The sequence below is a fragment of the Ranitomeya variabilis genome, chromosome 3 (genome assembly GCF_051348905.1).
Source record: "Ranitomeya variabilis isolate aRanVar5 chromosome 3, aRanVar5.hap1, whole genome shotgun sequence".
NCBI classification, from domain to species: domain Eukaryota; kingdom Metazoa; phylum Chordata; class Amphibia; order Anura; family Dendrobatidae; genus Ranitomeya; species Ranitomeya variabilis.
Window position 1 is genome coordinate 777,243,878 of NC_135234.1, and position 111,568 is coordinate 777,355,445.

Below are 111,568 nucleotides of genomic sequence, written 5' to 3' on the forward strand. Positions count from 1 at the left end.
TCTATCTACAGTATCTTTATCTATTATCACCTAATTCCTTCCAGAATTCCTGTTGGGCGGTGGATTTGTCCATGATGACGGATGCGTTTGATGATCAGTACATCGGCTGCACTCGGCAGATGGAGAGAGAGATGCAGAATATTTTGGACCATGAGAAGAAATATAAGCAATTTGCCATAATGTGGCTTCTAGCAGAACAGACCTGGACGAGGATAAAGCCGTACAGCATCTTCCCGCGGGACTTTAAGGATGAGTATGGGATCGCGATGATCCTGTACACTAAGGAGGACCCCTTCCCCATATACCAGCAGCTGAACCGAAACGTGTCCATTGCCGGCCGCTCCCGGGACCATTACATGAAGCGGTTCCATTTCAAGGCTCTGCACTACTACCTGACCAGAGCCATACAAGTCCTGGGCGGTGGTGCTGGTTGTGACGAGAGATCCCAGGTCTACCGGGGCTCCTGGATGACGTACCGGGACGTGTCACCTGATGTACGCTTCGGCCACTTCGCATCATCTTCTTTAAACTGGAAAATCGCTCAGAGGTTTGGAACGAGGACTCAGTTCACGATATTCAGCTGCTTCGGGGCAGACATTGAGATCTTCTCCGATTTCAAAGAAGAAGAAGTTTTAATTCCCATAACTGAGAAATTTACTGCCATCAAAAGATCTGACAACTCTTATGTTCTAAGGAGCAGCGGGCAACACTGCAGCTACTACAACTGCGCCTACCTGGGAGGTGAGTCCCCCGATGTCCTCCTGCCTGAGGCTCAAGACGGAATCGTGCCCTAACCCTCACCGTCAATACCTCAGCCAGAACACTAATTCAATCAACCACTTCAACTCTACTGCCATCACAAGCTATCCAATATTCTTCATGCCACCCTGAAATCAGTAAAGACCCTAGACCAAACCCCCAAATATATAAGACCCCCGCAAAAACCCTGGCATAAATATAGAATACAGAAAACCCCAAACTGTACCTGAAATATAGACCCAGAATACAGACCTCACAGCAGACCAAAGATTGAACTAAACAGCGAGCACTCCAACATCAAGACCCAAATCTGACCCCAAAATAGATCCATACCTCACGCCAGCCCACAGAATACAGACCCTGAATAAATATGTCCCCTGATATAAATCTAGAGTCTGAGTCAGAACCAAGACCCCAGAGCAAAAACAGATCCCAAAACAAATACATAGCTGTCAACTCCTGTGTAAGACCAACCTATAATTGGGAGTTCCTGCGTGGACCGGGGCCTTACTGTGTGAAGTGAGGGAGTTTCTGGTTGGACCAAGGGGTCATTCTCAGGCGGTATGAAATTAAACAAGTTTGCAATTGACTTGCTTTTCCTATCTGCAGGTGCTCTCTGGCTAGATTAGCTTTTGTCTTCCATTGTCTATAGCTTGTTGCCAAAGGGGTCCAGCCACCATCAGGAGATAGCAGTGGTAGCTGGTCTCCTTGGCAATAAAGTAGAAACAATGGATGACTGTTTGCAGCAGATTCTGTTTTGGACGCCCCACTGCTGACTACACTTTCTGTCTTTCTCTTATACTCATCTACAAGCTTTCCTCTGACATACTCCAATGTCAGCTCATAATCTGGGCGTGCATCTAGTGCAGTTACAAGTGTGTCCTAGCTTTCTGATAGGCCACTTAGTAATAGTGCAGCAACATGGAAATCATTTACATCTTCCCCAATGCCTGCAGGCTCTCCACAATTTCTAGACTATTTTTTTATGTAATCCTGCATATCTTTCCCCTTATTTAGCTTAGACTGATACAGTTTTCTCGTTAAATAGAGTTTATTGCTGAGATTTATCCTTTCATGCACTTTTTGTAGCTATTCCCACATGTCTTTTGCATCTTCACATTTACATACATGCACAATCTGATCATTATCTATACTGAGGGAGATCATACTTTCTGTTTTGTGATCCTTCTCTACCCAGTCTTCTGGTGGTGGGTCAGATCTAGACTCCTGTGTGTATTGCCACCTACCTTCTCTTATCAGCAGCATCTTTACCCTGCATTTCCAGGATTGGTGTTTCTGGTTAGTCAGATTTGGAACTGTGAACTTCACAGAGTTATTGTTGGCGGCCATCTTTGCTTCTTCTCAGTACACTGTTGTTCCCTCTCCTCTAGGCTGTTTTCTTGGGTTTCCAGGTCCCTGTGTTTCTAGGATCATAACCTGTTCACAGTGGATTAATCTCTGTACTGTCCATGCACTCGACAGTGTAGATATGTTTTTTCAGGAATAAAGATAACATAGCTAACAACTGGTATTTCTTATAGCTTAGGATCTTAGCACATTTTACTTTTACTTTGGAAGCTGACAGACACGATGTTAAGATCCTAAGCTATAAGCCAGCTATAGATAAATATACAGTGGTGATCATTCTGACCCCACAGGGAGAGATCTCGTGTGGAGCCCCAGATCGAGGGAGATTATCAGTGGTCTTGTATGTCTTCCATTTTCTTATTATTGCTCCAACAGTTGATTTCATCACACCAAGCTGGTTGGCTATTGCAGATTCAGTCTTCCCAGCCTGGTGCAGGGCTGCAATTTTATTTCTGGTGTCCTTCGACAGCTCTTTGGTCTTCACCATAGTGGAGTTTGGAGTGTGACTGTTTGAGGTTGTGGACAGGTGTCTTTTATACTGATAACAAGTTCACACAGGAGCCATTACTACAGGTAATGAGCGGAGGACAGAGGAGCCTCTTAAAGAAGAAGTTACAGGACTGTGAGAGCCAGAAATCTTGCATGTTTTCAGTGACCAAATACTTATTTTCCACCATAATTTGCAAGATAAATCTTACCAAATCAGACAAGGTGATTTTCCTGATTTATTTTCTCATTTTGACTCTCATATTTGTGGTCTACCTATGATGTCAATTACAGGCCTCTCTCATCTTATTAAGTGGGAGAACTTGCACTATTGGTCGCTGACTAATTACTTTTTCCCCCACTTTATGCAGCTCACTCATTTAGGACGAGAACAACAGATCAGAGGTTCACGTCCCTAAGGGGGACAAAAAAAAGAATATATAAAATAAAAAAAGTTGCATCACCATCCTTTATCTCTCTAGTTAAAAATAAAGAAATAAAATGAGCATATTGGCATCTTTACACCTGTAAAAGTTCAATCTATCAAAATAAAAGTAATTAACCGAATGGTAGGCGGCGTAGAGAAAAAAAAAGTGGAATGGAATTTTTTGAGTCATTGCAGCTCACTAATTAACAGTGTTGTATGTACCCCCAAAATATCATTAACCCCTTAGTGACAGAGCCAATTTGGTACTTAATGACCGAGCCAATTTTTACAATTCTGACCACTGTCACTTTAGGAGGTTATAACTCTGGAACGCTTTAACGGATCCTGCTGATTCTGAGACTGTTTTTTCACGACATATTGTACTTCATGTTAGTGGTAACAGTTCTTCGATATTACTTGCGATTATTTATGAAAAAAATTGAAATATGGTGAAAATTTTTTAAATTTTGCAATTTTTAAATTTTTTATTTTTATGCCCTTAAATCAGAGAGATATGTCACACAAAATAGTTAATAAATAACATTTCCCACATGTCTACTTTACATCAGCACAATTTTGTAAGCAAATTTTTTTTTTGTTAGGGAGTTATAAGGGTTAAAATTTGACCAGCAATTTCTCATTTTTACAACACCATTTTTTTTAGGACCACATCACATTTGAAGTCATTTTGAGGGGTCTATATGATAGAAAATATCCAAGTGTGACACCATTCTAAAAACTGCACCCCTCAAGGTGCTCAAAACCACATTCAAGAAGTTTATTAACCCTTTACATGCTTCACAGGAACTCAAACAATGTGGAAGGAAAAAATGAACATTTAACTTTTTTTGCAAACACTTTAATTCAGAACCATATTTTTTTATTTTCACAAGTGTAAAAACAGAAATTTAACCATACATTTTGTTGTGCAATTTCTCCTGAATACGCTGATACCCCACATGTGGGGGTAAACCACTGTTTGGGCGCACCGCAGAGCTTGGAAGGGAAGGAGCGCCGTTTGACTTTTTCAATGCAGAATTGGCTGGAATGGAGATCGGACGCCATGTCACGTTTGGAGAGCCCCTGATGTGCCTAAACAGTGGAAACGCTCCACAAGTGACACCATTTTGGAAACTAGACCCCTTAAGGAACTTAACTAGATGTGTGCTGAGCACTTTGAGCCCCCAAGTGCTTCACAGAAGTTTATAACGTAGAGCCGTGAAAATAAAAAATCGCATTTGTTTACACAAAAATGATATTTTCTCCCACAAATTCTTATTTTTACAAGGGTAACAGGAGAAATTAGACCACAAAAGTTGTTGTGCAATTTCTCCTGAGTACGTCGATACCCCATATATGGGGGTAAACCACTGTTTGGGTGCACTGCAGAGCTTGGAAGAGAAGGAGTGCCGTTTTACTTTTTCAATGTAGAATTGGCTGGAATTGAGATCGGATGCCATGTCGCATTTGGAGAGCCCCTGATGTGCCTAAACAGTGGAAACCCCCCGCAAGTGACACCATTTTGGAAACTAGACCCCTTAAGGAACTTATCTAGATGTGTGGTGAGCACTTTAAACCCCCAGGTGCTTCCCGGAAGTTTATAACGTAGAGCCGTGAAAATAAAAAAGTCGCATTTTTTCTACAAAAATTATGTTTTTGCCCCCAAATTTTTATTTTCACAAGGGTAACAGGAGAAATTAGACAACAAATGTTGTTGTGCAATCTCTCCTGAGTACGTCGATACCCCATATGTGGGGGTAAACCACTGTTTGGGTGCACTGCAGAGCTTGGAAGAGAAGGAGCACCGTTTGACTGTTTCAATGCAGAATTGGCTGGAATTGAGATCGGACGCCATGTCGCGTTTGCAGAGCCCCTGATGTGCGTAAACAGTGGAAACCCCCCACAAATGACACCATTTTGGAAACTAGACCCCTTAAAGAACTTATCTAGATGTGTGGTGAGCACTTTAAACCCCTAGGTGCTTCACGGAAGTTTATAACGTAGAGCCGTGAAAATAAAAAATCCTTTTTTTTTTACTCAAAAATGATTTTTTAGCCTGCAATTTTTTATTTTAACAAGGGTAACAGGAGACATTGGACCACAAAATCTGTTTACCAGTTTGTCCTGAGTACGCTGATACCCCATATGTGGGGGGAGGGCACTGTTTGGGCACCCATCAGGGCTCGGAAGGGAAGGAGCGCCGCTTGGAATGAAGACTTTGATGGGATGGTCTGCAGGTGTCATGTTGCATTTGCAGAGCCCCTGATGTACCTAAACAGTAGAAACCCCCCACAAGTGACCCCATTTTGAAAACTAGACCCCCCAAAGAGCTTATCTAGATGTGTGGTGAGCACTAGGAACCCCCAACTGCTTCACAGAAGTTTATAATGTAGAGCCATGAAAATAAAAAAAAATCATATTTTTTCCACAAAAATGATCTTTTCACCCCCAAATTTTTACTTTCACAAGGGTAACAGGAGAAATTGGATGCCAAAATTTATTGTGCAATTTATGCTGAGTAGGCTGATACCCCATATGTGGGGGATAAACCACTGTTTGGGCGCATGGCAGAGCTTGGAAGGGAAGGAGCGCCGTTTTGGAATGCAGACTTTGATAGAATGGTCTGCAGGCATTATGTTGCGTTTGCAGAGCCCCCGATGTACCTAAACAGTAGAACCCCCCCCACAAGTGACCTCATTTTGGAAACTAGACCCCCCAAGGAACTTATCTAGATGTGTTGTGAGAACTTTGAATGCCCAAGTGCTTCACAGAAGTTTATAATGCAGAGTCGTGAAAACAAAAAAAAATATTTTTTTCACAAAAAAGATTTTTTTTAGCCCCCAAATTTTTATTTTCACAAGGGTAACAAGAGAAATTGGACCCCAAAAGTTGTTGTCCAATTTGTCCTGAGTACACTGATACCCCATGTGTGGGGGGGACCACTGTTTGGGCGCATGGCTGAGCTCGGAAGGGAAGGAGTGCCGTTTTGGAATGCAGACTTTGATAGAATGGTCTGCGGGCGTTATGTTGCATTTGCAGAGCCCCAGATATACCTAAACAGTAGAGACCCCCCACAAGTGACCCCATTTTTGAAACTAGACCCCCCAAGGAACTTATCTAGATGTGTGGTGAGAACTTTGAATGCCCAAGTGCTTCACAGAAGTTTATAATGCAGAGTCGTGAAAATAAAAAATATTTTTTTTTTCCACAAAAAAAGATTTTTTAGCCCCCAAGTTTTTATTTTCACAAGGGTATCAGGAGAAATTGGACCCCAAAAGTTGTTGTCCAATTTATCCCGAGTACGCTGATGCCCCATATGTGGGGGTAAACCACTGTTTGGGCGCACGGCAGAGCTCAGAAGGTAGGGAGCACCATTTTACTTCTTGAGCACAAAATTGGCTGTGGCGTTTAGAGACCGCCTCATGTACCTAAACAGTGGAAACCCCCCAATTCTAACTCCAACCCTAACCCCAACACACCCCTAACCCTAATCCCAACCTGATCCATAATCCTAATCACAACCCTAACCCCCAAAACACCCCTAACCCTAATCCCAAAGCTAACCATAACCCTAATCAAAACCCTGAACCCAACACCCACCTAATCCTAATCTCAACCCTAACCTCAAAACCTAACCCTAATCCCAATACACCCCTATCCTTAATCCCAACCCTAGCCTTAACCCTAATCCCAAACCTAACTCTAATCCCAAATGTAACCCTAATGCGAACTCTAATCCAAATCCTAATCCCAACTCTAACCCTAACTTTAGCCCCAACCCTAGCCCTAACCCTAACTTTAGCCCAAACCCTAACTTTAGCCCTAAACCTAGCCCCAACCCTAACCCTAACTTTAGCCCCAACCCTAACCCTAGCCCTAACCCTAGTTCTAACCCTAATCCTAGCTCTAACCCTAACCCAAGCCCTAACCCTAACCCTAAGGCTAGGTGCACATGTTGCGGATTTTGCTGCGGATCCGCAGCGTTTCCGCAGCTGTGGGTCCGCAGCAGTTTCCCATGAGTTTACAGTACAATGTAAACCTATGGGAAACATAAAACGCTGTGCCCATGCTGCAGAAAAAACCACACGGAAACGCAGCGGTTTACATTCCGCAGCATGTCAATTCTTTCTGCTGATTCCGCAGCGGTTTTACACCTGCTCCATAATAGAAAACCGCAGGTGTAAAACCGCAGCGGAATCCGCACAAAAACCGCGGTACATCCGCGATAAATCCGCAGTAAAAACGCAGCGTTTTGGTCCTGCGGATTTATCAAATCCGCTGTGGAAAAATCCGCAGAGAACCATTCTATGTGTGCACATATCCTAACCCTACCCCTAACCCTACCCCTAACCCTACCCCTAACCCTAACCCTAACCCTACCCCTACCCCTAACCCTATTTGGAAAATAGAAATTCATACATTTTTTTAATTTTATTATTTTTTTCTTACTAAGGGGGTGATAAAGGGGGGGGGTTATTTACTATTTTTTTTATTTTGATCACTGTGATAGGATCTCACAGTGACCAAAATAAAAAAAGGGGAAGAATTTTCTTCTGCCGGCCGGCAGATCATGGCGGGCGCACTGCGCATGCGCCCGCCATTTTCTTACCGGGGCAAGGAGCCGGCGGCCAGGAAAAGACACAGGAGGACCCAGGGACACCGGGTGAGTATGATAGGGTCCCCGAATCCCCCTATTTCTCTGTCCTCTGATGTGCGATCACATCAGAGGACAGAGAATTACAGATCGCTTTTTTTTTTTGCGGTCGCCGGTAAACAGTTAATTACCGGCGATCGCAAAACAGGGGTCGGTAAAAACCGACCCCGATCATGTTCTCTGGGGTCTCGGCTACCCCTGGCAGCCGAGACCCCAAAGATCTTCCGGGTCCCGGGCGGCGGGCGCACTGCGCATGCGCCCGCCATTTTTTCCCCGGAAAAAAGATGGCGGCGCCCATCGGGAGCCACGAGGAGCACCAGGGGAGATAGGTGAGTATTGGGGGACTATCGGGGGCCATCGGGGACCCTATTTCTCTGTCCTCTGATGAGGACAGAGAAATTAAAAGGCAAATCGCGTTTTTTTGGTTTTTTTTGCGACCGCCGGTAAACGGTTAATTACCGGCGATCGCAACTCGGGGGTCGGTAAAAACCCCCCGAATCATGTTCTCTGGGGTCTCGGCTACCCTCGGCAACCGAGACCCCAGAGAAAATCCAACTCTGGGGGGCGCTATTCACTTTTTCCACAGCGCCGTTAATTAAAGGCGCTGTGGTTTAAGTACCCTTAGCGGCCGCCGTTAAAAGGCGTATCGGCGGTCGTTAAGGGGTTAAAACAGCCAACTGGTCAAAAAAAAAGACAAGCTCTCATGCAGCACCAATGTCAGAAAAAAGCCTTCATGTGGCGATGACGACAGAAAAATACAAAAGTCATGGTTCTTGGAGGAAGGACAAAGGCAAAATGAAAACGAAAAGAACAAAACTAGCGGCAGTGGGAAAGGGCTAACTTCAGAAAGAATGTTTAGTTATTTATTTATTTTTTATTTACAGGAGAAAAACGAAAAGATCCGATCTGCAGCTCCGGTAAGATCCCAGGAATCTTTGTACTAAATCTCCTGAGAATTTCTTTTCATTAATTTATTCTTTGTACCATTTTCCATTAAGATTTAAAGGAATTAATTCCTGACGGGATCCATGATCTCTGCTGCTATTATTCTCTGAAAACCTTCATTATTTATCTTGGGAGATAACATTTTTTCTGTCCTTTTCATGTAATGGGCAAACAGATGCAAAGTCCATAAAATACAAACATGGCAAGTTTGGGGTTAAACATGTAGCAGTAGGAACAATAATTTTGCAGGAAGGCATTCTGACCCTTCTGACCTGAAAAAAAGACAAACCACAGACAAATCGGCCAGAACATCCAGAATCAAGTATCTGCAGCACAGAAACAGCTATGACTGTGGGGATGAGGCCGAACTCCTGAAACATCTGTAAAGACTGTGGGGATGAGGCCAAGCTCCTGAACCATCCGCAAAGACTGTGGTGATGAGGCCGAACTCCTGAACCATCTGCAAAGACTGTGGGGATGAGGCTGAGCTCCTGAACCATCTGCAAAGACTGTGGGGATGAGGCCGAGCTCCTGAACCATCTGTAAAGACTGTGGGGATGAGGCCAAGCTCCTGAACCATCTGCAAAGACTGTGGTGATGAGGCCGAACTCCTGAACCATCTGCAAAGACTGTGGGGATGAGGCCGAACTCCTGAACCATCTGCAAAGACTGTGGGGATGAGGCCAAGCTCCTGAACCATCCGCAAAGACTGTGGTGATGAGGCCGAACTCCTGAACCATCTGCAAAGACTGTGGGGATGAGGCTGAGCTCCTGAACCATTTGCAAAGACTGTGGGGATGAGGCTGAGCTCCTGAACCATCTGCAAAGACTGTGGGGATGAGGCCGAGCTCCTGAACCATCTGTAAAGACTGTGGGGATGAGGCCAAGCTCCTGAACCATCTGCAAAGACTGTGGAGATGAGACCGAGCTCCTGAACCATCCGCAAAGACTGTGGGGATGAGGCCGAGCTCCTGAACCATTTGCAAAGACTGTGGGGATGAGGCCGAGCTCCTGAACCATTTGCAAAGACTGTAGGGATGAGGCCGAGCTCCTGAACCATCTGCAAAGACTGTGGGGATGAGGCCAAGCTCCTGAACCATCCACAATAACTGTGGGGATGAGGCCAAGCTCCTGTCACGGGAAGCCTAGGTAGACAAGAGCTAATAACCCAGGCCCCTGCGATTTCCCTCAACTCTGGGAAACCCTGACTGACCCTCTCCCAGAGTTTACACTGATGGTGTGCATGTCTGGGCCTCCACCCTCTCCCTGTCTCCTGTTTCAACCCTAGGCTGAAAACTCCACCCACCACCCAGTGAAGAGACCACTAACCAATACCCACAGTTAGCACAGACAAGGATAACAGAAAATATACACCACGCCGCAGTCACTCAGGAATACACAATAAATGCACAGGGCAAAACAAATACAAATATAGGAAGGAGGAAAATACGACAAAGGAAAATATACACCACCAGATACGATACTCCTTTTCCTAGACCACCACTCCAGACCGAGATAACCAAGCACAAGACAGAAGCTATAATCGGCGACGCCCAATGTTCAGAAGAACAATTTAAAGGCAGTGGGCGTGACCAAGCTTCCAATCCTAGCACCAGCAAAATTAACCCCAGACCAGCTAGACAAAATCTAGCCGACGCCACTGAGCGCATAGTGGACAAAAGCGGAATTACCGCTGTCTGTCGAACGCGCTAGTATGAACAGCGTCCGACATGACAGCTCCTGAACCATCTGAAAAGACTATGGGGATGAGGTCAAGCTCCTGAACCATCTGCAAAGACTGTGGAGATGAGGCCGAGCTCCTGAACCATCCGCAAAGACTGTGAGGATGAGGCTGATCTCCTGAACCATCTGAAAAGATTGTGGGGATGAGGTCAAGCTCCTGAACCATCTGCAAAGACTGTGGAGATGAGGCCAAGCTCCTGAACCATCCACAAAAACTGTGGGGATGAGGCCAAGCTCCTGAACCATCTGAAAAGACTGTGGAGATGAGGCCAAACTCCTGAACCATCCGCAAAAACTGTGGGGATGAGGCCGGACCCCTGAACCACCTGCAAAGACTGTGGTGATGAGGCCAAACTCCTGAACCATCAGAAAATACTTTGGAGATGAGGCCGAGCTCCTGAACCATCCGCAAAGACTTTGGGGATGAGGCCGAAATCCTGAACCATCTGAAAAGACTGTGGGGATGAAGCCGAACTCCTGAACCATCTGAAAAGACTGTGGGGATGAAGCCAAACTCCTGAACCATCTGAAAAGACTGTGGGGATGAAGCCGAACTCCTGAACCATCTGCAAAGACTGTGGGGATGAGGCTGAGCTCCTGAACCATCTGAAAAGACTGTGGGGATGAGGTCGAGCTCCTGAACCATCCACAAAGACTGTGGGGACAAGTCCGAGCTCCTGAACAACCTGCAAAGTCTGTGGGTATGAGGCTGAGCTCCTGAGCCATCCGGAAAGACAGTGGGGATGAGGCTGAGGTCCTGAACCATCCGGAAAGACAGTGGGGATGAGGCTGAGGTCCTGAACCATCCGCAAAGACTGTGGGGATGAGGCTGAACTCCTGAACCATCCGGAAAGACAGTGGGGATGAGGCTGAGGTCCTGAACCATCTGCAAAGACTGTGGGGATGAGGCCGAATTCCTGAACCATCTGAGAAGACTGTGGGGATGAGGCTGAGCTCCTGAACCATTCGCAAAGACTGTGGGGATGAGTCCGAACTCCTGAACCATCTGCAAAGACTGTGGGGATGAGGCTGAGCTCCTGAACCGTCTGCAAAGACTGTGGGGATGAGGCCAAACTCCTGAACCATCTGAAAAGACTGTGGGGATGAGGTTGAGGTCCTGAACCGTGCGCAAAGACTGTGGGGATGAGGCCGAACTCCTGAACCATCTGAAAAGACTGTGGGGATGAGGCTGAGGTCCTGAACCATCTGCACAGACTATGGGGATGAGGCCGAACTCCAGAATCATCTGAAAAGACTGTGGGGGATGAAGCTGAGATCCTGAACCATCTGCAAAGACTGTGGAGATGAGGTCGAACTCCTGAACCATCTGTAAAGACTGTGGGGATGAGGCCGAGCTCCTGAACCATCCGCAAAGACTGTGGGGATGAGGCCGAGTTCCTGAACCATCTGAAAAGACTGTGGAGATGAGGTCGAACTCCTGAACCATCTGTAAAGACTGTGGGGATGAGGCCGAACTCCTGAACCATCTGCAAAGACTGTGGGGATGAGGCCGAGCTCCTGAACCCTCCGCAAAGACTGTGGGGACGAGGTCGAGCTCCTGAACCATCTGAAAAGACTGTGGAGATGAGGTCAAACTCCTGAACCATCTGTAAAGACTGTGGGGATGAGGCCAAACTCCTGAACCATCTGCAAAGACTGTGGGGATGAGGCCGAGCTCCTGAACTCTCCGCAAAGACTGTGGGGACGAGGTCGAGCTCCTGAACCATCCGCAAAGACTGTGGGGACAAGGCCAAGCTCCTGAACAATCTGCAAAGTCTGTGGGTATGAGGCTGAGCTCCTGAACCATCCACAAAGACTGTGGAGACGAGGCCGAGCTCCTGAACCATCCACAAAGACTGTGGAGATGAGGTCAAGCTCCTGAACCATCTGCAAAGGCTGTGAGGATGAGGCCGAGCTCCTGAACCATCTGCAAAGACTGTGGGGACGAGGCCGAGCTCCTGAACCATCTGCAAAGACTGTGGGGATGAGGCCGAGCTCCTGAACCATCCACAAAGACTGTGGAGATGAGGTCAAGCTCCTGAACCATCTGCAAAGGCTGTGAGGATGAGGCCGAGCTCCTGAACCATCTGCAAAGACTGTGGGGACGAGGCCGAGCTCCTGAACCATCTGCAAAGACTGTGGGGATGAGGCCGAGCTCCTGAACCATCTACAAAGACTGTGGGGATGAGGCTGAGCTCCTGAACCATCCGCAAAGACTGTGGGGACAAGGCCAAGCTCCTGAACCATCTGCAAAGACTGGACACAGGTGGCAGGGGGCAGGACAAAGGTGACAGAGGGCAGGACAAAAATGGCAGGACACAGATGGCAGCTGGAAGGACACAGGTGGCAGAGGGCAGACACAGGTGGCAGAGGGCAGAAGACATGTGGCACAGGGCAGGACACTGGGGGCAGGAGACAGGTTGCATGGGGCAGAACAAACAGGTGGCAGAGGGCAGGACACAGGGGGCAGGAGACAGGTGGCAGGGGCAGGACAAACAGGCGGCAAGGTGCATTTTTGCTGTGTTTTTGATACATTTTTTACACATTTTTTTCCGCACTCATTAGAATCGGTGAAAAACATTACAAAAACACCAAAAAAATTGACGTGGTGCATATGTGAAACTGCTTCGCATCTTCAAGGAAAAAAGTATGCAACGTGTTCACGACATTTCATGGATTTCATTTCATTTCATTTTCCTGATTAGGAAATCCTACAATTTTTGTGGAAAAAAACTCAACAAAAGCGTAGTAAATACTTACTGTGTGCACATAGCTTTGTAGCTACTAAATACTATAAGCAAAGACCAACTGGGCATTGAATACGTCTGAGTCTGTTCTGTTAATTCACCTATAGCCGGGGTCACACTTAACGTATGAAAAATCGGTCTGAGTCTCCCTGACGAGAGTCGCACAAGTGTTCTCCGCATGGTCATCCGTGTGTAATGCGTTTGCAATGCGATGATGCGATTTTCTCCCACCCATGTATCCGTATGACATGCGTATGGCTTTACATTTCTCACTGCTTTTCTCCATTGAATTTAATGTCTCCATGGGCTGAAATGAGGAAAATGTGTGAGTATTTGTCGCGAGATAGACGGTGGGTCCGTGTGGTGTCTGAGTTTTTCTCGCACCCACAGGCTTACATTGGCGAGTCTCAGATGTAATACACTGTCAATCGCAGCATGCTGTGATTTTATACGTACGTAGAATACACCCGAGAAAAAATACGGTGATGTGAGCTGCCCCATAGATTAACAGTGGTCCGAGTGTTATGTGATGCTTTCTTGCATAGCACTCACCCATATTCTACGCTAGTGTGACCCCGGCCTAAAAAGGGGCTTCATAAGAAGCCAGTAATTGCACAACCAGCTGCAATATTACAGTATTGTGCTGTATTGTGTAGGAAATCAAGAGAGCTCAAGTTCTAGTCTTGTAGAGGAACCAAGAAAACATAAAAAAAAAGTAAAGTAAAAATCACCTTCCTTTTTCTGAAATGGAAAGAGCAAAATCTAAATACTGCTAAAATAATACATTTGGAGTCACGATGTGCAGAATTCTCTAAACAAATAAAATCCAAAAATATTCCATTTGGTGAAACGGAAAAGAAATCTAAAAGTGAAAATCTAGAGTTTTGGTCAAGTCACCTCCCCAAAAAATGTAATAAAAACAGATCAAAAAGTCTTATAAATCCTAAGATGGTACCAATAAAACGTTTAGTTCACTCCATGAAAAAATGAGATATTATATTTATCAGGAAAGTCATGCAGGCCGTCCTTGTGCTTTTATGGTGTGTTGACCATTGCAACATTATGTGGCAGAGAGTTCCATAATCTCACTGCTCTTACAGAAAAGAATCCATAGTCTCACTGCACTTACAGTAAAGAATCCATTGTTAAACTTTCTTCTAGATGTAGAGAATGCCCCCTTGTCATCATTGTACAGATCTGTGAACTGTTCCCTCATATTTGTACATTCTAATAAGATCGCCCCTAAACCTTCGTTATTCCAAACTGAATAATTCCTCATTCGCTCTTTTCTGCACCCGCTCTAGGTGAGCGCTGTCCTTATACACAGGGGCTCAGTACAGAACATAGTATATAAGTGTGGCTGCACTAGTGACTTGTATATAGGAAATCTATGTTCTCATCTTTGGCATCTCTGCTTTTTTTTATTGCATCCCTTTATTTTATTAGCCTTGGCAGCAGCTGCCTGACACTGATCACTAAAGTGGAATTTGCTGTCCACCCACACACCCAAGTCTTTTTCCGTGACCGTTTTATCCAGTGTTATACCATTTCGCACAGAATTATACATTTTATTTCCACAACCCAAATGTCTTCATCTATATTACACTTCAATTGACATTTCTCAGCCCAAACCAACAGCTTCTAATAATCCTTCTGTATTATTAAATTATCCTCCTCCGTGTTGATTATCCGGCAGAGTTTAGTATCGTCTGCAAATATTATAATTCTACTCTGTATGTCACCTACAAGATCATTAATAAATATGGTAAAAAGAAGAGGGCCCAATACTGACCCTTGTGGTACCCAATACTGACCCCTATGGTACCCAATACTGACCCATGTGGTACCTAATCCGAGTGTGTGCCATTGATAACCACCCTTTGTTTCCTATCACTGAGCCAGTTGATAACCCAGTTAAACATATTTTCCCATAGACCCATTATTCTCATTTATGAACCAACCTGTTATATGACCCCCATATCACACGCCTTTGATAAGATCATATAGACAACATCCACTGTGTTTCCCTTTTCCAGTTGGGAACTTACCTCCTCACAGAAGCTGATCCCTCATACACAGAGTTTTCTCACCATATCTGTCCTGTCATCCCCGCTTCCCACCAAGCTTTCAGGTCATCTCCTTTTCCTCCGGGTCTTGAGCGGGTACTAGCACTGCTGACTGGGCTGTGTATCATTTCTGCACCACTTTCAGTATCTATTCTGACTGTCAATGAATGAACATTCAATATTTGCATTCAGAAGCTGTAAACTTCATCAAGACCTAATGCTTATCTCTTTATGTCTCTGCAGCTCCAGGATTTGTCTCTTTCTACAGGTCAGGACTGATGCTATCTGTCAGTGAATTAACCATCCTCTTGTATTTTTGGTTCATATCATGACGCCTGGTCCCTAAGTACCTGGACACTGCAACTATCTGCCACAAACCTTTCAAGTATTTGACAAACCTATCAGCTCTTCAAATTCTTGCTAACAACTTCAGGCCTTGTTTGGAAACAGTCAGTAAGATGTGTCAGATCAAAATAAGCAATGCAAGTCTATGGGTCAGCGAAGAAACCAGACAGCACTGGGATGCCATCAGAAGTTCCGAATTTCACAGACTGTTATAAAGGAAAAGGAGAAACTTTTCTTTTTTTCACATGCAAGAAAAACTGATGGAACTTGGAAGAAACTCTGACCAAAATCACTGATGAACCTCAAAAGAATCTCTATCCAGAATCACTGATGAACCTTGGAAGAAGCTCTGCCAAAAATCACTGATGAATATTGGATGAAGCTCTGACTGAAACCACTGATGCACCTCAGAAGAAACCCTGACCAAAATTGCTGATGAACTTCGGAAGAAACCCTGACTAAAATCACTGATGAACTTCGGAAGAAGCTCTGACCAAAATCACTGATGAACCTTGGAAGAAGCTCTGACCAAAATCACTGATGAATATCGGAAGAAGCTCTCACTAAAATCACTGATGCACCTCGGAAGGAGCACTGACCAAAATAATTGATGAACCTCAGAAGAAACTCTGACCAACATCACTGATGAACCTTGGAAGAAACCCTGACCAAAATCACTGATGAACTGCACAAGAAGCTCTGACCAAGATCACTGATGGACCTTAGAAGAAACCCTGACCAAAATCACTGATGAACTGCGCAAGAAGCTCTGACCAAGATCACTGATGGACCTTGGAAGAAACCCTGACCAAAATCACTGATGAACCTTGGAAGGAGCTCTGACCAAGATCACTGATGAACCTCAGAAGAAACACTGACCAAAATCACTGATGAACCTCAGAAGAAACCCTGACCAAAATCGCTGATGTATTTTGGAAGAAACCCTGACTAAAATCACTGATGAACCTGGGAAGAAGCTCTAACCAAAATCACTGATGAACCTGGGAAGAAGCTCTGACTAAAATCACTGATGAACCTGGGAAGAAGCTCTGACCAAAATCACTGATGAATATGGGAAGAAGCTCTGACTAAAATCACTGATGCACCTCGGAAGAAGCGCTGACCAAAATCATTGATGAACCTCAGAAGAAACTCTGACCAAAATCACTGATAAACCTTGGAAGAAGCTTGACCAAAATTACCAATGAATCTCGAAAGAAGCTCTGACCAAGATCACTGATGAACCTTGGAAGAAACCCTGACCAAAATCACTGATGAACCTCGGAAGAAGCTCTGCCCAAAATCAGTGATGAACCTTCGAAGAAGCTCTGCCCAAAATCACTGATGAATATTGAAAAAAGATTGACCAAAATCACCGATGAACCTCGAAAGAAGCTCTGACCAAGATCACTGATGAACCTCAGAAGAAACACTGACCAAAATCAGTGATGAACTTCAGAAGAAACCTTGACTAAAATCAATGATGAACCTCGGAAGAAGCTCTGACAAAAATCACTGATGAACCTCAGAAGAAACCCTGATCAAAATCACTGATGACCCTCGGAAGAAACCCTGATCAAAATCACTGATGAACTTTGGAAGAACTGTGACCAAAATCAGTGATGAACCTCAGAAGAAGCTCTGACCAAAATCATGGATGAACCTTAGTCAGTTTTTCTTGCACATGAAAAAAACTGAGGTGTAAATGAGGCCTAAGGCTGAGCAGCAGAATGTCTCTGACACCTTCCCCCTCTTCTGATGTTATCCCCAGAAGAACATGTCCAACTTCCATTTTTTTATTCTTTCTTCCAAGAAGGAGGATAACTTTTTTAATAACTTAACTTTATTATTTTTCCGTCCACATCACTGTAAGGGCTGATATTTTTTGTGGGATGATTTGTAGTTTTGAATTATATCATTCACCTTAACATAAAAATTACTGAAAAATAAATAAATTAAAAAACTTCCAAGAGTGGAGAAGTGGTAAAAAAAATGCAATTCTGCCATTGTTTTTTGTTTTTACAGTGTCCATTGCGCAGTAGAGGTGACTTGACAGCACGATCCTCCACGTCGGTGCGATCTCAGCGACAGACTTTTATACTTTTTTATTATTTTATTGACTTAGAAAAAAATCAGAACTTTGTAGAAAAAAACATTTCTTATCTCCATTTTCTGAGACATAAAGCTTTTGATCAAGCTGATCTTGGTTTTAGGGTATGTGCACACGTTCAGGATTTCTTGCAGAAATTTCCTGAAGAAAACCGGAAATTTTCTGCAAGAAATCCGCATTTTTTTTTTTGCGTTTTTTTTTCCGTTTTTTTCGCGTTTTTTTAGCATTCTGCAAGCGTAATTAGCTTGCAGAATGCTAAAGTTTTCCAAGCGATCTGTAGCATCGCTTGGAAAACTGACTGACAAGTTGGTCACACTTGTCAAACATAGTGTTTGACAAGTGTGACCAACTTTTTACTATAGATGCAGCTTATGCAGCATCTATAGTAAAAGATAGAATGTTTAAAAATAATAAAAAAAATAAAAAAATGCTTATACTCACCCAGACATCTCCTCACCGGCGTCCGTTCGTCTTCCTATAGCTGGTCTGTGCGCACAGGGCCTTCCGTGACGTCACGGTCACGTGAGCGGTCACATGACCGCTCACGACCAATCACAGGACAGTGACGTCATCGGCAAGGTCCTTCGCCGCACATCAGCTACAGGAACCGAACGGCAGCGTGCAGCGGTGAGGCGGGAACACTGCGCGGGACATCGAGGGTGAGTATAGGACTATTTTTTATTTTATTTCTTATTTTTTGACCACTTATATGGTGCCCAGTGCGTGGAGGAGAGTCTCCTCTCCTCCACCCTGGGTACCAACCGCACATAATCTGCTTACTTCCCGCATGGTGTGCACAGCCCCGTGCGGGAAGTAAGCAGATCAATGGACTCCTAGGTGTGCGGAATCCCTGCAATTCCGCATTTTTAATGAACATGTTGCTTTTTTTTCCGCTATGCGATTTTTTCGCGGAAAAAATCGCAACATTTGCACAAAAAATGCGGAATACACTGCAAATAATAGGAGGCATATGTTAGCGTTTTTTTCGCGTTTTTATCACGTTTTTATAGCGAAAAAACGCGAAAAAAACGCTAAAAATCCTGAACGTGTGCACATGGCCTTAGCGAGGCGGGCTGATGCTTTTGTCAGCACCATTTTGGGGTCGATAGAACATTGGTCACTTTTTAGTATATATTTTTAGGTTATGTGCGGGCAACAAAAAATGGCAATTCTGGTGTTACAGTTTTTGTTTCCTTACACCTTTTACAGATGCTACGATGCTTCCAAATATCTTTATTGTTTTATTTTACCATTTCTTTATTTTTAAACTTGGAAAAGGAGGAGATTCAGATTTTAACACACAGATCCATTCATGAAAGCATAAAAAGTTATTTTTTTCACAAAGTTTAGAATTTTTCTATTTTAAGTAAAAAAAAAGCTCACATATATACACACACGCTCACATATATATACGCGATCTCACATATATATACACACGCTCACACATATAAACACACACGCGCTCACATACTGTATATACACACGCGCTCACATACTGTATATACACACGCGCTCACATATATACACCAGTGCTACATACTGTACCCGCGGCACTAATCCTCCCACTCACTATTCGCCTCCGGTGTTTTCCCTTCCTTTTATAAATCTACAATTTAATCTTCTGTCCTCTTTTCATTGTATTGCGGATTCCTGTTTTTGTCTCCATGTGTCTCAGTCTGGAAAATCAGGAAATATCCGGGAATGAAAGGGTTAAGGCAGTTGCAATAGATAAAAAAAGCACAAAAGTTACAGAAGGTCAGGGGCAAAAACCTCAGAGACACAGCCAAAAGTCAGCGGGAAGTAGAAAGTAAAGCAGAAGTCACAGAGCGCGGCTCCGCAGGACTCACCGGGCTAAACCGTCTCACCAGTCCCCACCGCACCGGATCCCGGTAAGTACCAGGATTCATATATACACAGTGTATAAAGATACAATACTCACATATATTTACACAATGGTACGTTACATGCTATATACAGTACAGGCTCTCCGGCGGGTCTGTACAGTGAGGTCTGGCTGATTGTGTTTTTCCCTATGGAGGGGGCTGTCAGGGTCTTATCTAGGAGAGCAGGACATCTCCTCCCGAATGTTCCAATCTTAGCCCCATTCCAGATACAAAAACGGAATAAAGCGTCATTCACACAACAGTGATTATTAACATACGAATTAGCTAGGAATATCAACCGAGTAGTAAGAGGAAAAACGCAAATGGGTAAAATTAACTTTTATTCACTATGTAATAAAAAATTCACCATATGACTTATACAAAAGTGCTAAGTGCCAGTGAGTGATATGCAAATGGACGCAAACAAATAACAGAAGATCAATGTGCATCTGACAATACAGTCTGAGTGTCCACAGTGCCCTGGACCTCAGTGTCCTAAGATGAGTGTAATAGGGTGCAGGGTTGAGTATGTCACCACGGAACAGATAGACCAACTGTTGAGGGGAATTTATTAACAGGAGTAAGGGTACCGTCACACAGTCACACTTTGATCGCTACGACGGTACGATCCGTGACGTTCCAGCGATATCCATACGATATCGCTGTGTCTGACACGCAGCAGCGATCAGGGATCCCGCTGAGAATCGTACGTCGTAGCAGATCGTATGGAACTTTCTTTCGTCGCTTGATCACCCGCTGACATCGCTGGATCGTTGTGTGTGACAGCGATCCAGCGATGTGTTCGCTTGTAACCAGGGTAAACATCGGGTAACTAAGCGCAGGGCCGCGCTTAGTAACCCGATGTTTACTGTGGTTACCAGCGTAAAAGTAATAAAAAACAAACCGTACATACTCACATTCCGGTGTCTGTCCTCCGGCATCTCAGCTTCTCTGCACTGTGAGCGCCGGCCAGCCAGAAAGCGAGCACAGCGGTGACGTCTGACGTCACCGCTGTGCTTTCCGGCTCTGCTGCTTACACAGTGGAGAGAAGCAGAATGCCGGGGGACAGACACCGGAATGTAAGTATGTACTGTTTGTTTTTTTTTACGTTTACGCTGGTAACCAGGGTAAACATCGGGTTACTAAGCGCGGCCCTGCGCTTAGTTACCCGATGTTTACCCTGGTTACCCGGGGACTTCGGCATTGCTCCAGCGCCGTGATTGCAACGTGTGACCGCAGTCTACGACGCTGGAGCGATACTCATACGATCGCTGCGACGTCACGATCGTGCCGTCGTAGCGATTAAAATGGTACTGTGTGACGGTACCCTAAGATTCTCCTCGCAGGGAGTAAACAGGGGGTTAATAGAGATAAAGCAAACAGTAAACAGTTAAGCGGAATCGAAATGGTTAACGAGTGTTCTTGTAACTTATCAGTCCTGGGAGGTCCTGACTGGAGGGTCCTTATTCCAACGTGGGTACAGCCACCAGCAGCGCTTGAGATCCTGGAGTCTCTCCTCTGTCTCCTGGGAACTGGAGACTCCAGGGTTAAGTCTTTGCAGTCTTTTCTCCCAGTGAAGCTGAAAGCAGGAAGTAACACAGTCACTCTGCTGCAGAGTCTCTGTATATTAGCCTGGCAGTCTCTCTGCAGTAGCAATGCTACACACACACTGAGCAGTTTACTTGTCACACTCAGGGGTCCTGGCTAGTCACTGTGGTCACTGGGGCTGCGCGCTCAGGTCATTGTCAGGGGATACATCTTCTCTGATTACGGAGGCTTCCAAGTCCACACTCTCACATCCAGCCTTCACTACGGCTGGTATCTCAGCCTCAGTGCCCTCACAGGGAGCACTCTCTCTTGGGGAGCGCGGCGCTGCAGCCTGCACTCTCTCTGGCGCGCAGTCCCCTCTGTCTCGCGCGCTCTGCTCTCCCGCTCTTTTCTGACCACACCCCTCTCTCTTCCTCTGTGCCCCCAGCAGTCACATGGTCCCCTCTGTCCAGGGCAGAAAGTCCTCCCCCCAACAACCCAGCTATCCGACTAAGTGGTTCCAGGTAAGGAGCAGGGAAAGCAACCTCCTTACATTCCCCCTCTCTTGAAGCTTGCCATTCCACGGGCGAGAACTCTTCGTGCTTCTCTTTGTTCTTTTGAGGGGAGTCAGATACCTGCAATTCTTGCATCTCCTTCTGTCTTTCTTCTTTCACATACTGCCAAACTAAATGGTCTAGGAGTTGTTCATCAGTCAGGTTGAGATATTCTTCCTCTACTTCGTCGGCAACCATAGAAGAAGGTTCCTCAGACGAATTTTGTGTTGTCACATTAGAGTTTCCAATGGCATCCACTGTCCTCGTCTTCTTTTTCTTCTTCTTCTTGGCTTTGCTGCTAGCAGATTCTTGCATAGGCGATTCGTCCTTTTCCTGGTCGTTATCGGAAACTTTAGGGACTTCTTGCTCGGGCTCCTCAGTCTGGGCGCTTAGTACAAGTAATTCTTCTTCATAGCTCCCCCTCTCTTTGACAGGAGCATTCTTGTTGAAACTAGAATCAGATGAATTAAGACCATGCAGGCCGGACTCTTCGTCATCTGCGCCGGGCTCTGCGGGCATCACTTCCCAGGGCTTCTCAGCCACACGCCCTGTCTCACACAGCTGTTTCATTTCCTCTGTCCAATCTGGATCTTGTGAGCTGACAGCCAGCACACTCTTCACCTCAGGGGACGACATCAGTGGTTCCTCCTTCTCATTGACCAGGACATTGAAAACGAGCATCGCAGGAACACTTGGCACTTTCTCCCCTTCTCCTGGGCATCCGACATTGTGGTACTGTCTTGCTCTAGGTGGGGCTCTTCTGTTCCTGCCGTACCACTCCCTCCAGGGGCGACATTCCCTCCAGTTAGCAGGACCCTCAGAGGGGTGAGTGGATCTCTGCCACCGTTCTTCTCGGGTAGGGCAATTTCTGGACATGTGCCCCACCCTTCTGCACGACCAGCACTCACATCTGCATCTGTCTGGAGGGCGCTTTAGTCTGGATCGTCGTCCTTGGTGGGAGACGTCTCTCATCTGGAGTTGCTCTTCACCCCAGGATACAGAGTTACACTCTGGGGCCACCACTGAAGCCTTCTTCATGCTACGCACCTCTCCGCTATCTCTTTCTGGCTGCTTCCACACGTTACCTCAGGGTATGCCGCTGGTCCCCAAAACGGCAGTCAGGGTTTTCCCCAGACTCTCAATCTCTTCCCAGATTCTTCTTATCTTCAACCGGGAATCCTGGGTTTATGTCATCTCCTCTTTATTCTGACTGGGTGCTCCGCAATTGTAGCATGTTGGCAGTCTTCTTTGCCAAGCGGCACTAGTCTCACTTTGGGGGGTGGCCTCTCTTTCTCGCACCGGAGGGCTGTACTCTGCAGCAGGGGTCTTCTTACCTTCCACACTGGCGCTACCACTCCTTTCTCTTGCTCGCGCGTGCGTGCCTCACTCCTGACCTCAGAGAAAGTCATATCTGGCTTTACTCGCATGCGCTCTCGCAGGGCCTGTTTCATCAACACATCTCGCAAGCCTGTTACCAGTTAGTCTCGCAGCACAACGTCAACTGACCCCACACCTACCCCATCCTTCCATATAATGGCAGTATGGAGCTCCAGTAGGGCAGTCATATAATGCGTCACGGTCTCCCCCTCTCTTTGTACCCGGCAGAACAGTCGCATGCCCAGCTCCCCTACGTCAGTGGGGTCCCTGTCATGGTTCCCAATGGCAAGGGAACGTCAGAGAACTTAAACAACAGACTAGCTCTTGGGTGATGGAATCTCGAGCTGACCATGAGCTAAACCTACCACACAACTAACAGTGGCCGGGTGGCGTACCTACGTTTTATCCCTAGACGCCTAGCGCCAGCCGGAGGACTAACTAACCCTAATAGAGGAAAAGACAGACCTGGCTTACCTCTAGGGAAATTCCCCAAAAAAGGAGACAGAAGCCCCCCACATATATTGACGGTGAGTTCAGAGGAAAAGACATACGCAGTATGAAGGTAGGTTCAGCAAAGCGAGGTCCGCTTACTAGATAGCAAGAAGATACAATAGGGAACTTCACGGTCAGCTGAAAACCCTATTAAAATACCATCCCGAAATTACTTTAAGACTCATGTGTCAACTCATGACACCGGAGTGGCAATTTTGGCCCACAAGAGCTTCCAGCTACAGAAACATAACATAACTGAGAACTGGAACAAAAATGCAAAACAAACTTAGGACTAAGAGTCCAACTTAGCTGATAGTAGTCTAGAAGCAGGAACATGCAACAGAAAGGCTCTGGTTACATTGATGGCCGGCACTAGAATAACTGAGCAGCAAGGCTAAATAGGATACACCCATATCCTGATGGAAACAGGTGAACAGAGAAAGTGAAGCACACAAGTCCAGTACCACCAGTGACCACCGGGGGAGCCCAAAAACCAAATTCACAACAGTACCCCCCCCTCAAGGAGGGGGCACCGAACCCTCACAAGAACCACCAGGGCGATCAGGATGAGCCCTATGAAAGGCACGGACCAAATCAGAGGCATGAACATCAGAGGCTGTCACCCAAGAATTATCCTCTTGACCGTAGCCCTTCCACTTGACCAGATACTGAAGTTTCCGTCTGGAAACACGGGAGTCCAAGATCTTCTCCACAACGTACTCCAATTCACCCTCAACCAACACCGGAGCGGGAGGCTCAACGGAAGGCACAACCGGTACCTCATACCTGCGCAATAATGACCGATGGAAGACATTATGGATAGAAAAAGATGCTGGGAGGTCCAATCGAAAGGACACGGGGTTAAGAATCTCCAAAATCTTATACGGGCCGATGAACCGAGGCTTAAACTTAGGAGAAGAAACCCTCATAGGGACAAAACGAGAAGACAACCACACCAAGTCCCCAACACGAAGACGAGGACCAACACGACGACGGCGGTTAGCAAAATGCCGAGTCTTCTCCTGGGACAACTCCAAATTGTCCACCACCTGTCCCCAAATCCGATGCAACCTATCCACCACAGTATCCACTCCAGGACAATCCGAAGACTCCACCTGACCGGAAGAAAAACGAGGATGAAACCCCGAATTGCAAAAGAAAGGAGAAACCAAAGTGGCAGAACTAGCCCGATTATTGACGGCAAACTCCGCCAACGGCAAAAAGGCAACCCAGTCATCCTGATCCGCAGACACAAAACACCTCAAATAAGTCTCCAAGGTCTGATTAGTTCGCTCAGTCTGGCCATTAGTCTGAGGATGGAACGCAGACGAAAAAGACAAATCAATGCCCATCCTAGCACAGAACGCCCGCCAAAATCTAGACACGAACTGGGTCCCCCTGTCAGAAACGATATTCTCCGGAATACCATGCAAGCGAACCACATTTTGAAAAAACAGAGGAACCAACTCGGATGAGGAAGGCAACTTAGGCAAGGGCACCAAATGGACCATCTTTGAAAAACGGTCACACACCACCCAGATGACAGACATTTTCTGAGAAACAGGGAGATCAGAAATAAAATCCATAGAGATGTGAGTCCAAGGCCTCTTCGGAATAGGCAAAGATAACAACAATCCGCTAGCCCGAGAACAACAAGGTTTGGCCCGAGCACAAACATCACAAGACTGCACAAAAACTCGTACATCTCGCGACAGGGAAGGCCACCAGAAGGACCTAGCCACCAAATCCCTGGTACCAAAGATCCCGGGATGACCTGCCAACACAGAAGAATGAACCTCCGAGATGACTCTACTGGTCCAATCATCAGGAACAAACAGTCTACCAGGCGGGCAACGATCAGGTCTATCCGCCTGAAACTCCTGCAAAGCCCGTCGCAGGTCTGGGGAAACAGCAGATAATATCACCCCATCCTTAAGGATACCTGTAGGTTCAGAATCACCAGGGGAATCAGGCTCAAAACTCCTAGAAAGGGCATCCGCCTTCACATTTTTAGAACCTGGTAAGTATGAGACCACAAAATTAAACCGAGAGAAAAACAACGACCAGCGCGCCTGTCTAGGATTCAGGCGCCTGGCAGACTCAAGATAAATCAAATTCTTGTGATCGGTCAATACCACCACCTGATGTCTAGCCCCCTCAAGCCAATGACGCCACTCCTCAAAAGCCCACTTCATAGCCAAAAGCTCCCGATTACCAATATCATAATTTCGCTCGGCGGGCGAAAATTTTCGTGAAAAGAACGCACAAGGTCTCATCACGGAGCAGTCGGAACTTTTCTGCGACAAGACCGCCCCAGCTCCGATCTCGGAAGCATCGACCTCAACCTGAAAAGGAAGAGTAACATCAGGCTGACGCAACACAGGGGCGGAAGAAAAGCGGCGCTTAAGCTCCCGAAAGGCCTCCACAGCAGCAGGGGACCAATCAGCAACATCAGCACCCTTTTTGGTCAAATCAGTCAAAGGTTTAGCAACATCAGAAAAACCAGTTATAAATCGACGATAAAAATTAGCAAAGCCCAAAAATTTCTGAAGGCTCTTAAGAGAAGAAGGTTGCGTCCAATCACAAATAGCCCGAACCTTGACAGGATCCATCTCAATGGAAGAGGGGGAAAAAATGTACCCCAAAAAAGAAATCTTTTGAACCCCAAAAATACACTTAGAACCCTTCACACACAAGGAATTAGCCCGCAAAACCTGAAAAACCCTCCTGACCTGTTGGACATGAGAATCCCAGTCATCCGAAAAAATCAAAATATCATCCAGATACACGATCATAAATTTATCCAAATATTCACGGAAAATGTCATGCATAAAGGACTGAAAGACTGAAGGGGCATTTGAAAGACCAAAAGGCATTACTAAATACTCAAAATGGCCCTCGGGCGTATTAAATGCGGTTTTCCACTCATCCCCCTGCTTAATTCGCACCAAATTATACGCCCCACGGAGATCAATCTTAGAGAACCACTTAGCCCCCTCTATTCGAGCAAACAAATCAGTCAGCAGTGGCAGAGGATACTGATATATGACTGTAATTTTATTCAAGAGTCGATAATCAATACACGGCCTCAAAGAGCCATCTTTTTTAGATACAAAGAAAAAACCGGCTCCTAAGGGAGATGAAGAAGGACGAATATGTCCCTTTTCCAGGGACTCCTTAATATATTCTCGCATAGCAGCATGTTCCGGTACAGATAGATTAAATAAACGACCCTTAGGAAATTTACTGCCCGGAATCAGATCTATGGTACAATCGCAATCTCTGTGAGGAGGTAGTGAACCAAGCTTAGGCTCCTCAAAAACATCACGATAATCAGACAAAAATTCCGGAATCTCAGAGGGAATAGATGACGAAATGGAAACCAAAGGTACGTCCCCATGAGCCCCCTGACATCCCCAGCTTAACACAGACATAGCTTTCCAGTCAAGGACTGGGTTATGAGATTGTAACCATGGTAATCCGAGCATCAAAACGTCATGTAGATTGTACAACACAAGGAAGCGAATCATCTCCTGATGGTCTGGATTCATACGCATAGTCACTTGTGTCCAGTATTGTGGTTTATTACTAGCCAATGGTGTAGAGTCAATACCCTTCAGAGGTATAGGAACTTCCAGAGGCTCTAGATCAAACCCACAGCGCCTGGCAAAGGACCAATCCATTAGACTCAAAGCGGCGCCAGAGTCGACATAGGCATCCGCGGTAATTGACGATAATGAACAAATCAAGGTCACAGACAGAATAAACTTAGACTGTAAAGTGCCAATTGAAATAGACTTATCAACCTTTTTTGTACGTTTAGAGCATGCTGATATAACATGAGTTGAATCACCACAATAGAAGCACAACCCATTTTTTCGCCTAAAATTCTGCCGTTCGCTTCTGGACAGAATTCTATCACATTGCATATTTTCTGGAGCCTTCTCAGAAGACACCGCCAAATGGTGCACAGGTTTGCGCTCCCGCAAACGCCGATCAATCTGAATAGCCATTGTCATGGACTCATTGAAACCTGTAGGTGCAGGGAACCCCACCATAACATCTTTAATGGCATCAGAGAGACCCTCTCTGAAATTCGCCGCCAGGGCGCACTCATTCCACTGAGTAAGCACAGACCATTTACGAAATTTTTGGCAGTATATTTCAGCTTCATCTTGCCCTTGAGATAGGGCCATCAAGGCTTTTTCAGCCTGAATCTCTAAGTTAGGTTCCTCATAAAGCAACCCCAAAGCCAGAAAAAACGCATCCACATTGAGCAACGCAGGATCCCCGGGTGCCAATGCAAATGCCCAGTTTTGAGGGTCACCCCGCAGCAAGGAAATGACTATCTTAACCTGCTGTGCGGGATGTCCAGCGGAGCGAGATCTCAGGGAAAGAAATAATTTACAATTATTTTTGAAATTCAGGAAACGAGATCTATCCCCGGATAAAAATTCTGGTATAGGAATTCTAGGTTCAGATATAGGAGCATGAATAACAAAATCCTGTAAATTTTGAACCTTCGTAGCAAGATTATTCAAACCTGTAGCCAAACTCTGAGGATCCATTTTAATCAGGTGAGATCAGAGCCATTCAAGGATTAGAAGGAGAGAGAGAGACAAAGGCTGCAATTAGAGCAAAAATGCAACTGAGTCAACTAAAAAGCAAACTCAGAAGGAAAAAAAAAAAAAAAAATCTGCAGACTTCTTTTTCTCTCCTTTCTTCTGCCAACGGTTTTAACCCTTGGCCGGCCATACTGTCATGGTTCCCAATGGCAAGGGAACGTCAGAGAACTTAAACAACAGACTAGCTCTTGGGTGATGGAATCTCGAGCTGACCGTGAGCTAAACCTACCACACAACTAACAGTGGCCGGGTGGCGTACCTACGTTTTATCCCTAGACGCCTAGCGCCAGCCGGAGGACTAACTAACCCCAATAGAGGAAAAGACAGACCTGGCTTACCTCTAGGGAAATTCCCCCAAAAAGGAGACAGAAGCCCCCCACATATATTGACGGTGAGTTCAGAGGAAAAGACATACGCAGTATGAAGGTAGGTTCAGCAAAGCGAGGTCCGCTTACTAGATAGCAAGAAGATACAATAGGGAACTTCACGGTCAGCTGAAAACCCTATTAAAATACCATCCCGAAATTACTTTAAGACTCATGTGTCAACTCATGACACCGGAGTGGTAATTTCGGCCCACAAGAGCTTCCAGCTACAGAAAAATAACATAACTGAGAACTGGAACAAAAATGCAAAACAAACTTAGGACTAAGAGTCCAACTTAGCTGATAGTAGTCTAGAAGCAGGAACATGCAACAGAAAGGCTCTGGTTACATTGATGGCCGGCACTAGAATAACTGAGCAGCAAGGCTAAATAGGATACACCCATATCCTGATGGAAACAGGTGAACAGAGAAAGTGAAGCACACAAGTCCAGTACCACCAGTGACCACCGGGGGAGCCCAAAAACCAAATTCACAACAGGTCCCAATGCGTCTCCTCAAGTATACGTAATACTTTGTCCAGGGTATCTCTCACCTGGGGGGGTCTGAGCATAACAGAATCCCATGCATCCCCCTCTAGGGCCATCACAGCTATTTCCGCCTGCAGAGCCGGCGTCATAGGATGCATCCACATCATCCCTCGGATGCGCTCCGTCTAACTCCACAACATGACATCGCTTCCCGAGAATTTTGGCAGGTTAACCAACATGGCCCCCAGGGAGATGCTAGACCTGGGGCCTCCCCCAACTGCTTGGTCTGCCCTTTCCGTGCTACCGTATGACATCCTGCCGACTACGCCAAGTGTAATAGAGTGCAGGGTTGAGTATGTCACCACGGAACAGACAGACCAACTGTTAGAGGGGATTTATTAAGAGGAGTAAGATTCTCCTCGCAGGGAGTAAACAGGGGATTAATAGAGATAAAGCAAACAGTAAACAGTTAAGCAGAATCGAAACGGTTAATGAATGTTCTTGTAACTTATCAGTCCAGGGAGGTCCTGACTGGAGGGTCCTTATTCCAATGTGGGTACAGTCACCAGCAGCGCTTGAGATCCTGAAGTCTCTCCTCTGTCTCCTGGGAACTGGAGCCTCCGGTGTTAAGTCTTTGCAGTTTTTTTTCCCAGTGAAGCTGGAAGAAGGAAGTAAGGCTTCTTTCACACTAGCGTCGGGCTTGGCCCGTCGCTGTGCGTCGGGCTGAGGTTACCGACGCTAGCGTTCTCTGCGCCGCACAACGGGGGCAGCGGATGCATTTTTCCAGCGCATCCGCTGCCCCATTGTGAGGTGCGGGGAAGTGCGGGGAGGTGGGGGAGGAGTTCCGGCCACGCATGCGCGGTCGGAAAAAGCGGACCGTCGGGAGCAAAAAACGTTACATGTAACGTTTTTTGCTCCCGGCGGACCGCCACAACACGGCGCAACCGTCTCACGACGGTTGCGACGTGTGTCAATGCGTCGCAAATGCATCGCTAATGTTAGTCAATGGTAAAAAAACGCATCCTGCAAGCACTTTTGCAGGATGCGTTTTTTTGCCAAAACGACGCATTGTGACGTATTGCAGTTAACGCTAGTGTGAAAGTAGCCTAACAGAGTCACTCTGCTGCACCAGTCTCTGTATATTAGCCTGGCAGTCTCTCTGCAGTAGCAATGCTACACACACACTGAGCAGTTTACCCAGCTGTCTGACTAAGGGTGCTTTCACATTAGCGTTGTACGACGCACGTCGCAATGCGTCGTTTTGGAGAAAACGCATCCTGCAAAGTTGCCCGCAGGATGCGTTTTTTCTTGGATGCGGATGCGTCGTGTTTTGGCGGACCTTCGGCACAAAAAAAGTTACATATAACTTTTTTTGTGCGTCGTGTCCGCCATTTCCGACCGCACATGTGCAGCCGGAACTCCGCCCCCTCCTCCCTGGACATCACAATGGGGCAGCAAATGCGTTGAAAAACTGCATCCGCTGCCCCCGTTGTGCTTTTTTTTCACAGTATGGGTCGGTACGTCGGCACAACGCATTCCGTCGTGCTTCGTACTAAGCTAGTGTGAAAGTAGCCTAACTGGTTCCAGGTAAGGAGCAGGGAAAGCAACCTCCTTACATGAGTACACCCCAATGAAAGTCTTAAGAGAAAAGCTTAGTTTAAACTCCAAAATTCTAATGAAGAAAAATATTTAGAATTGAGAGTCCTCAGTGGTTGATACCTTTTAATGGCTAACTGAAAAGATGGTAACAAATTGCAGCTTTCGAGACTACTTCGGTCTCTTCATCGGGCACAGACTAAAGCAAATTCTGAAGAATCACATATTTATATACAACACTGCACAGAACTGTCATTATGGGAGAGTGATAAGTAATAAACAGTTGTGTCCATAAATATTGGAAAGTTCCTAGATTAGGAGTGAATGTTTTGTTGTCCTCTGATTGGGGTCTGGTTCTGTGTTATGATGCCCCACACGGTCTGAAGTGCAAATTCCTTAATTGATGTAAAAATACATAAATCCATGCGACACATTCATTCCTGCACTGAGAGTGTCAAAGGTTGCCATAAATTTATATTCCCAGACTCTTCTGTCTCTCTGAGATTTGAAGTTACCTTTCAATACAAGTAATTTCATTTCCATAATGCTGTGATCCGTGAAACAAAAAATGTTTGGCCACAGGTATATCCATTCTTTTTTCTCTTATTGTATGGCGATGAGTAGAGTTGAGCGACTTTTACTTTTTTAGGATCGAGTCGGGTTTTGCGAAACCCGAGTTTCTCAAAAGTCGGGTCGGGTGAAATCGGCCGATTATTGCGAAAAGTCGGGGGCCGACTGAAACACAAAACCCAATGCAAGTCAATGGGGAATCAAAGTCGGCAGAGAGTGGAGGACAGGAAAACACCTACAGTGCCCATTTTAATGCCAAAAACATCAATTCTTGTTACTTAAGCTTGTCAATCTTAATTTACCTTATAATAATAGTTAGGCATTGAAAATTGGGGGTCATTTGGCTAAAGTTGTGGGGGGTAGGGCTGGCTCAAGTTTTTCGTACTGTACCTGCAGCACTAATCCTCCCACTCACTATTTGCCTCCAGTGTTTTTCCCTTCCTTTTATAAATCTACAATATAATCTTCTGTCAAATGAATTAAGACCATGCAGGCCGGACTCTTCATCACCTGCACCGGGCTCTGCGGGCATCACTTCCCAGGGCTTCTCAGCCACACGCCCTGTCTCACACAGCTGTTCCATTTCCTCTGTCCAATCTGGATCTTGTGAGCTGACAGCCAGCACACTCTTGACCTCAGGGGATGACATCAGTGGTTCCTCCTTCTCATTGACCATGTATGTGCCCCTGCTGTACTGTGTAATGATCGTGTCTGACCGTGCAGGAACATGGTCTGATCATAGCACAGCTCCTGGGCAGGGGAGGACGCAAAAGAGTGTAGAGACAGGACAACAGAACATCACAGATGACTGTTTTTCTGAGATAAAGCATTTCCTCAGCTGTTTTTTTTTTTAAACTCTACTTTTTTGCTTCCTGCATTACTTTATTCTTGTGACAACCCCTTAAACAAAGGAAACATGTCCCCATTTATGCTGTCAGCAATGGCACCTCATGGAAGAGAAATGTCACAAGACCTGAGAAAGAAAATAATTTCCTTACAAAAAATGTGATGGCTACAACAAAAGCCGCACATATACACTTATCAGTCAGATACCGGAGCAAAAGTGATACAAGAAAGTAAGAAAAATGAAGTTCTAACATCTCACAGAGACCACGGAAGTCACGGAAGGGAAAAAAAATCCACATATAAGTTCTCTGTTATCTAAAGACGTAGAAAGACAAATCAGCGGGAGCGTATCATGTGACACAATATGGCTCACGAGGATGTAACTCAGGATCAGTAATCTAATGTATGCACACAGTGACAGCACCAGCAGAATAGTGAGTGCAGCTCTGGGGTATAACACAGGAAGTAACTCAGGATCAGTAATGTGATGTATGTACACAGTGACTGCACCAGCAGAATAGTGAGTGCAGCTCTGGAGTATAATACAGGATGTAACTCAGGATCAGTAATGTAATGTATGTACACAGTGACTGCACCAGCAGGATAGTGAGTGCAGCTCTGGAGTATAATACAGGAGGTAACTCAGGATAAGTAATGTAATGTATGTACACAGTGACTGCACCAGCAGAAAAGTGAGTGCAGCTCTGGAGTATAATACAGGATGTAACTCAGTATCAGTAATGTAATGTATGTACACAGTGACTGCACCAGCAGAATAGTGAGTGCAGCTCGGGGGTATAATACAGGATGTAACTCAGTATCAGTAATGTATGTACACAGTGACTGCACCAGCAGAATAGTGGGTGCAGCTCTGCTCAGCTGCTGCTCACTGTGCTGATTGTGGGTGCGGTCGCTGCTGAACCTGCAGTGTGCTCCTGAGTTCCTGGGAACCACCACCTCTCCACCCGAGGACCTGCTCTCTCTCTTACCCAGGGAGGGAGTGGGTTTCCTGGGATGAGTGAAGGAGCCAAGTCCCAGGCTTCTGCTTCCCGGACCAGGCTGGCGGGGGGCAGAAAGAACCAGCAACCAGCCTGCACATCAGAGGATTCGGGGGTGAGACGCTCCACCAGGAGTCGCAGCAATGTGGCTCCTACTCCCCCCAGGTCTGCAGAGACCCAGAGAAGCCGCAAGGCTTCCATGGAGGAGAAGCTTGCTAGCGTGCAGGATGACGGCCCTTCCGGAGGAAAGCTGAGTGCTCACGGAGGTGAGGCCGGCCTCACTGAGGAGGGTTGGGCGCTGCAGAGACCCCGGGAGTCTGTGTCCACCTATGCCTCCCGGGTCATGAGCCACCTTCGTGAGTATGAAGAAGCAAGCAAGAGATTGAGAAGGCTCCGGGAGGAGCTGCGCTGCACAAGCGCAAAAGCTGCAGGCGCCTCCAGACCCAGGAAGACGCAATTCCAGGCTGAGGTAAAGAGGCTGAAGCTGGAAATTAATGACCTGGAGGTAAGAGGTAAGAAAAGCCTTTATCCAAGAAAAAAGTGGACCATTTAAAGAAAAATTGCAAAATGAAGACCGATTCAGAGAAATGGCTGATAACAGAGAGCAAAGGCAGATAGGGCTGCAGCCTGGGAGCCAGGTGGATGATGATGATGATGATGATGAGAAGAAGGAGGATGACCAGCAGAAAGCCCCACCTGGCAGCCTGCTTAGTCACTCACAGGCCACGTGCAGCGAGCTCCCTGCTGGACAGGCGACAATGACATCTCGTCGCAGTTCTGCTGGCTCTGGGGAGGACAGTGACATCGACCAGGGAGGGGCACTAATGGCAGAGATCAAGCTCCTGGAGTCCCCAGTGTGCCTTCAGAACTTCCATCTTGGTGATGATTTGCCAGAGGAGGCACCTGGGAGCCACAAGAAAAAGGTGAAGAAGATCAAACCTAAGCTGCAGGAAGTGGTAAGCTATGTGTATGCCCCCCTCCCTGTACCCCCTGAGTCGGCTGCAGGGTCAGCTCGCTGTATAAGCCCCGTTGCCCAGCCCAGCCCGGGTTCTGCTGTGGATCCGGTGCAAAGGCGCGGGGAGACTACAAAGCAATGTAGTGAGGCGCAGGGCTACGTCTCTGCTTGTAGTAGCAGGGACGTAGCAGCAGGTGCATCAGCCGAGAGGCTGGACAGTGAGGGCGGCCCGGCGGCGGGCGAAAAATCAGGCCATGATACTGTGGTGCGCTCCCCAGTGGGAGGGGGGAGCAGCCCGGTGTCAGGGGCAGCTCCGGTAGCCTCGGTGCCCCTGAATGCTGTTGCCGCTGATCACTTAGTTGAGAAGCGGCGGCAGTGTGAGGGGGTTACCGGGGCTGGGCGTTCCGGTCCTCCCACCAAAGTCCTGTTCTGTGTTGGCGCCGCTGGTCAACAAGATCCTGATGCTAAGGATCAGCGGTGCCTCACAGCAGCGAAAGATCAGCGGCGCCTGGTAGCAACCATGAAGCAGCGGAAAATATCAACTGATGATGCGGAGGGCACACATAAAACCAGGGGTGAGGTCACCTCCAGTTCTGTGGAGGAGACTCAGCCCCTTGTGCCTGATGATGCGGAGGCCAAAATGTCACTCCCTGTTGTCACTGGTCCAGCAGGAGTGAATGTGGTGGTGGGTATGGATGAGGAAAACTCTTTGTCTAGTGGTGTGGTTGCTGGTTTGGTGGAGGGTGAGGAGGTTATGGAGGTGGGTAATGGTGATACTGTTGGTGTGGATGTGGTCACTGGTCCGGTTGCCCCCCCGGTGGTGGCAGCACCTGTCAGGAGTTATGCCGCTGTCACCTCCGGGGGAAATAGGGCGTCCTCCTTGTCTCTGGGCTCTGGGGACGGCATGTTGCAACGGCGTCTCCTGGAGGCTCTAAAGAAGGGAGAGAGATCACTAATGGTAGAGGGTCGAGAGGTTGATCTATCCTTCTGGATAGAGAGGCATGGCCTCGGGGCCTTCCGAGAGCAAAGAGGAGGGGATACAGTGTGGTCCCTCCCAACAGCCGGGCCGGGTAGTGTGCGTAGGAATGTGGTCCGTCTTTCGGTGGAGGGGCAGTGATGCGTGTCCTCCAAGGTCGAAGGTTGTGGAGCTCCTGCTGAGGATGGGCTTCAAGGCGATTGACATCTACGCCTTGATACATCCCGATTCCACACCTGAGTTTGATGTCAGCTTTGTTCGGCCGGAGGGGCTTGAACTTTTCTGGTCGAACTATGAGTTGGCAAAAAATGAGCCCGGCTGGCGAGACTTTGCCGTTCAGGCGGTGTCTCGCCAAAATCAAGTCAAGAAAGTGACCGTGATGACATATAACGAGTCGCTTTCTTGTTATGACATCATGACGTGGCTTGGCCGGTATGGAGAGGTAGTGGAGATGCCAAAGAAAAACCGTGACGAGTTTGGTATCTGGTCAGGGGCCTGGACGTTTATGGTAAAACTTAAGCGTTCAGGTGGTACGGTTGCCCACATACCATCATCTGCCTTCCTGGGTAGGGATTGTATCCTGGTCTTCTACCAGGGGCAACCGAAGCTCTGTCACAAGTGCGGCGACCCCACACACTTCAGCGCAAACTGCACTGTACAGAAGTGTGCATTGTGTGGGGATGTCGGCCATCTTGCTGCATCTTGTGTGGAGATTAGGTGCCACCTGTGTGGTGAGTTAGGTCACCCATTCAGCCGTTGTCCTCGCTCCTTCGCTAACGCAGTCGTGACCCCGGTGGGAGAAAGCCGTGAGGCTGATTCTGCTGGGGAAGGGACTAGCAAGGGTGAGGGAGCTGAGGGGCCAAGGAAGAAAAGCAATAAAAAGACGCCTGCCCAGCTAAGGCGTCTAGACAAGCGCAGACAGGATAGGGAGCTGGGCGAGCCTCGGGCTACTGGGGCGGCCCCTGTCCTGGATGCCAGTCTTGCTGCTGAGGCCCCAAGGGATGATGAGTTGGATGAGGAGGTCAGGAGGATCCACAGGGAGGAGAGTGCCACTGCCTCAGAGTCCTCCCATTATGAAAGTATGGATGAGGATAATAGGCAGTGGCTAGAGGACAAGCGTAAGCTCGGCACCAAAAAGAAGAGAAAGAAGGGAGATAAAAAATCTTCTCTCACTCTGACCAAGGTACCTAAGGAAGGAAAAACCGACTCCCCTGTGGTTGGTCTTTCTAACCGGTTCCAAGCCCTTGAAAACATCTCTTCCTCTGAGGAGGAAGCTGAGGGTGAGGTTCTGGCTTCGGCGGGGCTCACAGGGGGCGCCGAGTCTCCTCCTTCTGGGAACGTAAGATCCTTGGAGGGAGGGACTGGCCCAGAGTCCGGAGACGAGGATGAAAAAAATAAAAAACGCGTGGAAATGGATACCTCCATGTCATTAAAGAGGGGGAAGGATTCCTCCTCTGAGGCAGAGGATAAGGGGAGTGGGAAAAAGAAAGCCATCTAACTCAATCACCAATGATGGCGGAACCCACTCCGTTGACGCTGGCGTCCATTAATGTCGCCAGCATAAAGTCAAAAACAGCTAGATTTGCGGCCTTTGATTTTCTCAGCCGGGTTGAAGCTGACATTCTCTTTTTGCAAGAGACCAGGCTGCCAAACATGGCAGATGTGTTTAAAGCTAAGAGGGAGTGGAGACTCGGGCCCTCCTATTGGTCTCTTGCGGCCGAGCCGTATAGCGGAGTGGCGGTCCTTTTTACTGCACCGGTGGAATGCCGACGGGTTATTGAGTTAGAAATGGGGAGGTGCCTGATCTTAGATGTCCTCATGAAGGGACAAGAGCTCCGGCTCATTAACATCTATGGTCCCCAATCTAAGTGGGACCGGAAGTGTCTCTTTATGAGGATCAAGCCCTACCTTTTTACAAGTCGGCAGGTTGTCTTTGGAGGGGACTTCAATGCTGTCACGAGGCCCCGAGATAGAGGAGGTTCCAGAGACAAGCTGACTTATGATAGCGTCGCCCTTAATAGTATAGCTAGTGAGGCTCGCCTGGTGGATGTCCACATTCGGCACACCCCAGGCCACGAGGGGTTCACCTATCATAGAGGTAACTGTAGGTCCAGAATAGATAGGTTTTATTTAAAGGAGGAAGCTGTCTCTTCAGCAGTGTCTGTTGTTGAGGTGGAGTTCTCCGACCACTGTTTAATTTTGTTTTCTCTGAATGTTACAGAGACCCTCCGGATGGGAAGAGGCTTTTGGAGGCTCAATTCGTCTCTCTTGGAAGAAGCGGAGATAAGACAGTCCTTTGAGGATTTTCTTCAGAGCCAGGTACCCTTACTGGATCTTTGTAGTAGTAGGTCAGAGTGGTGGGAGATGTTCAAGGAAAGGGTGGCGAGATTCTTCCGCCAGCTCTCGAGCCTCAGGAGTCTGAGCAGGTACCGCCTGTATCAGAGTCTGAGGAGGAAACTCGAGCATCTTGTCTCAACTGGAGGTAGCCGCGAGGAGATCTCCAGAGTGAAATCTTTGCTTATGAGGTGTCAGTACGATAGACACGCATCTTTGGTTTTTGAGAGGGATTACGGGAAGTACCGCTCGCCCGACCCTTACAGAAACTGCAAGATGTCAGTGAATAGTAAAGTGGTTACAGGACTGGTCGACACTACGGGGTCCCTGAGGCGATCCAGATCAGGGATCCTGGAGGTTGTCAGATCCTTCTACTCGCACCTCTTGGGGAAGAGGGATCTTGATTGGGATGAGATGTCGGCTTTCCTGGCAGAAGCTGTCCCCGAACCAGGGGTAGACCCCTCTCTTGGCGTTTTGACAGAAATGATCAGGGAAGAGGAAGTTCAGTTGGCGATTGAAGGGCTTGCTCCCAAAAAATCGCCTGGTCCAGATGGCTTAACATCTGAATTCTATAAGACCTTTAAGGACGTTTTGGTTCCCCTCTTGACTGAGGTATTCAATGAGTGTCTTTCCTCGGACACTCTGCCGAAGTCAATGAGGAGGTCTGCTCTGATCATCTTGTCAAAGGGTAAGGACCCGTCTTGCATTGAGAATTGGCATCCCATAGCGCTTCTCAATGCAGACAGGAAGGTTCTGGCAAAGGTGCTGTTTAATCGGCTGGTGAAATTTGCACCCCGACTCCTTTCGGGGGCCCAGCATTGCTCTGTTCCAGGCCGCAGCACATTTAGTGCTGTGCTCTGTGTCCGAGAGGCAGTGGAGCAGGGTAGGGCTGGTCACTGGAAGGGGTACATGCTGTCACTGGACCAGGCAAAAGCGTTTGATCGGGTTAATCACGAGTACCTCTGGTCCGACCTTCTGAGATATGGCCTGCCGGGGGGGTTTGTTGATTGGCTTAAGACCTTGTACAGTGGGGCAGAGAGTTTCCCGCTTGTGAATGGTTGGATTGGTAGCTCTTTTGAGGTTGGGTCCGGTGTTCGCCAGGGTTGTCCCTTGAGCCCGCTGCTGTACGTGTTTGCGATTGACCCTCTTCTTAGGAGGGTGGAGCGTGGACCGTTGGCCGGGATCGGGATGGATCAGGCAGCACCGGAAGCCACTCTGAGGGTGGTGGCGTATGCCGATGATGTCACTGTGTTTGCTTCCTCTCACGAGGAGGCAGGGTGGCTGATGTCAGAGGTAGATCGCTACTCGGAGGCATCCGGGTCCAAGATCAACCGGGATAAGTGTGAGAGTCTCTGGCTGGGAGGAGGAGATCCTGGTTTTGAGCTCCCGGACACCCTTCCAGGACCCAAAGTCTCTGCAAAAGTCCTTGGCATCGAATTTGGCCAGGGGGATTACCCCAAACAAAATTGGGACAGCAGGCTAGAGATCACCACTCAGAAGGTGAACCAATGGAAGGGTTGGTCTTTGACCCTAAGGGAAAGGGTAAACCTGAGCAAAACTTACCTGCTCCCTTTACTGATTTATCTGGGCAGTGTGTGCAGCTTGCTGGAATGTCTCTGGACTCGGGTCTACAGTTTGTTCTTCCAACTGTTATGGGGGAATAGACTGAACCTGGTCAAGAGGGAGGTTACTTACCGTACGAGGAGACTAGGAGGGTTGGGTATGGTCAACCCTGTGGTATTCCTTGTGGATACCTTCATTAAGATCAATATCGCAAACCTCTGGAAAGAGAGGGCTCCTCCGTGGGTATTCTCCTGTAGGGGATGGTTTCAGCCTTTCTTCCAGGAATGGGAGACAGGAGGGCAAGTGAAGGATCTTCGCACACCGCATGGACATCTTCCGGCTTACGCTACCTTGGTTCTGAAGGTAATTCGTCGGTGGGGTCTGGGAATGTGGGAGATCAGGACTCTGCCAAGGAAACTACTTGACAGTAGGGTTCTGTTGACCCATTTCCAGAGTCCTCTGGCGCTCAGGGACTGCCCAAGTCGGGATCTTGGGGTGGGTTTGCATGTTTTGAATTCTATCAGGATCCCCTCGAAGTTTTGGGACTTGGCTTGGCGCTGCTTCCATGGGAAACTTTGTGTGAGGGACAATCTGAAGTGTAGGAGCTCTGAGGACAGGAATTGTCCTCGGGAGCATTGTGGTACCTTGCTGGAAAGCATGGACCACTTCCTGCTTCATTGTCCCTTCAACACAGAGGTGTACAACAGGGTGGGCGCCTTCATTGGCTGGTCTCGGCTGGCCGGTCTCTCCTATGCGGAATGGGCCTATGGAGCATTCGGAGACCTGGGTGGTCGGGACCGCTGCACCTTATTTCTAGTTAGCGCAGTGGTTAGGTATCACACGTGGAACGCACGGTGCTTAGTATCGACGCAACGAAAAATCCTCCCAGTGGACGATGTGTTTAGGACCATACTCGGTGACCTGGTGAAGGTGCGCTCTCTGGAGTATGGGAGACTGGGCGCACGGAGGGCCGCGCTCCTCTGGAGGGGCTTTTCTTTTAGTGTGCCCTAGTCTGGTCATCTCCTTTCCTGGTGGTGGGCTGCTGCTGACACTGTAGATTTTTGTTTTGTTTGATCATTATACAGTGATGTAGGGCTGCAGGCGCCGAACTTGGGCTTCGTGTTTTGTAATTGTTGTGGTGTGTGCTGCTGTATATAGTGTATATATTGTATATAGGGATATAGAATTGGGTGTAGGTATTAGGTTGGGTGGTGGGAAAAGGGGGGAGGTGGGATTATCTTGTGGGACTATGGGACACTGGGTTGTTTGGGGGAAAAACTGGCACTGCCTGATCTGGCCTATGGACGTTGGACATGGACTGAGGCATGAGACGCAGGACCAGCTCTCAGGTCAGTGCGGGGGGTTGGGAATGGAGGATAGCTTGTAGTATTGTATATATTTGTTTAATTTGTAGTTATTTTATTTAAAACTTAAAAAAAAAAAAAAAAAAAAAGTTAATGTATATAGTCTTTGTTTTCCATTGTTTATTTTATTTGTTATTATTATTTTGTTTGGTGACCGGACCTGAAGTTATTGTTCTGTATATACTGTATAATATGTGTGAGAGGAGAGAATGAGCGGCTGGACCAGTGTTCAGTATACTGATTATTTTCTGGCTAATATTTTTGTTATGTTTTCTGCTATTATTGTTGTTATGTTTTTCATTTTTATAATAAAAGATCTACAGGATTTAACTCAGGATCAGTAATGTATGTACACAGTGACTGCACCAGCAGAATAGTGAGTGCAGCTCTGGAGTATAATACAGGAGGTAACTCAGGATCAGTAATGTAATGTATGTACACAGTGACTGCACCAGCAGAATAGTGAGTGCAGCTCTGGGGTATAATACAGGATGTAACTCAGGATCAGTAATGTAATGTATGTACACAGTGACTGCACCAGCAGAATAGTGAGTGCAGCTCTGGGGTATAATACAGGATGTAACTCAGGATCAGTAATGTAATGTATGTACACAGTGACTGCACCAGCAGAATAGTGAGTGAAGCTCTAGAGTATAATACAGGATGTAACTCAGGATCAGTAATGTAATGTATGTACACAGTGACTGCACCAGCAGAATAGTGAGTGCAGCTCTGGAGTATAATACAGGATGTAACTCAGGATCAGTAATGTATGTACACAGTAACTGCACCAGCAGAATAGTGAGTGCAGCTCTGGGGTATAATACAGGATGTAACTCAGGATCAGTAATGTAATGTATGTACACAGTGACTGCACCAGCAGAATAGTGAGTGCAGCTCTGGAGTATAATACAGGATGTAACTCAGGATCAGTAATGTAATGTATATACACAGTGACTGCACCAGCAGAATAGTGAGTGCAGCTCTGGAGTATAATACAGGAGGTAACTCAGGATCAGTAATGTAATGTATATACACAGTGACTGCACCAGCAGAATAGTGAGTGCAGCTCTGTAGTATAATACAGGATGTAACTCAGGATCAGTAATGTAATGTATGTACACAGTGACTGCACCAGCAGAGTAGTGAGTGCAGCTCAGCTGCTGCTCACTGTGCTGATTGTGGGTGCGGTCGCTGCTGAACCTGCAGTGTGCTCCTGAGCTCCTGGGAACCACCACCTCTCCACCCGGGGACATGCTCTCTCTCTTACCCAGGGAGTGAGTGGGTTTCCTGGGATGAATGAAGGAGCCAAGTCCCAGGCTTCCGCTTCCCGGACCAGGCTGGCGGGGGGCAGAAGGAACCAGCAACCAGCCTGCACATCAGAGGATTCGGGGGTGAGACGCTCCACCAGGAGTCGCAGCAATGTGGCTCCTACTCCCCCCAGGTCTGCAGAGACCCAGAGAAGCCGCAAGGCTTCCATGGAGGAGAAGCTTGCTAGCGTGCAGGATGACGGCCCTTCCGGAGGAAAGCTGAGTGCTCACGGAGGTGAGGCCGGCCTCACTGAGGAGGGTTGGGCGCTGCAGAGACCCCGGGAGTCTGTGTCCACCTATGCCTCCCGGGTCATGAGCCACCTTCGTGAGTATGAAGAAGCAAGCAAGAGATTGAGAAGGCTCCGGGAGGAGCTGCGCTGCACAAGCGCAAAAGCTGCAGGCGCCTCCAGACCCAGGAAGACGCAATTCCAGGCTGAGGTAAAGAGGCTGAAGCTGGAAATTAATGACCTGGAGGTAAGAGGTAAGAAAAGCCTTTATCCAAGAAAAAAGTGGACCATTTAAAGAAAAATTGCAAAATGAAGACCGATTCAGAGAAATGGCTGATAACAGAGAGCAAAGGCAGATAGGGCTGCAGCCTGGGAGCCAGGTGGATGATGATGATGATGATGATGAGAAGAAGGAGGATGACCAGCAGAAAGCCCCACCTGGCAGCCTGCTTAGTCACTCACAGGCCACGTGCAGCGAGCTCCCTGCTGGACAGGCGACAATGACATCTCGTCGCAGTTCTGCTGGCTCTGGGGAGGACAGTGACATCGACCAGGGAGGGGCACTAATGGCAGAGATCAAGCTCCTGGAGTCCCCAGTGTGCCTTCAGAACTTCCATCTTGGTGATGATTTGCCAGAGGAGGCACCTGGGAGCCACAAGAAAAAGGTGAAGAAGATCAAACCTAAGCTGCAGGAAGCGGTAAGCTATGTGTATGCCCCCCTCCCTGTACCCCCTGAGTCGGCTGCAGGGTCAGCTCGCTGTATAAGCCCCGTTGCCCAGCCCAGCCCGGGTTCTGCTGTGGATCCGGTGCAAAGGCGCGGGGAGACTACAAAGCAATGTAGTGAGGCGCAGAGCTACGTCTCTGCTTGTAGTAGCAGGGACGTAGCAGCAGGTGCATCAGCCGAGAGGCTGGACAGTGAGGGCGGCCCGGCGGCGGGCGAAAAATCAGGCCATGATACTGTGGTGCGCTCCCCAGTGGGAGGGGGGAGCAGCCCGGTGTCAGGGGCAGCTCCGGTAGCCTCGGTGCCCCTGAATGCTGTTGCCGCTGATCTCTTAGTTGAGAAGCGGCGGCAGTGTGAGGGGGTTACCGGGGCTGGGCGTTCCGGTCCTCCCACCAAAGTCCTGTTCTGTGTTGGCGCCGCTGGTCAACAAGATCCTGATGCTAAGGATCAGCGGTGCCTCACAGCAGCTAAAGATCAACGGCGCCTGGTAGCAACCATGAAGCAGCGGAAAATATCAACTGATGATGCGGAGGGCACACATAAAACCAGGGGTGAGGTCGCCTCCAGTTCTGTGGAGGAGACTCAGCCCCTTGTGCCTGATGATGCGGAGGCCAAAATGTCACCCCCTGTTGTCACTGGTCCAGCAGGAGTGAATGTGGTGGTGGGTATGGATGAGGAAAACTCTTTGTCTAGTGGTGTGGTTGCTGGTTTGGTGGAGGGTGAGGAGGTTATGGAGGTGGGTAATGGTGATGCTGTTGGTGTGGATGTGGTCACTGGTCCAGTTGCCCCCCCGGTGGTGGCAGCGCCTGTCAGAAGTTATGCTGCTGTCACCTCCGGGGGAAATAGGGCGTCCTCCTCGTCTCTGGGCTCTGGGGACGGCATGTTGCAACGGCGTCTCCTGGAGGCTCTAAAGAAGGCAGAGAGATCACTAATGGTAGAGGGTCGAGAGGTTGATCTATCCTTCTGGATAGAGAGGCATGGCCTCGGGGCCTTCCGAGAGCAAAGAGGGAGGGATATAGTGTGGTCCCTCCCAACAGCCGGGCTGGGTAGTGTGCGTAGGAATGTGGTCTGTCTTCGGTGGAGGGGCAGTGATGCATGTCCTTCAAGGTCGAAGGTTGTGGAGCTCCTGCTGAGGATGGGCTTCAAGGCGATTGACATCTATGCCTTGATACATCCCTATTCCACACCTGAGTTTGATGTCAGCTTTGTTCGGCCGGAGGGGCTTGAACTTTTCTGGTCGAACTATGAGTTGGCAAAAAATGAGCCCGGCTGGCGAGACTTTGCCGTTCAGGCGGTGTCTCGCAAAAATCAAGTCAAGAAAGTGACCGTGATGACATGTAACGAGTCACTTTCTTGTTATGACATCATGACGTGGCTTGGCCGGTATGGAGAGGTAGTGGAGATGCCAAAGAAAAACCGTGACGAGTTTGGTATCTGGTCAGGGGCCTGGATGTTTATGGTAAAACTTAAGCGTTCAGGTGGTACGGTTGCCCACATACCATCATCTGCCTTCCTGGGTAGGGATCGTATCCTGGTCTTCTACCAGGGGCAACAAAAGCTCTGTCACAAGTGCGGCGACCCCACACACTTCAGCGCAAACTGCACTGTGCAGAAGTGTGCATTGTGTGGGGATGTCGGCCATCTTGTTGCATCTTGTGTGGAGATTAGGTGCCACCTGTGTGGTGAGTTAGGTCACCCATTCAGCCGTTGTCCTCGCTCCTTCGCTAACGCAGTCGTGACCCCGGTGGGAGAAAGCCGTGAGGCTGATTCTGCTGGGGAAGGGACTAGCAAGGGTGAGGGAGCTGAGGGGCCAAGGAAGAAAAGCAATAAAAAGATGCCTGCCCAGCTAAGGCATCTAGACAAGCGCAGACAGGATAGGGAGCTGGGCGAGCCTCGGGCTACTGGGGTGGCCCCTGTCCTGGATGCCAGTCTTGCTGCTGAGGCCCCAAGGGATGATGAGTTGGATGAGGAGGTCAGGAGGATCCACAGGGAGGAGAGTGCCACTGCCTCAGAGTCCTCCCATTATGAAAGTATGGATGAGGATAAAAGGCAGTGGCTAGAGGACAAGCGTAAGCTCGGCACCAAAAAGAAGAGAAAGGAGGGAGAAAAAAAATCTTCTCTCACTCTGACCAAGGTACCTAAGGAAGGAAAAACCAACTCCCCTCTGGTTGGTCTTTCTAACCGGTTCCAAGCCCTTGAAAACATCTCTTCCTCTGAGGAGGAAGCTGAGGGTGAGGTTCTGGCTTCGGCGGGGCTCACAGGGGGCGCCGAGTCTCCTCCTTCTGGGAACGTAAGATCTTTGGAGGGAGGGACTGGCCCAGAGTCCGAAGACGAGGACGAAAAAAATAAAAAACGCGTGGAAATGGACACCTCCATGTCATTAAAGAGGTGGAAGGATTCCTCCTCTGAGGCAGAGGATAAGGGGAGTGGGAAAAAGAAAGCCATCTAACTCAATCACCAATGATGGCGGAACCCACTCCGTTGACGCTGGCGTCCATTAATGTCGCCAGCATAAAGTCAAATACAGCTAGATTTGCGGCCTTTGATTTTCTCAGCCGGGTTGAAGCTGACATTTTCTTTTTGCAAGAGACCAGGCTGCCAAACATGGCAGATGTGTTTAAAGCTAAGAGGGAGTGGAGACTCGGACCCTCCCATTGGTCTCTTGCGGCCGAGCCGTATAGCGGAGTGGCGGTCCTTTTTACCGCACCGGTGGAATGCCGACGGGTTATTGAGTTAGAAATGGGGAGGTGCCTGATCTTAGATGTCCTCATGAAGGGACAAGAGCTCCGGCTCATTAACATCTATGGTCCCCAATCTAAGTGGGACCGGAAGTGTCTCTTTATGAGGATCAAGCCCTACCTTTTTACAAGTCGGCAGGTTGTCTTTGGAGGGGACTTCAATGCTGTCACGAGGCCCCGAGATAGAGGAGGTTCCAGAGACAAGCTGACTTACGATAGCGTCGCCCTTAATAGTATAGCTAGTGAGGCTCGCCTGGTGGATGTCCATATTCGGCACACCCCAGGCCACGAGGGGTTCACCTATCATAGAGGTAACTGTAGGTCCAGAATAGATAGGTTTTATTTAAAGGAGTATGTGAGCAAGCCGGGTACTTATTCCAATGGAAGTAATATGATAAATAGCAATTGGATAAAACTTAACCTTTAATAGGTTTGTATAAAGTACTCAAACATAAATCACACCACAATACCAAATAACAAGGAAAAGAACCCTTTTGTGTAAGTGAACCCTATCAAACACAGAATGAAAAAGGAAAAACAATTTTTTAAAAAAACAAAAAACAAACACATCTGACAGTACCAAGGAGTCACTTTAGACCATGCGTATAGTAGGGTCAATGGTTCCGTAAATATCCTTCCTCCTGTGCTCCATACAGGATACGCTCAATTATATAATGTATATTGGGCTATGTCCCAATTCTCCATAAAACAGGCCCATGTGTATAGGGCTCTAATAGAGATATTGTTGGGAACAAGTAGTGGATTTCAACCATGATTATCGCCAATTATATCTTATTTATCAATACACATATGTGGCAATGAATCCTGTGATCATGTGTAGTAAACAATGAACCCAATTGTCACTTAATATCACTATCAAATGAACCTGACATAATCAGTCATGGACAAAAACAAAAGCCACATGTGTTACCATTATATAGTAGATACTGTCAGAAATTTATAGCAGCATAAGAGAGGCTATATAAACATTATGTGGCTAAACAACAAATCACTGATTGGCCAATATTCAGGGACCATGCTGCCCCATGTGAATTCAGCATAGGCGTCCCTATTAGTTACCACAGTGCAGCCACCATCCTTATGTTTCAGGCACTGTTAGCCCCGGGCATCAATATGTGTATATCTCACAACATAGAGCCCTGTATAAACTGTTAGATCTCACCCACTGTTGGAGAGAGTTAACGTATCTCTCAAGAGGATGAGCTTGCCCCTCGTGCAGTTGAAGCGTCTCCCGACGCGTTTCGTCCGATTGGACTCATCAGGGGAGTGAGAAAACTGCCGCTTTACAGATCTTTCCCCATCTGTGCTTTAAAAGCGCTAAGTACGGAGGCGCGTCTTTAGGGCTCCGCCCCTGGCGTGTGACGCGCTTCCTATCATGCGCACAATGTGTTTAGTATGTCAGAGCAGTCCTACGGGCTGTGGAACGCTGGTTGTCATGGAGATGGAACGCAAGCGCTCCACTCCATTATAAAGCGCCGCCCGGCACACCAATCATGTAAGCTCCATACTCTCATATTATTAAAAAGAGACCCTCTCGAAATTCGTCTCAAATAGACCGAGTAACACAATAGTAATGCCCAAATGTGTATAATGAGCATATCCGTGGAACTCAGTGCATGTATGGATGGACCAACCGTTTTTAAGAAAAGGTCCTATCCCCCCATCAGATATGTGCAGTGTTTTACCTGACCAACGATGTTAGACACCGTCAAAATGGTTTGCCGAGACCAGATGATGTAGACTAAATTATCTAATAAATGCAAATGAAAAATTAATTATTAAACGAACCCCGATTCATTGAGAATTTAGGAGAAAGACGTGAAAAAAAGGAGCCAATATGTGATAAAATCCTGCCGCAAAAAAGGATAAGAAAAAGTGCGGAACACCACCGACATATGGGACTTGACTCGTACAAAGGGATGAAAGAAGGCTCCCTATTTCACTCCTACCACAAAACACTACACTCCTGGTACCTACCTAACGCGGAGGTTGCCACCCTAGAGAGAACCCTACGCCAGTGGCACCCCCACTCGACGACGGCTATCCCTAAAATACCTATCCCTGTAGTCCCTGAATAGGACAGAGAGGGAGGAGAGGCCGTACTAATGGGAATGGAGGATTAACCAGAAAATACTCATTTATTATAGCATGGGTTGGAATGGCATAGGGGTATGTGCCTAGAACTGATAATGATGGCTAGGATCCTGCCTCACGCGGGGGTTGGCACCCTAAATGTGTTGCGTTATGGCGCCCCCACTCACCGAGGACTGTCCCTACCTGAAATATCCCTATAGCCTCTATAGGAGGACTATGTATGTAAGGAAACAAGGCAAAAAGGAAAGAAAAGAAAAAGAAGGGGAAGGGGGGAGGACTTCCCTATAGAAAGCAGTTATACGGTTGTAATTCATTCAGCCCTAATGGTTGGACTGTCTTGAGATAGAAAATCCATCTACTTTCTTTTTGAAGGATGAGTTTGTCCCAGTCCCCCCCTCTAACAGGTGATGAAATTCTGTCTATCCCCACAAAGGTGATTTTCTTGGGGTCACCTTCGTGGAAAGAGTTCATGTGGGTTGCCACTGGGGTTTCTCTGTCATTCACAATATCCCGAAGATGTTCTCCCACCCTCTTTCGGAATTCCCTCTTCGTCTTGCCCACATACTCCAAACCACACTCACAGCTTGCTTTATAAATAACCCCTTTAGTGCGACAATTGATGAAATGTCGGATGGTGTAGGATCTGCCTGTTACATTGCTCATGAATTTCTTAGTGTTTACTATGGAGGAGCAAGCCTTGCATCTGCCACATTTGAAACAGCCCTTGGTGTTATCAAGACGTGAATTGCGATTACCTTTAGGATCATAGTGGCTATGAACCAGCCTATCACCCAAAGACCTCCCTTTCCTGTACGTGATTTGTGGATATGGGGAAACATGCTCTTTGATGTCCCTGTCCATTAACAAGACCGGCCAATGCTTTTTAAAGATATCTCTGATGTTATCTGCCCCATTGCAATATTTAGTGATGAACCGGATGGTCATATCGTTCTCTGGCTTCTCGGATGGCACTAAAGGGGTTATTTATAAAGCAAGCTGTGAGTGTGGTTTGGAGTATGTGGGCAAGACGAAGAGGGAATTCCGAAAGAGGGTGGGAGAACATCTTCGGGATATTGTGAATGACAGAGAAACCCCAGTGGCAACCCACATGAACTCTTTCCACCAAGGTGACCCCAAGAAAATCACCTTTGTGGGGATAGACAGAATTTCATCACCTGTTAGAGGGGGGGACTGGGACAAACTCATCCTTCAAAAAGAAAGTAGATGGATTTTCTATCTCAAGACAGTCCAACCATTAGGGCTGAATGAATTACAACCGTATAACTGCTTTCTATAGGGAAGTCCTCCCCCCTTCCCCTTCTTTTTCTTTTCTTTCCTTTTTGCCTTGTTTCCTTACATACATAGTCCTCCTATAGAGGCTATAGGGATATTTCAGGTAGGGACAGTCCTCGGTGAGTGGGGGCGCCATAACGCAACACATTTAGGGTGCCAACCCCCGCGTGAGGCAGGATCCTAGCCATCATTATCAGTTCTAGGCACATACCCCTATGCCATTCCAACCCATGCTATAATAAATGAGTATTTTCTGGTTAATCCTCCATTCCCATTAGTACGGCCTCTCCTCCCTCTCTGTCCTATTCAGGGACTACAGGGATAGGTATTTTAGGGATAGCCGTCGTCGAGTGGGGGTGCCACTGGCGTAGGGTTCTCTCTAGGGTGGCAACCTCCGCGTTAGGTAGGTACCAGGAGTGTAGTGTTTTGTGGTAGGAGTGAAATAGGGAGCCTTCTTTCATCCCTTTGTACGAGTCAAGTCCCATATGTCGGTGGTGTTCCGCACTTTTTCTTATCCTTTTTTGCGGCAGGATTTTATCACATATTGGCTCCTTTTTTTTCACGTCTTTCTCCTAAATTCTCAATGAATCGGGGTTCGTTTAATAATTAATTTTTCATTTGCATTTATTAGATAATTTAGTCTACATCATCTGGTCTCGGCAAACCATTTTGACGGTGTCTAACATCGTTGGTCAGGTAAAACACTGCACATATCTGATGGGGGGATAGGACCTTTTCTTAAAAACGGTTGGTCCATCCATACATGCACTGAGTTCCACGGATATGCTCATTATACACATTTGGGCATTACTATTGTGTTACTCGGTCTATTTGAGACGAATTTCGAGAGGGTCTCTTTTTAATAATATGAGAGTATGGAGCTTACATGATTGGTGTGCCGGGCGGCGCTTTATAATGGAGTGGAGCGCTTGCGTTCCATCTCCATGACAACCAGCGTTCCACAGCCTGTAGGACTGCTCTGACATACTAAACACATTGTGCGCATGACAGGAAGCGCGTCACACGCCAGGGGCGGAGCCCTAAAGACGCGCCTCCGTACTTAGCGCTTTTAAAGCACAGATGGGGAAAGATCTGTAAAGCGGCAGTTTTCTCACTCCCCTGATGAGTCCAATCGGACGAAACGCGTCGGGAGACGCTTCAACTGCACGAGGGGCAAGCTCATCCTCTTGAGAGATACGTTAACTCTCTCCAACAGTGGGTGAGATCTAACAGTTTATACAGGGCTCTATGTTGTGAGATATACACATATTGATGCCCGGGGCTAACAGTGCCTGAAACATAAGGATGGTGGCTGCACTGTGGTAACTAATAGGGACGCCTATGCTGAATTCACATGGGGCAGCATGGTCCCTGAATATTGGCCAATCAGTGATTTGTTGTTTAGCCACATAATGTTTATATAGCCTCTCTTATGCTGCTATAAATTTCTGACAGTATCTACTATATAATGGTAACACATGTGGCTTTTGTTTTTGTCCATGACTGATTATGTCAGGTTCATTTGATAGTGATATTAAGTGACAATTGGGTTCATTGTTTACTACACATGATCACAGGATTCATTGCCACATATGTGTATTGATAAATAAGATATAATTGGCGATAATCGTGGTTGAAATCCACTACTTGTTCCCAACAATATCTCTATTAGAGCCCTATACACATGGGCCTGTTTTATGGAGAATTGGGACATAGCCCAATATACATTATATAATTGAGCGTATCCTGTATGGAGCACAGGATTAAGGATATTTACGGAACCATTGACCCTACTATACGCATGGTCTAAAGTGACTCCTTGGTACTGTCAGATGTGTTTGTTTTTGTTTTTTTAAAAAATTGTTTTTCCTTTTTCATTCTGTGTTTGATAGGGTTCACTTACACAAAAGGGTTCTTTTCCTTGTTATTTGGTATTGTGGTGTGATTTATGTTTGAGTATTTTATACAAACCTATTAAAGGTTAAGTTTTATCCAATTGCTATTTATCATATTATTTTATTTAAAGGAGGAAGCTGTCTCTTCAGCAGTGTCTGTTGTTGAGGTGGAGTTCTCCGACCACTGTTTAATTTTGTTTTCTCTGAATGTTACAGAGACCCTCCGGATGGGAAGAGGCTTTTGGAGGCTCAATTCGTCTCTCTTGGAAGAAGCGGAGATAAGACAGTCCTTTGAGGATTTTCTTCAGAGCCAGGTACCCTTACTGGATCTTTGTAGTAGTAGGTCAGAGTGGTGGGAGATGTTCAAGGAAAGGGTGGCGAGATTCTTCCGCCAGCTCTCGAGCCTCAGGAGTCTGAGCAGGTACCGCCTGTATCAGAGTCTGAGGAGGAAACTCGAGCATCTTGTCTCAACTGGAGGTAGCCGCGAGGAGATCTCCAGAGTGAAATCTTTGCTTATGAGGTGTCAGTACGATAGACACGCATCTTTGGTTTTTGAGAGGGATTACGGGAAGTACCGCTCGCCCGACCCTTACAGAAACTGCAAGATGTCAGTGAATAGTAAAGTGGTTACAGGACTGGTCGACACTACGGGGTCCCTGAGGCGATCCAGATCAGGGATCCTGGAGGTTGTCAGATCCTTCTACTCACACCTCTTGGGGAAGAGGGATCTTGATTGGGATGAGATGTCGGCTTTCCTGGCAGAAGCTGTCCCCGAACCAGGGGTAGACCCCTCTCTTGACGTTTTGACAGAAATGATCAGGGAAGAGGAAGTTCAGTTGGCGATTGAAGGGCTTGCCCCCAAAAAATCGCCTGGTCCAGATGGCTTAACATCTGAATTCTATAAGACCTTTAAGGACGTTTTGGTTCCCCTCTTGACTGAGGTATTCAATGAGTGTCTTTCCTCGGGCACTCTGCCGAAGTCAATGAGGAGGTCTGCTCTGATCATCTTGTCAAAGGGTAAGGACCCATCCTGCATTGAGAATTGGCGTCCCATAGCGCTTCTCAATGCAGACAGGAAGGTTCTGGCAAAGGTGCTGTTTAATCGGCTGGTGAAATTTGCACCCCGACTCCTTTCGGGGGCCCAGCATTGCTCTGTTCCAGGCCGCAGCAGATTTAGTGCTGTGCTCTGTGTCCGAGAGGCAGCGGAGCAGGGTAGGGCTGGTCACTGGAAGGGGTACATGCTGTCACTGGACCAGGCAAAAGCGTTTGATCGGGTTAATCACGAGTACCTCTGGTCCGTCCTTCTGAGATATGGCCTGCCGGGGGGGTTTGTTGATTGGCTTAAGACCTTGTACAGTGGGGCAGAGAGTTTCCCGCTTGTGAATGGTTGGATTGGCAGCTCTTTTGAGGTTGGGTCCGGTGTTCGCCAGGGTTGTCCCTTGAGCCCGCTGCTGTACGTGTTTGCGATTGACCCTCTTCTTAGGAGGGTGGAGCGTGGACCGTTGGCCGGGATCGGGATGGATCAGTCAGCACCGGAAGCCACTCTGAGGGTAGTGGCGTATGCCGATGATGTCACTGTGTTTGCTTCCTCTCACGAGGAGGCAGAGTGTCTGATGTCAGAGGTAGATCGCTACTCGGAGGCATCCGGGTCCAAGATCAACCGGGATAACTGTGAGAGTCTCTGGCTGGGAGGAGGAGATCCTGGTTTTGAGCTCCCGGACACCCTTCCAGGACCCAAAGTCTCTGCAAAAGTCCTTGGCATCGAATTTGGCCAGGGGGATTACCCCAAACAAAATTGGGACAGCAGGCTAGAGATCGCCACTCAGAAGGTGAACCAATGGAAGGGTTGGTCTTTGACCCTAAGGGAAAGGGTAAACCTGATCAAAACTTACCTGCTCCCTTTACTGATTTATCTGGACAGTGTGTGCATCTTGCCGGAATGTCTCTGGACTCGGGTCTACAGTTTGTTCTTCCAACTGTTATGGGGGAATAGACTGAACCTGGTCAAGAGGGAGGTTACTTACCGTACGAGGAGACTAGGAGGGTTGGGTATGGTCAACCCTGTGGTATTCCTTGTGGATACCTTCATTAAGATCAATATCGCAAACCTCTGGAAAGAGAGGGCTCCTCCGTGGGTATTCTCCTGTAGGGGATGGTTTCAGCCTTTCTTCCAGGAATGGGAGACAGGAGGGCAAGTGAAGGATCTTCGCACACTGCATGGACATCTTCCGGCTTACGCTACCTTGGTTCTGAAGGTAATTCGTCGGTGGGGTCTGGGAATGTGGGAGATCAGGACTCTGCCAAGGAAACTACTTGACAGTAGGGTTCTGTTGACCCATTTCCAGAGGCCTCTGGCGCTCAGGGACTGCCCAAGTCGGGATCTTGGGGTGGGTTTGCATGTTTTGAATTCTATCAGGATCCCCTCGAAGTTTTGGGACTTGGCTTGGCGCTGCTTCCATGGGAAACTGTGTGTGAGGGACAATCTGAAGTGTAGGAGCTCTGAGGACAGGAATTGTCCTCGGGAGCATTGTGGTACCTTGCTGGAAAGCATGGACCACTTCCTGCTTCATTGTCTCTTCAACACAGAGGTGTACAACAGGGTGGGCGCCTTCATTGGCTGGTCTCGGCTGGCCGGTCTCTCCTATGCGGAATGGGCCTATGGAGCATTCGGAGACCTGGGTGGTCGGGACCCATGCACCTTATTTCTAGTTAGCGCAGTGGTTAGGTATCACACGTGGAACGCACGGTGCTTAGTATCGACGCAACGAAAAATCCTCCCAGTGGACGATGTGTTTAGGACCATACTCGGTGACCTGGTGAAGGTGCGCTCTCTGGAGTATGGGAGACTGGGCGCACGGAGGGCCGCGCTCCTCTGGAGGGGCTTTTCTTTTAGTGTGCCCTAGTCTGGTCATCTCCTTTCCTGGTGGTGGGCTGCTGCTGACACTGTAGATTTTTGTTTTGTTTGATTATACAGTGATGTAGGGCTGCAGGCGCCGAACTTGGGCTTCGTGTTTTGTAATTATTGTGGTGTGTGCTGCTGTATATATTGTATATAGGGATATAGATTTGGGTGTAGGTGTTAGGTTGGGTGGCGGGAAAAGGGGGGAGGTGGGATTATCTTGTGGGACTATGGGACACTGGGTTGTTTGGGGGAAAAACTGGCACTGCCTGATCTGGCCTATGGACGTTGGACATGGACTGAGGCATGAGACGCAGGACCAGCTCTCAGGTCAGTGCGGGGGGTTGGGAATGGAGGATAGCTTGTAGTATTGTATATATTTGTAGTTATTTTATTTAAAACTAAAAAAAAAAAAAAAAGTTCATGTATATAGTCATTGCCATTGTTTATTTTATTTGTTATTATTATTTTGTTTGGTGACCGGACCTGAAGGTCAAAGTAGTTATTCTGTATATACTGTGTGAGAGGAGAGAATGAGCGGCTGGACCAGTGTTCAGTATACTGATTATTTTCTGGCTAATATTTTTGTTATGTTTTCTGCTATTATTGTTGTTATGTTTTTCATTTTTATAATAAAAGATCTACAGGATGTAACTCAGGATCAGTAATGTATGTACACAGTGACTGCACCAGCAGAATAGTGAGTGCAGCTCTGGAGTATAATACAGGAGGTAACTCAGGATCAGTAATGTAATGTATGTACACAGTGACTGCACCAGCAGAATAGTGAGTGCAGCTCTGGGGTATAATACAGGATGTAACTCAGGATCAGTAATGTAATGTATGTACACAGTGACTGCACCAGCAGAATAGTGAGTGCAGCTCTGGAGTATAATACAGGATGTAACTCAGGATCAGTAATGTATGTACACAGTGACTGCACCAGCAGAATAGTGAGTGCAGCTCTGGAGTATAATACAGGATGTAACTCAGGATCAGTAATGTAATGTATGTACACAGTGACTGCACCAGCAGAATAGTGAGTGCAGCTCTGGGGTATAATACAGGATGTAACTCAGGATCAGTAATGTAATGTATGTACACAGTGACTGCACCAGCAGAATAATGAGTGCAGCTCTGGAGTATAATACAGGATGTAACTCAGGATCAGTAATGTAATGTATGTACACAGTGACTGCACCAGCAGAATAGTGAGTGCAGCTCTGGGGTATAATACAGGATGTAACTCAGGATCAGTAATGTAATGTATGTACACAGTGACTGCACCAGCAGAATAGTGAGTGCAGCTCTGGGGTATAATACAGGATGTAACTCAGGATCAGTAATGTAATGTATGTACACAGTGACTGCACCAGCAGAATAGTGAGTGCAGCTCTGGGGTATAATACAGGATGTAACTCAGGATCAGTAATGTAATGTATGTACACAGTGACTGCACCAGCAGAATAGTGAGTGCAGCTCTGTAGTATAATACAGGATGTAACTCAGGATCAGTAATGTAATGTATGTACACAGTGACTGCACCAGCAGAATAGTGAGTGCAGCTCTGGGGTATAATACAGGAGGTAACTCAGGATCAGTAATGTAATGTATGTACGCAGCGATTTATTCTGCTTTATTTCTTTCTTGTCTTCTAGATATGCTTCTCTTCACCAGTGCCATTATCTGGCTCATTACTGCTTGTCATTGTCCACAGGTATGATAAATGATATTATTGATATAAAGTGTTAGTTTTGTGTTACATTATATTGATAGGAGTCTCCATATATTTTTTCTACATATTACAGTCAGTGATGGTTAAAAACCCTGCTTCCTAAAAGTCAATAAAGAACCAAATCCGACAGATGACAAAAGAATATTAGACTGTATAATTTTTATTTTCTAAGGAAAATAATCCAATATTACGCGTCAGTATATGGCAAAAGTATGTGAACCTTCTTGTGAAGCAGACAAGTTGAAGGTGAAATTTGAGTTTGGTGACTTTAGTCAATGTAATGGCAAGTGGTGAGTGGGCGACCTGTTATAAATAAAGACCAGAGATCTATCAAAGTCTGATCTTCACAATATGTTTGAGGAAGTGTATAAAGGTACAAATAAAGAAGATTTCTGAGCACCTCAGAAGAGGAGTTGTTAATGCTCATCGGGCTGGAATAGGTTTTTGGACTCCACCAATCAAAAGACAAACAAATTATGTAAAAATGGAGGAAATTTATCGTAATACCAATATTACCTTCCACAGGCATGGTCGATCAGTAAGGATCACTGTAACAACAAGGCATATGATAGTTTGGAAGGTCACAAAGGACCCCAAGGTAACCTTTAAGCAGCTAGAGGCCTCTGTTATTGACCAACCTGTGTTGGAGTAGTGGTATTGCAACCAGTAGGGGCAGCACTGGCAGGTAACATAGTCAGGAATAGTCAGAAGTCAGTACATGGAGCAGCAATGTAGTTGGGAGGATAAGCAGGAATCACAGTCAGGATATAGCCAGAGGTCGGTACACAGAGCAGCAGTGTATTTAAAGGATCAACAGGTTGTGTAGTTAGGAATCAGCAGAGGTCATAGTGTAGTTGAGAGGATAAGCAGGAATCCTAGAAAGGATACAGCCAGAGGTCGGAACACGGAGAAGCAGTATAGTTGGCAGGATAAGCAGAAATCGTAGTCTGGATATAGCCAGAGGTCGGCACATGGAGCAGCAGTGTAGTTATGGGGATCAGTGGGAATCGCAGTCAGGATATAGCCAGAGGTCAGTACACGTAGCAGCAGTATAGTTGGGAGGATAAGCAGGTAATGTAGTCAGGATATAGCCAGGGGTCGGTACACGGAGCAGAAGTATAGTTGGGAGGATAAGCAGGTAATGTAGTCAGGATATAGCCAGGGGTCGGTACACGGAGCAGAAGTATAGTTGGGAGGATAAGCAGGTAATGTAGTCAGGATATAGCCAGAGGTCGGTACACGGAGCAGCAGTATAGTTGGGAGGATAAGCAGGTAATGTAGTCAGGATATAGCCAGAGATCGGTACACGGAGCAGCAGTGTAGTTGGGAGGATAAGCAGGTAATGTAGTCAGGATATAGCCAGAGGTCGGTACACGGAGCAGCAGTATAGTTGGGAGGATAAGCAGGTAATATAGTCAGGATATAGCCAGAAGTTGGTACACGGAGCACCAGTATAGTTGAGAGGATAAGCAGGTAATATAGTCAGGATATAGCCAGAAGTTGGTACACGGAGCACCAGTATAGTTGAGAGGATAAGCAGGAATCGTAGTCAGGATATAGCCAGAGTTTGGTACACGGAGCAGCAGTATAGTTCGGAGGATAAGCAGGAATTGTAGTCCGGATATAGCCAGAAGTTGGTACACGGAGCAACAATATAGTTGGGAGGATAAGCAGGAATCATTGTCAGGATATAGCCAGAGGTCGGTACATGGAGCAGCAGTGTAGTTCGGAGGATAAGCAGGAATCCTAGAAAGGATGCAGCCAGAGGTCGGTACATGGAGCAGCAGTATAGTTGGGAGGATAAGCTGCAATTGTAGTCAGGATATAGCCAGAGGTCGGTGCATGGAGGAGCAGTGTAGTTGGGAGGATAAGCTGGAATTGTAGTCAGGATATGGCCAGAGGTCAGTACATGGAGCAGCAATATAGTTGGGTGGATAAGCTGGAATTGTAGTCAGGATGTAGCCAGAGGTCGGTACATGGAGCAGCAGTGTAGTTGGGAGGATAAGCTGGAATTGTAGTCAGTATACAGCCAGAGGTCAGTACATGGAGCAGCAGTATAGTTCGGAGAATAAGCAGGAATCACAGGAAATGGCCCGAGGTCGGTACACGGAGCAGCAGTGTATTTAAAGCATCGACAGGTTGTGTAGTTAGGAATCAGCAGAGGTCATAGTGTAGTTGAGAGGATAAGCAGGAATCCAAGAAAGGATACAGCCAGGGGTCGGTACACGGAGAAGCAGTATAGTTGGCAGGATAAGCAGAAATCGTAGTCTGGATATAGCCAGAGGTCGGCACATGGAGCAGCAGTGTAGTTATGGGGATCAGTGGGAATCGCAGTCAGGATATAGCCAGAGGTCAGTACACGGAGCAGCAGTATAGTTGGGAGGATAAGCAGGTAATGTAGTCAGGATATAGCCAGGGGTCGGTACACGGAGCAGAAGTATAGTTGGGAGGATAAGCAGGTAATGTAGTCAGGATATAGCCAGAGGTCGGTACATGGAACAGCAGTATAGTTGGGAGGATAAGCAGGTAATGTAGTCAGGATATAGCCAGGGGTCGGTACACGGAGCAGAAGTATAGTTGGGAGGATAAGCAGGTAATGTAGTCAGGATACAGCCAGAGGTCGGTACATGGAGCAGCAGTATAGTTGGGAGGATAAGCAGGTAATGTAGTCAGGATATAGCCAGAGGTCAGTACACAGAGCAGCAGTATAGTTGGGAGGATAAGCAGGTAATATAGTCAGGATATAGCCAGAAGTTGGTACACGGAGCAGCAGTATAGTTGAGAGGATAAGCAGGAATCGTAGTCAGGATATAGCCAGAGTTCGGTACAAGGAGCAGCAGTATAGTTCGGAGGATAAGCAGGAATTGTAGTCCGGATATAGCCAGAAGTTGGTACATGGAGCAACAATATAGTTGGGAGGATAAGCAGGAATCATTGTCAGGATATAGCCAGAGGTCGGTACATGGAGCAGCAGTGTAGTTCGGAGGATAAGCAGGAATCCTAGAAAGGATGCAGCCAGAGGTCGGTACATGGAGCAGCAGTATAGTTGGGAGGATAAGCTGCAATTGTAGTCAGGATATAGCCAGAGGTCGGTGCATGGAGGAGCAGTGTAGTTGGGAGGATAAGCTGGAATTGTAGTCAGGATATGGCCAGAGGTCAGTACATGGAGCAGCAATATATTTGGGTGGATAAGCTGGAATTGTAGTCAGGATGTAGCCAGAGGTCGGTACATGGAGCAGCAGTGTAGTTGGGAGGATAAGCTGGAATTGTAGTCAGGATGTAGCCAGAGGTCAGGACATGGAGCAGCAGTATAGTTCGGAGAATAAGCAGGAATCACAGGAAATGGCCCGAGGTCGGTACATGGAGCAGCAGTGTATTTAAAGCATCGACAGGTTGTGTAGTTAGGAATCAGCAGAGGTCATAGTGTAGTTGAGAGGATAAGCAGGAATCCTAGAAAGGATACAGCCAGGGGTCGGTACACGGAGAAGCAGTATAGTTGGCAGGATAAGCAGAAATCGTAGTCTGGATATAGCCAGAGGTCGGCACATGGAGCAGCAGTATAGTTGGGAGGATAAGCAGATAATGTAGTCAGGATATAGCCAGAGGTCGGCACATGGAGCAGCAGTGTAGTTATGGGGATCAGTGGGAATCGCAGTCAGGATATAGCCAGAGGTCAGTACACGGAGCAGCAGTATAGTTGGGAGGATAAGCAGGTAATGTAGTCAGGATATAGCCAGGGGTCGGTACACGGAGCAGAAGTATAGTTGGGAGGATAAGCAGGTAATGTAGTCAGGATACAGCCAGAGGTCGGTACATGGAGCAGCAGTATAGTTGGGAGGATAAGCAGGTAATGTAGTCAGGATATAGCCAGAGGTCGGTACACGGAGCAGCAGTGTAGTTGGGAGGATAAGCAGGTAATGTAGTCAGGATATAGCCAGAGGTCAGTACACAGAGCAGCAGTATAGTTGGGAGGATAAGCAGGTAATATAGTCAGGATATATCCAGAAGTTGGTACACTGAGCACCAGTATAGTTGAGAGGATAAGCAGGAATCGTAGTCAGGATATAGCCAGAGTTCGGTACAAGGAGCAGCAGTATAGTTCGGAGGATAAGCAGGAATTGTAGTCCGGATATAGCCAGAAGTTGGTACACGGAGCAACAATATAGTTGGGAGGATAAGCAGGAATCATTGTCAGGATATAGCCAGAGGTCGGTACATGGAGCAGCAGTGTAGTTCGGAGGATAAGCAGGAATCCTAGAAAGGATGCAGCCAGAGGTCGGTACATGGAGCAGCAGTATAGTTGGGAGGATAAGCTGCAATTGTAGTCAGGATATAGCCAGAGGTCGGTGCATGGAGGAGCAGTGTAGTTGGGAGGATAAGCTGGAATTGTAGTCAGGATATGGCCAGAGGTCAGTACATGGAGCAGCAATATAGTTGGGTGGATAAGCTGGAATTGTAGTCAGGATGTAGCCAGAGGTCGGTACATGGAGCAGCAGTGTAGTTGGGAGGATAAGCTGGAATTGTAGTCAGGATGTAGCCAGAGGTCAGGACATGGAGCAGCAGTATAGTTCGGAGAATAAGCAGGAATCACAGGAAATGGCCCGAGGTCGGTACATGGAGCAGCAGTGTATTTAAAGGATCAACAGCTTGTGTAGTTAGGAATCAGCAGAGGTCATAGTTTAGTTGAGAGGATAAGCAGGAATCCTAGATAGGATACAGCCAGAGGTGGGTACATAGAGAATCATATAGTTGGGAAGATAAGCAGGTAATGCAGTCTGGATATAGCCAGAGGTCGGTACACGGAGCAGCCGTGTAATTGGGAGGATAAGCTGGAATTGTAGTCAAGATATAGCCAGAGGTCGGTGCATGGAGGAGCAGTGTAGTTGGGAGGATAAGCAGGAATTGTAGTCAGGATGTAGCCAGAGGTCGGTGCATGGAGGAGCAGTATAGTTGGGAGGATAAGCAGGAATTGTAGTAAGGATATAGCCAGAGGTCGGTACACGGAGCAGCAGTGTAGTTGGGAGGATAAGCAGGTAACGTAGTCAGGATATAACCAGAAGTCGGTACACGGAGCAGCAATGTAGTTGGGAGGATAAGCAGGTAACGTAGTCAGGATATAGCCAGAGGTCGGTACATGGAGCAGCAGTGTAGTTGGGAGGATAAACAGGTAACGTAGTCAGGATATAGCCAGAAGTTGGTACACAAAGCAGCAGTATAGTTAGGAGGATAAGCTGGAATTTTAGTCAGGATATAGTCAGAGGTTAGTACACAGGAAAAGCAGTATAGTTGGGGAGATAAGCAGGAATCGGTGTCAGGATATAGCCAGAGGTTGGTACATGGAGCAGCAGTATAGTTGGGAGTATAAGCAGGTGTCTTAGTCAGGATATAGCCAGAGGTTAGTACACAGGAACAGCATTATAGTTGGGAGGATAAGCAGGAATCGTAGTCAGGAAATAACCAGAGGTCGGTACATGGAGCAGCAGAGTAGTTGGGAGAATAAGCAAGAATTGAAGTCAGGATATAGCCAGATGTCAGTACACGGAGCAGCAGTATAGTTGGGAGGATAAGCAGGTAATATAGTCAGGATATAGCCAGAGGTCGGTACACAGAGCAGCAGTATAGTTGGGAGAATAAGCAGGTAATATAGTCAGGATATAGCCAGAGGTCGGTACACGGAGCAGCAGTATAGTTGGGAGGATAAGCAGGTAATGTAGTCAGGATATAGCCAGAGGTCGGTACACAGAGCAGCAGTATAGTTGGGAGGATAAGCAGGTAATGTAGTCAGGATATAGCCAGAGGTCAGTACACGGAGCAGCAGTACAGTTGGGAGGATAAGCAGGTAATATAGTCAGGATATAGCCAGAGGTAGGTACACAGAGCAGCAGTATAGTTGGGAGAATAAGCAGGTAATATAGTCAGGATATAGCCAGAGGTCGGTACACGGAGCAGCAGTATAGTTGGGAGGATAAGCAGGTAACGTAGTCAGGATATAGCCACAGGTCGGTACACAGAGCAGCAGTATAGTTGGGAGGATAAGCAGGTAATATAGTCAGGATATAGCCAGAGGTCGGTACACAGAGCAGCAGTATAGTTGGGAGGATAAGCAGGTAATGTAGTCAGGATATAGCCAGAGGTCAGTACACGGAGCAGCAGTACAGTTGGGAGGATAAGCAGGTAATATAGTCAGGATATAGCCAGAGGTAGGTACACAGAGCAGCGGTATAGTTGGGAGGATAAGCAGGTAATATAGTCAGGATATAGCCAGGGGTTGGTACATGGAGCAGCAGTATAGTTGGGAGGATAAGCAGGTAATGTAGTCCGGATATAGCCAGAAGTTGGTACACGGAGCACCAGTATAGTTGAGAGGATAAGCAGGAATCGTAGTCAGGATATAGCCAGAGTTTGGTACATGGAGCAGCAGTATAGTTCAGAGGATAAGCAGGAATCACAGGAAATGGCCAGAAGTCTGTACACAGAGCAGCAGTGTATTTAAAGGATCAACAGCTTGTGTAGTTAGGAATCAGCAGAGGTCATAGTGTAGTTGAGAGGATAAGCAGGAATCCTAGAAGGATACAGCCAGAGGTGGGTACATGGAGAATCATACAGTTGGGAAGATAAGCAGGTAATGCAGTCTGGATATAGCCAGAGGTCAGTACACGGAGCAGCAGTGTAGTTATGAGGTTAAGCAGGTAATATAGTCAGTATATAGCTAGAGGTCGGTACACAGAGCAGCAGTATAGTTGGGAGGATAAGCAGGAATCGCAGTCAGGATATAGCCAGATGTCGGTACACAGAGCAGCAGTGTAGTTGGGAGGATAAGCAGGAATCATAGTCAGGATATAGCCAGAGGTCAGTACACAGTGCAGCAATGTAGTTGGGAGGATAAGCAGGTAATGTAGTCATGATATAGCCAGTGGTCAGTTCATGGAGCAGCAGTATAGTTGGGAGGATAAGCAGAAATCGTAGTCAGGATATAGCCAGAGGTCAGTTCACGGAGCAGCAGTATAGTTGGGAGGATAAGCAAGAATTGTAATCAGGATATAGCCAGAGGTCGGCACAAGGAGCAGCAGTATAGTTGGGAGCATAAGCAGGTAATGTAGTCAAGATATAGCCAGAGGTTGGTACATGAAGCAGCAGTATAATTGGGAGGATAAGCAGGAATCACAGTCAGGAGATATCCAGAAGTTGGTACATGGTAGCAGCAGTATAATCTTGAGCATAAGCAGTAGGTGGAAAAAAAAAGCTTAATAATCTCACAAAGAAGGAAGTTCAGTGCCAGGTTTAAGTAGGGTGCTCAATCAGGAGATCACAGTGTGGAGCCAATCAGGAACTTAGGGTGGAGACAATTAGGAACAACCCAGTTACTAATGTCTAGGTTAGCAAGAAACCCAAGAGCTGCTGGGTTAAAGTCCTGCCAGCCTCTCTCACATTAGCTAATGTTAATTATTATTATTATTATTATAGCGCCATTTAATTATATGCAGGATTGCAAGAGAAAACCATTGATCTCCAAAATACCTCACCCTTCCGCAGTTTGCTACAGATCAACTGGATGAGCAAGAAGGCAGCGGGACATTGTTTTGTGGAAGGATGAGACCAAAATAGTGACTTTTGGTTTTAATGAAAATTTTTATGTCTGGAGAAACAAAGAGCCACAAGGATCCTCAGATATCAGATACTTCAATATGTAGAGAAAAGGGAAAATAATTGAGTATCTCGCCTGATGCTCAGACCTCCGCAGTCTGCAGAGCTCGCTTTGTAACCATTACAAGGTCTCATAACTACAAGATTATTATTCTTTCATGGCACCAAGTGATTGGTGTCAAAACTTCAACTCATCCCACAAAAGCCAAGTCCTCATTTGTGAATGTGGCCTGAAAAACAAAAACCTTATGGCTTTTAGAAGAAGAGGAAAAAATTTGCAGAGCAAAATATTGCATGGTGAGTCTGGTGACAGATAACGCCGCCATCTCACTGCACACGTGACGCGGTTGTGACTGTGAAGGGGAGACTCTGCTTCTCACACTTCTACAATCACTGATCACAACAGGCTGACAGTGAACTGAGCGCCCCCCACAGACACTGCTCACATCCACACTGCACTTCTTACTGCCACCACTCGCAGTTTTGTGCCCTGGGTAACACGCTAGCACACACTCTACCCTGCCTCCCCAAGCTTCAGATAGGCACACGTCTTACACTCTGGTAGACACACGGTAACACAGCCAGATATCCTTTCCCTCTTCATACTTGTGGGTACATTTATAGCATTAAGGAACAAACTAATTTCAATTTATATTTAATATATGAAAAATGTTACAAAGATGAAATAACAAAAAGACAAACAAGACAAAAATAGTATAAAGCAAAAAGGGCTAAAGAAAGAAAGCTCTGACAGATTAGATTGGCTAATTGGAGTGATTCTTTGTAGAGGAGTCAACGCGGGAACTTGGACAAATCTACAATCCTAGTTTTCCTCCTGAGGTCTGACATGGAAGGATGAAATATCATAAAGGGTCTCATCCTCAACCCTCATCCTTCCGCCTGGTCAGGACAATGCCTAATGGTGTGGAGGAAAGATGTCTGCAATAATCCTAATGTGGCATATTTTCCCACAGCAACCTCCTACTGTAATACTATGACCGCCATATTTCCAAACAGACTTTCACCATCCTAGACACATCAAGCATGACTCTGATGGACCCATTCTTGTACACATGCGCTGATTAATTTAGGTTTCTGGTGCTCCACATCGCGGCGTGCTCCATGTGTTATATTTCCCAGGTCTATATGGAGGCTCCTTAGAGACACACCTGGGTCTTGGTATTGCCTTAGTGGCTCGTTCACACTGGAGAGTAGCATCCGATGATTCTGTCATGCGAGAGAATAAGGTGCTAAATGCAAATGACCCTCGACTCAGACTCTGCTGCTATTGTGATCCGAGTGTCATCTTAGAGTGATCTGATTCTCTCGCAAGAATCAGATCACAGGTGTGGAGAAGATGGAGAACATCATTTCTCCATCTTCTTCGTTGTGTGAGTCAGCGTATATTGGACTGGGATGACATCCGAGTGCAGTCCGATGTTTTACACGCACCCGTAGGCTTGTATGTGTGCGCGCCGTCCGGAATATGTTGCCAATTTTTGACGGTATATGTTGCCAATCGCAGGGATTTTTTCTCATGAAGACTTGGCGCTGCTCGATAGTGTAACATTACAGTGAGCGTTGTCCGATGAAACATCACATAGCGCTCCTCCGAGTTATACACTGGCTGCTCGCCAGCCTGAACGAACCCTTAGATTGGCTAGTAACTCTTTTAGTTTGCTGTGCACAGTTCCAGTTTTTTCCAGTCTTTTTCTCTCTGGACTTCTTGAGATATCCTACCCACACGTCCAGCACCTCCTAAATTTTCAAGAGTGCAGACTGTAGTGCAGCGGTATCCATGCACTACAGTTGCTGCTGGTGCTGCTCATGTTGCCGCTGCTGAGCGAGGACCAACTGCTTCAAAAGCTCCTCCACCTTGTCACCCGGCTTGAGCTGTAGCGTTGCAGGCTTAATCACTGACATGCAGCACGCTTTGAGGTATGTCTCAGTTCACACTGCCCGCATTCTCCACCATATGTAGTGCAGCGGAATCCACGCTGCGCAATGATGAGGCAGTGACCCAGGAAAAAAGGTTCAATGTAAAGTCTCTTTTAATATTCAGTGTACTCACAAACAGAACATAACTCTGATTCTCTGGATTGCAGATGGTAAAACAAAGACAGTCCGTGACTGGTTGCCGTGGGTGACTCCACCGCCGTGTACGCTGAAGGCGCCAGGCTTTTTGGCTCTGCTTGGCTCTGTGTTGCTTCATGCAGGTAGTGCTCTGCAGAGTTGACTGCCCTGACTGCTTGCAAGATCAAAACTGACACACCCAACCCTCTGCTGCAGGGGTTTTTACAATAACCTGTGGCCGTAGGTCACATGGAAAACCAGGCGAACCTCGCATATAACACCAGTCACTGCCTCACAAGACCAATATCTTCTACCTCATCAGGGCAAAGCAGGGGATCAGATTTGATCACATGAGAGACTGTTGCTCTAAGGGGAAACATTTCTCCTTGTGGACAGTGCCAACCAGTGTAAGGAGACTTATAGACCATGCAAACACAAAACATGCATCTGCACATGGAATGTCTGGTTTGGATTCTTATTCTAAGTCATGTGGCAAAGTTTGTTAAAGGGTTAAAGGGTCGTCTTTGACTTATAGGATTGCTACATCCAGTAGGTGGCAAGAGAGAACAAGTTATTTTCCTTCTGAAGAGACAATTTGCATATTGAAACTTCCAGAGTAGCATTGCATGGCCCATAGTCTCCTTACACTGGCTCGGCACTCTCTGCAAGGTGAAATGTTCCCGATTGGACATCCCCATATGTACCTAAGGAAACTTATGGAGACAAAAGGTGATCATTAATGATGATTGATGGGATTTAGATTTCTCTTTTGTTCATTCTCTTTGCATTTTGTTAATTAATAAAAAAAGTAAAGCTTTTGCCCAGCACTGCACGCAGTGTTATGTTCTCTGGGGCGCCATGGGAAATGCTCTGGTTAACTCTTCCATTTTCTTCCAATCCAGGTTTACAGTGAAAACTATGTCATGACGCAAGACCCCAATGTATTTGATGACCAATACATTGGCTGCTCTGACCAACTCCTGAAGAAGGTCATGCCAAAGGTGCTTCAGAAAGAGAAGGAAAATGTGCAATTTAAGGAAGCCTGGACAATTGCCACTGAGTGGTGGTACGATGTCAAAAATGAGCTGGACCTTCCGGAAGGGTTTGAGGATGAGTATGGGATAGCGCTGCTGACTTTCTCCAACAAGTATCCAGCAGGAAACCCCATATACCAGCAGCTGAATGGGAACCTCACCATAGCGGGAGCCTCCACGACAGAGTACATGGAGAAGTTCCACTTCAAAGCCCTTCACTTCTATCTAACAAGAGCTTTACAGATACTAAAACCCAACTGTGAGGAAACCTACACAACCTACAGAGGAAGTCCTCACTCCAAGGACATAAAGCCGCTATTCAAGTTCGGCACATTCACCTCGTCCTCTTTGAACCTTGAGGCGGCTCAGGTCTTCGGCACAGAATCGCTATTTCAGATCACATCTTGTTTTGGTGCCAAAATTGGTAAATTCTCCTTTTATTCCCTGAAAGACGAAGTTCTGATTCCTCCAACAGAAAAGTTTCTGTCTCTTACGAAACAGAATTCACTCCACATTCTGAAAAGTACCGGAGAGATGTGCAGCTACTTCAACTGCGCCTATCTAAAAGGTAAATGTCCATCCATCTGTTAAGGGTGATGTCCAGAGAGGCTAGAACCATGAAAAGATTCCCCTTCCTTGTAGAATATTCCTCCCTTATGACAGGGTCACGGTCAATCGAGTGCATGGTGTATAAAGATCAAACACAGGCATCCACTCTCCGGAAAATCTTCATTTTATTAGAAAAGTGGAAATACAGAACAACAACTCCCAACATTTTATCCAACACGATTCAACTCCCAACATTTTATCCAACACGATTCAACTCCCAACATTTTATCCATCGCGATTCAACTCCCAACATTTTATTCAATGCAATTCAACTCCCAACATTTTATCTAACACGATTCAGTTCCCAACATTTTATCCAACGCAATAAAACGTTCAACATTTTATCCAATGAAACTAAACTTTCAACATTTTATCCAACGCGATTCAACTTCCAAAATTATTTCCCAACTGAGGTTAACGAGACAAATTGCGGAGGCGGCCGGAAACATCGATTATTGAGCTGAGAGGCATTTTGGATTTCTTCTAAGCACACGGCTTTCCTACCTCATCTAATCTAATAGTGAAACATTGTTGCAATGTCACCTCTTTTATTTCTATGTTTTATATCAGACGTTCTTCTCTTTCTATCATACATTGTACAATGTTGCTAATATTTCCTGGGGCCATGTTCTGGATCAGCCTCTCCTGAAGAATGATAATGCTGGCACGATGAAGACCCAAAGGTTGAAAAATGTGTAGGTTCAATGTTGAGAGTTGTTGTTTTGCATTGATGTCTTTTTACTGCTGTGATGGCAGAGAGGGAACTTCTGTTATTGAGCCATAAATGTCCTTTTGATTTGCAAATGTCAGAACTTTGGAAATCCAAACGATCAGGTTTCCAAAAGATACCAATAAATCTGTTTCAAGAGGAGATAAGAGAGGGGGCGACACAAGAGCCTGACCAAGCTGGGACAGTGACCTTGGTATTTGGGGAATTTAATGGAATCCAGACACAAGACATTAAATACTTTTCTTAGGGAGGGTGGAGTGGGAATGCCCCCAATAATCCGCTCACCTAAAATAGTCCAGAGGAAGGTACCGAGCGTCCGGATATTAGTCTGTATTTTTGTTGCACTTCTTCTAATGATCGAGGACCATTATCATTATGGGCCATTTCTACAAAGCTGAAGAACGCAACCAGTGTCTGTCTGATGCCTTCATTTCCAATGACTTCGATAAGGATGAATGGACCGGACTAATCCCAGGACTGAGGAGCCTGAGGCCGATCTCTGGGTTGGTTTTGGAGTCAGACACAATTATAAAAAAAGTTGTACATTTACATTTTTTTTAACTTTCAGGTGAAAAGAGAAAATCCCCTTTATGCCGCTCAGGTAAGAAAAACTTTAAAGGAGTCTCTGGGGTAATAACTTAATATGGGATATCAATGCTTTAATAATGGAGGGCTCGGGGGGCTCATGATTGGGACAAGCCTTCATTCAGACAGATCCCTGCCGTCAGATAAACGGGCCAACAAACAACTAAGAGCAAAAAAACATTAGAACTAGTGATGATCAAGCACTAAAATGCTCGAGTGTTCGAGTCCAGCGGGTCGGACACACGGACGGGCTCGAGTAACGAGTATAATGGAAGTCAATGGAAGGCAACTCCGGCATTTTCTGGGCTGTGGTGAGTGTGACATGGTCAGACACATCCTGTTAATTTATTAGGGAGGGACTCTGAAACTCACAAAGCCTATGCGAACAATACAAGAAATGCCAAAAAATAGAAGAGCAGGGCCTCGGATACCCCCTGTATTAGAGATAAAGGAGGGATCATACACATTCTGGTCACACTGTCATGTATTGGTCTCTTAGACTCATAAAGGCTATTCGCTAAGTGCCAAAAATTATAAGGAGGGGCTGCGATGCACCCTGGAAGACACGTACAGGAGGCCTCAGAAAACATTTTTTTCCAATTTTTAAGGCGTGGGACTCCTAGACTGGTAAACCCTATGTACTAAGTGCAAGGGCTGAAAAACATTTACTCCTTGGGGGTATACATATGTATATATATATACTGTATATGTGTATATATATATATAATATATATGAGGGCTGTAGAGTTAGGCCTTATATACACCCTGTTAAAATTATTAAGGAGGGCATCATACAGACCCTGGAAACATTTAACTGAGGGCTGCCTAGTGACCCTGTTGATCTGGTGGAGCAGGAGGAAAAGGAGGCGGGAGACAAAAAAAGAAGAAAGTGAACAGTATACCCTTTTCTGGGTGGGGAGAGGTCCATGGAAATACACCAGAAAAAAAGGAACATTAGCAATGGCTTTATGTTCCTCTGCTGTCCTCCGGTGCGGTTATCACGTCTGGGCCAGTCCAGGCCTTGTTCATCTTGGTAAGAGTCAGCCTGTCAGCATCTTCAGCGGATAGGCGGAGGCATCTATCAGTTATAATACCCCCCTAATACCCCCCTGGTTCTAAAAACCACTCCAACAAAATGCTAGCGGCTGGGCAGCCTACGACCTCCAAGGCGTAGAGTGCCAGTTCTTCCATGTGTCCAGCTTGGATATCCAATCGTTGTAAGTCGCGAGGTACAGTCGGTAAGGTTCTCCTTCAGCATCTTCCAAACTTTTCCCTTCTTGTCAGCGTACACCAGGCATTAGGGCCTGGGCGCAGGGAGGGCCTAACGAAACTGTCCCAGACCTTTGATAGTGTTCCCCTGGTTCTGTTGGACCTGTTGTGTGTCTATCTCATCTCTTCTCCTTGGTTGCCCAAGGATCTATGACCTCTGCCGCCAGCGTTGCCAGATGGGAATTTTTGTACTAATTGTTCGTCTAGGGTATTCTGGTATTGTACCATTTTACTTGCCCTCCCTGCCTCAGGAAGGAGAGATGGAAAACATGGGTCGAGAAGGGTGAAGAACCAGTAAACAGTGTTGGCCAAAATGTGTGTCATGTGCTATTCACGGGAAAGGCAGAGGGACATAAAATCAGCCATGTGTGCCAGTCTCCCAACAGGCAAGATTTCCCGGTCCCCACCAGGAGGACAACACTCCATCTCCTACTCCCTAGTGGTGGCTGCAGACAGAATCTTATCATGTATCTCTATACAGGGAGCTCCCCCTAGTGGTGGCTGCAGACAGGATCTTATCATGTATCTCTGTATACAGGGAGCTCCCCCTAGTGGTGGCTGCAGACAGGATCTTATCATATATCTCTATACAGGGAGCTCCCCCTAGTGGTGGCTGCAGACAGGATCTTATCATGTATCTCTGTATACAGGGAGCTCCCCCTAGTGGTGACTGCAGACAGGATCTTATCATGTATCTCTATATACAGGGAGCTCCCCCTAGTGGTGGCTGCAGACAGAATCTTATCATGTATCTCTGTAAGTGCAGCGCCCCAGAGTCCTGGTCGTTGCAGTACTGTAGCTCCGCCACTAAGGGGGGCTATGGTACGTCTGATGGCACTGAAGGAGTTCATCTGACCAGGTATCACAGACACCAATACATTTCACAGTCTGGCCTCCAGGGGGAGCTAAGGGTTCTATTTATTAGGCCACTCCTCACAATCTGGTAAAACTGGGGGTTAGGCAGGAAGTTAGGAGAGAAAGCTGACTGGGTTGGAACCAGGCAACACCTTGTGGCAGAGGGTGTTGTAGGGGAAGATTCGGAGGGGTCCCTGTCAGGGGTGGGATCCTGACAGAGGCCTAGCAACCAGAGAGAACGTTACAGGACCGCGCCTGCATGATATAGCGGCGGTACCCCAAGAAAGGATAAGAAGCGAGGTTTATTGTGCTGAGTGAGAAACGAGATCAACGCAACAAGGAGAATACCAGTAGGAGTCGTGCTGTAAGACGAGGCAACATCCTACCGGTGGCCGGAACGCCGAGGAAGTATAGAGCTCCAAGCCAAACTTCAAACCTACGGCAGGACAGTCAGTTAGAGGCGGGCTGTCTCACCCAATTGACCTAGGAAGACACAGGGGGGTAACAACAGGAGTGGGGCGACACTAGAGTCCCGGAAGAGCTCCGAGCCTCCCCGTCATACGGGTGCGTCCTAACCGTAAGATCAGGGGGACGTGGAAGAACATCAGAATCGAGTTGTGAGGGAACACGAGAAACAGACACAACAGTTGTGAGGACTATCCCGTGGTGCTCAGCAGGGAAGGACTACAACACACAAGCGCTAGCGGGTAGGCACAGATTTCCATCTGCAAAGGGAACTCTGGATGTGCCATCGGACCGACCGGGCTTGCGCAGCCCGGTTAACCGTATTCCGGATTGAGGACCCTGAAGCCTTCAGTAAAGAGGTAAAGAGACTGCAACCTGGTGTCCTCGTTATTTACTGCCACCTGCACTGCACCACCACAACATCATCACCATTCCCTCTACCTATCATTGTACGCCCCTCAGCAGGGTCACGGACCGGGTCTAGCCACCGTGACAATCCCAGAGCAGAGACTCAGAGGCCCGGTACCGGGTACCCCTCGGCCCTGTGACAGTGGGGGCGCTACATATACAGGGAGCTCCCCCTAGTGGTGGCTGCAGACAGGATCTTATCATGTATCTCTGTATACAGTGAGCTTCCCCTAGTGGTGACTGCAAGCAGGATCTTATCACGTATCTCTGTAAACAGGGAGCTCCCCCTGGTGGTGGCTGCAGACAGGATCTTATCATGTATCTCTGTATACCAGGAGCTCCCCCTAGTGGTGGCTGCAGACAAGATCTTATCACGTATCTCTGTATACCAGGAGCTCCCCCTAGTGGTGGCTGCAGACAGGATCTTATCATGTATCTGTGTATACAGGGAGCTCCCCCTAGTGGTGACTGCAGACAGGATCTTATCACGTATCTCTGTATACAGGGAGCTCCCCCTAGTGGTGACTGCAGACAGGATCTTATCATGTATCTCTGTATACATGGAGCTCCCCCTAGTGGTGGCTGCAGACAGAATCTTATCATGTATCTGTGTATACAGGGAGCTCCCCCTAGTGGTGACTGCAGACAGGATCTTATCACGTATCTCTGTATACAGGGAGCTCCCCCTAGTGGTGGCTGCAGACAGGATCTTATCATGTATCTGTGTATACAGGGAGCTCCCCCTAGTGGTGGCTGCAGACAGAATCTTATCATGTATCTCTGTATACACGGAGCTCCCGCTAGTGGTGGCTGCAGACAGGATCTTATCATGTATCTCTGTATACAGGGAGCTCCTCCTAGTGGTGGCTGCAGACAGGATCTTATCATGTATCTCTGTATACAGGGAGCTCCAACCTAGTGGTGGCTGCAGACAGGATCTTATCATGTATCCCTGTATACTGGGAGCTCCCCCTAGTGGTGGCTGCAGACAGGATCTTATCATATACCTCTATACAGGGAGCTCCCCCTAGTGGTGGCTGCAGACAGGATCTTATCATGTATCTCTGTATACAGGGAGCTCCCCCTAGTGATGGCTGCAGACAGGATCTTATGTATCTCTGTATACAGGGAGCTCCCCCTAGTGGTGGCTGCAGACAGGATCTTATCATGTATCTCTGTATACAGGGAGCTCCCCCTAATGGTGGCTGCAGACAGAATCTTATCATGCATCTCTGTATACAGGGAGCTCCCCCTAGTGGTGGCTGCAGACAGAATCTTATCTTGTATCTCTGTATACAGGGAGCTCCCCCTAGTGGTGGCTGCAGACAGGATCTTATCATGTATCTCTGTATACAGTGAGCTCCCCCTAGTGGTGGCTGCAGACAGAATCTTATCATGTATCTGTGTATACAGGGAGCTCCCCCTAGTGGTGGCTGCAGACAGGATCTTATCATGTATCTCTGTATACAGGGAGCTCCCCCTAGTGGTGGCTGCAGACAGGATCTTATCATGCATCTGTGTATACAGGGAGCTCCCCCTAGTGGTGGCTGCAGACAGAATCTTATCATGTATCTCTGTATACAGGGAGCTCCCCCTAGTGGTGGCTGCAGAAAGAATCTTATCATGGATCTCTGTATACAGGGAGCTCCCCCTAGTGGTGGCTGCAGACAGAATCTTATCATGTATCTCTGTATACTGGGAGCGCCCCCTAGTGGTGGCTGCAGACAGGATCTTATCATGCATCTCTGTATACAGGGAGCTCCCCCTAGTGGTGGCTGCAGACAGGATCTTATGTATCTCTGTATACTGGGAGTGCCCCCTACTGGTGGCTGCAGACAGGATCTTATCATGTATCTCTTTATACAGGGAGCTTCTTCTAGTGGTGACTGCAGACAGGATCTTATGTATCTCTGTATACAGGGAGCTCCCCCTAGTGGTGGCTGCAGACAGAATCTTATCATGTATCTCTGTATACACGGAGCTCCCCCTAGTGGTGGCTGCAGACAGGATCTTATCATGTACCTCTGTATACAGGGAGCTTCCCCTGGTGGTGGCTGCAGACAGGATCTTATTGTGTATCTCTCTATACAGGGAGATCCCACTAGTGGTGGCTGCAGACAGGATCTTATCATGTATCTCTGTATACAGGGAGCTCCCCCTAGTGGTCGCTGCAGACAGGATCTTATCATGTAACTCTGTATACAGGGAGCTCCCCCTAGCAGTGACAGCAGACAGGATCTTATCATGCATCTCTATATACAGGGAGCTCCCCCTAGTGGTGGCTGCAGACAGGAACTTATCATATATCTCTCTTTACAGGGAGCTCCCCCTAGTGGTGGCTGCAGACAAGATCTTATCATGTATCTCTGTATACAGGGAGCTCCCCCTAGTGGTGGCTGCAGACAGGATCTTATCATGTATCTCTGTATACAGGGAGCTCCCCCTAGTGGTGGCTGCAGACAGGATCTTATCATGCATCTCTGTATACAGGGAGATCCCCCTAGTGGAGACTGCAGACAGGATCTTATCATGTATCTCTGTATACAGGGAGCTTCCCCTAGTGGTGGCTGCAGACAGGATCTTATCATGTATCTTTGTATACAGGGAGCTTCCCCTAGTGGTGGCTGCAGACAGGATCTTATCATGTATCTCTCTATACAGGGGGATCCCCCTAGTGGTGGCTGCAGACAGGATCTTATCATGTATCTCTGTATACAGGGAGCTTCCCCTAGTGGTGGCTGCAGACAGGATCTTATCGTGTATCTCTCTATACAGGGAGATCCCACTAGTGGTGGCTGCAGACAGGATCTTATCATGTATCTCTGTATACAGGGAGCTCCCCCTAGTGGTCGCTGCAGACAGGATCTTATCATGTAACTCTGTATACAGGGAGCTCCCCCTAGCAGTGACAGCAGACAGGATCTTATCATGCATCTCTATATACAGGGAGCTCCCCCTAGTGGTGGCTGCAGACAGGAACTTATCATATATCTCTCTTTACAGGGAGCTCCCCCTAGTGGTGGCTGCAGACAAGATCTTATCATGTATCTCTGTATACAGGGAGCTCCCCCTAGTGGTGGCTGCAGACAGGATCTTATCATGTATCTCTGTATACAGGGAGCTCCCCCTAGTGGTGGCTGCAGACAGGATCTTATCATGCATCTCTGTATACAGGGAGATCCCCCTAGTGGAGACTGCAGACAGGATCTTATCATGTATCTCTGTATACAGGGAGCTTCCCCTAGTGGTGGCTGCAGACAGGATCTTATCATGTATCTTTGTATACAGGGAGCTTCCCCTAGTGGTGGCTGCAGACAGGATCTTATCATGTATCTCTCTATACAGGGGGATCCCCCTAGTGGTGGCTGCAGACAGGATCTTATCATGTATCTCTGTATACAGGGGGCTCCACTGTGAATTAGACTTTTTTGGCTCCCTCTTGTGGTCACTAGTGATATGACTCTGGGATTGTCTTTCCCTAGTTTGGCACCCACCTGGGTCGTTAGTCCAGGGGTGTTGCTATATAAACTTCCTGAATTCTCAGTCTGGTGCCTGGCATCGTTGTAATCAGTTCCTTTCTGTTTGCTCCTGTCTGCTGGTCGTAAGGTCTATCTTTTCCCTTCTAGGGTTAGTTAGTTCTCCGGCTGGCGCGAGACGTCTAGAACCAACATAGGCACGTTCCCCGGCTGCTGCTATTTGTGGTGCTAGGATTAGTTATACGGTCAGCCCAGTTACCACTGTCCTATGAGCTGGTTTTTTGTGTTTGCAGACTTGGTAATTACTTCTGAGACCCTCTGCCATTGGGGTCATAACAGTATGCCAGGACAAAGTTGAATGTTTAATGCATTGCAGAAGTGGGATAATAAGAAAGGAAATTCTGAGTTTTTTTTTTCTTTCTTCCTCCCCTTTACCTCTGAGTGGCTTGTGCTTGCTGCAGACATGAATGTCCAGACCTTGATTACAAGTGTAGATCAGCTTGCTGCTCGTGTGCAGGGCATACAAGATTTTGTTACTAGTAGTCCTATGTCTGAACCTAAAATACCTATTCCTGAACTGTTCTCTGGAGACCGATTTAAGTTTAGGAATTTCAGGAATAATTGTAAATTGTTTCTGTCTCTGAGACCCCGTTCATCTGGAGACTCAGCTCAGCAAGTTAAAATTGTTATCTCTTTTTTGCGGGGGACCCTCAGGATTGGGCTTTCTCGCTAGCGCCAGGAGATCCGGCATTGGCAAATATTGATGCGTTTTTTCTGGCGCTCGGATTGCTTTACGAGGAACCCAATCTTGAAATTCAGGCAGAAAAAGCCTTGCTGGCTATTTCTCAGGGCCAGGATGAAGCTGAAGTGTATTGCCAAAAATTTCGGAAATGGTCCGTGCTTACTCAGTGGAATGAGTGTGCTCTGGCCGCTAATTTCAGAAATGGCCTTTCAGAAGCCATTAAGAATGTGATGGTGGGTTTCTCCATTCCTACAAGTCTGAATGATTCCATGGCGCTGGCTATTCAAATTGACCGGCGTTTGCGGGAGCGCAAAGCCGCTAATCCTCTGGTGGTGTTGTCTGAACAAACACCTGATTTAATGCAATCTGATAGAATTCAGACTAGAAATGAACTGAAAAATCATAGACGTCAGAATGGGTTGTGTTTTTACTGTGGTGATTCTACACATGTTATATCAGCATGCTCTAAACGCCTAACAAGGGTTGTTAGTCCTGTCGCCATTGGTAATTTGCAACCTAAATTTATTTTGTCTGTGACTTTAATTTGCTCATTGTCCTCCTACCCTGTTATGGCGTTTGTGGATTCAGGTGCTGCCCTGAGTCTTATGGATCTGTCATTTGCCAAGCGCTGTGGTTTTGTTCTTGAGCCGTTGGTAAATCCTATCCCTCTTAGAGGTATTGATGCTACGCCATTGGCGGAAAATAAACCGCAGTTTTGGACACAGGTAACCTTGTGCATGACTCCTGAACATCGGGAGGTGATTCGTTTTCTTGTTCTGCATAAAATGCATGATTTGGTCGTTTTGGGTCTGCCATGGTTACAGACCCATAATCCAGTCTTGGATTGGAAGGCAATGTCTGTGTCAAGTTGGGGCTGTCAGGGAATTCATGGTGATTCCCCCCCGGTGTCTATTGCTTCCTCTACTCCTTCAGAGGTTCCTGAGTATTTGTGTGACTATCAGGATGTATTCAGCGAGTCCAGGTCCAGTGCTCTCCCTCCTCATAGGGACTGTGACTGCGCTATAGATTTGATTCCAGGTAGTAAATTTCCTAAGGGAAGATTATTTAATCTGTCTGTACCTGAGCATACCGCAATGCGTTCGTATATCAAGGAATCTCTGGAGAAGGGGCATATCCGTCCATCCTCTTCCCCTCTTGGTGCGGGATTCTTTTTTGTGGCCAAGAAGGACGGATCTTTGAGACCTTGTATTGACTATCGGCTTCTGAATAAAATCACTGTTAAATTTCAGTATCCTTTGCCTCTGTTGTCGGACTTGTTTGCCCGGATTAAAGGTGCCAAGTGGTTCACCAAGATAGATCTTCGTGGTGCGTACAACCTTGTGCGCATTAAGCAAGGAGATGAATGGAAAACTGCATTTAATACGCCCGAAGGTCATTTTGAGTACTTGGTGATGCCTTTCGGGCTCTCTAATGCTCCTTCAGTGTTTCAGTCCTTTATGCACGATATTTTCCGGAAGTATCTGGATAAATTTATGATTGTTTATCTGGATGATATTCTGTTTTTTTCTGATGATTGGGACTCGCATGTAGAGCAGGTCAGGATGGTGTTTCAGGTTTTGCGTGAGAATGCTTTGTTTGTTAAGGGCTCAAAGTGTCTCTTTGGAGTACAGAAGGTTCCCTTTTTGGGTTTTATTTTTTCCCCTTCTGCGGTGGAGATGGACCCAGTCAAGGTCCGAGCTATTCATGATTGGACTCAACCCACGTCAGTTAAGAGTCTTCAGAAGTTCTTGGGTTTTGCTAACTTCTACCGTCGTTTTATCGCAAATTTTTCTAGCGTTGTTAAACCTTTGACGGATATGACCAAGAAAGGTTCTGATGTTGCTAACTGGGCTCCTGCAGCCGTGGAAGCTTTCCAAGAGTTGAAGCGCCGGTTTACTTCGGCGCCTGTTTTGTGCCAGCCTGATGTCTCACTTCCCTTTCAGGTTGAAGTGGATGCTTCTGAGATTGGGGCAGGGGCCATTTTGTCACAGAGAGGCCCTGGTTGCTCTGTAATGAGTCCATGTGCTTTTTTCTCTAGGAAGTTTTCGCCCGCTGAGCGGAATTATGATGTTGGCAATCGGGAGTTGTTGGCCATGAAGTGGGCATTTGAGGAGTGGCGTCATTGGCTCGAGGGTGCTAAGCATCGTGTGGTGGTCTTGACTGATCACAAAAATCTGATGTATCTCGAGTCTGCTAAACGCCTGAATCCTAGACAGGCCCGTTGGTCATTGTTTTTCTCCCGTTTTGACTTTGTGGTCTCGTATTTACCAGGTTCAAAGAATGTGAAGGCTGATGCTCTTTCAAGGAGCTTTGTGCCTGACTCTCCTGGAGTCGCAGAACCTGTTGGTATTCTTAAAGAGGGAGTAATCTTGTCAGCCATTTCTCCGGATTTGCGACATGTGTTGCAGAGATTTCAGGCTGGTAGACCTGACTCTTGTCCACCTGACAGACTGTTTGTTCCTGATAAGTGGACCAGCAGAGTCATTTCCGAGGTTCATTCCTCGGTGTTGGCAGGGCATCCGGGAATTTTTGGCACCAGAGATTTGGTGGCTAGGTCCTTTTGGTGGCCTTCTTTGTCACGGGATGTGCGGTCATTTGTGCAGTCCTGTGGGACTTGTGCTCGAGCTAAGCCTTGCTGTTCTCGTGCCAGCGGGTTGCTCTTGCCCTTGCCTGTCCCGAAGAGGCCTTGGACACACATTTCTATGGATTTAATTTCAGATCTTCCGGTGTCTCAGGGCATGTCTGTCATCTGGGTGGTATGTGATCGCTTTTCCAAAATGGTCCATTTGGTATCTTTGCCTAAGCTGCCTTCCTCTTCCGATCTGGTTCCTGTGTTCTTTCAGAATGTGGTTCGTTTGCACGGCATTCCTGAGAATATCGTGTCTGACAGAGGATCCCAGTTTGTTTCCAGATTCTGGCGATCCTTCTGTGCTAAGATGGGCATTGATTTGTCGTTTTCGTCTGCCTTTCATCCTCAGACTAATGGACATACGGAGTGAACTAATCAGACTCTGGAGGCTTACTTGAGGTGTTTTGTTTCTGCAGATCAGGATGATTGGGTGACCTTCTTGCCGTTGGCTGAGTTTGCCCTTAATAATCGGGCTAGTTCCGCTACTTTGGTTTCGCCATTTTTCTGCAACTCTGGTTTCCATCCTCGTTTTTCCTCGGGACATGTGGAGCCTTCTGACTGTCCTGGGGTAGATTCTGTGGTGGATAGGTTGCAGCAGATTTGGAATCATGTGGTGGACAACTTAAAGTTGTCACAGGAGAAGGCTCAGCGTTTTGCCAACCGCCGCCGCGGTGTGGGTCCCCGACTTCGTGTTGGGGATTTGGTATGGCTGTCTTCTCGATTTGTTCCTATGAAGGTCTCCTCTCCTAAATTTAAGCCTCGCTTCATCGGTCCTTACAAGATATTGGAAATCCTTAATCCCGTGTCCTTTCGCTTGGATCTTCCTGTGTCGTTTGCCATTCACAACGTGTTCCATAGGTCTTTGTTGCGGCGGTACGTTGTACCTGTGGTTCCTTCTGTTGAGCCTCCTGCTCCGGTGTTGGTTGAGGGCGAGTTGGAGTACGTGGTGGAGAAGATCTTGGATTCTCGTCTCTCCAGGCGGAGGCTTCAGTATCTGGTCAAGTGGAAGGGCTATGGTCAGGAGGATAATTCCTGGGTGGTTGCCTCTGATGTGCATGCGGCCGATTTAGTTCGTGCCTTTCACGCTGCTCATCCTGATCGCCCTGGTGGTCTTGGTGAGGGTTCGGTGACCCCTCCTTAAAGGGGGGGTACTGTTGTGAATTAGACTTTTTTGGCTCCCTCTTGTGGTCACTAGTGATATGACTCTGGGATTGTCTTTCCCTAGTTTGGCACCCACCTGGGTCGTTAGTCCAGGGGTGTTGCTATATAAACTTCCTGAATTCTCAGTCTGGTGCCTGACATCGTTGTAATCAGTTCCTTTCTGTTTGCTCCTGTCTGCTGGTCGTGGTTCTTGCAAAATTAAGCTAAGTCCTGCTTCCTTGTTTTTTTGGTTATTTGCATTGCTCTTATTTATTTGTCCAGCTTGTACTAAATGTGATTCCTGATTTTGCTGGAAGCTCTAGGGGGCTGGTATCCTCCCCCCGGGCCGTTAGACGGTTTGGGGGTTCTTGTATATCCGGCGTGGAAATTTTGATAGGGTTTTTGCTGACCGTATAAGTCATCTTACTATATTCTGCTATTAGTCAGTGGGCCTCTCTTTGCTAAATATCTAGTTCATTCTTACGTTTGTCTTTTCTTCTTACCTCACCGTTATTATTTGTTGGGGGCTTGTATCCAACTTTTGGTGTCTTTTCTCTGGAGGCAAGAAAGGTCTATCTTTTCCCTTCTAGGGTTAGTTAGTTCTCCGGCTGGCGCGAGACGTCTAGAACCAACGTAGGCACGTTCCCCGGCTGCTGCTATTTGTGGTGCTAGGATTAGTTATACGGTCAGCCCAGTTACGACTGTCCTATGAGCTGGTTTTTTGTGTTTGCAGACTTGGTAATTACTTCTGAGACCCTCTGCCATTGGGGTCATAACACTCCACCTAGTGGTGACTGCAGACAGGATCTTATCATGCATCTCTGTATACAGGGAGCTCCTCCTAGTGGTGGCTGTAGACAGGATCTTATCATGTATCTCTGTATACAGGGAGCTCCCCCTAGTAGTGGCTGCAGACAGGATCTTATCATATATCTCTGTAAACAGGGAGCTCCCCCTAGTGGTGGCGGCAGACAGGATCTTATCATGTATCTCTGTATACAGGGAGCTCCCCCTAGTGGTGGCGGCAGACAGGATCTTATCCTGTATCTCTGTATACAGGGAGCTCCCCCTACTGGTGGCTGCACACAGGATCTTATCATATATCTCTGTATACGGGGAGCTCCCCCTAGTGGTGACTGTAGACAGAATCTTATGTATCTCTGTACACAGGGAGCTCCCCTTAGTGGTGGCTGCAGACAGGATCTTATCAAGTATCTCTGTATACAGGGAGCTCCCCCTAGTGGTGGCTGCAGACAGGATCTTATCATGCATCTCTGTATTCAGGGAGCTCCCCCTACTGGTGGCTGCAGACAGGATCTTATCATGTATCTCTGTATACAGGGAGCTCCACCTAGTGGTGACTGCAGACAGGATCTTATCACGTATCTCTGTATACAGGGAGCTCCACCTAGTGGTGGCTGCAGACAGGATCTTATCATGTATCCCTGTATACAGGGAGCTCCCTCTAGTGGTGGCTGCAGACAGGATCTTTTCACGTCTCTCTGTATACAGGGAGCTCCACCTAGTGGTGGCTGCAGACAGGATCTTATCATGTATCTCTGTATACAGGGAGCTCCCCCTAGTGATGGCTGCAGACAGGATCTTATGTATCTCTGTATACAGGGAGCTCCCCCTAGTGGTGGCTGCAGACAGGATCTTATCATGTATCTCTGTATACAGGGAGCTCCCCCTAGTGGTGACTGCAGACAGGATCTTATCATGTATCTCTGTATACAGGGTGCTCCCCCTAGTGGTGACCGCAGACAGAATCTTATCATACATCTCTGTATACAGGGAGCTCCCTCTAGTGGTGGCTGCAGACAGGATCTTATCATGTAACTCTGTATACAGGGAGCTCCCCCTAGTGGTGACTGCAGACAGGATCTTATCATGTATCTCTGTATACAGGGAGCTCCCCCTACTGGTGGCTGCAGACATGATCTTATCATGTATCTCTGTATATTGGGAGCTCCTCCTAGTGGTGGCTGTAGACAAGATCTTATCATGTATCTCTGTATACAGGGAGCTCCCCCTAGTGGTGGCTGCAGACAGGATCTTATCATATATCTCTGTATACAGGGAGCTCCCCCTAGTGGTGACTGCAGACATGATCTTATCATGTGTCTCTGTATACGGGGAGCTCCTCCTAGTGGTGGCTGTAGACAGGATCTTATCATGTATCTCTGTATACAGGGAGCTCCCCCTAGTGGTGACTGTAGACAGGATCTTATCATGTATCTCTGTATACAGGGAGCTCCCCCTAGTGGTGGCTGCAGACAGGATCTTATCATGTATCTCTGTATACAGGGTGCTCCCCCTAGTGGTGACTGCAGACAGGATCTTATCACGTATCTCTGTATACAGGGAGCTCCCCCTAGTGGTGGCGACAGACAGGATCTTATCATGTATCTCTATATACAGGGAGTTCCCCCTAGTGGTGGCTGCAGACAGGATCTTATCCTGTATCTCTGTATACAGGGTGCTCCCCCTATTGGTGGCTGCACACAGGATCTTATCATGTATCTCTGTATACAGGGAGCTCCCCCTAGTGGTGACTGCAAACAGGATCTTATCATGTATCTCTGTATACAGGGAGCTCCCCCTAGTGATGGCTGTAGACAGTATCTTATCATGTATCTCTGTATACAGGGAGCGCCCCCTACTGGTGGCTGCAGACAGGATCTTATCATGTATCTCTGTATACAGGGAGCTCCCCCTAGTGGTGGCTGCAGACAGGATCTTATCATGTATCTCTGTATTCAAGGAGCTCCACCTACTGGTGGCTGCAGACAGGATCTTATCATGTGTCTCTGTATACGGGGAGCTCCTCCTAGTGGTGGCTGTAGACAGGATCTTATCATGTATCTCTGTATACAGGGAGCTCCCCCTAGTGGTGACTGTAGACAGGATCTTATCATGTATCTCTGTTTACAGGGAGCTCCCCCTAGTGGTGGCTGCAGACAGGATCTTATCATGTATCTCTGTATACAGGGAGCTCCCCCTAGTGGTGACTGCAGACAGGATTTTATCACGTATCTCTGTATACAGGGAGCTCCCCCTAGTGGTGACTGCAGACAGGATCTTATCATGTATCTCTGTATACAGGGAGCTCCCCCTAGTGGTGGCTGCAGACAGGATCTTATCATGTATCTCTGTATACAGGGAGCTCCCCCTAGTGGTGACTGCAGACAGGATCTTATCACGTATCTCTGTATACAGGGAGCTCCCCCTAGTGGTGACTGCAGACAGGATCTTATGTATCTCTGTATACAGGGAGCTCCCCCTACTGGTGACTGCAGACAGGATCTTATCACGTATCTCTGTATACAGGGAGCTCCCCCTAGTGGTGGCTGCAGACGGATCTTATCATGTGTCTCTGTATACAGGGAGCTCCCCCTAGTGGTGGCGGCAGACAGGATCTTATCATGTATCGCTGTATACAGGGAGTTTCCCCTAGTGGTGGCTGCAGACAGGATCTTATCATGTATCTCTATACAGGGAGCTCCCCCTAGTGGTGGCTGCAGACAGGATCTTATCATATATCTCTGTATACAGGGAGCTCCCCCTATTGGTGGCTGCACACAGGATCTTATAATGTATGTCTGTATACTGGGAGTTCCCCCTAGTGATGGCTGCACACAGGATCTTATCATGTATCTCTGTCTACAGGGAGTTCCCCCTAGTGGTGGCTGCAGACAGGATCTTATCATGTATCTCTGTATACAGGGAGCTCCCCCTAGTGGTGGCTGCAGACAGAATCGTATCATGTGTCTCTGTATACAGGGAGCTCCCCCTAGTGGTGGCGGCAGACAGGATCTTATCATGTATCTCTGTATACAGGTAGCTCCCCCTAGTGGTGACTGCAGACAGGATCTTATAATGTATGTCTGTATACAGGGAGTTTCCCCTAGTGGTGGCTGCAGACAGGATCTTATCATGTATCTCAATACAGGGAGCTCCCCCTAGTGGTGGCTGCACACAGGATCTTATCATGTATCTCTGTATACAGGGAGCTCCCCCTATTGGTGGCTGCACACAGGATCTTATCATGTATCTCTGTATACAGGGAGCTCCCCCTAGTGGTGACTGCAGACAGGATCTTATAATGTATGTCTGTATACAGGGAGTTCCCCCTAGTGGTGACTGCAGACAGAATCTTATGTATCTCTGTATACAGGGAGCTCCCCCTAGTGGTGGCTGCAGACAGGATCTTATCATGTATCTCTGTATACAGGGAGCTCCCCCTAGTGGTGGCTGCACACAGGATCTTATCATGTATCTCTGTATACGGGGAGCTCCCCCTAGTGGTGGCTGCACACAGGATCTTATCATGTATCTCTGTATACAGGGAGCTCCCCCTAGTGGTGGCTGCAGACAGGATCTTATCATGTATCTGTGTATACAGGGAGCTCCCCCTAGTGGTGGCTGAAAACAGGATCTTATCATGTATCTCTGTATACAGGGAGTTCCCCCTAGTGGTGACTGCAGACATCATCTTATCATGTATCTCTGTATACAGGAAGCGCCCCCTAGTGTTGGCTGCAGACAGGATCTTATCATGTATCTCTGTATACAGGGAGCTCCCCCTAATGGTGGCGGCAGACAGGATCTTATCATGTATCTCTGTATACAGGGAGCTCCCCCTAGTGGTGACTGCAGACAGGATCTTATAATGTATCTCAATACAGGGAGCTCCCCCTAGTGGTGGCTACAGACAGGATCTTATCATGTATCGCTGTATACAGGGAGCTCCCCCTAGTAGTGGCTGCAGGCAGGATCTTATCATGTACCTCTGTGTTGTGAATTTACCTTTTTGGCTCCCTCTAGTGGTTACTAGTGATTTGACTCTGGGAATGTCTGCCATCCCTTGTATGCTCACCTGGGTCGTTAGGTCAGGGGTGTTGCTATATAAGCTCCCTGGACCTTCAGTTCAATGCCTGGCAACGTTGTAATCAGAGCTAATCTGTTGTGCTCTTGTCTACTGATCCTGGTTCCTGCTAGAAGTCTGCTTTCTTGCTTTTTGCTATTTGTTTTTGTTTGCATTTTTGTCCAGCTTGTACATAATCTGTATCCTAACCTTGCTGGAAGCTCTAGGGAGGCTGGAGTTCTCCCCCCGGGCCGTTAGACGGTTCGGGGGTTCTTGAATTTCCAGTGTGGATTTTTGATAGGGTTTTTGTTGACCATATAAGTTATCTTACTACATTCCGCTATTAGTAAGTGGGCCTCTCTTTGCTAAACCTAGTTCATCTCTGTGTTTGTCATTTCCTCTTACCTCACCGTTATTATTTGTGGGGGGCTTGTATCCAACTTTTGGGGTCTATTCTCTGGAGGCAAGAGAGGTCTTTGTTTTCCTCTTCTAGGGGTAGCTAGATTCTCCGGCTGGCGCGAGACATCTAGCGACCAATGTAGGCATGTTCCCCGGCTACTTCTAGTGTTGGCGTTAGGAGTAGATATATGGTCAACCCAGTTACCACTGCCCTATGAGCTGGATTTTTGTACTTCGCAGACTTACTTGTTCCTCTGAGACCCTCGCCATTGGGGTCATAACAGTTTGCCAGGCCCGTATTAAATGTTAAATGCATTGCAGAAGCGGGATTATAAGAAAGAAAATTTTGAGTTTTTTTTTTTTCTCTTTCTCATTTTTTTTTTCTTTTCCCCTTTACCTCTGAGTGGCTTGTGTTTGCTGCAGACATGAATGTCCAGACCTTGATTACAGGTGTGAACCAGCTTACTGCTCGTGTGCAGGGCATACAAGATTATGTTATCAGAAATCCTATGTCAGAACCTAAGATACCGATTCCTGAACTGTTTTCCGGAGACCGATTTAAATTTAGAAATTTCAGGAATAATTGTAAATTGTTTTTGTCCCTGAGACCCTGTTCATCTGGAGACTCCGCTCAGCAAGTGAAAATTGTTATTTCTTTTTTACGGGGCGACCCTCAGGATTGGGCCTTCTCGCTGGCGCCAGGAGATCCGGCATTGGCTGATATTGATGCGTTTTTTCTGGCGCTCGGTTTGCTTTATGAGGAACCCAATCTTGAGATTCAGGCAGAAAAAGCCTTGCTGGCTATGTCTCAGGGCCAGGACGAGGCTGAAGTGTATTGCCAAAAATTTTGGAAATGGTCCGTGCTGACCCAGTGGAACGAGTGTGCTTTGGCTGCAAATTTCAGAAATGGCCTTTCTGAAGCCATTAAGAATGTGATGGTGGGTTTTCCCATTCCCACAGGTCTGAATGATTCCATGGCCCTGGCAATTCAAATCGACCGGCGGTTGCGGGAGCGCAAAACCGCAAATTCCCTCATGGTGTTGTCTGAACAGGCACCTGATTTAATGCAATGTGATAGAATCCTGACTAGAAATGAGCGGAAAATTCATAGACGCCAGAATGGCTTGTGTTACTACTGTGGTGATTCTACACATGTTATCTCAGCATGCTCTAAACGTCTTACTAAGGTTGTTAGTTCTGTCGCCATTGGTAATTTGCAACCTAAATTTATTCTATCTGTAACTTTGATTTGCTCACTGTCATCGTATCCTGTCATGGCGTTTGTAGACTCAGGTGCTGCCCTGAGTCTGATGTATCTGTCATTTGCCAAGCGCTGCGGTTTTGTTCTTGAGCCATTAGAACATCCTATCCCTCTTAGGGGTATTGATGCTACGCCTTTGGCAAAAAATAAACCGCAGTTTTGGACACAGGTTACCATGTGCATGACTCCCGAACATCGGGAGGTAATACGTTTTCTTGTTCTGCATAAGATGCATGATTTGGTTGTTTTGGGTTTGCCATGGTTACAGACCCATAATCCAGTCTTGGACTGGAAGGCTATGTCGGTGTCAAGTTGGGGCTGCCATGGAATTCATGGAGATTCCCTGCCCTTGTCTATTGCTTCTTCTACGCCTTCGGAAGTTCCGGCGTATTTGTCTGATTATCAGGATGTCTTCAGCGAGTCTAAGTCCAGTGCACTGCCTCCTCACAGGGAATGTGACTGTGCAATAGATTTGATTCCTGGCAGTAAGTTTCCTAAGGGGAGACTGTTTAATTTGTCGGTACCTGAACATACCGCGATGCGTTCATATATCAAGGAGTCTCTTGAGAAGGGGCATATCCGTCCTTCTTCTTCCCCTCTTGGTGCGGGATTCTTTTTTGTGGCCAAAAAGGACGGATCTTTGAGGCCTTGTATTGACTATCGGCTTTTAAACAAGATCACTGTCAAATTTCAGTATCCTTTGCCGCTGTTGTCAGACTTGTTTGCCCGGATTAAAGGTGCCAAGTGGTTCACCAAGATAGACCTTCGTGGTGCGTACAACCTTGTGCGCATTAAGCAAGGCGATGAATGGAAAACCGCATTCAATACGCCCGAAGGTCATTTTGAGTACTTGGTGATGCCATTTGGGCTCTCTAATGCACCTTCAGTTTTTCAGTCCTTCATGCATGACATTTTCCGGAAGTATCTGGATAAATTTTTGATTGTTTATCTGGATGATATTCTGGTTTTTTCTGATGATTGGGACTCGCATGTGGAGCAGGTCAGGATGGTTTTTAAGATTTTGCGTGAAAATTCTTTGTTTGTTAAAGGCTCAAAGTGTCTCTTTGGTGTACAGAGGGTTCCCTTTTTGGGGTTCATTTTTTCCCCTTCTGCTGTGGAGATGGACCCAGTCAAGGTCCGAGCTATTCATGATTGGACTCAACCCTCGTCAGTTAAGAGTCTTCAGAAGTTCTTGGGTTTTGCTAACTTCTACCGTCATTTTATCGCAAATTTTTCTAGCGTTGTTAAACCATTGACGGATATGACCAAGAAAGGCTCTGATGTGGCTAACTGGGCTCCTGCTGCCGTGGAGGCTTTCCAGGAGTTGAAACGCCGGTTTACTTCGGCGCCTGTTTTGTGCCAACCTGACACCTCACTTCCCTTTCAGGTGGAGGTGGATGCTTCGGAAATTGGGGCAGGGGCCGTTTTGTCGCAGAGAGGCCCTGGTTGCTCTACTATGAGACCTTGTGCCTTTTTCTCCAGGAAGTTTTCGCCGGCAGAGCGAAATTATGATGTGGGCAATCGGGAGTTGTTGGCCATGAAGTGGGCATTTGAGGAGTGGCGTCATTGGCTCGAGGGTGCTAAGCATCGTGTGGTGGTCTTGACTGATCACAAAAATCTGATGTATCTCGAGTCTGCTAAACGCCTGAATCCTAGACAGGCCCGCTGGTCATTGTTTTTCTCCCGTTTTGACTTTGTGGTCTCGTATTTACCAGGTTCTAAGAATGTGAAGGCCGATGCTCTGTCTAGGAGCTTTGTGCCTGATGCTCCTGGAGTCACTGAACCTGTGGGTATTCTTAAGGAAGGAGTTATCTTGTCAGCTATTTCTCCTGATCTGCGGCGTGTGTTGCAGAGATTTCAGGCTGGTAGGCCTGACTCTTGTCCATCTGACAGATTGTTTGTGCCTGCTAAATGGACCAGCAGAGTCATTTCCGAGGTTCATTCCTCAGTGTTGGCAGGGCACCCGGGAATTTTTGGCACCAGAGATCTGGTGGCCAGGTCCTTTTGGTGGCCTTCCTTGTCAAGGGATGTGCGGTCATTTGTGCAGTCCTGTGGAACTTGTGCTCGAGCTAAGCCTTGCTGTTCTCGTGCCAGCGGGTTGCTCTTGCCCTTGCCTGTCCCGAAGAGACCTTGGACACACATCTCTATGGATTTCATTTCTGATCTTCCGGTGTCTCAGGGCATGTCTGTCATCTGGGTGATATGTGATCGTTTCTCCAAGATGGTCCATTTGGTTCCTTTGCCTAAGCTGCCCTCCTCTTCTGATCTGGTTCCTGTGTTCTTCCAGAACGTGGTTCGTTTGCACGGCATTCCTGAGAATATTGTGTCGGACAGAGGATCCCAGTTTGTTTCCAGGTTCTGGCTATCCTTTTGTGGTAGGATGGGCATTGATTTGTCGTTTTCGTCCGCTTTTCATCCCCAGACTAACGGACAAACGGAGCGAACTAATCAGACTCTGGAGGCTTATTTGAGGTGTTTTGTCTCTTCTGATCAGGATGATTGGGTGACCTTCTTGCCGTTGGCTGAATTTGCCCTTAATAATCGGGCTAGTTCCGCCACCTTGGTTTCGCCATTTTTCTGCAACTCTGGTTTCCATCCTCGTTTTTCCTCGGGACATGTGGAGCCTTCTGACTGTCCTGGGGTGGATTCTGTGGTGGATAGGTTGCAGCGGATCTGGAGTCATGTGGTGGACAACTTGAAGTTGTCACAGGAGAAGGCTCAGCGTTTTGCCAACCGCCGCCGCGGTGTGGGTCCCCGACTTCGCGTTGGGGATTTGGTATGGCTGTCTTCTCGATTTGTTCCTATGAAGGTCTCCTCTCCCAAATTTAAGCCTCGCTTCATTGGTCCTTACAAGATATTGGAAATCCTTAATCCTGTATCCTTTCGCCTGGATCTTCCGGTGTCGTTTGCCATTCACAACGTATTTCATAGGTCCTTGTTGCGGCGGTACGTTGTGCCTGTGGTCCCTTCTGCGGAGCCTCCTGCTCCGGTGTTGGTTGAGGGCGAGTTGGAGTACGTGGTGGAGAAGATCTTAGATTCTCGTCTCTCCAGGCGGAGGCTTCAGTACCTGGTCAAGTGGAAGGGCTATGGTCAGGAGGATAATTCCTGGGTGGTCGCCTCTGATGTGCATGCGGCCGATTTGGTTCGTGCCTTTCACACCGCTCATCCTGATCGCCCTGGTGGTCTTGGTGAGGGTTCGGTGACCCCTCACTAAGGGGGGGGTACTGTTGTGAATTTACCTTTTTGGCTCCCTCTAGTGGTTACTAGTGATTTTACTCTGGGAATGTCTGCCATCCCTTGTATGCTCACCTGGGTCGTTAGGTCAGGGGTGTTGCTATATAAGCTCCCTGGACCTTCAGTTCAATGCCTGGCAACATTGTAATCAGAGCTAATCTGTTGTGCTCTTGTCTACTGATCCTGGTTCCTGCTAGATTAAGCTAAGTCTGCTTTCTTGCTTTTTGCTATTTGTTTTTGTTTGCATTTTTGTCCAGCTTGTACATAATCTGTATCCTAACCTTGCTGGAAGCTCTAGGGAGGCTGGAGTTCTCCCCCCGGGCCGTTAGACGGTTCGGGGGTTCTTGAATTTCCAGTGTGGATTTTTGATAGGGTTTTTGTTGACCATATAAGTTATCTTACTACATTCTGCTATTAGTAAGTGGGCCTCTCTTTGCTAAACCTAGTTCATCTCTGTTTGTCATTTCCTCTTACCTCACCGTTATTATTTGTGGGGGGCTTGTATCCAACTTTTGGGGTCTATTCTCTGGAGGCAAGAGAGGTCTTTGTTTTCCTCTTCTAGGGGTAGTTAGTCCTCCGGCTGGCGCGAGACATCTAGCGACCAACGTAGGCATGTTCCCCGGCTACTTCTAGTGTTGGCGTTAGGAGTAGATATATGGTCAACCCAGTTACCACTGCCCTATGAGCTGGATTTTTGTACTTCGCAGACTTACTTGTTCCTCTGAGACCCTCGCCATTGGGGTCATAACACCTCTGTATACAGGGAGCTCCCCCTAGTGGTGACTGCAGACAGGATCTTATCATGTGTCTCTGTATACAGGGAGCTCCCCCTAGTGGTGGCTGCAGACAGGATCTTATAATGTACCTCTGTATACAGGGAGCTCCCCCTAGTGGTGGCTGCAGACTGGATCTTATCATGTATCTCTGTATACAGGGAGCCCCCCCTAGCTGGGACTGCGGACAGAATCTTATGTATTTCTGTACACAGGGAGCTCCCCTAGTGGTGACTGCAGAAAGGATCTTATCATGTATCTCTGTATACAGGGAGCCCCCCCTAGTGGGGACTGCAGACAGAATCTTATGTATATCTGTACACAGGGAGCTCCCCCTAGTGGTGGCTGCAGACAGGATCTTATCATGTATATCTGTATACAGGGAGCTCCCCCTAGTGATGGCTGTAGACAGGATCTTATTATGTATCTCTGTATACAGGGAGCTCCCCCTAGTGGTGGCTGCAGACAGGTTCTTATCATGTATATCTGTATACAGGGAGCTCCCCCTAGTGGTGGCTGCAGACAGGATCTTTTCATGTATCTCTGTATACAGGGAGCTCCCCCTAGTGGTGGCTGCAGACAGGATCTTATCATGTATCTCTGCATACAGGGAGCTCCCCCTAGTGGTGGCTGCAGACAGGATCTTACCATGTATTTCTGTGTACAGGGAGCTCCCCCTAGTGGTGACTGCAGACAGGATCTTATTATGTGTCTCTGTATACAGGGAGCTCCCCCTAGTGGTGACTGCAGACAGGATCTTATCATGTATCTCTGTATACACGGAGCTCCCCCTAGTGGTGGCTGCAGACAGAATCTTATCCTGTATCTCTGTATACTGGGAGCTCCCCCTAGTGGTGGCTACAGACAGGATCTTATCATGTATCTCTGTATACAGGGAGTTCCCCCTAGTGGTGACTGCAGACAGGATCTTATCATGTATCTCTGTATACAGGGAGCTCCCCCTAGTGATGGCTGCAGACAGGATCTTATCATGTATCTCTGTATACAGGGAGCTCCCCCTAGTGGTGGCTGCAGACAGGATCTTATCCTGTATCTCTGTATACAGGGTGCTCCCCCTATTGGTGGCTGCACACAGGATCTTATCATGTATCTCTGTATACAGGGAGCTCCCCTTAGTGGTGGCTGCACACAGGATCTTATCATGTATCTCTTTATACAGGGAGCTCCCCCTAGTGGTGGCTGCAGACAGGATCTTATCATGTATCTCTGTATACAGGGAGCTCCCCCTAGTGGTGGCTGCAGACAGGATATTTTCTTGTATCTCTTTATACAGGGAGCTCCCCCTAGTGGTGGCTGTAGACAGGATCTTATCATGTATCGCTGTATACAGGGAGCTCCCCGTAGTGGTGGCTGCAGACAGGATCTTATCCTGTATCTCTGTATACAGGGTGCTCCCCCTATTGGTGGCTGCAGACAGGATCTTATCCTGTATCTCTGTATACAGGGTGCTCCCCCTAGTGGTGACTGCAGACAGGATCTTATCATGTATCTCTGTATGCAGGGAGCTCCCCCTAATGGTGACTGCAGACAGGATCTTATAATGTATCTCTGTATACAGGGAGCTCCCCCTAATGGTGACTGCAGACAGAATCTTATGTATCTCTGTATTCAGGGAGCTCCACCTACTGGTGGCTGCAGACAGGATCTTATCATGTATCTCTGTACACAGGGAGCTCCCCCTAGTGGTGGCTGCAGACAGAATCTTATCATGTGTCTCTGTATACAGGGAGCTCCCCCTAGTGGTGGCTGCAGACAGGATCTTATCATGTATCTCTGTATACAGGTAGCTCCCCCTAGTGGTGGCTGCAGACAGGATCTTATCATGTATCTCTGAATACAGGGAGCTCCCCCTAGTGGTGACTGCAGACAGGATTTTATCACTTATCTCTGTATACAGGGAGCTCCCCCTAGTGGTGGCGGCAGACATGATCTTATCATGTATCTCTGTATACAGGGAGCTCCCCCTAGTGGTGACTGCAGACAGGATCTTATCATGTATCTCTGTATACAGGGAGCTCCCCCTAGTGGTGGCTGCAGACAGGATCTTATCATGTATCTCTGTATACAGGGAGCTCCCCCTAGTGGTGACTGCAGACAGGATCTTATCACGTATCTCTGTATACAGGGAGCACCCCCTAGTGGTGACTGCAGACAGGATCTTATGTATCTCTGTATACAGGGAGCTCCCCCTACTGGTGACTGCAGACAGGATCTTATCACGTATCTCTGTATACAGGGAGCTCCCCCTAGTGGTGGCTGCAGACGGATCTTATCATGTGTCTCTGTATACAGGGAGCTCCCCCTAGTGGTGGCGGCAGACAGGATCTTATCATGTATCTCTGTATACAGGGAGCTCCCCCTAGTGGTGACTGCAGACAGGATCTTATAATGTATGTCTGTATACAGGGAGTTTCCCCTAGTGGTGGCTGCAGACAGGATCTTATCATGTATCTCTATACAGGGAGCTCCCCCTAGTGGTGGCTGCAGACAGGATCTTATCATATATCTCTGTATACAGGGAGCTCCCCCTATTGGTGGCTGCACACAGGATCTTATAGTGTATGTCTGTATACAGGGAGTTCCCCCTAGTGGTGGCTGCAGACAGGATCTTATCATGTATCTCTGTATACAGGGAGCTCCCCCTATTGGTGGCTGCACACAGGATCTTATCATGTATCTCTGTATACAGGGAGCTCCCCCTAGTGGTGACTGCAGACAGGATCTTATCATCTATCTCTGTATACAGGGAGCTCCCCCTAGTGGTGACTGCAGACAGGATCTTATCATGTATCTCTGTATACAGGGAGCTCCCCCTAGTGGTGGCTGCAGACAGAATCTTATCATGTGTCTCTGTATACAGGGAGCTCCCCCTAGTGGTGGCGGCAGACAGGATCTTATCATGTATCTCTGTATACAGGGAGCTCCCCCTAGTGGTGACTGCAGACAGGATCTTATAATGTATGTCTGTATACAGGGAGTTTCCCCTAGTGGTGGCTGCAGACAGGATCTTATGATGTATCTCTGTATACAGGGAGCTCCCCCTATTGGTGGCTGCACACAGGATCTTATCATGTATCTCTGTATACAGGGAGCTCCCCTTAGTGGTGGCTGCACACAGGATCTTATCATGTATCTCTTTATACAGGGAGCTCCCCCTATTGGTGGCTGCACACAGGATCTTATCATGTATCTCTGTATACAGGGAGCTCCCCCTAGTGGTGGCTGCAGACAGGATCTTATCCTGTATCTCTGTATACAGGGTGCTCCCCCTATTGGTGGCTGCAGACAGGATCTTATCCTGTATCTCTGTATACAGGGTGCTCCCCCTATTGGTGGCTGCACACAGGATCTTATCATGTATCGCTGTATACAGGGAGCTCCCCCTAGTGGTGGCTGCAGACAGGATATTTTCTTGTATCTCTTTATACAGGGAGCTCCCCCTAGTGGTGGCTGTAGACAGGATCTTATCATGTATCTCTGTATACAGGGAGCTCCCCCTAGTGGTGGCTGCAGACAGGATCTTATCCTGTATCTCTGTATACAGGGTGCTCCCCCTATTGGTGGCTGCAGACAGGATCTTATCCTGTATCTCTGTATACAGGGAGCTCCCCCTAATGGTGACTGCAGACAGAATCTTATGTATCTCTGTATTCAGGGAGCTCCACCTACTGGTGGCTGCAGACAGGATCTTATCATGTATCTCTGTACACAGGGAGCTCCCCCTAGTGGTGGCTGCAGACAGAATCTTATCATGTGTCTCTGTATACAGGGAGCTCCCCCTACTGGTGGCTGCAGACAGGATCTTATCATGTATCTCTGTATACAGGTAGCTCCCCCTAGTGGTGGCGGCAGACACGATCTTATCATGTATCTCTGTATACAGGGAGCTCCCCCTAGTGGTGACTGCAGACAGGATCTTATCATGTATCTCTGTATACAGGGAGCTCCCCCTAGTGGTGGCTGCAGACAGGATCTTATCATGTATCTCTGTATACAGGGAGCTCCCCCTAGTGGTGACTGCAGACAGGATCTTATCACGTATCTCTGTATACAGGGAGCTCCCCCTAGTGGTGGCTGCAGACGGATCTTATCATGTGTCTCTGTATACAGGGAGCTCCCCCTATTGGTGGCGGCAGACAGGATCTTATCATGTATCTCTGTATACAGGGAGTTCCCCCTAGTGGTGGCTGCAGACAGGATCTTATCATGTATCTCTGTATACAGGGAGCTCCCCCTAGTGGTGGCTGCAGACAGAATCTTATCATGTGTCTCTGTATACAGGGAGCTCCCCCTAGTGGTGGCTGCAGACAGGATCTTATAATGTATGTCTGTATACAGGGAGTTCCCCCTAGTGGTGACTGCAGACAGAATCTTATGTATCTCTGTACACAGGGAGCTCCCCCTAGTGGTGACTGCAGACAGGATCTTATAATGTATGTCTGTATACAGGGAGTTCCCCCTAGTGGTGACTGCAGACAGAATCTTATGTATCTCTGTACACAGGGAGCTCCCCCTAGTGGTGACTGCAGACAGGATCTTATCATGTATCTCTGTATACAGGGAGCTCCCCCTAGTGGTGGCTGCAGACAGGATCTTATCATGTATCTCTATATACAGGGAGCTCCCCCTACTGGTGGCTGCAGACAGGATCTTATCATGTATCTCTGTATACAGGGAGCTCCCCCTAGTAGTGGCTGCAGGCAGGATCTTATCATGTACCTCTGTATACAGGGAGCTCCCCCTACTGGTGACTGCAGACAGGATCTTATCACGTATCTCTGTATACAGGGAGCTCCCCCTAGTGGTGGCTGCAGACGGATCTTATCATGTGTCTCTGTATACAGGGAGCTCCCCCTAGTGGTGGCTGCAGACGGATCTTATCATGTATCTCTGTATACAGGGAGCTCCCCCTAGTGGTGACTGCAGACAGGATCTTATAATGTATGTCTGTATAGTCTGTATACAGAGAGTTTCCCCTAGTGGTGGCTGCAGACAGGATCTTATCATGTATCTCTGTATACAGGGAGCTTCCCCTAGTGGTGACTGCAGACAGGATCTTATCATGTATCTCTGTATACAGGGAGCTTCCCCTAGTGGTGACTGCAGACAGGATCTTATCATGTATCTCTATACAGGGAGCTCCCCCTATTGGTGGCTGCACACGGGATCTTATAATGTATGTCTGTATACAGGGAGTTCCCCCTAGTGGTGGCTGCAGACAGGATCTTATCATGTATCTCTGTATACAGGGAGCTCCCCCTAGTGGTGGCGGCAGACAGGATCTTATCATGTATCTCTGTATACAGGGAGCTCCCCCTAGTGGTGACTGCAGACAGGATCTTATAATGTATGTCTGTATACAGGGAGTTTCCCCTAGTGGTGGCTGCAGACAGGATCTTATCATGTATCTCTGTATACAGGGAGCTCCCCCTATTGGTGGCTGCACACAGGATCTTATCATGTATCTCTGTATACAGGGAGCTCCCCCTAGTGGTGACTGCAGACAGGATCTTATAATGTATGTCTGTATACAGGGAGTTCCCCCTAGTGGTGACTGCAGACAGAATCTTATGTATCTCTGTACACAGGGAGCTCCCCCTAGTGGTGACTGCAGACAGGATCTTATCATGTATCTCTGTATATAGGGAGCTCCCCCTAGTGGTGGCTGCAGACAGGATCTTATCATGTATCTCTGTATACAGGGAGCTCCCCCTACTGGTGGCTGCAGACAGGATCTTATCATGTATCTCTGTATACAGGGAGCTCTCCCTAGTAGAGGCTGCAGGCAGGATCTTATCATGTACCTCTGTATACAGGGAGCTCCCCCTAGTGGTGACTGCAGACAGGATCTTATCATGTGTCTCTGTATACAGGGAGCTCCCACTAGTGGTGACTGCAGACAGGATCTTATCATGTGTCTCTGTATACAGGGAGCTCCCCCTAGTGGTGACTGCAGACAGGATCTTATCATGTATATCTGTATACAGGGAGCTCCCCCTAGTGGTGGCTGCAGACAGGATCTTACCATGTATCTCTGTGTACAGGGAGCTCTTCCCTAGTGGTGGCTGCAGACTGGATCTTATCATGTGTCTCTGTATACAGGGAGCTCCCCCTAGTGGTGGCTGCAGACAGGATCTTATAATGTACCTCTGTATACAGGGAGCTCCCCCTAGTGGTGGCTGCAGACAGGATCTTATAATGTACCTCTGTATACAGGGAGCTCCCCCTAGTGGTGACTGCAGACAGGATCTTATCACGTATCTCTGTATACAGGGAGCTCCCCCTAGTGGTGGCTGCAGACAGGATCTTATCATGTATCTCTGTATACAGGGAGCTCCCCCTAGTGGTGACTGCAGACAGGATCTTATAATGTATCTCTGTATACAGGGAGCTCCCCCTAGTGGTGGCTGCAGACAGGATCTTATCATGTATCTGTGTATACAGGGAGCTCCCCCTAGTGGTGGCTGAAAACAGGATCTTATCATGTATCTCTGTATACAGGGAGTTCCCCCTAGTGGTGACTGCAGACATCATCTTATCATGTATCTCTGTATACAGGGAGCTCCCCCTAATAGTGGCAGCAGACAGGATCTTATCATGTATCTCTGTATACAGGGAGCTCCCCCTATTGGTGGCTGCACACAGGATCTTATAATGTATCTCTGTATACAGGGAGCTCCCCCTAGTGATGGATGTAGACAGGATCTTATCATGTATCTCTGTATACAGGGAGCTCCCCCTAGTGGTGGCTGCAGACTGGATCTTATCATGTATCTCTGTATACAGGGAGCCCCCCTAGTGGTGGCTGCAGGCAGGATCTTATCATGTGTCTCTGTATACAGGGAGCTCCCCCTAGTAGTGGCTGCAGGCAGGATCTTATCATGTACCTCTGTATACAGGGAGCTCCCCCTAGTGGTGACTGCAGACAGGATCTTATAATGTACCTCTGTATACAGGGAGCTCCCCCTAGTGGTGGCTGCAGACTGGATCTTATCATGTATCTCTGTATACAGGGAGCCCCCCTAGTGGTGGCTGCAGGCAGGATCTTATCATGTACCTCTGTATACAGGGAGCTCCACCTAGTGGTGGCTGCAGACTGGATCTTATCATGTATCTCTGTATACAGGGAGCTCCCCCTAGTGATGGCTGTAGACAGGATCTTATTATGTATCTCTGTATACAGGGAGCTCCCCCTAGTGGTGACTGCAGACAGGTTCTTGTCATGTATATCTGTATACAGGGAGCTCCCCCTAGTGGTGGCTGCAGACAGGATCTTTTCATGTATCTCTATATACAGGGAGCTCCCCCTAGTGGTGGCTGCAGACAGGATCTTATCATGTATCTTTGTATACAGGGAGCTCCCCCTAGTGGTGGCTGCAGACAGGATCTTTTCATGTATCTCTGTATACAGGGAGCTCCCCCTAGTGGTGACTGCAGACAGGATCTTATCATGTATCTCTGCATACAGGGAGCTCCCCCTAGTGGTGGCTGCAGACAGGATCTTACCATGTATTTCTGTGTACAGGGAGCTCCCCCTAGTGGAGACTGCAGACAGGATCTTATTATGTGTCTCTGAATACAGGGAGCTCCCCCTAGTGGTGACTGCAGACAGAATCTTATCATGTATCTCTGTATACACGGAGCTCCCCCTAGTGGTGGCTGCAGACAGAATCTTATCCTGTATCTCTGTATACTGGGAGCTCCCCCTAGTGGTGGCTACAGACAGGATCTTATCATGTATCTCTGTATACAGGGAGTTCCCCCTAGTGGTGACTGCAGACAGGATCTTATCATGTATCTCTGTATGCAGGGAGCTCCCCCTAGTGGTGGCTGCAGACAGGATCTTATCATGTATCTCTGTATACAGGGAGCTCCCCCTAGTGGTGGCTGCAGACAGGATCTTATAATGTATCTCTGTATACAGGGAGCTCCCCCTAGTGGTGGCTGCAGATAGGATCTTATCATGTATCTCTGTATACAGGGAGCTCCCCCTAGTGGTGACTGCAGACAGGATCTTATCATGTATCTCTGTATACAGGGAGCTCCCCCTAGTGGTGGCTGCAGACAGGATCTTATCATGCATCTCTGTATACAGGGAGCTCCCCCTAGTGGTGACTGCAGACAGGATCTTATCATGTATCTCTATACAGGGAGCTCCCCCTAGTGGTGACTGCAGACAGGATCTTATCATATATCTCTGTATACAGGGAGCTCCCCCTAGTGGTGGCTGCAGACAGGATCTTATCATGTATCTCTGTATACAGGGAGCTCCCCCTAGTGGTGGCTGCAGACAGGATCTTATCCTGTATCTCTGTATACAGGGTGCTCCCCCTATTGGTGGCTGCACACAGGATCTTATCATGTATCTCTGTATACAGGGAGCTCCCCCCAGTGGTGGCTGCAGACAGGATATTTTCGTGTATCTCTTTATACAGGGAGCTCCCCCTAGTGGTGGCTGCAGACAGGATCTTATCATGTATCGCTGTATACAGGGAGCTCCCCCTAGTGGTGGCTGCAGACAGGATCTTATCCTGTATCTCTGTATACAGGGTGCTCCCCCTAGTGGTGGCTGCAGACAGGATCTTATCCTGTATCTCTGTATACAGGGTGCTCCCCCTAGTGGTGACTGCAGACAGGATCTTATCATGTATCTCTGTATACAGGGAGCTCCCCCTAGTGGTGGCTGCAGACAGGATCTTATCCTGTATCTCTGTATACAGGGTGCTCCCCCTAGTGGTGACTGCGGACAGGATCTTATCATGTATCTCTGTATACAGGGAGCTCCCCCTAGTGGTGGCTGCAGACAGGATCTTATCCTATATCTCTGTATACAGGGAGCTCCCCCTAGTGGTGGCTGCAGACAGGATCTTATCATGTATCTCTGTATACAGGGAGCTCCCCCTAGTGGTGGCTGCAGACAGGATCTTATCCTGTATCTCTGTATACAGGGTGCTCCCCCTAGTGGTGACTGCAGACAGGATCTTATCATGTGTCTCTGTATACAGGGAGCTCCCACTAGTGGTGACTGCAGACAGGATCTTATCATGTGTCTCTGTATACAGGGAGCTCCCCCTAGTGGTGACTGCAGACAGGATCTTATCATGTATATCTGTATACAGGGAGCTCCCCCTAGTGGTGGCTGCAGACAGGATCTTACCACGTATCTCTGTGTACAGGGAGCTCTTCCCTAGTGGTGGCTGCAGACTGGATCTTATCATGTGTCTCTGTATACAGGGAGCTCCCCCTAGTGGTGGCTGCAGACAGGATTTTATAATGTACCTCTGTATACAGGGAGCTCCCCCTAGTGGTGGCTGCAGACAGGATCTTATAATGTACCTCTGTATACAGGGAGCTCCCCCTAGTGGTGACTGCAGACAGGATCTTATCACGTATCTCTGTATACAGGGAGCTCCCCCTAGTGGTGGCTGCAGACAGGATCTTATCATGTATCTCTGTATACAGGGAGCTCCCCCTAGTGGTGACTGCAGACAGGATCTTATAATGTATCTCTGTATACAGGGAGCTCCCCCTAGTGGTGGCTGCAGACAGGATCTTATCATGTATCTGTGTATACAGGGAGCTCCCCCTAGTGGTGGCTGAAAACAGGATCTTATCATGTATCTCTGTATACAGGGAGTTCCCCCTAGTGGTGACTGCAGACATCATCTTATCATGTATCTCTGTATACAGGGAGCTCCCCCTAATAGTGGCAGCAGACAGGATCTTATCATGTATCTCTGTATACAGGGAGCTCCCCCTATTGGTGGCTGCACACAGGATCTTATAATGTATCTCTGTATACAGGGAGCTCCCCCTAGTGATGGATGTAGACAGGATCTTATCATGTATCTCTGTATACAGGGAGCTCCCCCTAGTGGTGGCTGCAGACTGGATCTTATCATGTATCTCTGTATACAGGGAGCCCCCCTAGTGGTGGCTGCAGGCAGGATCTTATCATGTGTCTCTGTATACAGGGAGCTCCCCCTAGTAGTGGCTGCAGGCAGGATCTTATCATGTACCTCTGTATACAGGGAGCTCCCCCTAGTGGTGACTGCAGACAGGATCTTATAATGTACCTCTGTATACAGGGAGCTCCCCCTAGTGGTGGCTGCAGACTGGATCTTATCATGTATCTCTGTATACAGGGAGCCCCCCTAGTGGTGGCTGCAGGCAGGATCTTATCATGTACCTCTGTATACAGGGAGCTCCACCTAGTGGTGGCTGCAGACTGGATCTTATCATGTATCTCTGTATACAGGGAGCTCCCCCTAGTGATGGCTGTAGACAGGATCTTATTATGTATCTCTGTATACAGGGAGCTCCCCCTAGTGGTGACTGCAGACAGGTTCTTGTCATGTATATCTGTATACAGGGAGCTCCCCCTAGTGGTGGCTGCAGACAGGATCTTTTCATGTATCTCTATATACAGGGAGCTCCCCCTAGTGGTGGCTGCAGACAGGATCTTATCATGTATCTTTGTATACAGGGAGCTCCCCCTAGTGGTGGCTGCAGACAGGATCTTTTCATGTATCTCTGTATACAGGGAGCTCCCCCTAGTGGTGACTGCAGACAGGATCTTATCATGTATCTCTGCATACAGGGAGCTCCCCCTAGTGGTGGCTGCAGACAGGATCTTACCATGTATTTCTGTGTACAGGGAGCTCCCCCTAGTGGTGACTGCAGACAGGATCTTATTATGTGTCTCTGAATACAGGGAGCTCCCCCTAGTGGTGACTGCAGACAGAATCTTATCATGTATCTCTGTATACACGGAGCTCCCCCTAGTGGTGGCTGCAGACAGAATCTTATCCTGTATCTCTGTATACTGGGAGCTCCCCCTAGTGGTGGCTACAGACAGGATCTTATCATGTATCTCTGTATACAGGGAGTTCCCCCTAGTGGTGACTGCAGACAGGATCTTATCATGTATCTCTGTATGCAGGGAGCTCCCCCTAGTGGTGGCTGCAGACAGGATCTTATCATGTATCTCTGTATACAGGGAGCTCCCCCTAGTGGTGGCTGCAGACAGGATCTTATAATGTATCTCTGTATACAGGGAGCTCCCCCTAGTGGTGGCTGCAGATAGGATCTTATCATGTATCTCTGTATACAGGGAGCTCCCCCTAGTGGTGACTGCAGACAGGATCTTATCATGTATCTCTGTATACAGGGAGCTCCCCCTAGTGGTGGCTGCAGACAGGATCTTATCATGCATCTCTGTATACAGGGAGCTCCCCCTAGTGGTGACTGCAGACAGGATCTTATCATGTATCTCTATACAGGGAGCTCCCCCTAGTGGTGACTGCAGACAGGATCTTATCATATATCTCTGTATACAGGGAGCTCCCCCTAGTGGTGGCTGCAGACAGGATCTTATCATGTATCTCTGTATACAGGGAGCTCCCCCTAGTGGTGGCTGCAGACAGGATCTTATCCTGTATCTCTGTATACAGGGTGCTCCCCCTATTGGTGGCTGCACACAGGATCTTATCATGTATATCTGTATACAGGGAGCTCCCCCCAGTGGTGGCTGCAGACAGGATCTTATCATGTATCTCTTTATACAGGGAGCTCCCCCTAGTGGTGGCTGCAGACAGGATCTTATCATGTATCGCTGTATACAGGGAGCTCCCCCTAGTGGTGGCTGCAGACAGGATCTTATCCTGTATCTCTGTATACAGGGTGCTCCCCCTAGTGGTGGCTGCAGACAGGATCTTATCCTGTATCTCTGTATACAGGGTGCTCCCCCTAGTGGTGACTGCAGACAGGATCTTATCATGTATCTCTGTATACAGGGAGCTCCCCCTAGTGGTGGCTGCAGACAGGATCTTATCCTGTATCTCTGTATACAGGGTGCTCCCCCTAGTGGTGACTGCGGACAGGATCTTATCATGTATCTCTGTATACAGGGAGCTCCCCCTAGTGGTGGCTGCAGACAGGATCTTATCCTATATCTCTGTATACAGGGAGCTCCCCCTAGTGGTGGCTGCAGACAGGATCTTATCATGTATCTCTGTATACAGGGAGCTCCCCCTAGTGGTGGCTGCAGACAGGATCTTATCCTGTATCTCTGTATACAGGGTGCTCCCCCTAGTGGTGACTGCGGACAGGATCTTATCATGTATCTCTGTATACAGGGAGCTCCCCCTAGTGGTGGCTGCAGACAGGATCTTATCCTATATCTCTGTATACAGGGAGCTCCCCCTAGTAGTGGCTATAGATAGGATATTGTCTTGTGCCTTCAGGTTTATTGAGATAATTAGAATAAAATGGTTCTGGTTTGGGAAATATTTTTAATTTCTAGTAAATTGCAATTTTTTTACATTTTCTTTTTGTGAAGCCACAACTCAAACACTTGAAGAATCAATAGATGGAAGCGAGCCGGTGGATGCATCTGAGAGGGAGCTGGAGCAGAGGATGAGAGTCCTGGAGGAACAGATCAGCCAGAATCATCTGTACTGGAACGAGTATCACAGCGACATGGAAACCATTCTACATCACTTTTCTGATCATGGAAATAAAAGCACGCTCTACAACTCTCTGAAAAAACTGGCTGCCCGGATAAAGGGTAACTCTGCCGGCTCTGGTGTCACTGTGGGTGATAAAGATTCCAATATCTAGAGATGGTTGTTTGTTAGATCTTTATCTTCTCAGATCTGAGGGACGTCACTCTCTCTATTGGGAATCAGCTGAAGGTGGTGATGAAGAACGAGGGGAAAGTGATCCGGCTGGTGTCTCTTCATCAGTCACTCTTCGAAGAGATAAAGAAAGATCTGTCAAATCAGCGAGGTAAGAAGCCGGAGCGGAGGATGATATGAGACCTGCTGGTGATATTCACCTGCAATTAATATTACCCCCCACACACACAATTCTAAATTCTGGGTAGTTGTAAAATTTACCAACAACTTACTGATTAACGACTGCTGCAGCCTCACCTTCATGGATTCATAACCAGCATCCATAGTGCTCAGACTTATTACGTCTTAGTGAAATGAAGACCGGTGGTCATGATGGCTGAGCAGGAACATTTCTAGAAGCCGGTGTCTAGCTGTGCATTATGTCTCAGCAGGTCATGACAGCCAGAAGGACAGTAGCTCATAACATCCTGAGGCACATCAGATAATAACAGCGCAAATGGGACAACCAGTCATAACAGACAAAGACAAAGCTGATCATAACAACAAGGGGAGAAGCAGGTCTTAACAGCCAGACACAGCAGGTTGTAGCCTTCTTAGGGGCAACAGGTCTTAACAGGCAAATAGACTACAGGTCATAACAGCCAGAAGGACAGCAAGTTATTATAACAGCAATAGAAACACCAGTTTATAACAGCCAGAAGGACAGCAGGTTACAACAGCCAGAAGGACAGCAAGTTACAACAGCCAGAAGGACAGCAAGTTACAACAGCCAGAAGGACAGCAGGTTATAACAGCCAGAAAGACAGTAGCTCATAACATCCTGAGGCACATCAGATAATAACAGCGCAAATGGGACAACCAGTCATAACAGACAAAGACAAAGCTGATCATAACAACAAGGGGAGAAGCAGGTCTTAACAGCCAGACACAGCAGGTTGTAGCCTTCTTAGGGGCAACAGGTCTTAACAGGCAAATAGACTACAGGTCATAACAGCCAGAAGGACAGCAGGTTATTATAACAGCAATAGAAACACCAGTTTACAACAGCCAGAAGGACAGCAGGTTACAACAGCCAGAAGGACAGCAGGTCACAACAGCCAGAAGGACAGCAGGTTATTATAACAGCAATAGAAACACCAGTTTACAACAGCCAGAAGGACAGCAGCTCATAACATGCTGAGGCACATCAGGTCAGAATAGCTAAAGGGACAGCAGGTAATAATAGCAACTGGGACAAATGTTCATCACAGCAACTGGCACAACCAGTCATAACAGGCAAAGACAAAGCTGATGATAACAGCCAGAGGAGAAAGCAGGTCTTAACAGCCAGATACAGCAGGTTGTAAGCTTCCCGAGGGGAAACAGGTCTTAACAGGCAAAGAGTCTACAGGTCATAACAGCCAGAGGAACAGCAGGTCAGACCGATCAAATGGGCTTTGTTAAATACTAAAGATGCTGGTCATGAAGGGGTGGATAATCCTGCTATCATTCAGTGGTAAATTTGCAGAATCACTTGTTATATTAGTTGTGCTCAGCTCTCCGCGTGGTTCTTGCAGGGTTATGATGTGATCTTTGGTCATGACGTTCTGCTGAGATCCCAACCAGAATGATTTTTTCCTCTTTTCTCCGCAGCCTCTCTCCAGTTCCTCTCCACCTGTGTTATTGCGTTTGCCATCACCAGCGCTACTCTTCTGGTCTATAAACTTTTTATGTGAAATCTTTAAACTCTGAGACGATCATTCAGATATCGGCACCGACCAGCCGACTTCTCCTGCCTCCGATTCCTGTACTTTATGCAGAAGATTTTTATTGAAAGAGCTGCCCAGTCCTTCAGCCCCTTCTGCGGGACCTCATCTGACTCCACTGTCCTTTTCATTACTCAGGGCAGTGTCCTCCTAAACATTGTCATCACTGTGTGAAAGGCCCTGGCAGGGTAGTAGAGAATCCCGTCTCCTTTAAATGTTAGTGATGCCCTTAGATTTTTTTCTAAGTCGATGTTATCGCATTAATAAAGTTTTTGTAGAATGTTTCTCTTCTTATTGCTATTATTTTTTGCGTCTCTAGAGACCCCTAGGACATTTCCTCCTTTGTCAGGAACATTTAGACCACCAACCTTTTCTTCATATGTGAATATGCAGAGCTCTGGAGACCACCATGTGAATATGCCGAGCTCTGGAGACCACCATGTGAATATACCGAGCTCTGGAGACCACCATGTGAATATGCCAAGCTCTGGAGACCGCCATGTGAATATGCAGAGCTCTGGAGACCGCCATGTGAATATGCCGAGCTCTGGAGACCGCCTTGTAAATGTGCCGAGCTCTGGAGACCACCATGTGAATTTGCCGAGCTCTGAAGACCACCATGTGAATATACTGAGCTCTGGAGACCGCCATGTGAATATGCCGAGCTCTGGAGACCACCATGTCAATATACCGAGCTCTGGAGACCGCCATGTGAATATGCCAAGCTCTGGAGACCTCCATGTGAATATGCCGAGCTCTGGAGACCGCCATGTGAATATGCCGAGCTCTGGAGACCGCCATGTGAATATACCGAGCTCTGGAGACCGCCATGTGAATATGCCGAGCTCTGGAGACCGCCATGTGAATATGCCGAGCTCTGGAGACCGCCTTGTAAATGTGCCGAGCTCTGGAGACCACCATGTGAATTTGCCGAGCTCTGAAGACCACCATGTGAATATACTGAGCTCTGGAGACCGCCATGTGAATATGCCGAGCTCTGGAGACCACCATGTGAATATACCGGGCTCTGGAGACCGCCATGTGAATATGCCAAGCTCTGGAGACCTCCATGTGAATATGCCGAGCTCTGAAGACCGCCATGTGAATATGCCGAGCTCTGGAGACCACCATGTGAATATGCCGAGCTCTGGAGACCACCATGTGAATATGCCGAGCTCTGGAGACCGCCTTGTAAATGTGCCGAGCTCTGGAGACCACCATGTGAATCTGCCAAGCTCTGAAGACCACCATGTGAATATACTGAGCTCTGGAGACCGCCATGTGAATATGCCGAGCTCTGGAGACCACCATGTCAATATACCGAGCTCTGGAGACCTCCATGTGAATATGCCGAGCTCTGAAGACCGCCATGTGAATATGCCGAGCTCTGGAGACCACCATGTGAATATACCGAGCTCTGGAGACGGCCTTGTAAATGTGCCGAGCTCTGGAGACCACCATGTGAATTTGCCGAGCTCTGAAGACCACCATGTGAATATACCGAGCTCTGGAGTCCGCCATGTCAATATACCGAGCTCTGGAGACCGCCATGTGAATATACCGAGCTCTGGAGACCACCATGTAAATATACCGAGCTCTGGAGACCGCCATGTGAATATGCCGAGCTCTGGAGACCACCATGTGAATATGCCGACCTCTGGAGACCGCCATGTGAATATGCCGATCTCTGGAGACCACCATGTGAATATACCGAGCTCTGGAGACGGCCTTGTAAATGTGCCGAGCTCTGGAGACCACCATGTGAATTTGCCGAGCTCTGAAGACCACCATGTGAATATACCGAGCTCTGGAGACCGCCATGTGAATATACCGAGCTCTGAAGACCGCCATGTGAATATGCCGAGCTCTGAAGACCGCCATGTGAATATGCCGAGCTCTGGAGACCACCATGTGAATATGCCGAACTCTGGAGACCACCATGCGAATATGCCGACCTCTGGAGACCACCATGTAAATATACCGAGCTCTGGAGACCGCCATGTGAATATGACGAGCTCTGGAGATCGCCATGTGAATATGCCGAGCTCTGGAGACCACCATGTGAATATGCCGAACTCTGGAGACCACCATGCGAATATGCCGACCTCTGGAGACCACCATGTAAATATACCGAGCTCTGGAGACCACCATGTGAATATGCCGAGCTCTGGAGACCACCATGTGAATATGCCGAACTCTGGAGACCACCATGCGAATATGCCGACCTCTGGAGACCACCATGTAAATATACCGAGCTCTGGAGACCGCCATGTGAATATACCAAGCTCTGGAGACCGCCATGTGAATATGCCGAGCTCTGAAGACCATGTGAATATGCCGATCTCTGGAGACCGCCATGTGAATATACCGAGCTCTGGAGACCACCATGTGAATATGCCGAGCTCTGGAGACCACCATGCGAATATGCCGACCTCTGGAGACCACCATGTAAATATACCGAGCTCTGGAGACCACCATGTGAATATACCAAGCTCTGGAGACCGCCATGTGAATATGCCGAGCTCTGAAGACCATGTGAATATGCCGATCTCTGGAGACCGCCATGTGAATATACCGAGCTCTGGAGACCACCATGTGAATATGCCGAGCTCTGGAGACCACCATGCGAATATGCCGACCTCTGGAGACCACCATGTAAATATACCGAGCTCTGGAGACCGCCATGTGAATATACCAAGCTCTGGAGACCGCCATGTGAATATACCAAGCTCTGGAGACCGCCATGTGAATATGCCGAGCTCTGAAGACCATGTGAATATGCCGATCTCTGGAGACCGCCATGTGAATATACCGAGCTCTGGAGACCCCCATGTGAATATGCCAAGCTCTGGAGACCGCCATGTGAATATGCCAAGCTCTGGAGACCACCATGTAAATATACCGAGCTCTGGAGACCATGATGTGAATATGCCAAGCTCTGGAGACCACCTTGTGAATATACCAAGCTCTGGAGACCGCCATGTGAATATGTCGAGCTCTGGAGACCTCCATGTGAATATGCCGAGCTCTGAAGACCACCATGTGAATATGCCGAGCTCTGGAGACCGCCATGTGAATATGCCGCACTCTGGAGACCGCCATGTGAATATGCCGAGCTCTGAAGACCACCATGTGAATATGCCGAGCTCTGAAGACCGCCATGTGAAGATGCCGACCTCTGGAGACCACCATGTGAATATGCCGAGCTCTGGAGACCACCATGTGAATATACCGAGCTCTGGCGACCGCCATGTGCCACACACCACAATGCATGATACATAGTAACACTCTACAATAATGATAAATTAGATTAACAATTACTGACATTTCGGAAATACACTTAGAAAAACAATGGTCCCAATATAAGGACCTAAATGAGAGTGCAACAGCAACTCCACAACTATATATTGATCCTATAGAGAACAAGGAGTATACCCTCAAAAGTAATTACCATGAAGGTAACAATGAAGGGAGACGCCAAAGGTGGTAAATTAAGCATATAAAATGTAAATCTTTATTAAATAAACTCGTTTATAAAAAATGCATGTAAAAAGTACATATGGGCATCAAACCCAAATACAAAATACCTGACAAAGTGCAATGGGGGGGATAAACCAATGGCGTCACTGGGTGCTAGGGGACCCTTCTACTGATGTTATTCATAGCAGGTGATCATAGATAGACTCAGGGCAAAAAAGAATACATGTACAATTCTCCATAAGGGAAAGAAACATCTCTATAGCAAGTGCTGAATAATACCCAAGAGAAACAATTGCTCACTATATCTAAAAATCGATCAGCTGCTTACCCATGTGGGAGAACAGGGGTGCCCGGCAGACAGTGAACGCCACTCGCCCGACGTGCGTTTCGCGTAGTTGGCTTCCTCGGGGGGCTGTGTATACCACCCTAGCATACACACTATATATAGACCAAAAGGCTAACAGGTGTGTCCATTAATCATCAATCCGGGATGGTACGCTATGAACGGCGCGTGTGCCATGGGCAGCAATGCACCGCGTCCGGCCTCCAGATTGCGGCACGGGTCAAGGAAAATACTTCCTGTGGCATCAGATGCCCATGCCAAGTCCACAGGAGGCCATCAGCAGAGCACGCCAGCCGGGGACCCACCAGGCACGCGCACAGCGCCGCCAGTGTGGGCAGCCTGATCAGCGCACACATGGTAAAGCGACAGAATGCTGTATACAAGTACATACAAAGGGAAGTAAAGATAAAACAAATGGAAATATATATCACAAAAAACTTCAAACAATAAAAACAATGCCAAAACAGAAAGAAAAAAGGGGGGGGGGGGGGAAGGGGAAGGGGGAGAGAAAAAAGATACATCACAACATAACATATGATAATGATATCGTCAATAAAATGATCCCAGCACCGTGCATGGGACGCACCCCCCCCCCCCCCGAAAACCTCCTCTCCCTATACCCGGGAAAGAGGTTCTGATCTAGTGCCATTCTGATAGGAAGTGGACGTGGTTCATCTTATTTTAAACAACAGAGGAACATCAGTATCAGTGATCGAATAGGGAGAACTGTCAAGAGGCGCATACAAGTGGACACTGTTGATTAATGCACATATTATGCGTTTATGATTATATTTATTTTGTCAGCTCTTGTTTACTCTCCCTCTGTATCCTTTTGATCCTTGTGTTGTGATGTATCTTTTTTCTCTTCCGCTTCCCCCCCCCCCCCCTTTTATTCTTTCTGTTTTGGCATTGTTTTTATTGTTTGAAGTTTTTTGTGATATATATTTCCATTTGTTTTATCTTTACTTCCCTTTGTATGTACTTGTATACAGCACTCTGTCGCTGTACCTGGTGTGCGCTGATCAGGCTGCCCACACTTCGTCCAGTAATCAAAAGGGCGGCGGCGCTGTGCGCATGCGTGGTGGGTCCCCGGTTGGCGTGCTCTGCTGAAGGCCTCCTGTGGACTCGGCATGGGCATCTGACGCCACAGGAAGTATTTTCTTGACCCGTGCCGCAGTCTGGAGGCCAGACGTGCATTGCTGCCTGTGGCGCACTGCGCATGCGCCGTTCATAGCGTACCGTCCCAGAGTGATGATTAATGGACACACCTGTTAGCCTTTTGGTCTATATACAGGTCCTTCTCAAAAAATTAGCATATAGTGTTAAATGTCATTATTTACCATAATGTAATGATTACAATTAAACTTTCATATATTATAGATTCATTATCCACCAACTGAAATTTGTCAGGTCTTTTATTGTTTTAATACTGATGATTTTGGCATACAACTCCTGATAACCCAAAAAACCTGTCTCAATAAATTAGCATATTTCTCCCGTCCAATCAAATAAAAGTGTTTTTTAATAACAAACAAAAAAAACATCCAATAATAATGTTCAGTTATGCACTCAATACTTGGTCGGGAATCCTTTGGCAGAAATGACTGCTTCAATGCGGCGTGGCATGGAGGCAATCAGCCTGTGACACTGCTGAGATGTTATGGAGGCCCAGGATGCTTCAATAGCGGCCTTAAGCTCATCCAGAGTGTTGGGTCTTGCGTCTCTCAACTTTCTCTTCACAATATCCCACAGATTCTCTATGGGGTTCAGGTCAGGAGAGTTGGCAGGCCAATTGAGCACAGTAATACCATGGTCAGTAAACCATTTAATTTTACCAGTGGTTTTGGCACTGTGAGCAGGTGCCAGGTCGTGCTGAAAAATGAAATCTTCATCTCCATAAAGCATTTCAGCCGATGGAAGCATGAAGTGCTCCAAAATCTCCTGATAGCTAGCTGCATTGACCCTGCCCTTGATGAAACACAGTGGACCAACACCAGCAGCTGACATGGCACCCCACACCATCACTGACTGTGGGTACTTGACACTGGACTTCAGGCATTTTGGCATTTCCTTCTCCCCAGTCTTCCTCCAGACTCTGGCACCTTGATTTCCGAATGACATGTAAAATTTGCTTTCATCAGAAAAAAGTACTTGGGACCACTTAGCAACAGTCCAGTGCTGCTTCTCTGTAGCCCAGGTCAGGCGCTTCTGCCGCTGTTTACCTGGGGAATGCGGCACCTGTAGCCCATTTCCTGCACACGCCTGTGCACGGTGGCTCTGGATGTTTCCACACCAGACTCAGTCCACTGCTTCCTCAGGTTCCCCAAGGTCTGGAATCGGTCCTTCTCCACAATCTTCCTCAGGGTCCGGTCACCTCTTCTCGTTGTACAGCGCTTTCTGCCACATTGTTTCCTTCCAACAGACTTACCATTGAGGTGCCTTGATACAGCACTCTGGGAACAGCCTATTTGGTGAGAAATTTCTGTCTGGGTCTTACCCTCTTGCTTGAGGGTGTCAATGATGGCCTTCTTGACATCTGTCAGGTCGCTAGTCTTACCCATGATGGGGGTTTTGAGTAATGAACCAGGCAGGGAGTTTTTAAAAGCCTCAGGTATCTTTTGCATGTGTTTAGAGTTAATTAGTTGATTCAGAAGATTAGGGTAATAGGTCGTTTAGAGAACCTTTTCTTGATATGCTAATTTATTGAGACAGGTTTTTTGGGTTATCAGGAGTTGTAGGCCAAAATCATCAGTATTAAAACAATAAAAGACCTGACAAATTTCAGTTGGTGGATAATGAATCTATAGTATATGAAAGTTTAATTGTAATCATTACATTATGGTAAATAATGAAATTTAACACTATATGCTAATTTTTTGAGAAGGACCTGTATATGCAGCGCCCCAGAGTCCTGGTTGCTGCAGTAATATTATTCCTCCACCAGGGGGAGTGATATTACGTCTGGAGGCAATAAAGGAGATCTCCTGTCCAGGTATCACAAACACACACACACTTCACACTCCAGCCACCAGGGGGAGCAAAGGTTCTATCTATTAGACCACTCCTCACAGTTAGGTAAAACTGGTAGTTGGAGGGAAAGTTAGAGAGTTCCTGGCTGGAGACTGAGAGAGAATGGTCTCCAGACCGAGCTGTCTGGAGTGATCTCCAGCAGATCCAGACTACGGTCTGAGGAGGACGAGGGTCCACGGAGCTGCGCCTGCCCCACGTGCGGCAGCATCCAAAGAAAGAGACATTGAAAGGAAGCGTGTTCTAGTGAGTGAGAAACAAAGGCCTGGCAACAAGTGGATACCAGGGAGGATAGTAGACGTGAGGAGCTGCATCCTTCTGGTGCGCGTTCCGGTAGCCAGAATACCGAGGGAGTTAAGTGCTCTACGCCATTGCTTCAGAGACTGACAGGACAGTCAATTCCAAGTGGGCTGCCCGACCTTAATACCTAAGAAGACAGGTGGCAACTTGTGGGGGTCGGAGTGTCTCTAGGGTCCCTACAAACAAGCCTCAGGCCATCAGTCATACGGGTTTTGCTCTATTCGACCACGGGGAACAGAGAGAGAAGAGTAATAACAGTGAGGACTTCATTAGAGCTTAAGCAAGTGAGGACCTACTGTGTTACTGTGCGCATAGGAAGGCTATTGCATTCCACCTGGATAAGGGGACTCTGGATTTGCCTTCAGACCAGCCGGACTCTGCCTGCCCTGTGATCTGGTGCTCTGAATTGTGGATGCTGAAGTCTTCAGTAAAGGTAAAGAGACTGCAACCTTCTGTCCTCGTTCTTCACTGCGCCTCACACCATCCACCATCAACACTTCTGGGAAGCCCTGGGGACATACTTCACCTGTGGGAAGGTACACCATCTAGCTGCCATAACATCACCCCAGCGGACCCCTAAGCAGCGTCGGTCACTCTGACCGAATACCACAGGTGGCATCACAAACATTATACAAACCTTCACCTTTAATTGGATGCCCCTCAAAGGGCCACGGATGGGTTGGGCCACTGTGACATCCCCCGAACCGAAGTACCCGGTACCGAGT

At 47.5% G+C, this 111,568-nt stretch overlaps 2 protein-coding genes across 3 annotated transcripts in view; both read left to right on the forward strand.

Moving 5' to 3' along the window:
• LOC143817477 (ecto-ADP-ribosyltransferase 5-like) overlaps positions 1 to 15,569 on the forward strand; it is a 16,742-nt gene extending 1,173 nt beyond the window's left edge. The window contains exons 3-5 of the mRNA XM_077298917.1: positions 45 to 741; positions 8,579 to 8,611; positions 15,439 to 15,569. Of these exons, the coding sequence (XP_077155032.1) occupies positions 45 to 741; positions 8,579 to 8,611; positions 15,439 to 15,527 (819 nt within the window). The 3' untranslated portion in view covers positions 15,528 to 15,569. The remainder of the gene's footprint in view (positions 1 to 44; positions 742 to 8,578; positions 8,612 to 15,438) is intronic.
• Positions 15,570 to 19,390: 3,821 nt separating this feature from the next.
• Positions 19,391 to 103,977, forward strand: LOC143817474 (ecto-ADP-ribosyltransferase 5-like). Of its 2 annotated transcripts, XM_077298913.1 has the most exons (9): positions 19,419 to 19,539; positions 37,124 to 37,221; positions 50,679 to 50,776; positions 55,020 to 55,078; positions 65,716 to 66,415; positions 67,755 to 67,787; positions 101,651 to 101,878; positions 101,965 to 102,099; positions 103,581 to 103,977. In XM_077298913.1, the coding sequence occupies exons 4-9, from the start codon at positions 55,022 to 55,024 to the stop codon at positions 103,661 to 103,663; spliced, it is 1,236 nt and encodes a 411-aa protein (XP_077155028.1). In that variant the 5' UTR covers positions 19,419 to 19,539; positions 37,124 to 37,221; positions 50,679 to 50,776; positions 55,020 to 55,021; the 3' UTR covers positions 103,664 to 103,977. The 2 variants fall into 2 exon arrangements, with proteins under 2 accessions (XP_077155027.1, XP_077155028.1); XM_077298912.1 differs by lacking the exons at positions 37,124 to 37,221; positions 50,679 to 50,776 and having other exon boundaries at positions 19,391 to 19,539.
• The last annotated feature ends 7,591 nt before the right edge of the window (positions 103,978 to 111,568 follow it).

Coding starts and splice junctions, on each gene's coding strand:
- LOC143817474 (XM_077298912.1), top strand. CDS start 55,022: ATGCTTCTCTTCACCAGTGCCATTATCTGGCTCATTACTGCTTGTCAT. Junction 55,079..65,715: donor CTGCTTGTCATTGTCCACAG/GTATGATAAATG, acceptor CTTCCAATCCAG/GTTTACAGTGAAAACTATGT. Junction 66,416..67,754: donor CAACTGCGCCTATCTAAAAG/GTAAATGTCCAT, acceptor TTTAACTTTCAG/GTGAAAAGAGAAAATCCCCT.